Here is a 144,179-nt window from a genome sequence, read left to right as displayed (position 1 = left end):
TCTGATTTTCTCCGGGGTCTCGGCAGCCGGGGGTAGCCAAGACCCCAGAGAACATGAATCGGTCGGTTTTTATCAACCCCGCTTTTGCGATCGCCGTTATTAACCCTATAACGGCGACCGCAAAAAAAGCCGCAATTTTGCATTAAATTTCTCTTTCCTCTGATGTCATTGCACATCAGAGGAGAGAGAACTAGGGTCCCCGATCCCCCCTGGTACCTCTCCGTGGTCCAGGGTCCCCTCCCGGTGGTTCCGCGTCCCGCCGGCGTCCTCCGGTGGGCGCCGCCATCTTGGACCTGGAAGAAAATGGAGGGCACATGCGCAGTGCGCCCGGCTGGAATCTGCCGGCTCCGGCTGGCAGATTCCATTCATTCATTTTGATCACTATGATAAACTATCATCGTGATCAAAATAAAAAAAATAGTACATAACCCCCCCGTTTATCACCCCCTTGGTTAGGCCAACATAACGAAATAATTTTTTTTTTTTTTTTCAGTTTTCCATTAGGGTTAGGGTTAGGGCTAGGATTAGGGCTAGGGTTAGGGCTAAGGTTAGGGCTAGGGTTAGGGCTAGGGCTAGGGTTAAGGCTAGGGTTAGGGCTAGGGCTAGGGTTAGGGCTAGGGCTAGGGTTAGGGCTAGGGCTAGGGTTAGGGCTAGGGCTAGGGTTAGAATTAGGGTTAGGGCAAACTAGGATTAGGGTTAGAATTATGAATAGGGATTAGGGTTGGGATTAGGGTTACGGTTGGGATTAGGGTTAGTGGTGTTGGGGTTAGGGTTGGAGCAAGAATTGAGGGGTTTCCACTATTTACCAACTTTGGGGGTCTAAAAATTGGGATCTAAAAAATCACTTTAGTGGAAAAAAAATACTTTTCATTTTCACGGCTCTGCGTTTATAAACTTCTGTGAAGCGCTTGGGGGTTCAAAGTGCTCACCACACATCTACATAAGTTTCTTAAGGGGTCTAGTTTCCAAATTGGGGTCACTTGTTGGGGGTTTCCACTGTTTAGGCCCATCAGGGGCTCTGCAAACGCAACATGATGCCCACAGACCATTCCATCAAAGTCTGCATTCCAAAATGGCCCTTCTTCCCTTCCAAGCTCTCCCATGTGCCCAAACAGTGGTTCCCCCCCACAACAACTGTGGGGGTATGATTTCTCCTGTTACCCTTGTAAAAATAAAAATTTGGGGGCGAAAAGATTTTTGTGGAAAAAAAATGATTTTTTTATTTTCACGGTTCTACGTTATAAACTTCTGTGAAGCACTTCAAGGTTCAAAGTGCTCACCACACATCTAGATAAGTTCCTTAAGGGGTCTAGTTTTCAAAATGGGGTGACTTGTTGGAGATTTCCACTGTTTAGGCACATTAAGGGCTCTCCGAACGCAACATGGCATCCGATCTCAATTCCAGCCAATTCTGCGTTGAAAAAGTCAAACGGTGCAACATCCCTTGCGAGCTCTGCCGTGTGCTGAAAAAGTGGTTTATCCCCACATATGGGGTATCGGCGTATTCAGGAGAAATTGTACAACAAATTTTGATTTTCTCTTTTAACACTTGCGAAAATGAAAAAAATTGGTTCTGAAGTAAATTTCTTGCAAAAAAAAGTTAAATGTTAATTTTTTCCTTCCACATTGCTTTAGCTCCTGTGAAGCTCATAAAGGGTTAATAAACTTCTTGAATGTGGTTTTGAGTACCTTGAGGGGTCTAGTTTTTAGAATTGTGGCACTTTTAGGTATTTTCTGTCATGTACACCCCTCAAAATGACTTTAAATATGATGTGGTCCCTAAAAAAATGGTTTTGTAAATTTTGTTGTAAAAATGAGAAATCGCTGGTCAACTTTTAACCCTTATAACTTCCTAACAAAAAAAATTTTGGTTCCAAAATTGTGCTGATGTAAAGTAGACATGTGGGAAATGTTATTTATTAAGAAATTTGTGTGACCCATCTCTCTGATTTAAGGGCATAAAAATGTAAAGTTTTAAAATTGCAAAATTTTCAAAATTTTCACCATATTTCCATTTTTTTCATAAATAAACACAAGACTTATCGAAGAAATTTTACCACTAACATGAAGTACAATATGTCACGAAAAAACATTCTCAGAATCAGCAGGATCCATTAAAGCGTTCCAGAGTTATTACCTCATAAAGTGACAGTGGTCAGAATTGTAAAAATTGGCCTTGTCGTTAAGCTGCAAACTGGCTCTGTCGCTAAGGGGTTAAACCTACCCCCTGCTGGTCTTCTCTGCTGGTGATAGCCTTTAATGGATTCTGTCTGTAGTTCTAGTCCTACTTCTGAGTTCTAAGGAAGGATGGATAAGTTACTGCTGGGGTTTTTATCTTATGCTGCACTCTCGATGGTCTTTTAGGGAGCTAGGTCCGAGTTGTCTTCTTAGTTTTTAGTTTTTACCTTCAGGAAAAATCTAGGTTGCGATGAAGCCACTAGGACCTGCGTTACTGAACACTATAGTCTGTACAGGAACCAGGTAGGGTTTGTGCAGCTTTTTCATAGTTAGCAAACATAGGGCAAGGAAGATAACCCATATGTACATAACACAAAGGTAATGTCCTAAATAAATAAAACAGCCTACTCTTCAAGGCGTGAACAGTATATGAGGTGTTTACAATTTGAAGATAATGTCAGTTTGTTTGCTTTTTTTGGACTAAAGTAATTTGTAGATTAATTTTGTTCAAATTATTTGGTGCCCCATTTTGGATACTTTCGCTTCGGGTTTTGTTTTGTTCTGCATTAATGGCACAGCTACTTTGTAGAGATTCAGGTAGTTATTTTTTATTTCTTTGTGTCCTGGGCTGTACAATTTGGAGGTGTCAACATTCCTATGGTCAAATGGGGCGTTGTCAAATAAAGCAAATAAAGCATTTTGTCATGTGTTCTTGTATCAGCATGTATCAGTATGAAATGACTGTTTTTGGTTAATTTTATACCTCTTTTTTGTACCTTTGTAATAAGGTAACTGTATTCAAAAAATATAGATTAAATGCCCAGTAAGGCATGGATTTAATTATGAAGAAAGATCTCCATCAGGCTTAACAACATTAGTAGCCAACTTCAATCCAACAATACATTTGTTTGAGATCTCCCCAGGGGTGCCTGTAGCATTTACCATATACATTGACATTTGCTGTTTGCAGAAGGCTTCTGGTCAAACACTCAAAGCAATCGCAACATGATGAACACATTAATCACCAATGGTGCTGGGACTTCAAGTTGGGTACAATTGACTTTCACTTCTAGATTGTAATCAAAATCTATTCATCTGGGATTATTCGTTACCATGCACGGGTGGAATATGCTTTGTACTTAATGGTATTACAGTAACCAAAGTAATCTCTTAAAGGTTAAGCCACCTTTATAATGAGATGTCATGTTCTCATATATTTTGCTATATATTTAACAGTTGTATGGCTCGCTGTGATTGCAATGAGGCTCTTGGCAATATGCCAATCAGAATTGTGTCAAGAATGCAACGTATACATATGTAGAAAATAGATATATGCATAGGACTGCGTGTATTCATGTTTAGAAAAAAGTCATTTTTCTTTAAGAAACAGTGCCACCCTTGTCTGTGGTTGTGACGGGTATTACAAGCTATTTTTATAATAGATAAGCTTGAATTGCAAGATCAGGCATGAACATAACTGTTGCTGTTTGTGCAAAAAATAGGATTGCTCGATTTTTGAATCATGGATATTGCACGTACCTGCAACTCATCTTCTTATTTGTCCTATTTGCTGCTTTAATTAATTTGTGACCTTTCATTTTTCACGTCATGACTAGTGTTGAGCATTCCGATACCGCAAATATCGAGTATCGGCCGATATTCGCGGTATCGGAATTCCGATGCTGAGTTCTGATACTTTTTGCATATCGAATACAGGAATCGGAAGTTCCCATAATGCTATGTGCCAATTTGATTTGATTCAGCCAATGACAATCCTCAGAAGTGTGGGAACATCCTGTTAGGCATGTAGGCATGTTAACTAATGGCATGGCTGTGATTGGCTGCTGAAATGATGTCATGATGCACTATAAAAGCCGCCGCCATTTCGGGTTCACTCTGCTGTGAATTCAGTTAGGGACAGGCTGCTGTTCAAGACTCTGAGGGACAGTTAGAGATAGCGATTTTCAAAATAATATTGTGCTTTACCCAGACTACATTATCAATCAGTGTAACTTTCTTTTGCCTTGCAGCACTGTTCACAGCTGTCTGCAAGGTCTGTGTGAGTGCAGCTCACGCTGTGTAGGGTGTCCTGCAGCCACCTCTGGTTGTAGGCCGCTGCCTCATACATATTTTTCTTTTATTGCTGCAAATTTTTCATTAATTCTCCTATTAGTTTGCATCCATCCATATCCATATACATTGGTTTCAAACACTATAGGAGTAGACAGCGGAGCCTTTCTGCAGCCTTTCAGTGCTAGTGCCCAGTTATCTGCACTGTTCACGACTGTCTGAGAGGTCTCTGTGTGTGAGTGCAGCTCACGCTGTAGGGTGTCCTGCTGCCACGTCTGGTTGTAGGCCGCTCAGCGTGCGTCACTGCCTCACACATATTTTTCTTTTATTGAAGCTCATTTTTCATTAATTCTCCTATTAGTGTGCATCCATCCGTATCCATATACATTGCTTGGTTGCAAACACTATATAGGACTAGATAGAGGAGCTTTTTTTCTGGCTTGTGCCCTGCAGCCGCAGCAAGATTAGTATTACCCTATTTTTTGGAGCCTCATGTATTGCATTGTAGGTTACCTTCCTGCATTGTAATAGCTCCAAAAAGTTTGTGATACTATCGCTTTCACATCTTTGGTCACATCCATTTTGTTTTTTTGAAAACAAAATAAAGTTCACCAAACACTCCACTTGACAGTTGTGAAGGCCACATTAGCTCATATTAAAGTGTAGTCCACACACTTTATAAAATTAGTGTTTCTTATACCTGTTAGCAGCTGTTCAGGAATAAGCACACTAAGCCCCCCCTTTGTACTTTTCTGCCTATCTTTATCAGTCTACCAAGATGAAGAAGGCAGGGAGTAAGGCACGTGGTCGTGGGCGTGGAGTTGCAGCATGGAGAGGACGTGGGATTCAGCAGGGAGAGGATGTGGGGATTCTGTGCCTGCTGCGGGCACCAGTGAGTCAGCATCCCCCAGTTTTACCAGGCAACAGTCCTTTATGCGCAGCTTTGTAGGACCTCGCCATACCCCACTGCTGCGGGACGAATAAATTGAAGCCGTTGTCGGATGGATGGCAGCTAACGCATCGACTTCAATGACTTCCACATCCTCTCAGGGCCAGAGCACTGAAGAGCAACCATCTGTCTCTTCACCACCTGCCAAATTGCCCAGGCAGTCAGAGAGCCTTGGACAGGAGCCATCTCAGTCTCTACTTCTGTTCTCTGAATCTTTTGGCTTGGAAAGAGGGGGCCAGCCAAGCAGCATTCAAGAATGTGAAGAAGAGGGAGTATGCAGTGATGCGCAACTGCTTTGTCCCTCTGAATCTGAAGAGGCGGGTGGGCCAGTGCCTATGGTCAGCACACCTCAGTACGCATCAGATGATTAGACTCAGGTGCCACTTTCTGGTGCGCACGGTGCAGGCGAGACTACCCAGGAGAAGCAGGTGTTTGAAGAGGGAGGTGTAGATGATGAGGTCCTTGACCCATCATGGCGTGAAGAACAGGAAGGTGGTGAGAGCAGCTCTGAGGAAGAGATTCCCTGAATGGCCAAAACAGGAGGGAGAGGGAGGGGGCAGACTTGGTTGCCTGTAGCCTCCACTTCGGCACCCGTTAGGAGCATTCCTCTTCCAAAAGCCAAAACGGGCTCTCCCAAGACTTGCAGTGCGTGGTCATTTTTTGACACAGTTGCAGATGACATTTGCTTTGTCAAATGCAAGCTGTGTCACCAGAAAGTCAAAAGAGGGAAAAGTGTCAGCAACCTCAATACCACAAATATGTGGAAACATGTGCAGCTCAAGCATGTGGTGGAGTTAAAAAGACACACTGAAGACGTAGACCAACCTACAGCACCACCTACCACCTCTTCAGCTCATGTTGTAGCCTCTTCCTCCAGCTCACACACAGCTGGTTCGGCTTCCTCACAGGATCGCCATGGAAGAACCTCTGGCACTGTTGTCCAGAGACCCAGTGACATTCCACCCACAGTACCATGTTCCCGTTCATCCTCACACTCCCAGGCCACTCTACAGCCATCGGTAGCACAGGCATGGGAGAAAAGACAGCCATACTCGGCAAACAATCCCCGAGCACAGGCTCTGAATGCTGGCATTGCCAAACTACTGGCCTTTGAAATGTTCTCATTCAGGCTGGTGGAGACAGACACCTTCCGGAACTTCATGGCATTGGCAGTCCTACAATACAGCGTGCCCAGCCGCTTTTATTTTACCAGGCAAGCCGTCCCTGCCCTGCAAAAGCATGTGGAGGGAAAAATTAAACATGCACTACTAAACGCCGTCAGTATGCAAATAGAAGAAAAAATGAGTAGCCATAAACCACAATAAGAAAGTATGAAAAAAGTAAGAACAATCTTTATATTTTCACATTAAAAGAGAATATCAAACATTCATAAATACATTTGAGGTGAAAATAGGAAAAAGACAGTCCTGATGACAAAGAAGGTAATCACCCCTACCTATAATCTGAGTGACAGTGGGCCATGAAACCACATGCATAAGTGAAGTCATTACGCATGAATAATGCCTTAAATATTAGACTCAATAATAAGTTACCAGCCTAAAAAAAATGTTCCATGCGGTATCAAATACCATAGATGACAGCAACATGTACATCCATAAGAGTTAATCTGTTAGTGCCAAGATCATGCCCAGTACCTAACTGCCATAGTCACTCACCCATAGTATCATTGTGAAGGAGGGGAGACAGCCCACTCAACGCCGTCAGTAGCAAGGTCCACCTGACCACCGATGCGTGGACCAGTAACCATGGACAGGGACGATACCTTTCCCTCACTGCCCATTGGGTCAATGTTGTGGAGCCGGGTACAGATCTTGAGAGTGGCGCTGTATGTGTTCTGCCAACTCCAAGGATTGCAGGAATCCAGTCTGTACACATTGACTCCTCCTCATACTCCAGTTCCTCAGAATCAGCGCTGCAGGAGCCTGTTACGACCAATATGAGCACAGCCATGGCCAAACGTCAACAGGCCGTACTGAAATTAATTTCTTTGGGGAATCGAAGCCACACAGCGCAGGAGCTCTGGAATGCCATCAAGCAGGAGAGCGACGTGTGGTTTGTGCCAGCGAATCTCCAGCCAGGCTTGGTAGTGTGTGACAATGGCCGAAATCTGGTGGCAGCTCTGGGCCTAGACAACCTCACTCACATCTCATGTCTGGCACATGGGCTCAACTTGGTCGTGCAGAGCTTTCTGAGAGACTATCCGAATCTTGACGCACTGCTGCACAAGGTCCGCATAGAGTGCGCTCACTTGCAGTGTTCCAGCATGGCAAGATCACGCATTGCAGCTCTGCAGCGCCGATTACGCTTTCCGGAACATCGCATCATATGTGACCTACCCACCAGGTGGAATTCAACGTTACATATGTTGGTGCGGTTGTGTGAGCAGCAGGCAGCAGTAATGGAGTACCAGCTGCATCAGGCGCAAACAAGTCGCACTGTGCGCCGGTCACACTTCAGCACCACTGAGTGGGCCTCTATGAAGGACATCTGCCTCGTTTTGCGTGCCTTCGATGATTCCACGTGGATGGCGAGAGCAGATAATGCACTAGTCAGCATGACTGTCCCCCTTATCTGCCTGCTTCACAAAAACACTGCAAGCACTACGGGAGGAGGTTTTGGAAGAGGTGGAGGATGAGGAGTCACAAATGCCATCTGCATCTGGACAGTCTACTAGTAGTGGGAATGTGGACTGAACAGGAGACATTGCCGGACACACATCAGGGGATCAGCTGACGTTATTGAACCCCAGTAACACAGGAACAAGTGTTGATTGTGCAGACGGCATTTCTGAGCAGCAACTGGCGGTGTGGGAGGCCAGGGAAAATACTGGAGACAGAGTGGAGCCAGAGTCCTAATTGGAGTAGGTTTAAAATCAGTAGTAGTCTACAACAGATATTAAACTTGATGAAATTAGGCCTCAGCCTACACCCTGATTGACCCTGGGCTCCAACATCACCAGTTGTTGCTCAGAAGTGTTGTCTGCACAGAGAAAAACACATGCTCCAGTGTTAGTGGGGTTCAGTAACGCCAGCTGCTACCCTGCTGTGTGTACGGCAAAGTCTCCGGCTGCCTCTACATTCAAACTACCTCAGATTTTACACTTGCTCCAAGTAGGCCTCAGCCTACACCATGATTGATCCTGGGCTCCAACATCGCCAGTTGTTGCTCGGAAGTGCCGTCAGCACAGAAAACAACACTAGCTCCTGTGTTAGTGGGGTTCAGTAAAACCAGCTGCTCCCCTGCTGTGTGTACGGCAAAGTTTCTTGCTGCCTCCACATTCAAACTACATCGGATTTTACACTTGCTCCAAGTAGGCCTCAGCCTGCTCCATGATTGATCCTAGGCTTCAACACAGCCAGTTGTTGCTCGGAAGTGCCGTCCGCACAGAAAAAAACACATGCTCCAGTGTTAGTGGGGTTCAGTAATGCCAGATGCTCCCCTGATGTGTGTCCGGCAAAGTCTCCTGCTGCCTCCACATTCAAACTACATCACATAAAAAACTTGCTGCAATTAGGCCTCAGACTGCTCCATGATTGACCCTGGGCTTCAACATCGCCAGTTGTTGCTCGGAAGTGCCGTCTGCACAGAGAAAAACACATGCTCCAGTGTTAGTGGGGTTCAGTAATGCCAGCTGCTCCCCTGCTGTGTGTCCGGCAATGTCTCCTGCTGCCTCCACATTCAAACTACATCACATATAAAACTTGCTGCAATTAGGCCTCAACCTGCTCCATGATTGACCCTGGGCTCCAACATCGCCAGTTGTTGCTCGGAAATGCCGTCTGCATAGAGAAAAACACATGCTCCAATGTTAGTGGGGTTTGTTATGAATGAGTCACCGAAGGAGGAAAATACAAAAATACAAGCTAAGTCCAGAAAAACAGAGAGGTTGGTAGCTATCGGATTGCAGACCCCTGATCCTATTCACACAACTAACAGTAGCCGTGGGGGGTTCCTACGGTGCCCTAGACCCCTCGTTCACAGCCGGAGAACTAAATAAGCCTAAAGAAAGAAAGGGGAAATCTAAACTGCCCCCGAGCAGACCCCAAAGCAATAGACTGCCCCCAACATGTATTGTCGGTGAAAAGCAGGTGAAAACACAAACACAGACAGAAAGACAGGTTGAGCAAACGATGAGGCCCAACTAACTAAATAGGAAAGGACAGAAAAGATGCTGGCTGCAATCCGCTAAAATTCTGCCAAAAATAATGTCCAACACGTCTGATAGAAAAAAGGCCCTGAAGTCACTAGACTTTAAAATCACTATATCAGCACTCAGGTATATTCTGAAGACTGAGCAAAAGATCAACTTGACCAGAGACAAAAATGGAGCTCAGCCTGTACCAACAAGGGCAGGCAGAACACAAACACTAAGTAAACAGACACAATCTCATGGAAAAATAAGAGTGCAAAAACTTAGCTTTCAGAAGACAGGTACTGAACTGGTTTGCAAGAGCTCAGAGCAGAAAGGATCACCAGCAACCCTGCAGGGCATCAGCTGCCTTATATCCACTCAGTGATTCCGGGTGTCCAATCACGCTCCACCTGTTCAGATGACAGATTTTTCCCATCCCAATCAATTTCACTACCTCTCTTTACCAGCAGAGGGAGTTCACCAGACATCAACGGTGAAGGGGAAAATGAACTCACAACAGTACCTCCCCCTTGAGGAGGGGTCATCGAACCCTCATCCATGCCACCAGGGTGATCAGGATGGGCCCGATGAAAAGCTCGAACCAATCTTTTAGCATGAATATCGGATGCAGGGACCCAAGAATTATCCTCCTGGCCATAACCCTTCCATTTAACCAAATACTGGAGTCTCCATCTAGCCAGGCGAGAATCCAGTATCTTCTCAACCTCATATTCCACATTACCTTCCACCAATACAGGGTCAGGAGGTGCCACCACAGGAACTACTGGCTCAACCAACCTCTTTAACAGAGACTTATGAAACACGTTATGGATCTTAAATGTAACAGGAAGAGCCAATCGAAAAGAGACAGGATTAAGAATCTCCAAAATCTTGTAAGGTCCGATAAATCTAGTTTTAAACTTTGGAGAAGCCACCTTCATAGAGATATTCTTTGATGACAACCAAACCATATCACCCACCTTAAACTGGAGACCAATGGTCCTATGACGGTTGGAAAACCGCTGGGCCTTTTCCTGGGAGAGAGACAACCTATCCACCACTTGGTCCCAGATCTGGTGCATTCTCTCCACCACAGTGTCAACACCTGGGCAGGCAGAAGACTCCACCTGCCCTGAAGAGAATCGATGATGAAACCCAAAATTACAAAAAAAGGTGACATCAAAGTGGCAGAACTAGCTCTATTATTTAAAGCAAATTCGGCCAAGGGCAAAAATGAAACCCAATCATCCTGATCAGCAGAAATAAAACATCTCAAATACGACTCCAAAGTCTGGTTTGTTCTCTCCATCTGCCCATTGGTCTGAGGGTGAAATGCAGAGGAGAAGGACAACTGAATTCCCAGCTTGGAACAGAAAGTTCTCCAAAATCTGGAAATAAACTGAACTCCTCTGTCAGATACAATGTTCTCAGGAATCCCGTGCAAGCGAACCACCTGTTGCAAAAACAAGGGCACCAACTCTGAGGAAGATGGCAACTTAGGGAGTGGTACAAGATGGACCATCTTAGAGAATCTATCACAAATCACCCAAATAACAGTCATTCTCTGAGAGACAGGCATATCAGAGATAAAATCCATTGAAATATGGGTCCATGGCCTCCTGGGCACCGGCAAAGGCATCAACAACCCACTAGAGCGAGAACAAGGTTTAGACTGGGAGCAAGTCCCACAGGACTGCACAAAACTCCTGACATCACGAGACAAGGCGGGCCACCAAAAAGACCAACTCACCAAATCTCTAGTACCAAAAATACCTGGATGACCAGCCAATGCAGAGCAATGAACTTCAGACATCACTCTCTTCCTTCACTGGTCAGGAACATACAATTTTCCAATGGGGCAACGCTCAGGTTTGTCCTCCTGAAACTCTTGCAGAGCACATCTCAAATCGGGCGAGATGGCAGAAAGAACTACCCCCTCACCTAAGATGGTAGCAGGCTTGGTCACAACAGGAGAATCAGCAAAGAAACTCCTAGAGAGGGCGTCTGCCTTGACATTCTTAGTGCCCAGAAGAAAAGAGACCACAAAATCAAAACGTGTGAAAATCAAGGCCATCTAGCCTGTCTAGGATTCAAGCGTTTGGCCGACTCCAGGTAAATCAAATTCTTGTGGTCAGTAAGGACCACGACTTGATGTTTAGCTCCCTCCAACCAATGTCTCCACTCCTCAAATGCCCATTTCATGGCTAACAGTTCCCGATTCCCCACATCATAGTTACATTCAGATGGGGAGACCTTTCGGGAAAAGAAAGCACAGGGATTCATTTTAGATGTTACCGGATCTTTTTGGGACAAAACAGCTCCTGCACCAATCTCAGAAGCGTCCACCTCTACCTGAAACGGGAGTGAGACATCAGGTTGCCGCAAAACCGGAGCAGAAGTGAACCTTCGCTTCAGCTCCTAAAAGGAAGAAACAGCCTCCAGAGACCAATTCAGCACATCAGCACCTTTCTTAGTCAAATCAGTCAATGGTTTGGCAATACCATAGAAATTACCTATAAATTTACGATAAAAATTAGCAAAACCCAAAAACTTCTGGAGGGCCTTCAAAGAAATGGGCTGAACCCAATCATAAATGGCCTGTACCTTGGCCGGGTCCATTTCAATACTTGACGGAGACAAAATAAATCCCAAAAATGAAATCCCCTGTACCCCAAAAAGGCATTTCGATCCCTTAACATACAGGGAATTCTCCCTCAAAATCCGGAACACAGTCCGAACATGTTCCACATGAGAGTCCCAATCCTTGGAAAAGATCAAAATATCATCCAGATAGATGATCAAAAATTTATCCACAAAGTCTCGGAAAATATCATTCATGAAGCACTGGAAGACAGAAGGGGCATTAGTGAGCCCAAAAAGCATCACCAGGTACTCAAAATGTCCCTCCGGAGTATTAAACGCCGTCTTCCATTCATCCCCATGCTTAATGCGAATAAGATTATACGCCCCCCTGAGGTCAAGCTTGGTAAACCAGCAAGCACCCTTAACTCTAGAGAATAGATCAGAAATCAGGGGTAACGGATACTGATATTTAACAGTAATTTTGTTGAGGGAACGATAGTCAATACAAGGCCTTAATGAACCATCCTTCTTGGCCACAAAAAAAAACCCAGCACCTAAGGGTGAAGAGGATGGTCTAATATGACCCTTCTCCAATGACTCCTTAATATAGGATCGCATAGCCTCGTGCTCGGGTACAGATAAATTGAAAAGTCGACCCTTGGGAAACTTACACCCAGGGCTCAGGTCAATTGCACAGTCATAACTCCTATGAGGAGGCAAAGACGCAGACTCATTCTCACTAAATACATCATAAAAATCAGCCAAATAGTCAGGAACATCATGCGACTGGGGAGAGGTGGAGAAAACAGGAGTGTCACTAAGGGCACACCGACAACCCCAACTCACCACAGACACAGATTTCCAATCCAAAACTGGATTGTGGATTTGCAACCAGGGAAACCCCAGAACAATGGTATCATGCAAATGATGCAACACCAAAAATCTGCAATTTTCTTGATGATCTGGGGCGACCCGCATTACCACCTGGGTCCAAAACTGAGGTTTATTCTTTGCCAAAGGAGTAGCATCAATACCCCTCAAAGAGATAGGCGTCCGCAGAGGTGTCATAGGAAATCCTCATCGTTTAGCTAAATCCAAGTCCATCAGGTTCAGAGCTGCTCCCGAATCCACGAAAGTCTTAGCGGAAAATGTGGACAGGGAGCAGATCAGAGTAATTGCCAGAAGAAACTTAGGCTGAACACCACCCACAGCAAATGTGTGTGCAAAACATTTCTCTCGTTTAGGGCAGACAGAAATAATATGCAAGGCATCTCCACAGAAAAAACACAGCTTATTACGCCTTCTGAACTCCTGACGTTGCGGCCTAGACAAAACTCTATTACATTGCATAGGTTCAGACATTCGTTCAACAGGTGGCAACACCTCTTGTGCAGTTTTGCGTTCGCGCAAACGCCGATCAACCTGAATGGCTAATGACATAGAATCGTCAAGACCAGAGGGAACAGGAAATCCCACCATAGTATCTTTTACGATTTCTGAGAAACCCTTCCGAAAGAGAGCTGCCAAGGCACCATCATTCCAAGTAGTAAGGACCGCCCACTTTCGGAATTTTTGACAGTACAACTCTACAGAATCCTGACCCTGGCTCAATGCCAACAGGGCCTTTTCTGCCTGATCAATAGCATTAGGTTCATCATACAACAGCCCTAAGGCTTGAAAAAATGCATTCACATTAGCCAGAATAGGATCATCAGGTTTCAAAGAAAACGCCCAATCCTGAGGATCGCCGCGCAGCAAAGAGATGACAATTTTAACCTGCTGTGCAGAGCTCCCTGATGAGTTAGGCTTCAAGGCAAAAAATAATTTACAATTATTCTTAAAGTTCAAAAATTTAGACCGATCCCCAAAAAACACATCAGGAGTAGGGATTTTTGGTTCAGCAACATGTGAATGAGCAAGATAGGCGGAAATTCCCCGCACTTCAGCAGCGAGCTGCTCCACACGAGCAGACAATTGCTTCATCTCCATTGAGAAGAAAAAAAAAATTCCCCCTACGGCCTCAAAGACATAGAGGAAAAAATATACACAAAAAAAAAAAATTCTGACACTTTTTTTTTGTTTTTTACAATTCCTTCCTGCTATTGAGTACCCTAGAATCTGCGGTATGGCTGGTGATTCTGTTATGAATGAGTCACCAAAGGAGGAAAAAACAAAAATACAAGCTAAGTCCAGAAAACCGGAGAGGTTGGTAGCTATCGGATTGCAGACCCCTGATCCTATTCACACAACTAACAGTAGCCGTGGGGGGTTCCTACGGTGCCATAGACCCCTCGTTCACAGCCGGAGAACTAAATAAGCCTAAAGAAAGAAAAGGGAAATCTAAACTGCCCCAGAGCAGACCCTAAAGCAATAGACATCCCCCAACATGTATTGTCGGTGAAAAGCAGATGAAAACACAAACACAGACAGAAAGGCAGGTTGAGCAAACAATGGGGCCCAACTAACTAAATAGGAAAGGACAGAAAAGATGCTGGCTGCAATCCGCCAAAATTCTGCCAAAAATAATGTCCAACACGTCTGATAGAAAAAAGGCCCTGAAGTCACTAGACTTCAAAATCACTATATCAGCACTCAGGTATATTCTGAAGACTGAGCAAAAGATCAACTTGACCAGAGACAAAAATGGAGCTCAGCCTGTACCAACAAGGGCAGGCAGAACACAATCACTAAGTAAACAGACACAATCTCATGGAAAAATAAGAGAGCAAAAACTTAGCTTTCAGAAGACAGGTACTGAACTGGTTTGCAAGAGCTCAGAGCAGAAAGGATCACCAGCAACCCTGCAGGGCATCAGCTGCCTTATATCCACTCAGTGCTTCCGGGTGTCCAATCACGCTCCGCCTGTTCAGATGACAGATTTTTCCCATCCCAATCAATTTCACTACCTCTCTTCACCAGCAGAGGGAGTTCACCAGACATCAACGGTGAAGGGGAAATTGAACTCACAACAGAGGTTCAGTAATGCCAGCTGCTCCCCTGCTGTGTGTCCGGCAATGTCTCCTGCTGCCTCCACATTTAAACTACATCACATATAAAACTTGATGCAATTAGGTTCAGCCTGCTCCATGATTGACCCTGGGCTCCAACATTGCCAGTTGTTGCTTGGAAGTGCCGTCTGCACAGAGAAAAACACACGCTCCAGTGTTAGTGGGGTTCAGTAATACCAGCTGCTCCCCTGCTGTGTGTCCGGCAATGTCTCCTGCTGCCTCAACATTCAAACTACATCTGATTTTACACTTACTCCAAGTAGGCCTCAGCCTGCTCCATGATTGATCCTGGGCTTCAACACAGCCAGTTGTTACTCAGAAGTGCCATCCGCACAGAAAAAAACACTAGCTCCTGTGTTAGTGGGTTCAGTAACGCCAGCTGCTCCCCTGCTGTGTGTAAGGCAAAGTCTCCTGCTGCCTCCACATTCAAACTACATCCGATTTTACACTTGCTCCAAGTAGGCCTCAGCCTGCTCCTTGATTGATCCTGGGCTTCAACACAGCCAGTTGTTGCTCAGAAGTGCCATCCGCACAGAAAAAAACACTAGCTCCTGTGTAAGTGGGGTTCAGTAACACCAGCTGCTCCCCTGCTGTGTGTACGGCAAAGTCTACTGCTGCCTCCACATTCACACTACTACTGATTTTTAACCGTGCTCCAATTAGGCCTCAGCCTGCTCCATGATTGATTCTGGGCTTCAACACAGCCAGTTGTTGCTCAGAAGTGTCGTCCGCACAGAAAAAAACACTAGCTCCTGTGTTAGTGGGGTTCTGTAACGCCAGCTGCTCCCCTGCTGCGTGTACGGCAAAGTCTACTGCTGCCTCCACAGTCACTCTACTACTGATTTTTAACTGTGCTCCAATTAGGCCTCTGGCTCCACTGTCTCTAGTATTTACCGTGTCCTCCAACACCGGCAGTTGCTGCTCTGAAGTGCCGTCTGCACAATCAACACTTGTTCCTGTGTTACTGGGGCTCAGTAACGTCAGTTGATCCCCTGATGTGTGTCCAGCAATGTCTCCTGCTCTGTCCACATTCCCACTACTAGTAGTGGGAATGTAGACAGAGCAGGAGACATTGCCGGGCACACATCATGGGATCAACTGACGTTACTGAGCCCCAGTAACACAGGAACAAGTGTTGATTGTGCAGACGGCACTTCTGAGCAGCAACTGCCGATGATGGAGGACAGGGTAAATACTACAGACGATGGAGCCAGAGGCCTAATTGGAGCATGGTTAAAATCAGTAGTAGTCTACAACAGATATAAAACTTGATGAAATTAGGCCTCAGCCTACACCCAGATTGACCCTGGCCTCCAACATCGCCAGTTGCTGCTCAGAAGTGTCTTTGGCACTAGTACTCCCTCCTGCCCAGCCTGGTTCCAGCACGCCTGCTGTTTCCGGGTAGTGTCAACGTCACTTTGCCACCAATATGTTGTCCTTTCGTGTTGCGGTCGGGTTAGCCGAGTCTATGGTGCCTGCAGTTTAGGTGCTTCCTATGTGGGCTGCGGGTTCTGGTAATAAAGGCTGGTTCCATAGTGCCAATAGGGCAAGCACCCCCTGTAAGGACTATGGGTTTCGGCAACTGTGGCCGGCTCGCGGCCTTGCAACTGTGTTTTTCATGGGGTACCTTCTGCTCACTATCCGTGTTCCAGAACCGTCAGCTGGTTCTCGGCAGTGCCTTTGGCTGAGGTGCCTCCTTCTCGGTATCCGAGTTCCAGCAATGTCTGCTGGTCCTTGTTAGTGCTTTCTAGCACAGGTACCTCCTGCTAAGTAACCGTGTTCCAGCACCGTCAGCTGGTCCTCGGTAGTGCCATTGGCTCTTGTTCCTTCTGCTGCCCTTCCTGGTTCCAGCACCATTAGCTGGTCCTCGCTAGTTCCATTTGCTCTTGCAGCTTCTGCTACCCATCCGGGTACCAGCACAGTCAGCTGGTTCCAGGCAGAGCCTTTGGCCTAGGTGCCTCGTTCTCAGTATCCGAGTTCCAGCAATGTCTGCTGGTCCTTGGTAGTGCTTTCTAGCACAGGTGCTTAGTAACCGGGTTCCAGCACCGTCAGCTGGTCCTCGGTAGTGCCATTGGCTCTTGCAGCTTCGGCTACCCATCCGGGTTCCAGCACCGTCAGCTGGTTCTCGGCAGTTCCTCAGCCTTCTTGTACCTTCTGCTACATTTCCAAGTTCAAGCTTTTGGAAATGGTTTTTGTTTATTATCACTCTGGGTCTCCCTGACGACAACCCTGAAGACGACAACCCTGAAGACCAACCCGAAGAAGTCGACGACCACGAAAACGATGACCCTGAAGACGACGACCCGGAACACCACCCCGAAGAAGACCAAAAAGATGACCCTGAAGAAGATGAACAAGAGGACAAAGAACATGAAGACAACCACCAAGATACAGAACAACAAGAGACAGAAGACCAAGAAGCAGAAGACCAAGAAGCTGTAGAACAAAAAGCAGAACAACATTAAGCATAAGACTAAAAATCAGAGCAAAAGATATTATCTAAAGTATAAGCAGAAGAAGACTAAGCAGTGTATGGGGGTGAGTCGGTTCCTCCTCATGGTGCCCCTGGAAAATGCCTGCTGCTGCAGGCCAAACTGAACACGGACAAATCCTGTTGTAAATCTTTTGTGACAGCCAGAACGGAAGGTGTAATCTTCAAACTTTTATAGATAACAACTACAGGAATGCCTGTCACAAATAAGAATATGATGAAGAAGAAGAATAGGACGAAGATGAAGAAGTAGAATATGAAGAAGAATAATAGTTGAATAAGAAGAATATGAATAATGTTAAAAAAAGAATAATAGGAAGAAGGTGAAGAAGAAGAAGAAGATGAATAAGGTGAAGAAGAAGTTGATGAAAAAGATGCTGCTGCTGCTGAGGATCATGAAGGAGAAAGTGTGGGAGAAGTAAAAAAGAAGGTGAAGATGGAAGTAGTTAAACATACATATCTGACAAAATATAAAAAAGGTTAACATTGTCAATATCTTTGTAACTCTGAACGTCTTTAAAAAAAAAAAAAATATTACGGCTATTCCATTTGTTTGGGCTAAACCTCTATGCCTTTAATGTCTCCTCCACCTCCCCCAATGCATTCTACATTATTCTTAGTTGTTTTTCTTCATGTAGAATTAACCTACAAGGAAAGAAAGGGGTTTTTTTAATTCCGATATTTCTGTCCCATTGACTTGAATGGGACTTCCGGTATCGGAATCGGCGATACCCGATACTTTTTGGGTATCGGCCGATCCAATCCGATCCGATATTTCTCAATATCGGATGGTATCACTCAACACTAGTCATGACTCAATTCCTACACAATCTTTCCTCGCTCAATGTGTATAATGTGACCATAAAGTCACTGCCTCCCACAATATTCAGCCTTATGCCCCTTCTGCTGTTGTCTTCCAAACTGTTACCTGAGTATCAGCGAGCATTATCCTATCATATTATGACTCTGCCCTAAATCCTTGTTCTTACTACCATAAACGTGCACAAAACAAATGACAAGTCACTGTCTACCACATAGTCAACACATTCCTCTCCTTCTGCTGCAATCACAAGTTCCATCAGCACATTTTCCTTTTGTAACTTTCTTGACTCTGTTATAAATATTCCTACTTTACCAGAAATGCATACATGGATAGGTCACTGCCTTCTGCAAGATCAGCATACTCCTATCCTGATGCTTCATACTGAATGTAAAGCAGATGAAACATAAAAGTTCCATTCTCCAACCTTTGGAGAGCATGCATATTACAGTAATTGAATATGTGAGAAAGAATCGAACCAATTCTAATCAGTTCTGCCAGTGATTTTCCTGGAAAAACAAAGATTGGGTCTATTGAAATGCAATCTTTTATCTGAATGAATCTTATAAATTACTGCAGTACGTGCTTTGGAAACTGGGTTTAAAGTGTTATCCTTATATTGTTTAACCCCTTTACGAAATTGTCAGTATTAATACGTCCCCGCGCCCTGGTACTTATTAACGCGGAACGGATTATTACGACCATGCGAATATGCGCGCACACGTTTTGAGTCTGATTTTGACAGCTGACACCTGGCACTAAGTGACAGGAGTGGTCCCGCACCGCTCCCAGCACCTTAATTGTACAACTCTACAACTCTGCTTGATGTCTTATCTGCTGCCTGTCACCCTTCAATATATTTTAATGGTACAACTTTACAACTCTGCCTGCGGTCTCATCTGCTGCTTATCACCCTGCAACATTTATTAATGATACAACTCTACAACTCTGCTTGCTGTCCCATCTGCTGCCTATCACCCTGCAACATTTATTAATGATACAACTCTACAACTCTGCTTGCTGTCCCATCTGCTGCCTATCACCCTTCAATATATTTTAATGGTACAACTTTACAATTCTGCTTGCTGTCTCATCTGCTGCCTATCACCCTGCAATATATTTTAATGGTACAACTCTACAACTCTGCTTGCTGTCTCATCTACTGCCTATCACCCTGCAACATTTTTTTAATGTGACTGCTAAATCTTAGGAATAATTCATTTGTTGCATTGTACTTAATACTCACTGCTGTATATGCATGCTGGGGTCAGTCTGGATGTTATCTGGTGAAAGGTATTATAGCATATAGATATAGCCAGGCCCAGTGTCTTTGATCATCTATCCACCCCTGGTGTGCTAGTCAGCTGCTAATTTATTTATTACCAGCTCCCACTATCCCTTTCACTTGATCTTCTACTCAGTCCTATAATTTTAGTAGCATTCTAAGGGGTGCACGCATGTGGGGTCTGGCATGCATCCCCCCTGCCGCAAAGTATCACTGCAGCTAAGTATCGAGAAGCTGCAGTTATTTCAACGGCAGTTAGTCACGGCTGGAGTCAGGTAACACACAATATGTAACTGTCTTCTTTGGGTATGTCTGCCAAGTAAGCACTTCTTATTAAAGCACTTCTTATTACTTGGACCTAGCTTTTCTATTAAACCCATCTTACTCCTTTACCATGTTTACATATGCCCTTACAGTGTTTGCTCCACTAATCCTCACTCTCCTTCGCTATCCCTAAACCCCAGTACCCTCTAACCAAATAATCATCTCCCCTTCCCTCTTACCTACTCACCTGACCTCCTCTGCTGACCTGCTTCTCAACCTCAGATCTCTCCTAACAAAACATAGATCAAGCCGGCCACTCTCTCCCTCTCTCTGCTTATCCTCACTTCTGGCATCATATCTCCCAATCCTGGACCCCCACAGCTAATATCTCCCATTAATTACCATGCCTACCACTCCTTATCTAATATGAACTACCGGAATCTCTCCAACGTAATGCCCTTGCCCTTGACTCCCATCCCCCTGCTCCCTCTCTCTGGGGCACTCTGGAATGCCTGCTCCATCTGCAATCAGCTTCATTTGATTCATGACCTCTTTCTCTCTCGCAATCTTGCCTTCCTCGGCCTCACAGAAACATGGCTGATGCCCTCTGACACCACCTCCCCTGCTGCGCTGTGTTATGGCGGCCTCTACTTCACCCACACTCCTCGCCCCAGCAACAGACATGGTGGAGGAGTGGGTCTTCTTTCTTTTATCTCCATCTTTAACACAATACCACCTCTACCCTCCCTTATCCTCCCCTCTTTTGAAGTCCACTCTCTCCGCATCTACTCTGCCTCCCACCTCCAAGTGGCCATCATATACCAACATCCAGGACTGGCCACTGCCTTTATTGACCAATTCTCTACCTGGTTTGTTCACTTTCTTTCCACTGACATCCCCACGATCCTCATGGGTGACTTAAACATCCCTACTGATACCCTTTAGTCAACAGCTTCCAAACTCATCTCCCTTCATCTTTTGGACTTGCCCAGTGGTCCTCCTCAGCCACCCACAGAGACGGACATACATTAGACCTGGTCTTCACCCATCTATCCTCTCTATCTAACTTTACCACCTCCCCTCTCCCTCTATCTGACCATCATCTTCTCACTTTCTCATCCTTGTCCTCCTCACCTGTCACCTGTCAGGCAACAAAGCATGGTCACAGGGTTTCTTCAATATAGCATGATCTCAGGGCTAAATCAGGTTCTAGACATAATAAGAAGGACAATGTGATACATAGCAAGGCGCGTGCGAGGGCACGCCAAGGTCCAAGGCATGATACGTGCTAGGTGGCACACCAGGTTTCTGGCAAGGGCTAGATGGCATCAGACTCCGGACATCTGGCAATGATCGTCAGGTTCCGGACATTAGGCTGCGGACATCAGCTCCGGACATCAGGCCGCAGTCATCAGGCTCCGGACCTCTGGCAGCGATCGGCAGGCTCCGGGCATCCAGCAGGAAAGCCAGGGTTTAGGCAAGGAGGCACGCCAGAGTTCAAGATATGGTGTGTGTTAGGAGACACATCAAGGTCCAAGGCAGGGTTCAAGGCAGGATGCATGCTAGGAGACACCCCAGGGTCCAATGCAGGGTTCAAGGCAGGATGCGTGCTAGGGGGCACACCAGGGTCCAAGGCAGGGTGCATGCTAGGGGGCACAACAGGGTTCAAGGCAGGGTGCATGCTAGGGGACATGCCAGGGTTCAGGCTAGGGCAAGGGCCTACGAGTGCTAGGAGGTGCACCAGGGTTCAGGCTAAGGCCTGTGCATGCTAGGAGGCACACCAGGGTTTAAGCTAGGACCTGAGCATGCTAGAAGGCACGCCAGGGTTCATGGCAGGACCTGCATGTGCTTTAGTGAAGCACGGGGAGGTATGCCAAGGAGCAGGCTAGGGCCTGCGCATGCCAGGAGGCATGCTAGGGTTCAGACTAGGGCCTGTGTGTTAGGAGGCATGCCAGGGTTCATTGCAGGACCTGCGCATGCTTTAGAGAAGCACAGGGAAGTATGCCAAGGAGCAGGCTAAGACCTGCATGTGCCAAGAGGGCACGCAATGCACAGTGCATGGACAGTGTGAGTGCAAGGAAGCACAGAGAGCATGGCTGGGGCACTGGCTAGCTGGTCGGGCTGAGGCTCAGATGGGCAGGCAAGACTGAGGCGAGCTCGGGTGAGAAACAACAGGCGGACTCAGATAAGTCACTGGCCGACGAGCATGGCTGAGGCAGAAGCAGGTGGGCACGACTAAGGCGGGCATGGCTGAGGCAAAAAGGGCACGCGGAGAATAAGTCAAGGCAAAGTACAGAACAAGGAGCGGAATGTAGGCTGAAGCACAGAGCCAGGTAAAAAAAGAGACACGGAGCGTATGCTAGAGCCCAGAGCCGGGTCAAGACAGGGTACTAGATTCAAGGCATAGAGCAGAGTTCAGACAGGTAGCGGAACGAATGTTGAGGCACAGAGCTGGGTACAAGGGAAAAGCGGAGCGTATGCCAGAACACAGAGCCGGGTATATGGCAAAGCACAGAGTACAAGACAAGACTTAGGCTAAAGGAGCACGGAAAGTCAGAAGGAAAAGATAAAGCTCAAGACAGCGTACATGGCCAAGGCACGTACAGACAGCACAGCGAGGCATAGTACAGAAACAGGCTCGTGCAAGAGAGCACGATAGGGCAGAGCATAGGAAAGAAGCAGAGCTTGTGCTAAAGAAGCACAATAGAGCAGAGGATAGGAAAGCCAGGCAAAGCAAGATACAGGACACAAGGCAAGGTACAGGACACAAGACGAGGTACAGGACAAAAGACAAACACAGGACACCAGACGAAGTACAAGCACAGAGCGTGTGCGAAGAAGCACAACAGGGCAGAGTGCAGGGGCACAGAATACAGGGAGCAACCGAGCAAGGACCATGCGCCTACCATGCACCTAGCAGGAAAGCAACACGATACTTAGGCCCGACCATAGGAAGGGGCGGCCTGATATAGGGCAGGAGCACCTGGACTTCCGGGTCAGGACCATGGGGATGACTTCTGGCTCTGGTTCTTCAGCATCATAAAGAGGACCGCTGAGTCGGGTCCTCCAGGAGCATAGAGAGGATTGCTGGATCAGGTCCTCTGGGACCATAGAGAGGATCGCTGTGTCGGGTCCTCCAAAACCATAAAGAGGATCACTGTGTCCGGTCCTCCAGAACCATAGAGAGGATCATTGTGTCGGGTCCTCCAGGACCATAGAGAGGAACCGTTTGCAAGCGACAGGGAGATGAGCGCGCACACGCGCGCCGGGCCCAGGCGGCAGCCGAAGGATCCAGCATAGGAGACGTGCGCGTGCACCAGCAATGGCGAGCAGCCACAAGCTAAGCTGTGCATGCGCACTAGTAATGGCATGCAGCCGTAAGGTGATGGGTACGTGCACATCAGCAATGGCGTACAGCTGCAAAGCGACATGCAGGTGCGCATGCGAGAGGAACCCCGGAGTGCCCCGCAGGGACCGGCACTGGGGACAATGCGGCTTGACAGACATGGCAGTGGAGATCATGCAGCACAAGCAGAATGACAGGCATGACACAACCCAGCAGATGGAAACCCAACCAGGACACATTTCCACAAATTAGTGTTAACATCTGCAGAAACAGCAACAGCAGGCACAGAAGCACCACTAAAGATATCACATACTGCAATTGCGTTAGATCAGTGCAATGCACTAAAAACTACAACATCACCTAGTCTGTACAGTCTGCGATTGGGGTACAAAAATCCTTGCAGATCCATGACTTTTTCATGTTGAAGAAAGTTAGGTGGTCTAGACTGCAGGGGACAGCCGGCTGCACTTATCCATCAGGACACAACCAGCAGTGCTGAAGACACGTTCTGAGAGACCGCTGGCTGCCGAGCATGATAAAACCTCCAAGGCGTGATAGGTGAGCTCAGGCCACTTGTCCATTGTTGAAGACCAAAATGTGAAAGGGTCAAAACCCTCCCTGGTGGTATTGATATTCATTTCTAGATATTCCTGCATCATCCTCTCCATCCCTGTCACACTGGGTGAGGGAGAAACAATGTACACAACAACACAACAACGGGGAGAGAAGGGGAAGCCCAAACACTAGGGAAGGGGGAAGTGGAGACCCCTAGGCAGATCAAGCAACACTGTCTGCCCTAAACGTCCCTAAATAGGTTCTGAGCCTATCGTCAAGCAGGAACCTAATCCCTGCCTGACCCTAGCGATATGACCTGGATAGGGAGGGATTAGGGAGGGTGCTAGTCAGCCCCAACTTCAACTAAAGACCGAGAGGGTGGATGAACGAGCGCCAGCACCCGTACCTCTGCGGGGGTCCCGCTGGGGTCCCCGCTCTTGGTCCGCTGCCCGGTCTCGGTCCCTGGCTCTCCTCCTGCTGCTGCTTCCTGGTGCACAGCCATCAGGTCTCGCGCACATGCTCCCGGTCTCTTAAAGAGACAGCGTGCATTTTTCAAAAATGCTCCTAACCAATGATAGAACAGTGAGTACTATTTCTGGCTCCTCTGCCATAGAGCAGGCACCAGGGCAACAAGTGTTACCTGTTGCTACCTTCCAGTTCCTTGTACTGGCGTGCCTGAGTTCTGTCTGTATACTTCCAGTACCCGACCAGTATTCTGCTAACGCTGTTTGTCTTCTCCGACTGTCTGCCGCTCATCACTCCATCACTCAGGACGACATCTGTACTGCATGTGCCAGTTCCGTCTTGCTCATTCGCTTGCCGTCGGTCAAGCCCACCGCTACCTGCTCTCTCGGCCAGTCCACCTGTTCTACTGGACTAGCTGCCACGTGTCTGGGGTCTAACTGGAGTTAGCACCTGCACCCCTCGGATATTCCAATCTGACCCTGCTCGAGAAGTCTTACTACAGGTGTCTGGGTCTCGCATAGTCATGGCTCCTTTGGAGTCCCCTGGACCGTGGTCCTGTGGTTCCACTAAAATAGCAATAAACGAATGTACACTGCAACATCTGTGCCTTCGTTTCGATACGTTACAGAGCCCAATGTAAGTCTATGGGGAGCTCGGCGGTCTGCAGATAGACTAGAAATTGCGGAAATCGATGGCAACAATGCTCAAATGACATGAGAACAGCATGGGGAAGACCCCTGGAGGCATTTCTGACTAGGTCACTGCTGTGAACAATGTTGTCAGAGTCTTACGCCACTTTTACAGAATCACAATAAAACATACATAAAAGAAACCAAAATGGATTGTCCTGGGAAATATGTTAAGGAACATGCTTTCCAGGGCAATAACTTGTAAAACCCCTGGCAAAAATTATGGAATCATCGGCCTTGGAAGATGTTCATTCAGTTACTTAATTTTGTATAAAAAAAGCAGATCACAGACATGGCACAAAACTAAAATCATTTCAAATGGCAACTTTCTGGCTTTAAAAAACACTAAAAGAAATCAACAACAAAAAATGTGGTAGTCGGTAATGGTTACATTTTTAAACCAAGCATAGGGGAAAAATTATGGAATCACTCAATTCTGAGAGAAAAAATTATGGAATCACCCTGTAACTTTTCATTCCCAAAACTAACATCTGCATCAAATTAGATCTGCTTGTTAGTCTGCATCTAAAAAGGAGTGATCGCACCTTGAAGAGCTCTTGCACCAAGTGGACTGACATGAATCATGGCTCCAACACGAGAGATGTCAATTAAAGCAAAGCAGAGAATTATCGAACTCTTAAAAGAGGTTAAATCATCACGCAATGTTACAAAAGATGCTGGTTGTTCACAGTCAGCTGTGTCTAAAATCTGGACCAAATACAAACAACATGGGAAGGTTGTTAAAGGCATACTGGTAGACCAAGGAAGACAACAAAGCATCAAGACCGGAAACTTAAAGCAATATGCCTCTAAAACAGGAAATGTACAACAAAACAAATGAGGAACGAATGGGAGGAAACTGGAGTCAAGGTCTGTGACTGAACTGTAAGAAACCGCCTGAAGAAAATGGGATTTACATACAGAAAAGCTAAACGACAGCCATCATTAACACCTAAACATAAAAAACAAGGCTACAATTGGCTAAGGAAAAGCAATCGTGGACTGTGGATGACTGAATGAAAGTCATGTTCAGTGATGAATCACAAGTCTGCATTGGGCAAGGTGATGATGCTGGAACTTTTGTTTGGTGCCGTTCCAATGAAATTTATAAAGATAACTGCCTGAAGAGAACATGCAAATTTCTACAGTCATTGATGATATGGGGCTGCATGTCAGGTAAAGGCACTGGGGAGATGGCTGTCATTACATCTTCAATAAATGCACAAGTTTATTTTGATACTTTTCTTATCCCATCAATTGAAGGGATGTTTGGGGATGATGAAATCATTTTTCAAGATGATAATGCATCCTGCGATAGAGCAAAAACTGTGAAAAAATTCCTTGAAAAAAGACACATAAGGTCAATGTCATGGCCTGCAAATAGTCCGGATCTCTATCCAATTGAAAATCTTTGGTGGAAGTTGAAGAAAATGGTCCATGACAAGGCTCCAACCTGCATAGCTGATCTGGCAACAGCAATCAGGGAAAGTTGGAGCCAGATTGATGAAGAGTACTGTTTGACCCTCATTAAGTCCATGCCTCAGAGACTGAAAGCTGTTATAAAAGCCAGAGGTGGTGCAACAATATACTAGTGATGTGTTGGAGTGCTTTTTTGTTTGTTTGTTTTTCATGATTCCATAATTTTTTCCTCAGAATTGAGTGATTCCATAATTTTTCCACTATGCTTGGTTTAAAAAAGTAACAATTACTGACTACCATGTTTTTTTTCTTGATTTTTTTTAGTGTTTCTTAAAGCCAGAAAATTGCCATTTGAAATGACTTTAGTTTTGTGCTATGTCTGTGATCTGCTTTATTTATACAAAATTAAACAACTGAATGAACATCCTTCACGGCCGGTGATTCCATAATTTTTGCCAGGGGGTGTATATAAGGCAAAATAAAAAACCAAAACCAAAAATTCTCCTCCACCACTTGGGGTATGTCCACACGTAGCGTTTTTGATGCATTTTTCAACTTCAGCATTGCTTTCAACCAAGACAAATGCATTCACCGGCAAATGTCATTTTACAACCTTATCTGGCCATGTGGCGTGGGACACATCATGAGACACATTCTGTTTCATTTATGAAGGAGGGACTCTGAAAGTCACAAAGCCTATATTTATAGGGCTTTCAGGCGGCCTTTACTATTCTTAAATAGCTAGCAGTCAACCCTCACTATTCTTAGAGGGCCATCAGCTGACTATGCTTTGTTGTTGCCATTATTAACCCCTTCCTGACATCCGACGTACTATCCCGTCCATGGGACCCGGGCCCCTATGCCCATGGACGGGATAGTACGTCTAGCGCGATCAGCGGTGCCCACGTGGTGAGCGCCGCTAATCGCAGCCGGGTGTCAGCTGATTATCACAGCTGACACCCAGCACAATGTGTCAGAGGCAGTCACGGACTGCCCCCGACACGTTAACCCCTTGCACACCGCGATCAAACATGATCGCGCTGTACCGGGGGTTAAAGGGAAGCATCGGTAGGGAGGGGGCTCCCTCCGTGCTTCCCTGAGCCCCCCACGGCAGCGCAATGTGCAGCGCTGCTGCGGGGGGCTATTTTCCTGCAGGCCCCCGAATCCAAGATGGCGACAGGGGCTTTCAGGGGCCTGCAGGAAGCTGGCTACCTCAGTGCCTGCAAAGTGCAGGCATGAGGAAGCCTTCTGCACTGCCTGTGACAGATCGCTGATCTGTCACAGTGATCTGTGATGTGACATATCAGCGATCTGTCACAGGACAGTGATGTCCCACCTGGGACTATGTAATAAAGTTAAAAAAAAATTTAAAAAAGTGTTAAAATAATTTAAAAAAAATTGCCAAATAAATTAGAAAAAAAAAAAATATTCCCCCAATAAATCCATTTTTTGAAAATAAAAAAAAAAACAATAAAAGTACACATATTAGGTATTGCAGCGTCCGTAACGACCCGCCCTATAAAACTGTCCCATTAGTTAACCCCTTTAGCGAACCCCTTAAAAAATAAAAAACGAAGCAAAAAATAATGATTTATTATCATACCGCCAAACAAAAAGGGTAATAACGCGCGATAAAAAAGACGCATATAAATATCCATCGTACCGCTGAAAACGTCATCTTGTCCCGCAAAAAACGAGCCATGATACAGCATCATCAGCGAAAAAATAAAAAAGTTATAGCTCGCAGAATAAAGCGATGCAAAAATAATTATTTTTTATATAAAATAGTTTTCATTGCATAAAACCGACAAAACATAAAAAAACAACCTAAATGAGGTATCGCTGTAACCGTACTGACCCGAAGAATAAAACCGCTTTATCAATTTTACCGCAGGCGGAACGGTGTAAACGCACCCCCCCCAAAAGAAATTCATGAAACGCTGGTTTTTGTTCATTCTGCGTCCCAAAAATCGGAATAAAAAGCGATCAAAAAATGTCACGTGCCCGAAAATGGTACCAATAAAAACGTCAACTTATCCCACAAAAAATAAGACCTCACATGCCTTGGTGGGTCAAAATACGGAAAAATTATAGCTCTCAATATGTGGTGATGCAAAAACTATTTTTACAATAAAAAGAGCGTCTTTTAGCGTGCGACAGCTACCAAACAAAAAAACCGCCATAAATAGTAAATCAAACCCCGCGTTATCACCCCCTTAGTTAGGGAAAAATAATAAAATAAAAAAAATGTATGTATTTCCTTTTTCCCATTAGGATTAGGGTTAGGGTTAGGGCTAAGGCTAGGGTTAGGGTTAGGGCTAGGGTTAGGGCTAGGGCTAGGGTTAGAGCTAGGGTTAGGGTTAGGGTTAGGGCTGAGATTAGGGCTAGGGGTGTTTTGGGGTTCGGGTTGTAGTTAGAATTGGGGGTTTCCACTGTTTGGGCACATCAGGGGCTCTCCAAATCCAACATGGCGTCTGATCTCAATTCCAGCCAATTCTGAGTTGAAAAAGTCAAATGGTGATCCTTACCTTCCAAGCTCTGCCATGCGCCCAAACAGTGTTTTACCCCCACATGTAGGGTATCAGCCTACTCAGGACAAATTGCAAAACAATTTTTGGGTCCAATTTCTCCTGTTACCCTTAGGAAAATAAAAAATTGGGGGCAAAAATATCATTTTTGTGGAAAAAAATGATTTTTTTATTTTTACGTCCGAGCGTTATAAACTTCTGTGAAGCACTTTGGGGTTCAAAGTGCTCAACACACATCTAGATAAGTTCCGTGGGGGGTCTAGTGTCCAAAATGGGGTCACTTGTGGGGAGTTTCAATAGTTTAGGTACATCAGGGGCTCTCCAAACGCACATGACACCCGCAGACCATTCCATCAAAGTCTGCATTCCAAAACGTCATTACTTCCCTTCCGAGCCCCGATGTGTGCCCATGCAATAGTTTTCTCCCACATATGGGGTATCAGCGTACTCAGGACAAATTGGACAACAACTTTTGGGGTCCAATTTCTCCTGTTACCTTTGGGAAAATGAAAAAATTGGGGACTAATTGATCATGTTTGTGGAAAAAATACGATTTTTTTATTTTCATGCCCGGGCATTATAAACTTCTGTGAAGCCCTTGGGGGTTCAAAGTGCTCACCACACATCTAGATAAGTTCCTTAGGGGGTCTAGTTTCCAAAATGGGGTCACTTGTGGGGGTTTCTACTGTTTAGGTACATTAGGGGCTCTCCAAAGGCAACATGACACCCGCAGACCATTCCATCAAAGTCTGCATTCCAAAACGTCACTACTTCCCTTCCGAGCCCCGACATGTGCCCATACAGTAGCTTTCTCACACATATGGGGTATCAGCATACTCAGGACAAATTGGACAACAATTTTTGGGTTCCAATTTTGCCTGGTACCCTTGGGAAAATAAAAAAAATGGTGACTAAATGATCATGTTTGTGGAAAAAATATGAATTTTTTATTTTCACGCCCGGGCGTTATAAACTTCTGTGAAGCACTGGAGGGTTCAAAGTGCTCACCACACATCTAGATAAGTTCCGTGGGGGGGTCTAGTTTACAAAATGGTGTCATTTGTGGGGGGTTTCCACTGTTTAGGTACATCAGGGGTTTTCCAATCGCGACATGGTGTCCGATCTCAATTCCAGCCAAAAACGTCAAATGGCGCTGCTTCCCTTCCGAGCTCTGCTATGCGCCCAAATAGTGGTTTACCCCCACATGTGGGGTATCAGCGTACTCAGGACAAATTGCACAATAACTTTTAGGGTCCTGTTACCCTTAGGAAAATAAAAATTTGGGTGAAAAGATCATTTTTGTGGAAAAAATATGATTTTTTAATTGTACCGCTGTACGTTATAAACTTCTGTAAAGCCCTTGTGGGTTCAAAGTTCTCACCACATATCTAGATAAGTTCCTTGGGGGGTCTAGTTTCCAAAATGGGGTCACTTCTAGGGGGTTTCCACTGTTTAGGTACATCAGGGACTCTCCAAACGTGACATGGCATCCGATCTGAATTCCAGCCAATTTTGCATTGAAAAAGTCAAACGGCGCTCCTTCCATTCTGAGCTCTGCCATGCGCCGAAACAGTCGTTCCCCCCCACATATCAGGTATCAGCGTACTCAGGACAAATTGCACAATAACTTTTGCAGTCAAATTTCTCCTGTTACCCTTGGTAAAATAAAAAAAATTGAACCTGAAGTATTTTTTTTGTGAAAAAAAGTTAGATGTTCATTTTTTTTTAAATATTCAAAAAAATTCCTGTGACGCACCTAAAATGTTAATAAACTTCTTGAATGTGGTTTTGAGCACCTTAAGGGGTGCAGTTTTTACAATGGTGTCACTTTTGGGTATTTTCTATCATATAGACCCCTCAAAGTGGCTTCAAATGTGATGTGGTCCGTTAAAATAAAATGGTGTTGTAAAAATGAGAAATCGCTGGTCAACTTTTAACCCTTATAACTTCCTAACAAAAAAAAATTTTGGTTCCAAAATTGTGCTGATGTAAAGTAAACATGTGGGAAATGTTAGTTATCAAGTTTTTTGTGTGCCGTATCTCTGTGATTTAAGGGCATCGAAATTCAAAGTTGGAAAATTGTGAAATTTTCGCCAAATTTCCATTTTTCTCACAATTAAACGCAAGTTATTTGAATTAAATTTTACCACTATCATGAATTACAATATGTCACGAGAAAACAATGTCAGAATCACTGGGATCCATGGAAGCGTTCCAGAGTTATGACCTCATAAAGGTACAGTGGTCAGAATTGTAAAAATTGGCCCGGTCATGAACGTGCAAACCACCCTTTGGGTGAAGGGGTTAAACAGTGGGTCTCCTATACTGTTGTTGCATATGCAGTGAGTGGTAGGATTGCCCAAAATTTGGACGCACACCAATACTCCTTTGAAGAGACTACAGGAGGGCCTCCTGAAATCAATGTTCCCATTATTAGGAATTTGGTACTCCCACACTGTTTCTCTATGCATTGAATGCAAGGCCTGCCCTGCACCAAATTTAGATGCACCTCAATAACCCTTTGAACAGGCGTAAATGAGTGCCACCTTAAAACAATGTTGCCATTATTAGGAAGTTGGTACTCCCACACTGTTTGCCCATGAAGTGAATGCAAGGCCTTCCCCAAATGTGGGTGCACTCCAATAACCCTTTGAACAGACATACAGGATGGCCACCTGAAAGCAATGTTCCCATTATTATTAAGTTGGTACTCCCATACTGTTTGCCCATGAAGTGAATGCAAGGCCTTCCTTAAATTTGTACACACCCGAATAACCCTTTGAACAAACATAGATAAGTGCCACCTGAAAGCAATGCTCCCATTATTAGGAATTTGGTATTCCCATACTGTTTCTCTATGCATTGAATGCAAGGCCTGCCCTGCAACAAATTTAGATGCACCCCAATAACCCTTTGAACACACGTAAATGAGTGCCACCTAAAAAAAATGTTCGCATTATTTGGAAGTTGATACTCCCATACTGCTTGCCCATGAAGTGAATGCAAGGCCTTCCCCAAATGTGGACGCACCCCAATAACCCATTGAACAGACGTGCAGGATGGCAACCTGAAAGCAATGTTTCCATTATTAGGAAGTTGATACTCCCATACTGTTTGCCTATGCAGTGAATTGCAGTGTTGAATCTTAAGAACCTGGATTTTAGAATTGCAGTGTTGAGGTTGAAGAACCGGCAGTGGAGAATTGCAGTGTTGATGCTGAAGAACCTGCATTGGAGAATTGCAGTGTTGAGCCTGAAGAACCTGCAGTGAATTGCAATGTTGTGGCTGAAGACCCGGCATTGGAGAATTGCATTGTTGAGGCTGAAGACTGGGCAGTGGATGATTGCAGTCTTGAGCCTGAAGAACCTGCAGTGGGGAATTGCAGTGTTGAGGCTAAATACCCGGCAGTGAATTTCAGTGTTGAGGCTGAAGAATCTGAACTGGAGAATTGCAATATTGAAGCTTAAGAACCTTAAGTGAATTGCAGTGAGTCTGAAGACCCCGCAGTGGATAATTGCAGTGTTGAGCCTGAAGAACATGCAGTGGAGGATTGCAGTGTTGAGGCTGAAGAATCTGCAGTCAATTGCAGTGTTGAGGCTGAAGAATCTGCACTGGAGAATTGCAATACTGAAGCTGAAGAACCTGCAGTGGAGAATTGCATTGTTGAAGTTAAACAATGTGCAGTGGAGAACTGGATTTTTGAGGCTGAAGATTCTACAGTGGAGAATTGCAATGTTGAGGCTTTCCAGAACCCCCTAAACGTAACACAAAGAGGACGTATAGTTTTCCCTATATAAAGAAAACTTGCAAGGACAAAATAAAACATAAAAACTAAAAACTATACGTCCTTTTTATGTTAGGTTTAGGGAGCACTTCAATTCTATTTTGACAGGCAAAGGGGTCCCTAGACTTATTGACCATATGAGAGAAGCACACGGTGGCAATCCCAATGCATTATCATTTGCTGGCATAGAAAGGGTTACTCTACCCTCACGGGGAGGTGATCTGAATAGGAATTTACAGAAACGAGAGGCCATGTGGATTATGCAAACCCATGCTTTAGAGTGTACGGGACTCAATGAGAGGATTGATATGTCTGTTTTTTTGTGAAATGAAAAAAATGTTTTTGTAAAAAATTTTTGGGGTGAAAAATCATAATTTTTTCGCCTCTTTCTGGCTTGTGTTTTTTTTCTCTTTTTCCTTTTGTATTTATGGTACTATTATATGCATTATATATTTTTGTTTAAACTTATGTGAGCTATGTATATATATTTTTTTGTTGTTTTGTTAATTGCTCAGCAGGTGAGCGGCACCGGTGGGAGGGGTCCTGACTTCTGGTTGTGGGTATTTCCTCCTTGGCCGGCTGCAGCTCACCATGTAACCTGTGGAAGCGCCTTTGCATCGCGAAACGATCGTCGTTGCTATCTCCTTTTTGAACCCGTTCTCCCGCTGATATGCTTTTATAATAAAGCCTTGACTACACTACCCGGTGAGTGCCGTTCTTTTCTACTATTTTTTGCTATGTGGATTAGCTTATTTTCCATGAATGTGCACCTAAGGGTAAAACAGTTGTATTGCCGGCTGCGTCTCTTTTATACACATATGGTGGTTCGGATGTGTGGACTGTTGTGATGGTGCTCGCCTTCTAGTTCTGGACTTTGTAATACTTATAACAAACATTTACCCCTGGTGGTATACATGAACATACTGTATAAACATTATTTTTTGTACATGCATCATAAACACCCTTTTAAAAAATATCTGGGTGTTGCTTCACGGACCATGGTTACCCTGGTGATCTAGTGGTGGTGGATGATGAGGATGACAAGAAGGAGGACAAGAGCAAATAGCCAAAATCAGGAACCATATACTCAAGTGTGGGTGTGAAGAGGTGAATGGGAATAGACCTCCAAAAAAAAGACACTGGATTTGAATTTATGTTACTCTGCTATTGTAAGGGGGTACCATGTGTTGTGCTGTATATAACTATTTGTGTAATATGTTGCATATATTTGTATTACTGCTGTGTATTGACTAAAATGTGATTTGTACATCTACTGTTAAGTAGGGAAAGCATAGTACCTAAATTTACAGTAGCCACAAGATGGGGCGCATCATAGTTGTAGTTCAAGTACTGTACATAGTATAGTGGAATTTATACTTATATTGTCCAATAAAAATAATATTCTAGCACTTCATAAACATATGAAATCAAAAAATATTCCGGACAAACATAGTCACTACTGCCGGAAAAATGAAGAGATCAAGAAAAAATATCTTAAAATAGTCATTTTATTAATAGTATATAAAAATACATAGAAAAAATGGCCAAAAGAAGGCGCAAATTGCCCTACACCAATCAATTGTGAACAGGCATGATAATAAAGCACAAAAGGTCACACATAAGGGTAGAAATACACACTCCAGAAAATAGAGATACAAAATAATCCTCAATCCTCAAATTTTTCTGCTGTATACAAGGGGTTAAATGCCTAAATGTGTCAAAAATTAGCAGCACAATATATAAGGGTTAAATATGCCGGCAACATGACATTAACGTCTAAGTCCTCATATAAATCCACCCTAAATAAACCACTCTAAACTAGACCTAAAGTGGTCTGCTATAAATGCCTTAATGTGTCAGAGTATCCTAAATGGCATAATGCATATAACGGTTAAATATGACGCTGACGTCTAAGTCCTGAACCAACCGCTCTAAAGTTGACCCAATTAATAGTATCGCCAAATAAATATGCCTTAAATAATACCTGGTCTCAGTAGACTCAATTAACGTGGGCACTGCAGCCTCCTCCACCCCAACGCGCATTTCACAACAAGCTTCTTCCGGGGGCGTGTTTATGTGACGGGCGAGCTGTATTAAATAGCACCACTATCCAATCACCAAGCGCCATGTGAATACAACGTGACTCACGTACCATCTCTGTCTGATGTTAGCGGCCTGTATATTTTTTTGTTAGTATGTTTTTGTAACTAACTGCATGAGATTGGAGGTTTTATATAGGATTTGGGTCTCGACGAAATGGATCTCTGTGATTTAATTAGTGCCTTTTTGTATTTTTTCTATGGATTTTTTTATACATTGGTGTATATAATATTTGCTATAATGCATATTTGCACTTTAACTTGTTGGTCTTGGGAGTGTTATTATTATGATATAATATATAATTCATTCATATTTTTGCACTTGAATCTATATGTGGACATCTGGGTGTTCACTTTTTCACCTAATAAATATATTTATAATATAAATAATATTTATATTTATAATAAATATATTTATTCTTTTCACTAATATAATTTATATAAATTATTCACTTCTTAGAATGTTTCTTTATATGTGGTGATTTGGGTATTTATTCACTTAATAAACGTATTTAATTCACATATATTTATTTTTGCTTATTATTGTAATTGATCTCTCTCTTGATTGTGCGCCTGCGAGATCTGTTCACTGCTGTTCAGTTCCGGGAGTGCTCTTTCATTTGGACCTCGGGCTATTTTAGCCGGTGTTCTGGTGAGCGCGTCACTGGAAGTGAGTTTCATACGGCGGTGTCTGACCACGCATGCGCCGCTAACATCAGACAGAGATGTTACGTGAGTCACATTGTATTCACATGGCGCTTGGTGATTGGATAGTGGTGCTATTTAATAAAGCTCGCCCGTCACATAAACACGCCCCCGGAAGAAGCTTGCTGTGAAACACGCGTTGGGGTGGAGGAGGCTGCGGTGCCCATGTTAATTGAGTATACTGAGACCAGGTATTATTTAAGGCATATTTATTTGGCGATACTATTAATTGGGTCACCTTTAGAGCGGTTGGTTCAGGACTTAGACGTCAGCGTCATATTTAACCGTTATATGCATTATGCCATTTAGGATACTCTGACACATTAAGGCATTTATAGCAGACCACTTTAGGTCTAGTTTAGAGTGGTTTATTTAGGGTGGATTTATATGAGGACTTAGACGTTAATGTCATGTTGCCGGCATATTTAACGCTTATATATTGTGCTGCTTAGGATATTTTTGACACATTTAGGCATTTAACCACTTGTATACAGCAGAAAAATTTATTTGAGGATTATTTTGTATCTCTATTTTCTGGAGTGTGTATTTCTACCCTTATGTGTGACCTTTTGTGCTTTATTATCATGCCTGTTCACAATTGATTGGTGTAGGGCAATTTGCGCCTTCTTTTGGGCATTTTTTCTATGTATTTTTATATACTATTAATAAAATGCCATTTTAAGATATTTTTTCTTGATCTCTTCATTTTTCCGGCAGTAGTGACTATGTTTGTCCGGAATATTTTTTGATTTCATATGTTTATGAAGTGCTAGAATATTATTTTTATTGGACAATATAAGTATAAATATCGTTGTTTCTGTTTCATGACAGATTTTGTCCGTCCATTATGGATTTAAAAGCCAAGGAAATATCTTGGCGTACTAAGGCATCAGATATTTTTAAATCAAATGCCCAGAGTGTTTCATTTAATGCCACGAAAGACCATAAAGAATTAATGCATCGATATAGAAGGATTTTGTACCGTAAAACCAAATTATGGTGGAATAGAAGTTCATTGGAGAATTATTTGTCTACTAAAATTATCCCTAGAGGATTGAGAATACCCTATACCCTATACCCTACGTATGAATTGGAAGGGGAAGACTTCATTAAAAGATGGATGACAGCTGCGGCTACATGTTCCCTGCAGTTTATCCAAATTTTGGTGGATAAGAATACAGCTTCCCTTCGGGAAATTGATGATGAGTTGGAAACCATTCATAAGAATTTACAAAAAGATATTTCAAAGGAAAATTTTGAGAAATGGCTTAAGGAACTTGAAGAGTATTCTGCTAAATAGGATGAGGAAGTGAGCCTTAATAAATTAAAAAAATTCCAACGAGATTCCACTGATTTTGATACTGATAAGATTTATAAATGGCAATATAGAAAACGTCTACCGCAGACACATAGAACAAGGGAGTTTTCTGAGACATCTGCTTCAGGTGCGGAGAGTAATACCTCATTTAGTGATGGTGAACATAGAAGGGATTTCTCACTTAGAAGTACCAATCAGAGGAAGAAGTATCCTGAGATGTTTAATAAACCTCAACGTGGACATAGAGGAAAGGATCATTTTAAGGTAGTTAACCTATCCCAACATATTTTATCTTCAATTCAATTGAATGTTTTAGAAAAAGGTTTAACCTTCTCAGCCTCTTCAAATGTTGATTCATTTACAGCAGTAAAAGATACACACTTATTCTCCAGAAAATTGATATTGAAAAAACTTCATTTTAACCCCTTCACCCCCAAGGGTGGTTTGCACGTTCATGACCGGGCCAATTTTTACAATTCTGACCACTGTACCTTTATGAGGTCATAACTCTGGAACGCTTCCATGGATCCCGGTGATTCTGACACTGTTTTCTCGTGACATATTGTACTTCATGTTAGTGGTAAAATTTCATTCAAATAACTAGCGTTTATTTGTGATAAAAATGGAAATTTGGCGAAAATTTTGAAAATTTCGCAATTTTCCAACTTTGAATTTTTTTGCCCTTAAATCACAGAGATACGGCACACAAAAAACTTGATAACTAACATTTCCCACATGTTTACTTTACATCAGCACAATTTTGGAACCAAAATTTTTTTTTGTTAGGAAGTTATAAGGGTTAAAAGTTGACCAGCGATTTCTCATTTTTACAACACCATTTTATTTTTAGGACCACATCACATTTGAAGCCACTTTGAGGGGTCTATATGATAGAAAATACCCAAAAGTGACACCATTCTAAAAACTGCACCCCTTAAGGTGCTCAAAACCACATTCAAGAAGTTTATTAACCCTTTAGGTGCGTCACAGGAATTTTTTTGAATATTTAAAAAAAAATGAACATCTAACTTTTTTTCATAAAAAAAATACTTCAGGTTCAATTTTTTTTATTTTACCAAGGGTAACAGGAGAAATTGAACTGCAAAAGTTATTGTGCAATTTGTCCTGAGTACGCAGATACCCGATATGTGGGGGGAACGACTGTTTCGGCGCATGGCAGAGCTCAGAATGGAAGGAGCGCCGTTTGACTTTTTCAATGCAAAATTGGCTGGAATTCAGATTGGACGCCATGTCACGTTTGGAAAGTCCCTGATGTACCTAAATAGTGGAAACCCCCTACAAGTGACCCAATTTTGGAAACTAGACCCCAAAGGAACTTATCTAGATATGTGGTGAGAACTTTGAACCCACAAGGGCTTTACAGAAGTTTATAACGTACAGCGGTACAATTAAAAAATCATATTTTTTCCACAAAAATGATCTTTTCACCGCAATTTTTATTTTCCCAAGGGTAACAGGACCCTAAAAGTTATTGTGCAATTTGTCCTGAGTATGCTGATACCCCACATGTGGGGGTAAACCACTATTTGGGCGCATGGCAGAGCTCGGAAGGGAAGCAGCGCCATTTGACGTTTTTGGCTGGAATTGAGATCGGACACCATGTCGCGTTTGGAAAACCCCTGATGTACCAAAACAGTGGAAACCCCCCACAAATGACACCATTTTGGAAACTAGACCCCCTAAGGAACTTATCTAGATGTGTGGTGAGAACTTTGAACCCCCGTGGGCTTCACAGAAGTTTATAACATAAAGCCATACAATTAAAAAATCATATTTTTTCCACAAAAATGATCTTTTCACCCTCAATTCTTATGTTTCCAAGTGTAACAGGAACCTAAAAGTTATTGTGCAATTTGTCCTGAGTACGCTGATACCCCACATGTGGGGGTAAACCACTATTTGGGCGCATGGTAGAGCTCGGAAGGGAAGCAGTGCCATTTGACGTTTTTGGCTGGAATTGAGATCGGACACCATGTCGCGTTTGGAAAACTCCTGATGTACCAAAACAGTGGAAACCCCCCACAAATGACACCATTTTGGAAACTAGACCCCCTAAGGAACTTATCTAGATGTGTGGTGAGAACTTTGAACCCCCATGGGCTTCACAGAAGTTTATAACATAAAGCCATACAATTAAAAAATCATATTTTTTCCACAGAAATGATCTTTTCACCCTCAATTCTTATTTTTCCAAGGGTAACAGGACCCTAAAAGTTATTGTGCAATTTGTCCTGAGTACGCTGATACCCCACATGTGGGGGTAAACCACTATTTGGGCGCATGGCAGAGCTCGGAAGGGAAGCAGCGCCATTTGACGTTTTTGGCTGGAATTGAGATCGGACACCATGTCGCGTTTGGAAAACTCCTGATGTACCAAAACAGTGGAACCCCCCCACAAATGACACCATTTTGGAAACTAGACCCCCTAAGGAACTTATCTAGATGTGTGGTGAGCACTTTGACCCCCCCAGTGCTTCACAGAAGTTTACAACTCCCGGGCGTGAAAATAAAAAATTCGTATTTTTTCCACAAACATGATCTTTTAGTCACCATTTTTTTATTTTCCCAAGGGTACCAGGAGAAATTGGACCCCAAAAGTTGTTGTCCAATTTGTCCTGAGTATGCTGATACCCCATATGTGGGAGAAAACTACTGTATGGGCACACGTCGGGGCTTGGAAGGGAAGTAGTGACGTTTTGGAATGCAGACTTTGATGGAATGGTCTGCGGGTGTCATGTTGCCTTTGGAGAGCCCCTAATGTACCTAAACAGTGGAAACCCCCCACAAATGACACCATTTTGTAAACTAGACCCCCCAAGGAACTTATCTAGATGTGTGGTGAGCACTTTGAACCCCCAAGGGCTTCACAGAAGTTTATAATGCCAGGGCATGAAAATAAAAAAATCGTATTTTTTCCACAAACATGATCAATTAGTCCCCAATTTTTTTATTTTCCCAAGGGTAACAGGAGAAATTGAACCCCAAAAGTTGTTGTCCAATTTGTCCTGAGTACGCTGACACCCCATATGTGGGATAAAACTACTGTATGGACACACGTCAGGGCTCGGAAGGGAAGTAGTGACGTTTTGGAATGCAGACTTTGATGGAATGGTCTGCGGGTGTCATGTTGCCTTTGGAGAGCCCCTAATGTACCTAAACAGTGGAAACCCCCACAAGTGACCCCATTTTGGAAACAAGACCCCCTAAGGAACTTATCTAGATGTGTGATGAGCGCTTTGAACCCCCAAGGGCTTCACAGAAGTTTATAATGCCAGGGCATGAAAATAAAAAAATCGTATTTTTTTCCACAAACATGATCAATTAGTCCCCAATTTTTTCATATTCCCAAGGGTAACAGGAGAAATTGGACCCCCAAAAGTTGTTGTCCAATTTGTCCTGAGTACGCTGACACCCCATATGTGGGAGAAAACTACTGTATGGACACACGTCGGGGCTTGGAAGGGAAGCAGTGACGTTTTGGAATGCAGACTTTGATGGAATGGTCTGCGGGTGTCATGTGCGTTTGGAGAGCCCCTGATGTACCTAAACTATTGAAACTCCCCACAAGTGACCCCATTTTGGACACTAGACCCCCCACGGAACTTATCTAGATGTGTGGTGAGCACTTTGAACCCCAAAGTGCTTCACAGAAGTTTATAACACTCGGACGTGAAAATAAAAAAATCATTTTTTTCAACAAAAATGATATTTTTGCCCCCAATTTTTTATTTTCCTAAGGGTAACAGGAGAAATTGGACCCCAAAAATTGTTTTGCAATTTGTCCTGAGTAGGCTGATTCCCTACATGTGGGGGTAAAACACTGTTTGGGCGCATAGCAGAGCTTGGAAGGGAAGGAGCGCCATTTGACTTTTTCAACTCAGAATTGGCTGGAATTGAGATCAGACGCCATGTTGCATTTGGAGAGCCCCTGATGTGCCCAAACAGTGGAAACCCCCCATTCTAACTCCAACCCGAACCCCAACACGCCCCTAACCCTAACCCTAGCCCTAACCCTAGCCCTAACCCTAGCCCTAACCCTAACCCTAGCCCTAACTCTAACCCTACCCTAACCCTAACCCTAGCCCTAACCCTACCCCAACACACCCCTAGCCCTAACCCTAACCCTAACCCTAATGGAAAAATGGAAATAAATACATTTTTTTCATTTTATTATTTTTCCCTAACTAAGGGGGTGATAATGGGGGGTTTGATTTACTATTTATGGCGGTTTTTATGTTTGGCGGCTGTCGCACGCTAAAAGACGCTTTTTATTGTAAAAATAGTTTTTGCATCACCACATATTGAGAGCTATAATTTTTGCGTATTTTGACCCACCGAGTCATGTGAGGTCTTATTTTTTGTGGGACGAGTTGACGTTTTTATTGGTACCATTTTCGGGCACATGGAATTTTTGGATCGCTTTTTATTCCGATTTTTGTGACGCAGAATGAACAAAAACCAGCGTTTCATGAATTTCTTTTGGTGGGGGTGCGTTTACACCGTTCCGCGTGCGGTAAAATTGATAAAGCGTTTTTATTCTTCGGGTCAGTACGGTTACAGCGATACCTCATTTAGGTCTTTTTTTATGTTTTTGTCGGTTTTATGCAATGAAAACTATTTTATATAAAAAATAATTATTTTTGCATCGCTTTATTCAGCGAGCTATAACTTTTTTATTTTTTCGCTGATGATGCTGTGTGGCAGCTCGTTTTTTGCGGGACAAGATAACGTTTTCAGCGGTACCATGGATATTTATATGCGTCTTTTTGATCGCGCGTTATTACACTTTTTGTTTGGCGGTATGATAATAAATCATTATTTTTTGCTTCGTTTTTTATTTTTATTTTTTAAGGGGTTAGCTAAAGGGGTTAACTAATGGGACAGTTTTATAGGGCGGGTCGTTACGGACGCGGCGATACCTAATATGTGTACTTTTATTGTTTTTTTTTTATTATTATTTCCAAAAAATGGATTTATTGGGGGAATTTTTTTTTTTTTTTCTAATATATTTGGCGATTTTTTTTAAATTATTTTTACACTTTTTTTATTTTTTTTTTTACTTTATTAAATAGTCCCAGGTGGGACATCACTGTCCTGTGACAGATCGCTGATCTGTCACATCACAGATCACTGTGACAGATCAGCGATCTGACACAGGCACTGCAGAAGGCTTCCTCATGCCTGCGCTTTGCAGGCACTGAGGAAGCCAGCTTCCTGCAGGCCCCCGAAGGCCCCCGTCGCCATCTTGGATTCGGGGGCCTGGAAGAAAGGAGCCCCCTGCAGCAGCGCTGCACATTGCGCTGCCGTGGGGGGCTCAGGGAAGCACGGAGGGAGCCCCCTCCCTGCTGATGCTTCCCTTTAACCCCCGGTACACCGCGATCGTGTTTGATCGCGGTGTGCAAGGGGTTAACGTGTCGGGGGCGGTCCGTGACCGCCCCTGACACATTGTGCCGGGTGTCAGCTGTGATAATCAGCTGACACCCGGCCGCGATCAGCGGCGCTCACCACGTGGGCGCCGCTGATCGCGGTAGACGTACTATCCCATCCACGGTCATACGGGCCCGGGTACCGTGGACGGGATAGTACGTCGGATGTCAGGAAGGGGTTAATAATCCAAATAATGATACTTTGACCTCTAAAGAGGAAATTGAGGCCTTGGAGATTCTTGAATCTCTGGAAGAAGAAAATACTACTAAATTAGTAAGTATGATACCTAGCCATTTATTTGATAAATCTAAAAAATTTCCAGCGCTAGGGATTTGTCCCACTATTGATATATTCACACAATTAGTAGCTAGTGATATTGAGGCACTGTGTAAATCAAAACACAACAAATCTAACCTGACTTTGAAAGAAAAAATGGCTATAGAGGAACTTAAAACATGGGATGATGTCATTTTCAAAGCGGCAGATAAGGGGGTAATTTAGTTATTTGGCCAGTCGATTTATATGAAAAACAGACTAATTTACTCCTTAACGATAAAAAATGTTATCGGAAATTAACCCATAACCCAATGTCTTCTTTTCAGGCTGAATTAGTTGGTATTCTTGAAGATGCATTTTCTCAGGGAATTATTTCAAAGAAACTATTGGACAATACACGGAATTTTCATCCGAGATTGGCTACTTTTTATTTGATCCCTAAATTGCACAAAGATCCATTGGACCCACCTGGGCGCCCCATTGTGGCAGGTAATTCCAGCCTATGTGAAATTATTTCTGGTATCGTTGATTTTTTCCTTAAACCATTGGCCACTGAATTACCATCAATTGTAAGAGACACCACATCTGCATTACAGAGAATCGATCAGATTCAGTTAGATCGTGGTATGGTGTTGGTAACTGCAGATGTGGAGTCTCTATACACATCTATTAGACATCAGGATGGATTGGCGGCGGTCAAATTGTTTTTGAGCTCCAGTAACATTGATCACTCCATTGCTGATTTAATCTTGGTGTTTTTGGAATTCCTCCTTCATCATAATGTTTTTGCATTTAATGGAGGTATTTTTTTACAATTACAAGGTACAGCAATGGGGGCTTCCTGTGCCCCGGCTTACGCCAATTTGTTTTTAGGTGCATGGGAACAGAGCATTTTTCATGGTGACCTCATTCCAGGTATGCACAATGTCCATAACTGGATGAGGTACATTGACGATATCTTGTTCATATGGGATGGATCCGGTGATGATCTGTGTGCTCTTATTGACAGACTTAACCAAAATGATATCAATGTGAAACTTACCTTCAAATATGGACGAAGTTTGGAATTCCTAGATATTTTCATTTCTGCCTCTCCGGATGGTCATCTGAATACAGACGTGTTCCGTAAGCCCACAGCTACTAATGCTTTTTTGTTGGTGCAGTCATCACATCCAAGATCTATGATCAAAGGAATACCTGTTGGTCAGTTCCTTCGTATTAAAAGAATCTGTTCTGATACTCAGACATTTGAGAAGCAAGCAGTTGACCTTTCCAGGAGATTCATCGAGAGGGGTTATAGTAAAAAATCTATCAGACGTGGATATCTGAGTGCTTCCAAGTCCAATAGAAACCAATTACTCTATGGCCCTTTGAAGAAACAGGAGGAATCCTCTAAATCCAATACCATACGATTTATATCTGCATTTAATAATCAATGGCAAAATTTGACAGATATTGTACGGAAGCATTGGCATGTACTCTTGGTTGATCCGACTTTGAAGAAGTTACTTCCAGCTGCTCCTACATTTGTGGCCAAACGGTCTAAAAATTTGAAGGACATCTTAGTGCATAGTCACTACATATCTAGTGACAATAAGAAGAAAATGATAAAAAATTCAGGTAAACCAGGTTTTTTTCCATGCGGTTTGTGCAAAGGATGTCTAAATTTGATTAAAAGCAGCTCATTTTCTAGTCAGGATGGGACTAGGACTTTTGAAATTAGGAAACATATCAATTGTTCCTCGCATGGTGTCATTTATTACGCTGAATGTCCATGTGATAAGATATATAATGGTCTTACCACACGTGAACTAAAAATCCGAGTACGTGAACATGTGAGGGATATTGAGAAAGCCATCAATGTAGAGGATGATTCCAGTCTTAAAACCCTACCTAGACACTTCAAACGTTACCATTAGAGTTGAGCGACTTTTGGTTTTTTAGGGTCGCGTTTCGTTTCGTGAAACCCGACTTTTCCAAAAGTCGGGTCGAGCAAGATCGTCCGATTATAGGGAAAAGTCGGGGTCGTCCCGAAACACGAAACCCAATGTAAGTCAATGTGGAATAAAAGTCGGCAGTGAGAGGAGGACAGGAAACACACCTACAGTGCCCATTTGAATGCCAAAAGCATCAATTCTTCTTACTTAAGCTTGTCAACCTTAATTAACTTCATAATACAAGTTACGCACTGAAAAATGGGGGTTATTTGGCTAAAGTTGTGGGGGGGGGAGGGCTGGCTGCAGGTTTTCATGTGCCCTGGGCGAAAGAGCGCCCCTTTAACACATACCACAACTCATCATGCTCCGATACGGCAGATAAATAGCGGTATAGTACAATGAAAAATACCTCACTTTTTACATCTCATGACGAGGCCCATCTATTTCTCCATACAGAATCATTGGTCCCATATAATGTTTGAAACAGTATATGATGAGCTCCACATAATGCTACAGTATATGTTGGTCCCCATGGATGAAGCTCCACTGTCTTATGGGCCCAAATAATGCTCCAAACATAATGGGCCCCATTTCTAATGCTCTAGTGTATAATGGGCCCTGTAAATGCTGCTCCAGTGTCTGATGTCCACCTTTGGAATGTTCCAGTGTATGGTGGGCCCCATCTATCATTCTCCAGAGTATAGTGCTCCCCAAAAATTGCTGTCACAACATTGAAAACAATCAAATAAGTCTCCTCGCTAGGGAATCCCTGTACTTGTCTGGACAGGTGCTGTAGCTTGCTTAACAGCTCGCCAGCCGTTCTCACGCCCAGTATGGATTGCACGTGATTGCACAAAGGTTAGAAAGGGTACCGTATCCCTGGATAACATGTATGGATAGCGTACACATTCAAAATATATGTCTCAGGAGGCAGGCTCAGACGGTGTCAGGCCCAGTATGGATTGCACGTGATTGCACAAAGGTTAGAAAGGGTACCGTATCCCCGGATAACATGTATGGATAGCGTACACATTCAAAATATATGTCTCAGGAGGCAGGCTCAGACGGTGTCAGGCACAGTATGGATTGCACGTGATTGCACAAAGGTTAGAAAGGGTACCGTATCCCCGGATAACATGTATGGATAGCGTACACATTCAAAATATATGTCTCAGGAGGCAGGCTCAGACGGTGTTAGGCCCAGTATGGATTGCACGTGATTGCACAAAGGTTAGAAAGGGTACCGTATCCCCGGATAACATGTATGGATAGCGTACACATTCAAAATATATGTCTCAGGAGGCAGGCTCAGACGGTGTTAGGCCCAGTATGGATTGCACGTGATTGCACAAAGGTTAGAAAGGGTACCGTATCCCTGGATAACATGTATGGATAGCGTACACATTCAAAATATATGTCTCAGGAGGCAGGCTCAGACGGTGTTAGGCCCAGTATGGATTGCACGTGATTGCACAAAGGTTAGAAAGGGTACCGTATCCCTGGATAACATGTATGGATAGCGTACACATTCAAAATATATGTCTCAGGAGGCAGGCTCAGACGGTGTCAGGCCCAGTATGGATTGCACGTGATTGCACAAAGGTTAGAAAGGGTACCGTATCCCTGGATAACATGTATGGATAGCGTACACATTCAAAATATATGTCTCAGGAGGCAGGCTCAGACGGTGTCAGGCACAGTATGGATTGCACGTGATTGCACAAAGGTTAGAAAGGGTACCGTATCCCTGGATAACATGTATAGATAGCGTACACATTCAAAATATATGTCTCAGGAGGCAGGCTCAGACGGTGTCAGGCACAGTATGGATTGCACGTGATTGCACAAAGGTTAGAAAGGGTACCGTATCCCCGGATAACATGTATGGATAGCGTACACATTCAAAATATATGTCTCAGGAGGCAGGCTCAGACGGTGTCAGGCACAGTATGGATTTGACGGCCCAGATTACACAGCGGAGGAGCAGGGAGAGGTAAAGATTGCAAATGCTGGGGCCCTGCCCAAGCAAGGGGGGCCCACTCGTGGGCGTCGGTACTGGCACTGGGCCCCTCATAGTACAGCGGTGTGTCTGACGGCGGGTGTGCACCACCACCGTCAGAGACACTTGATTGCACTATGAGGGACCCTGTGCCAGTGCCCGCGCCCAAGAGTCGGCCTACCCACCTGTCCAGGGCAACGGCACTCGCACGGTGTCGTGCGGTAGGTGGTGACCCCGGCCATGGGGGGGGAGGCAGCACAGTTAGGGAGTTTTAGAAAGTGGCATATGTTGATGTTGGACATTCAGCTGATGCAAAAGGCGAAATAGGTGAAGTACCAGGAAGAGGTGGACCAAAGCAAGCCATTTTTCTGTCACCCTATGTGTCATCAGGGGAAGGTGGGACAAAATCCTTGGAAACCCATGCGTGGTTCATTTTAATGAAGGTTAGATCATCCACATTTTGGGTTGACAGACGGTCCTTTTTTCTGTCAGGATTGATCCAGCTGCACTGAAGACTCTTTCCGATAGCACACTTGCAGCTGGGCAAGCGAGCTCCTGTAAGGCATATTGGGCCAATTCAGGCCAGGTGTCCAGTTTAGCGGCCCAATAGTCAAAGGGGAATGACCTGTGTGGGAGAACATCGATATGGGAGGAAAAGTAGTTTGTAACCATAGTTGACAACTGCTGTCTCCTGTCACTTTCCATCGATGCAGTATTACCAGTTGTGTGAGCGGTATTTGAAAAATCAGTCCACAACATTGTCATGAAACCCCTGTCTCCAACGCCACTTCTGCTGTGTGCAACACGAACACCTCTGCCAAGCTGCCCCCAGCCCGTACGGCTCGTGTGAGAACCATCACCGCTGCTGTGTGCTGGGAATGCCTCAAGCAACCGATTTACCAGAGTTGCTTGTTTATTAGCCAATATTAGGTCAAGGTTCTCCTGTGGCATGATGTTTTGTAATTTGCCTTTATAGCGTGGATCCAGGATGCTGGCCAACCAGTAGTCGTCATCGTTCATCATTTTGGCAATGCGGGGGTCCCTTTTTAGGATCCGCAAGGCATAATCTGACATGTGGGCCAATGTTCCCGGTGTCAATGATGCACTGCGAGTGCTGGGTGGAGGAGCACTTTCTGGCAAATCCACATCCCTCCAGTCACGCACAAACCCTGTACCAGACCTTGCCACGCCAACATTTTCACTTGCCCCACGAGATGCATCCTCCTCCCCTAAGTAATCATCCCCATCATCCTCCTCCTCCTCCTCCTCTTCTTCCTCCACCTGCTGACGCTTTCCACTAGCTGCTCGATAGGGGGACACATCGTGTGCAACAGTGGCAGCTGCAGATGGAGTGCTCGTACGACTGCGCTCTGTGGACGAGCTTTCGCTTCTGGAGGAGGAGGAGGAGGAGGAGGGTCGAACGCCTACAGCCAACTGTTTCCTATACCGTGGGCTAGGCAGCACTGTCCCACCACCGCTGTCCCCTGTGGACCCTGCATCCACCACATTAACCCAGTGCGCAGTGATGGACACGTAACGGCCCTGGCCATGCCGACTGGACCATGCATCAGTTGTGAGGTGCACCTTTCCGCTCACTGACTGCTTGAGTGCATGGACAATGCGGTCTTTCACATGATGGTGGAGGGCTGGGATGGCTTTGTGAGAGAAGAAGTGGTGACTGGGTAGGTCATAGCGTGGTACTGCATAGGCCATGAGTTCGCGGAAAGCTGTGCTTTCCACCAACCGAAAGGGCATCATCTCAAACGAGATTAGTTTGGCAATGTGGGCGTTCAAACCCAGTGTACGCGGATGAGAGACTGAGTACTTTCTTGACCTACTCATAGTGTCTGGGAGGGTGAGCTGGACTTGAGAGCTGCATATGGTGGAAGTAGCGGTGGACAGGGCGGACTGAGAGAGGGTTGATGATGGTGATGGAGTTGGTGTTCTTTCTGATGGCCTAGAATCAGTCTTTCGTTGATATAACAGTGGGATTCCCTGACTGCTGTGGTCTTGCAACGACACCTCAACATTTGCTGCTGTGCTAACCGGTGGGCTTACAGTGGGGGAAACAATGTAGCGTTGCTGACTACCTTCGTTGTGATCAGTTGCACATGTGGCACTTGAGGTTTGGTGTTGTGTCCACGCTTGCAAGTGCATGCTGGTTAAATGTCAAAGCATGCAACTGGTATTCAAATTTTTCAGATTTTTCCCTCGGCTAAAGGTCTTTGCGCACTTCTTACAGATAACCTTGGCCTGATCATGAGGATTTTGTTCAAAAAAGTGCCACACTGCACTCTTCCTACTTTGGCAGACATTTTGCGGCCTAGCACGCTGTGATCTTTTGACCCTCTGGACAAGCTGTCCAGCAACTCTTTTGATGTTTGGAACCTGTCTTTGGAGTGCTCCGGGCCTGCCAGATAACAGCTGTTGCGATGTCGATGTCTGCTGTGGATGCTCCTCATCTGAGCTATTGGAAGCAGCACCCTCTTCCCCCAATGGATGCCAATCTGGGTCAACAACTGGGTCATCCATCACCTCCTCTTCTATGTCATGTGCACCTTTCTCTGTGTCACCGTGTATGGTGGTATAGTGTGCGGGAAGGGGCACCTGAGTCTCATCAGGGTCAAAATCTGGCTCTGTACACTGCGAGGACAATGTAGTGCTCTGAGTGAATGTACCAGCAGAATCATCCATCAGCGGCTGTGCATCAGTGCACTCCATGTCAGATTCATCTTGGCCTGGGTAATTCACCATTTCACTTGATAATCCAGGCATGGTATGTGAAAACAGCTCCATGGAGTAATCAGTAGTATGGCCTGCGTCATCCTTCAATCTTGGTTGGGGTGAAGGACACAAGGAAAGGTGTGGTTCATGAACATGAGCCTCCAATGACGACTCAGTGCTTTTACTTTTTACAACTGAAGAAGAGGAGGCGATAGAGCTGGAGGCTGAGTCAGCAATGTAAGACAAAACTTTTTCCTGATGCTCTGCCTTTAAAAGCGGTTTGCCAACTCCTAGAAAACTAAGCGTTCGAGGCCTTATGTAGCCAGACGATGACGCAGGGTCAGCACCTCCTGCATTCGGTCCTATTTTGCTCTTGCCACTACCATCAGATCCACCACCAACACCATCATTACCAGCTGCCAACCCCCGCCCAATTCCACGGCCTCTTCCACCAGCCTTCCTCATTTTTGGTAGAAATGTAGACAAAATCCAACAAACTATATAGTAATGTAAAACAAGGTACAAGGTATCTATAGGACAGGGGAGATTTAGAATTTCTGCACACACTTGTGGACAGTGGACACTTTTGGATTGTGTGAGGCCCACTGATATCTGAGCGCTATGTGACAGGCTCGATGGCACAGCTGCCTGTGACCAAAGTGACGAGAGGATAATGGAGATTTTGAATCTCTGCGCACACTTTTGGACACTGGACACTTGTGGATTGTGTGAGGCCCACTGATATCTGAGCGCTATGTGACAGGCTCGATGGCACAGCTGCCTGTGACCAAAGTGACGAGAGGATAATGGAGATTTTGAATCTCTGCGCACACTTTTGGACACTGGACACTTGTGGATTGTGTGAGGCCCACTGATATCTGAGCGCTATGTGACAGGCTCGATGGCACAGCTGTGACAAAAGTGACTAGAGGATAAGGGAGATTGGATTGCTTTTAAAAAAGCAGTTTGCGGAGCAGTGGGTAAGCAGCAATGCCAGCGTGTCAGGAAGCCTTAAAAGGCAGCCCAACAACCAACACCACTGATACACCACAATATAGCCTCCCCTTGCACTGCACACACAGTGACTTGTGTGTTGTGCAGGCCAAATCGCTAGCAGCAGAAGCAGTTTTTTTGTCTTCTTCCCTGCCTAACGCTCTCCCTACAGAATCAGCAGCAACCTCTCCCTATACTAAGATCGGCAGAAGTAAGATGGCGGTCGGCGTGCACGCCCTTTTATACCCCCTGTGACGCCCACCAAAGCAAGCCAATCACTTGCATGCCCTTCTGAAAGATGGTGGTGACCCGTGCCTATGTCATCACATTGCCCACAGTGTCCGTGGATCCTGATTGGCTGAAAAAGAGCACAAAACAAACTTTTGAAACGCGACTTTGGCGCGTAAGTCGCCGACCTCGTGGCCGACCTCATCCTAGGGTCGGGTTTCGTTTTATGAAACCCGACTTTGCCAAAAGTCGGCGACTTTTGAATTTTTTCGACCCGTTTCGCTCAACTCTAGTTACCATCAGTGTAATGCTAGGGGATTGGTAATTAGGGGGATAGATTTAGTTCCACTTGATATCAGGGGTGGGGATCTGAGCAGGATTCTTGCTCAAAAGGAAAGTCAATGGATTTATCGTTTGGGCACTAAGAGCCCTTTAGGTCTCAATGAAAGCTTTGGCTTCGTTTCTTTCCTATAATTGTGAGCTAGTTATTCAATTGTCTATTTAGTGGCATATTTTTAGGGGTGGGTTGGTGTTTTTATCTTTTACTTATTTTTGTGTTTTTTATTTAGATTGTGCCTTTGGTGATGTACGGCTTTCTATTTCTGCGGGATCCATTCTGAATCTATGTGGACTATCTTTCTGGAATTCGTGCAAGATATGTCTTGGAACTGATGGACTTTAGTTCCTGACCAAGAAAAATGCATGGATATATTTGCTATATGCCTCCCTTAGAATCTCCCTTTTTTTGTTTATTTATTATTATCATTATTACTATTCATTATTATTAATTTTTGTCTGCCTTTATTATTTTTTTGTCTTTATAATATTTATTGCAGAGAGTTTTTTGTTTTATTTTTTTGCCTGCATTTATTCAGACTGGCCTACCACCCCAACACATTAACCTAATCTATCCCTGTGTGGCAGAGCCAAAGGTTTTACCATAACCAGGTTCCCCGCATCATGTTCCCACATGCTTTATGCCTCCATTAGCCCTCTGTGTCTGTACTGTTACACACTTAACATTATGACTGGTCCATACAATCAGGGCAACTGTTACCACCCACCTTTCGTGTCTCCCTCTTTCCTCATAGACTGTAAGCTTGCGAGCAGGGCCCTCTTTCCTCTTGGTATTTGTTATAATCTACTGTATGTGATTATTGTTATGCTGTAATGTCTATTGTCTGTACAAATCCCCTCTGAAATGTAAAGTGCTGCGGAATATGTCGGCGCTATAAAAATAAAATTTATTATTATTATTATTTTTGTTAGTATGTTTTTGTAACTAACTGCATGAGATTGGAGGTTTTATATAGGATTTGGGTCTCGACGAAATGGATCTCTGTGATTTAAGTAGTGCCTTTTTGTATTTTTTCTATGGATTTTTTTATACATTGGTGTATATAATATTTGCTATAATGCATATTTGCATTATTGAGTCTACTGAGACCAGGTATTATTTAAGGCATATTTATTTGGCGATACTATTAATTGGGTCACCTTTAGAGCGGTTGGTTCAGGACTTAGACGTCAGCGTCATATTTAACCGTTATATGCATTATGCCATTTAGGATACTCTGACACATTAAGGCATTTATAGCAGACCACTTTAGGTCTAGTTTAGAGTGGTTTATTTAGGGTGGATTTGGACATGTTGCCGGCATATTTAACAGTTATATATTGTGCTGCTTAGGATATTTTTGACACATTTAGACATTTAACCACTTGTATACAGCAGAAAAATTTGAGGATTATTTTGTATCTCTATTTTCTGAAGTGTGTATTTCTACCCTTATGTGTGACCTCTTGTGCTTTATTATCATGCCTGTTCACAATTGATTGGTGTAGGGCAATTTGCGCCTTCTTTTGGCCATTTTTTCTATGTATTTTTATATACTATTAATAAAATGACTATTTTAAGATATTTTTTCTGGATCTCTTCATTTTTCCGGCAGTAGTGACTATGTTAGTCCGGAATATTTTTTGATTTCATAGTATAGTGGAAGTAGGAAACCAGCTACTTAATTAACTAGGAGGGGCTTGCTGTAGGTTAAGCTGCAGGATTTCCTGAATAATAGAGAGACAGGCCACGGTGCCCAACCCTGCATGGGCTTCAGTAGTCAGGATTATAACACAGACTTAAGTGTCCAGAATCGTAGCAGTGACCATGCAACGTTATGATAAGTGACTAGACCAGCCATCTGCAGTAACAGGCCAGGAAATCAGCAAGACAACTACAATGGGCTACAGCAGTGTGGTGCAGAAGCAGAACGAAAGGCCAGGAGGGTACAGGGACACAGGAGACTCCATGATGTGTCAACTTATCGCATGGGCTGATGCCCTCAGATCCAGGGTGAAACAGCTGAGGGAATCCCCAACCGCAGTGAGTGTAATCATGGAGGATGTTACCTGTTATGAAAGGGTCACCAAGGAGGAAAACAAGACCAAGCTAAGTCACAGAAAACCAGAGAGGTTGGTAACTACGCAGATTGCAGACCCTTGATCCTAACCACACAACTAACAGCAGCCGTGGAGCGTACCTACGATTATTCTAGATGCCTCGTCACAGCCGGAGGACTAAATAAGTCTAAAGCAAGAAAAGGGGAAATCTAAACTGCACCAGAGCAGACGCCAAAGGAATAGACAGCCCCACACATGTAATGATGGTGAGTAGTGTTGAGCATTCCGATACCGCAAGTATCGGGTATCGGCCGATATTCGCTGTATCGGAATTCCGATACTTAGTTCCGATACTTTTTTCATATCGAATACCGGAATCAGAAGTTCCCATAATGCTAGGAGCCCGCTCGATTTGATTCAGCCAATGGGGATCCTCAGAAGTGTGGGCACATCCTGTTAGGCATGTAGGCATGTTAACTACTGGCATGGCTGTGATTGGCTGCTGAAATGATGTCATGATGCACTATAAAAACCGCTGCAGCCGCCATTTCTGGTCACTCTGCTGTGAATTCAGTTAGGGACAGGCTGCTGTTGAAGACTGTGAGGGAAAGTTAGAAATAGCGATCATCAAACATATCTATTGCTCTACCCAGGCTACATAATCCACCACTAAATCACTTATAGAATTGCCCCCATAATCAAGAAATAAATACCATAACTATTGATATAAATCACAATGTCCCACTGAAAAATTAAATCAGAATGAAGGACCAATTGGTATAAAAAGCTATATTTTTATTCACAAAGAATTAGAAAACGTACAAATAGAGAGATGCACATATCAATAAAGGGACATTGTAAGCCCATTTTTTTTCCCATATATCAAACACCGAATAAATACACCATTATCAAAAATAGTAATAGGTGATAAGTAAACAATAGCTGCAAAATCCCTTATTCTATAAAAACATCCACAAAAAATGTGAAAACTGTGCAATTTGTAATAATAAATATATATAAATTAGTACAATAAGGATTCTCATCAGTGTGGGGGCTCTCAGGTCTGTATTACCCCTATAAATTGCCAAAAACCGCAAGGAATCTGAACTGTGGCGATGCCCATGGATGAATATGAAACTGGGCCACCATACTAAACATCCCTATGGCAATATCAATCTTTGTTAGCGGCATTCAAGTCCGCTTTCACAATATGAATCAATACAACTGCATAACTGCATTAATCATGTAACAATGAAACAAATAATATCATAGAGCAAAGCAGCTATTACCGATGGTTGATAAGGAGTCTCCTCGGGCGTCCCTCTGCCCCGACGCGCGTTTCGCTTTTGCTTCAACGGGAGGCATGACTTAGGAGGGGAAATCCCCGTTTATATAATCCTCTACCCAGCTGCAATCAATTACCTTGCTAAAATGACCAAGGCGCATGCCCATTATTGGAATGTCAATGGCGCATGCCCAGAAATAAGTGCTCCAAAACATAAGAGGTAAATCATAAATATCACTTGAGGTGGATCGCCAAATCTTAGAAACCAATTTTGAATTTCCTAAAAACTAAGCGCTACAAAGTTGATATTTATAAAAATAGATAATCTTAATATATAGATCACTAGTATATCAACATATTATAGCGCTATTTTAATGCGAGTATGGGGATCTGTGCTATACTATTGGAACCCTATGTCTACACATATAGGACGGAAATGCAGATATAGACTATTATTTACTCAAGATTTCATGATCAAAATAATGATTGGAGCACTAACCACCAAAGCATGAAAAATAAAAAAAATAAAAAAAAATGAAAAAATAAAATATAAAAAACAAAAAACAAAAATAAATAACAAAGAAGTCACCCTGAGTACATGAAGTGAAAGGCGGCGCATGAGGGAGTTGAACTTGGTTCACTACTATCAATAAGAGAAGTTTGTGTGCTCCTATGTCGTGCGCCACCAGTCATCACCAGATGACCCTGGAAAGCGAAACGTACATAATGTGAGCGTCACACTCTTCTCTGGTGAATCAAGACCCACTCATGCGCACTCACAAGATGTATGTAATAAGGGGTGCTTCTAATGCACTCTCAATATCCCCAAATGAAGATATGACAAATACAAAATAATGGTGTAATCAATAATGAAAATGTCACATATGAAAATGACACTTAATCATGCTGTATTGACAACTGTGAAAAAGACCATGATATGAGGATTATGACACGAGGAAAGAACATGAGGACCAAACATAAGAAATAGAGGCATCTTCAGATCTTGAATCTTCAATAAATGCACCATGTATCTTCTTTTCCATTTAAACACTGGAATAATCAGACACAAACCGATGTACTGTAACTAAAAAAACAACATGTTAATATCACTCTATAAAAACTGACCCACCCTAAAAAGTCCACAACCCATGGAAAAAAGTCAAGGAAATATTAATGAAATAAAAAAGCTACAAAAAGGCACCGAAACCGAAGCTTTCATTGAGTCCTTGAGGAGTTAAGGTGCCCAATCGAAATATCCACTGGCACTCTTTTTTGGCTAGTCTTTTACCAACATCTCCTCCTCTGAGACCCAAATTAATGTGATCAATACCCTTGACTTGAAGTAGCCTAGAGTTACTGTGATGGAATTTTTTAAAATGCCTAGGTAATGTTTTCAACAAAGCAGCATCTTCAATCTTTTTGGCTTTATCAATATCAAGGCAGTGCTCCAGAACTCGAATCTTGAGCTCCCTACTAGTCATCCCAATGTAAATTTTCTGACATGGACAAGTAGCATAGTAAATCACTCCTTTCGTTGAGCATGTAATGTAGGTTCTAATATCGAAACATCTAGATTGATCAAAATTCTGGAACTTGCTACTTTTTTTCATATTGGCACATGCCTTGCACATACCACAGGGAAAAAATCCCATACGCTCCATATTCTTCTCCCTCTCTTTCCGTTGAGGATCATATTGACTGTGTGTCAAAATGTCTCGCAAATTTGGAGCCCTCTTTGCCACAAATGAGGGACCTGATGGTAAGATTTCCCTCAACACAGGATCGGTCAAAAGAATTTGCCAATGTCTCTGTACTATATTTTTAACCTCAAACCATTTGTTATTAAAGTTTGAAATAAATCTTACCTGCTGTTCCCTGTTCACAATCTTAGGAGGAATCACATTCTTATGTAAAAGTTGTTCTCTGGGGACACATTTTGCCCTCATATATCCTCTCTGAATGGACCTCCGATTATATCCTCTATTTTGAAATCGTTTCCTAAGAATAGAGGACTGTTCTTCAAAAAGACTTTCATCCGAACAAATTCTCTTAATGCGCAAAAATTGTCCAATGGGTATCCCATCTATGGTGGATTTTAGATGTGCCGATGAAGCATGGAGCAAGGAATTTGTTGCCGTGGGTTTACGATATACTGTGGTTGATAGCCGACCATCAGATAGAACTGTAATGGACAAATCCAAAAATTCAATTTTACGTCCATAATGATACGTCAATCTAATATTTTGGTTATTGTTGTTAAGGGTATTCATTAAACACCTCAATTCCTCACCTGATCCTTCATAAATAAACAGGATATCATCTATGTAACGGATCCAGTTATGGATCCGTTCCATACCCACTACTTCACTGTCCTGAAAGATATATCTTTCCCAGGCTCCCATAAATAGGTTCGCATATGAGGGGGCGCAAGCAGTACATCGGTTTGTGTCTGATTATTCCAGTGTTTAAATGGAAAAGAAGATACATGGTGCATTTATTGAAGATTCAAGATCTGAAGATGCCTCTATTTCTTATGTTTGGTCCTCATGTTCTTTCCTCGTGTCATAATCCTCATATCATGGTCTTTTTCACAGTTGTCAATACAGCATGATTAAGTGTCATTTTCATATGTGACATTTTCATTATTGATTACACCATTATTTTGTATTTGTCATATCTTCATTTGGGGATATTGAGAGTGCATTAGAAGCACCCCTTATTACATACATCTTGTGAGTGCGCATGAGTGGGTCTTGATTCACCAGAGAAGAGTGTGACGCTCACATTATGTACGTTTCGCTTTCCAGGGTCATCTGGTGATGACTGGTGGCGCACGACATAGGAGCACACAAACTTCTCTTATTGATAGTAGTGAACCAAGTTCAACTCCCTCATGCGCCGCCTTTCACTTCATGTACTCAGGGTGACTTCTTTGTTATTTATTTTTGTTTTTTATATTTTATTTTTTCATTTTTTTTATTTTTTTTATTTTTCATGCTTTGGTGGTTAGTGCTCCAATCATTATTTTGATCATGAAATCTTGAGTAAATAATAGTCTATATCTGCATTTCCGTCCTATATGTGTAGACATAGGGTTCCAATAGTATAGCACAGATCCCCATACTCGCATTAAAATAGCGCTATAATATGTTGATATACTAGTGATCTATATATTAAGATTATCTATTTTTATAAATATCAACTTTGTAGCGCTTAGTTTTTAGGAAATTCAAAATTGGTTTCTAAGATTTGGCGATCCACCTCAAGTGATATTTATGATTTACCTCTTATGTTTTGGAGCACTTATTTCTGGGCATGCGCCATTGACATTCCAATAATGGGCATGCGCCTTGGTCATTTTAGCAAGGTAATTGATTGCAGCTGGGTAGAGGATTATATAAACGGGGATTTCCCCTCCTAAGTCATGCCTCCCGTTGAAGCAAAAGCGAAACGCGCGTCGGGGCAGAGGGACGCCCGAGGAGACTCCTTATCAACCATCGGTAATAGCTGCTTTGCTCTATGATATTATTTGTTTCATTGTTACATGATTAATGCAGTTATGCAGTTGTATTGATTCATATTGTGAAAGCGGACTTGAATGCCGCTAACAAAGATTGATATTGCCATAGGGATGTTTAGTATGGTGGCCCAGTTTCATATTCATCCATGGGCATCGCCACAGTTCAGATTCCTTGCGGTTTTTGGCAATTTATAGGGGTAATACAGACCTGAGAGCCCCCACTCTGATGAGAATCCTTATTGTACTAATTTATATATATTTATTATTACAAATTGCACAGTTTTCACATTTTTTGTGGATGTTTTTATAGAATAAGGGATTTTGCAGCTATTGTTTACTTATCACCTATTACTATTTTTGATAATGGTGTATTTATTCGGTGTTTGATATATGGGAAAAAAAATGGGCTTACAATGTCCCTTTATTGATATGTGCATCTCTCTATTTGTACGTTTTCTAATTCTTTGTGAATAAAAATATAGCTTTTTATACCAATTGGTCCTTCATTCTGATTTAATTTTTCAGTGGGACATTGTGATTTATAATCCACCACTGTAGCATTTTTGTAGCCCAGCAGCGCTGTTTTAATAGCTGTCTGCAAGGGCTGTGTGAGTGCAGACCCACGCTGTGTAGTGTGTCCTGCAGGCACGTCTGCTTGTAGGCCGCCCAGCGTGTGTCTCTGCCTCATACACATTTTTCTTTTATTGCTGCTTTTTTTTTTTCTCCTCTATAGTGTGCTTCCATACGTATCCATATACGTTGGTTGCAAACACTAAAGGAGTGGACAGCAGAGCCTTTCAGCAGCCTTTCAGTACTATAGCCCATTTCTCTGCACTGTTTTTGGCTGTCTGATAGGTCTCTCTGTGTGTGAGTGCAGCTCACGTTGCAGTGTGTTCTACAGCCACCGCTAGCTGTAGTCCGCTCAGCGTGCGTCACTGCCTCATACATAGTCCTTTTTTTGCAGCTAATTTAGCCAGATTTTTTGCTCCTATATTAGTGTGCTTCCATCCGCATCCATTGTCATTGGTTGGTTGCAAACACTATATAGGATTAGATAGAGGAGCCTTTTTGCTGGCTTGTGCCCTTCAGGGCCAGCCAGACTAGTATCACCCTATTTTTTGGAGCCTCATCAATTGCATTGTAGGTTAGCTTCCTGCATTGTAATCGCTCCAAAAAGTTTGTGATACTATAGCTTTCAAACTTTGGTCACATCCTTTTCTCCCCCCCCCCAAAAAAAAAAGGAAATAAAGTTCACCAAACACTCCACTTTACAGTTGTGTAGGCCACATTAGATCATATTAAAGTGTAGTACACACACTCTTAGCCAAATTAGTGTTTCTTATACTGGTTAGCAGGTGTTCAGGAATAAGAACACTAAGCCACCCCTTTTTTACTTTTCTGCCTATCTTTATCAGTCTACCAAGATGAAGAAGGCAGGGAGTAAGGCACGTGGTCGTGGCCGTGGAGTTTCAGCAGGGAGAGGACGGGGGGATTCAGCAGGGAGAGGACGTGGGGATTCAGTGTCTGCTGCGGCCACCAGTGACCCGGCATCCCCCACTTTTACCAGGCAACAGTCCTTCATGCACAGCTTTGTAGGACCTCGCCGTACCCCACTGCTGCGTGACGAACAAATTGAAGCCGTTGTCGGATGGATGGCAGCTAACGCATCCACTTCAATGACTTCCGCATCCTCCCAAGGCCAGAGCACTGAAGAGCAACCATCTGTCTCTTCACCACCTGCCAAATTGCCCAGGCAGTCTGAGAGCCCTGGCAGGAGCCATCTCAATCTTTACTTCTGTTCTCAGAATCTGTTGGCTTGGAAAGAGGTGGCCAGCCAAGCAGCATTCTAGAGCGTGAAGAAGAGGGAGTATGCAGTGATGCGCAACTGCTTTGTCCCTCTGAATCTGAAGAGGCGGGTGGGCCAGTGCCTATTGTCAGCACACCTCAGTGCTCATCTGATGATGATGAGACTCAGTTGCCAATTTCTGGTGCGTACGGTGCTGGCGAGACAACCCAGGACCAGCCGGTGCTTGAAGAGGGGAGTGGAGATGATGAGGTCCTTGACCCATCATGGCGTCAGCCACAGGAAGGTGGTGGGAGCAGCTCTGAGGAAGAGATTCCCCGAACGGCCAAAAGAGGAGGGAGAGGGCGGGGGCAGACTTGGTTGCCTGTAGCCTCCACTTTGGCACCCGTGAGGAGCAATCCTCTTCCAAAACACAAAACGGGCACTCCCAGGACTTGCAATGTGTGGTCTTTTTTTGACACAGTTGCAGATGACATTTGCTTTGTCAAATGCAAGCTGTGTCATCAGAAAGTGAAACGAGGGAAAAATGTGAGCAACCTCAATACCACAAATATGTGGAAACATGTGCGTACCAAGCACGAGGTGGAGTTACACAGACACACTGAAGATGTAGGCCAACCTTCAGCAGCACCTACCACCTCTTCAGCTCGTGTTGGGGCCTCTTCCTCCAGCTCACACACTGCTGGTTCGGCTTCCTCACTGGAACGCCATGGAAGAACCACTGCCACTGTTGTCCAGAGACCTAGTGAAATTCCACCCACTGAACCACGTTCGCAGTCATCAGCACACTCCCAGGCCACTCACCAGCAATCGGTAGCACAGGCATGGGAGAAAAAGCGGCCATACTCGGCAAACCATCCCCGAGCACTGGCTCTGAATGCCGGCATTGCCAAACTACAGGCCCTTGAGATGCTGTCATTCAGGCTGGTGGAGACTGACACCTTCCGGAACTTTATGTCATTGGCAGTTCCACAATACAATGTGCCCAGCCGCTTTTATTTCAGCAGGCAAGCCGTCCCTGCCCTGCAAAAGCATATGGAGGGTAAAAATTAAAAATGCGCTACTAAACGCCGTCAGTAGCAAGGTCCACCTGACCACCGATGCGTGGACCAGTAGCCATGGACAGGGACAATACCTTTCCCTCACTGCCCATTGGGTCAATGTTGTGGAGCCGGGTACAGATCTGGAGAGTGGCTCTGTACGTATTCTGCCAACTCCAAGGATTGCAGGAATGGAGTCTGTACATATTGAGTCCTCCTCCTACTCTAGTTCCTCGGAATCAGCACTGCGTGAGCCTGTTAGGCCAGATATGAGCACAGGTGTGGCCAAACGTCAACAGGCCGTCCTTAAATTAATTTCTTTGGGGAATCGGAGCCACACAGCACAGGAGCTCTGGAATGCCATCAAGCAGGAGAGCGATGTGTGGTTTGTGCCAGCGAATCTCCAGCCAGGTTTGGTAGTGAGTGACAATGGCCGAAATCTAGTGGCAGCTCTGGGCCTAGGCAACCTCACTCACATACCATGTCTGGCACACGTGCTCAATTTGGTCGTGCAGAGCTTTCTGAGGGACTATCCAGATCTTGATGCACTGCTGCACAAGGTTTGCCTACAGTGTGCTCACTTGCGGCATTCCAGCATGGCAAGATTGCGCATTGCATTTCTGCAACGCCGATTCCGCCTGCCAAAACATTGCATCATATGTGACCTCCCCACCAGGTGGAATTCAATGTTACATATGTTGGAGCGGTTGTGTGAGCAGCAGGCAGCAGTAATGGAGTACCAGCTGCATCAGGCGCAAACAAGTCGCACTGTGCGCCGGACACACTTCACCACCACTGAGTGGGCCACTATGAGTGACATCTGCCAAGTTTTGCGTGCCTTCGATGACTCCACGCGGATGGCCAGTGCAGATGATGCACTAATCAGCATGACTGTCCCCCTCATCTGTCTGCTTCAAAAAACCTTACAAGCACTAAGTGAGGAGGTTTTTGAAGAGGTCGAGGATGAGGAGTCAGAAATGCCATCTGCTTCTGGCAAGTCTGCGCAACGTGCTTCCACACAAAGGCCCAGGCAGGGGACACTTAGTGAGGAGGATGACGAGGAGTCAATGGAGGAGGAGGAATACATCTCTCCAGAGGAGGGAGGTACACAAGGCTCTAGTAGTCAGTGTGTACAGCGAGGGTGGGGTGATGCTGAGCAGGCAGAGATGCTGCCTCAAGCTGGGGACAGCGTTTCCGGTCCAGTTGGCAGTCTGCAGCACATGGTTGATTTCATGCTGCAGTGCTTGTTAAATGACCGCCGCATCGCCAACATTCTCCACACGGCTGATTATTGGGTGTACACCCTCCTAGATCCTCGCTACCGGGACAACTTACAAAGCCTCATACCACAGTTGAACCGGGAGCGAAAAATGCGGGAGTACCAAAAAACACTTGTGCAGGCCATCATGTTCTCTATTCCCCCCGCAAGTGTTGCTGGTAGTGCTTTTCAAAGCAGCCATGTGGGTAGAGGCAGTGGAGGAAGCTCTGCACAAAGAGGTAGCAGAGGCAGTGCCGCAGGACAAGGCAAGGCCAGTATGGCCCAAATGTGGAAAAGTTTTGTGGGACCGCCACAAACGGCTACACCATCACAGACGGCTCCAGTCAGCAGGAGGCAACGTTTCCGTCAGATGGTGACCGACTACTTGTCTTGCCCTGTTAGTGTACTCCCAGACGACTCTTCCCCGTTCAAGTATTGGGTCTCTAAGCTGGATACATGGCCAGAGCTTAGCCAGTATGCATTGGAGGTGCTGGCTTGCCCTGCTGCCAGTGTATTATCGGAACGTGTCTTTAGTGCTGCAGGTGGTGTTGTAACAGACCCTCGCGCGCGACTATCGGCTGATAATGTTGACCGGCTTACTTTTCTGAAAATGAACAAGGCCTGGATCTCACCTGAATTTGCCAGTCCTCTTCCAGAATAAATAATTGGCTGGCAACAGGATCCAGGTCTCCTGTTGTGTTCATGTTTCTATGACCTGAACTTTATTTCCTGGGCTACAGCAATGCCCGTTGTTGCTCAGAAGTGCTGTCCGCACAGACAAAACACTCGCTCATGTGTAAGTGGGGTTCGGTAACGTCAGCTGATCCCCTGCTGTGTGTACGGCAAACTCTACTGCTGCCTACAACTTCTGACTACCTCTGATTTAATATGTTCTCTGATTTGCCCTCTGTCTCCACTCTGTTTTGAGTATTTCCTTCGGCCTACAACACCGCCTGTTTCTGCTCTCAAGTGCCGTCTGCACAATCCACACTTGTTCCTGTGTTACCTGGGTCCTGTAATATCTGCTCATCTCCAGAGGTGAGCACGGCAATGTCTCCTGCTTTGTCTACATTCCCACTGCTTGTAGTGGAAATGTGGACAGAGCAGGAGACATTGCCGTGCTCACCTCTAGGGAGAAGCTGCTGTTACAGAACCCCAGTAACACAGGAACAAGTGTGGGTTGGGCAGACGGCATTTCAGAGCAGCAACTGGCGTGGTTGGAAGCCAGAGGAAATACTCGAAACAGAGTGAAGACAGAGGCCTAATTGGAGTACGTTGACAGTTAGTAGTAGTCTAGAAACAATTGCAAACTGCCACCAAGTAGGCCTCGGCCTACTACCTGATTTTCCCTGGGCTCCGACACCGCCAGTTGTTGCTCAGAAGTGCTGTCCGCACAGACAAAACACTCGCTCATGTGTAAGTGGGGTTCGATAACGTCAGCTGATCCCCTGCTGTGTGTATGGCAAAGTGTCCTGCTCCCTCCACAGTCAAACAACCTCAGATTTACACCTGGCTTCAAGTAGGCCTCGGCCTACTCCCTGATTTTCCCTGGGATCCGACACCGCCAGTTGGTGCTCAGAAGTGCTCTCCGCACAGAAAAAACACTTGCTCATGTGTAAGTGGGGTTCGGTAACGTCAGCTGATCCCCTGCTGTGTGTACGGCAAACTCTCCTGCTGCCTACAACTTCTGACTACCTCTGATTTAATATGTTCTCTGATATGCCCTCTGTCTCCACTCTGTTTTGAGTATTTTCTCCGGCCTACAACACCGCCTGTTTCTGCTCTCAAGTGCCGTCTCCACAATCCACACTTGTTCCTGTGTTACCTGGGTCCTGTAATATCTGCTCTTCTCCAGAGGTGAGCACGGCAATGTCTCCTGCTTTGTGTGCATTCCCACTACTTGTAGTGGAAATGTGGACAGAGCAGGAGACATTGCCGTGCTCACCTCTAGGGAGAAGCTGCTGTTACAGAACCCCAGTAACACAGGAACAAGTGTGGGTTGTGCAGACGGCATTTCAGAGCAGCAACTGGCGTGGTTGGAAGCCAGAGGAAATACTCGAAACAGAGTGAAGACAGAGGCCTAATTGGAGTACGTTGACAGTTAGTAGTAGTCTAGAAACAATTGCAAACTGCCACCAAGTAGGCCTCGGCCTACTACCTGATTTTCCCTGGGCTCTGACACCGCCAGTTGGTGCTCAGAAGTGCTGTCTGCACAGACAAAACACTCGCTCATGTGTAAGTGGGGTTTGGTAACGTCAGCTGATCCCCAGCTGTGTGGAGGGCAAAGTGCTGCTGCCTACAAATTGTAACTACTTCAGATTTAAACATTCTCTGATTTGGCCTCTGTCTCCACTCTGTCTCTAGTATTTCCCCTGACCTCCAGCACCGCCAGTTCCTGCTCACAGTTGCCGTCCGCGCATTCCACACGTGTTCCTGTGTTACTGGGGTTCTGTAATGTCAGCAGATCCCCCAATGTGTGTCCGCCACTGTCTCCTGCGCTGTCCACCTTCCCACTGCAAGCGGTGGGAAAGTGGACAGAGCAGGAGACAGTGGCAGACACACATCAGGGGCTCTGCTGACATTACAGAACCTCAGTAACCCAGGAACACGTGTGGATTGGATAGACGGCTGCTGTACGCTTAAACTGGCAGTGTAGGTGGTCACGTGAAATCCTGGAAACAGAGTGGAGACAGATGCCTAATTGGAGCATGTTGACAGTCTGTTGTAGCCTACAAACAATCTAAAACTGCCACCAAGTAGGCCTCGGCCTGCACCCTGTTTGTCCCTGGGTTCCAACAATGCTAGTTGGTGCTCCGAAGTGCTGTCCACACAGAAATACACACTTGTTCATGTTAAAGTGGGGGTCCGTAACGTCAGCTGATCCCCTGCTGTGTGGAGGGCAAAGTGTCCTGCTCCCTCCAAATTCAAAATACCTCAGCTTTACACCTGGCTCCTAGTAGGCCTCGGCCTGCACCCTGATTGTCCCTGGGCTCCAACAACGCTAGTTGGTGCTCGGAAGTGCTGTCCACACAGAAAAACACACTCGTTCATGTGAAAGTGGGGTTCGGTAACGTCAGCTGATCCCCTGCTGTGTGGAGGGCAAACTGCTGCTGCCTCCAAATTCAAAATACCTCAGCTTTACACCTGGCTCCTAGTGGGCCTCGGCCTGCACCCTGATTGTCCCTGGGCTCCAACAACGCTAGTTGGTGCTCGGAAGTGCTGTCCACACAGGAAAACACACTCGTTCATGTGAAAGTGGGGTTCGGTAACGTCAGCTAATCCCCTGCTGTGTGGAGGGCAAACTGCTGCTGCCTCCAAATTCAAAATACCTCAGCTTTACACCTGGCTCCTAGTAGGCCTCGGGCCTGCACCCTGATTGTCCCTGGGCTCCAACAACGCTAGTTGGTGCTCGGAAGTGCTGTCCACACAGAAAAACACACTCGTTCATGTGAAAGTGGGGTTCGGTAACGTCAGCTGATCCCCTGCTGTGTGGAGGGCAAACTGCTGCTGCCTCCAAATTCAAAATACCTCAGCCGTACACCTGGCTCCTAGTAGGCCTCGGCCTGCACCCTGATTGTCCCTGGGCTCCAACAACGCTAGTTGGTGCTCGGAAGTGCTGTCCACACAGAAAAACACACTTGTTCATGTGAAAGTGGGGGTCAGTAACGTCAGCTGATCCCCTGCTGTGTGGAGGGCAAACTGCTGCTTCCTCCAAGTTCAAACAACGTCTTATCTTAAAATGCCTCCAAGTAGGCCTCAGCCTACAAAATGACTATCCCTGGGCTCCAACATCGTCAGTTGTTGCTCGGAAGTGCTTTCCACACAGAAAAACACACTTGCTCATGTGAAAGTGGGGGTCAGTAACGTCAGCTGATCCCCTGCTGTGTGGAGGGCAAACTGCTGCTTCCTCCAAATTCAAACAACGTCTTATCTTAAACTGCCTCCAAGTAGGCCTCGGCCTACAAAATGACTATCCCTGGGCTCCAACATCGTCAGTTGTTGCTCGGAAGTGCTGTCCACACAGAAAAACACACTTGTTCATGTGAAAGTGGGGGTCAGTAACGTCAGCTGATCCCCTGCTGTGTGGAGGGCAAACTGCTGCTGCCTCCAAACTGTAACTATTTCAGATTTAAACATTTTCTGATTTGGCCTCTGTCTCCACTCTGTCTCTAGTATTTCCCCTGACCTCCAGCACCGCCAGTTCCTGCTCACAATTGCCGTCCGCGCATTCCACACGTGTTCCTGTGATACTGGGGTTCTGTAATGTCAGCAGATCCCCCAATGTGTGTCCGCCACTGTCTCCTGCGCTGTCCACCTTCCCACTGCAAGCGGTGGGAATGTGGACAGAGCAGGAGACAGTGGCAGACACACATCAGGGGATCTGCTGATATTACAGAACCCCAGTAACACAGGAACACGTGTGGATTGGGCAGACGGCTGCTGTACGCCTAAACTGGCGGTGTTGGTGGTCACGTGAAATCCTGGAAACAGAGTGGAGACAGATGCCTAATAGGAGCACGTTGACAGTCTGTTGTAGCCTACAAACAATCTAAAACTGCCACCAAGTAGGCCTCGGCCTGCACCCTGATTGTCCCTGGGCTCCAACAATGCCAGTTGGTGCTCGGCAGTGTCTTTGGCACGGGGACTCCCTGTTGCCCAGCCTGGTTCCAGCACGCCAGCTGTTTCCGGGTAGTGTCAAGGTCACTATGCCACCAATCCGTTGTCCTGTCGTCTTGCGTCTGGGTTAGCCGACTCTATGGTGCCTGCAGTTTAGGTGACTCCTATGTGGGCTGCGGGAACTGGCACTGAAGGCTGGATCCGTAGTGCCAATGGGACATGGACCCCCTGTAGGACTGTGGGTTTCGGTAACAGCGCCCGGCTTGCGGCCTGGCTACTTTGCTTTGAATGGGTACCTTCTGCAACCCACCCGGGTTCCAGCACTGTCTGCTGGTTCTCGCCAGAGCCTTTGGCCTAGGTGCCTCCATCTCGGTATCCGAAGTCCAGCACCGTCAGCTGGTCCTTGGTAGTGCTTTTTAGCACAGGTACCTTCTGCCTAGTAACCGTGGTCCAGCACCGTCAGCTGTTCCTCGGTAGTGCCATTGGCTCTTGTTCCTTCTGCTACCCATCCGGGTGCCAGCACTGTCTGCTGGTTCTCGCCACAGCCTTTGGCCTAGGTGCCTCCATCTCGGTATCCGAGGTCAAGCACCGTCAGCTGGTCCTTGGTAGTGCTTTTTAGCACAGGTACCTTCTGCTTAGTAACCGTGGTCCAGCACCGTCAGTTGGTCCTCGGTAGTGCCATTGGCTCTTGTTCCTTCTGCTACCCATCCGGGTGCCAGCACTGTCTGCTGGTTCTCGCCACAGCCTTTGGCCTAGGTGCCTCCATCTCGGTATCCGAGGTCCAGCACCGTCAGCTGGTCCTTGGTAGTGCTTTTTAGCACAGGTACCTTCTGCTTAGTAACCGTGGTCCAGCACCGTCAGTTGGTCCTCGGTAGTGCCATTGGCTCTTGTTCCTTCTGCTACCCATCCGGGTGACAGCACTGTCTGCTGGTTCTCGCCACAGCCTTTGGCCTAGGTGCCTCCATCTCGGTATCCGAGGTCCAGCACCGTCAGCTGGTCCTTGGTAGTACTTTTTAGCACAGGTACCTTCTGCTTAGTAACCGTGGTCCAGCACCGTCAGTTGGTCCTCGGTAGTGCCATTGCCTCTTGTTCCTTCTGCTACCCATCCGGGTGCCAGCACTGTCTGCTGGTTCTCGCCACAGCCTTTGGCCTAGGTGCCTCCATCTCGGTATCCGAGGTCCAGCACCGTCAGCTGGTCCTTGGTAGTGCTTTTTAGCACAGGTACCTTCTGCTTAGTAACCGTGGTCCAGCACTGTCAGTTGGTTCTCGGTAGTGCCATTGGCTCTTGTTCCTTCTGCTACCCATCCGGGTGCCAGCACTGTCTGCTGGTTCTCGCCAGTTTCTCAGCCTTCTTGTACCTTCTGCTACATTTCCAAGATCAAGCTTTTTGAAATTGTCTTTGGTAATCCTTATTGATCTCCATGACGACGACCCTGATGATGACGACCCTGAAGACCACACCAAAGAAGACCAGAAATATGACCCTAAATAATAAGACCAAGAGGACAAAGAACATGAAGACAACCACCAAGATACAGAACAAAAGACAGAAGAACAAGAAGCAGAAGAAGCAAAAGCAGAAGAACAGAAAGCAGAAGAACATTAAGCATAAGACTAAAAATCAGCATAGAAGAAATCAAAATTATAAGCAGAAGAAGACTAAGCAGTAAATGGGGGTGAGTCCGTTCCTCCTCGTGGTGCCCCTGGAAAATGCCTGCTGCTGCAGGCCAAACTGAACGCGGACAAATCCTGTTGTAAATCTTTTGTGACAGGCAGAACGTAAGGTGTAATCTTATAACTTTTATAGATAAGTACTACAGGAATGCCTGTCACCATAAGAAAATGAAGACAAAGAAGAATAGCAAGAAGATGAAGAAATAGCATATTAAAATTAATAATAGCTGAATAAGAAGAATATGAAGAATGGAAAAAAAAATTAATGGGAAGAAGATGAAGAAGAAGAAGATGAATAAGGTGAAGAAAAAGTTGATGAAAAAAATGCTACTGCTGCGGATCATGAAGGAGAAAGTGTGGGAGAAGTACAAAAGAAGGTGAAGAGCATGGAAGTTGTGAAACATACATATCTGACAAAATATAAAAAAGGTTAACATAGTCAATATCTTTTTAACTCCGAACGTCTTGAAAAAAAAAATTGGAATTAGTGTTATGCCATGTGATTTGAATAAACCACTATGCATTATGTAGAATTAGCCAACAAGGAAATAAAGGGCTTTTTTAAATTCCGATACCGGAAGTCCCATTGACTTGAATGGGACTTCCGGTATCGGAATCGGCATACCCGATATTTTTTTCGTATCGGGCGATACCATCCGATACGATATTTTTGGGTACCGAACAATATCGCTCAACACTAATGGTGAGACAAGGTGAAAGCACAAACACAGGTAGGAAAATAGGCTGAGCAAACGATAGGGCCCACACTGACTAGAAAGGAGAGGAAAGGAAAGATACTGTCTGCAATTCCGCCAAAAAACCCTGCAAAAATGTCCAACACTTCTGATAGCAAAAAATACCCTGAAGTCACTAGACTTCTCCCACTATATCAGCACTCTGGCATATTCTGAGAACAGAGCAAAAAGAGGCCAATCTAATAAGGGACAAAAAGCAAGCTAGCACATACAATGACATAAGAGTGGAAATTCAGCACAGCCCCAGCAGGGGCTGGCTGACCGCACAAAAAAACTGAATAAACCAAGCCAAAACAAATGAGAACATAAGCAGAGAACAAACTAAGACCTCAGGAGGCAGGAAAAAATCACCAGCATGGGAATAGGGAGTCGGCTGTCTTAAATCCATTCTGAGACTCCAGATGTCCAATCCTCTTCCTCATTATCAGGTGGCAGGTCTCTGTTAATTAGATCAGCTTCACTACCTCCTGCCACTACCAGAGGGAGCCCGGAAAGAGAACTCAAAACTTCTCTGTCAGCACAACCAGCTCCCTCACCAGAAACCAGAGGCAGACCAGAAAATGAGTTCACAACAGTACCCCCCTTGAGGAGGGGTCACCGAACCCTCATCCACGCCACCAGGCCGATCAGGATGGGCCCGGTGAAAAGCACAAACCAATCTATTGGCATGAATGTCAGAGGCACAGACCCAAGAATTATCCTACTGGCCATAACCCTTCCATTTGACCAAATACTGGAGTCTCCATTTAGCCAAACGAGAATCCAATATTTTCTCTACCTCAAATTCCACATTGCCTTCAACAAATACAGGGTCAGGAGGAGCCGCCACAGGAACTACTGACTCAACAAATCTTTTCAACATGGATTTGTGAAATACGTTATGGATCTTAAACGTAACTGGAAGAGCCAATCGAAGAGAAACAGGATTAAGAATCTCCAAGATCTTATAAGGTTCAATAAATCTTGGCTTGAACTTTGGAGGCGCAACCTTCATAGAGACATTCTTTGACAACAACCAAACCATATCACCCACTTTAAACCGGGGACTAATGGTCCTATGCCGGTTGGAAAACCGCTGGGCCTTTTCCTGAGAGAGTGACAACTTATCCACCACTTGGTCCCAAATCTGCTGCATTCTCTCTACCACAGTGTCCACACCTGGGCAGGTTGAAGATTCCACTTGCCCTGAAGAAAATCGAGGATGAAACCCAAAGTTAAATAAGAAGGGCGACATCAAAGTGGCAGAACTAGCTCTATTGTTTAGCGTGAATTTGGCCAAGGGCAAAAATGAGACCCAGTCATCCTGATCAGCAGATATAAAACATCTCAAATAGGACTCCAAAGTCTGGTTTGTTCTCTTAGTCTGCCTATTGGTCTGAGGATGAAACGCAGAGAAGGATAACTGAATTCCCAGATTGGAGCAAAAGGCTTTCCAGAATCTGGAAACAAACTGGACTCCTCTGTCCGACACAATGTTCTCAGGAATCCCATGCAACCAAACCACCTGTTGTAAAATCAAGGGCACCAACTCTGAGGAAGATGGTAACTTTGGGAGTGGTACAAGATGGACCATCCTAGAAAATCTATCACAAATCACCCAGATAACAGTCATTCTCTGAGAGACAGGAAGATCAGAAATAAAATCCATTGAGATATGGGTCCATGGCCCCTTGGGCACCGGCAGGGGCATCATCAACCCACTAGAACGAGAACAGGGTTTAGACCGAGAACAATTCCCACAGTCTGCACAAAATTCCTGACAAAACGAGATAAGGCAGGCCACCAAAAAGACCGACTCACCAAATCTCTGGTACCAAAAATACCTGGATGACCAGCCAATGCGGAGCAATGAACTTCAGACATCACTCTTTTCCTCCACTGGTCAGGAACATACAATTTTCCCATAGGACAACGCTCAGGTTTATCCTCTTGAAATTCCTCCAGGGCACGTCTCAAATCGGGCAAAATGGCAGAAAGAACTACCCCCTCACCTAGGATGGTAGTAGGCTCAGACACAATAAGAGAATCAGCAAAGAAACACCTAGAAAGGGCGTCTGCCTTAACATTCTTAGTGCCAGGAAGAAAAGAGACCACAAAATTAAAACGTGTGAAAAACAAGGCCCACCTAGCCTGTCTAGGATTCAAGCGTTTGGCCGACTCCAGATAAATCTAGCTCCCTCCAACCAATGTCTCCACTCTTCAAATGCCCATTTCATGGCCAACAATTCCCGATTCCCCACGTCATAGTTGCTTTCAGATGGGGAGAACTTTCGAGAAAAGAAGGCACAGGGATTCATTTTAGAAGTCACAGGATCTTTTTGGGACAAAACAGCTCCCGCACCAATCTCAGAAGCATCTACCTCCACCTGAAATGGAAGTGAGACATCAGGTTGCCATAAAACCAGAGCAGAAGTGAATCTCCGTTTAAGCTCCTGAAATGCTGAGACAGCCTCTGGAGACCAATTAAGCACATCAGCACCCTTCTTGGTCAGATCAGTCAGTGGTTTGACAATACCAGAAAAATTGCCTATAAATTTGTGATAGAAATTAGCAAAACCCAAAAGCTTCTGGAGAGTCTTCAAAGAAGTGGGCTGGACCCAATCATAAATGGCCTGTACCTTGGCCGGGTCCATTTCAATAGTCGACAGAGACAAAATAAATCCCAAAAATGAAATCCTCTGTACACCAAAGAGGCAATTCTATCCCTTAACAAAGAGGGAATTCTCCCTCAAAATCCGGAACACAGTCCGGACATGTTCCACATGAGACTCCAAATCACTGGAAAAGATCAAAATATCATCCAGATAGATGATCAAAAACTTATCCACAAAGTCCCAGAAAATATCATTCATAAAGGATTGGAAGACAGAAGGGGCATTAGTGAGCCCAAAAGGCATCACCAGGTACTCAAAATGTCCCTCCGGAGTATTAAATGCCGTCTTCCATTCAGCCCCGTGCTTGATGCGAATAAGATTATACGCCCCCTGAGGTCAAGCTTAGTAAACCAGCAGGCACTTTTAACTCTGGAGAATAAATCAAACATCAGGGGTAACCGTCATCTTGTTAAGTGAACGATAGTCAATATAAGGTCTTAATGAACCATCTTTCTTGGCCACAAAAAAAACAGCACCTAAGGGTGAAGAGGATGGTCTAATATGACCCTTCTCCAGCGACTCCTTAATATAGGATCGCATAGCATCATGTTCGGATACTGATAAGTTGAAAAGCCGACCTTTGGGAAATTTACACCCAGGCATCAACTCAATTGCACAGTCATAACTCATATGCGGAGGCAAAGACGCAGACTTACTCTCACTAAATACATCAGAAAAATCAGCCAAATAATCAGGAATATCATGAGACTGAGGAGAGGTGGAGAAAACAGGAGTGTCCCAAAGAACACACTGACAACCCCAACTCACCAGAGACACAGATTTCCAATCCAAAATTGGATTATGAGTTTGCAACCAGGGAAAACCAGAACAATAGTATCATGCAAATTGTGCAGCACCAAAAGTTTACAATTTTCTTGGTGGTCTGAGGCAACTCGCATTATCACCTGGGTCCAAAACTGAAGTTTATTCTCCGCCAAAGGAGTAGCATCAATACCCCTCAAAGGAATAAGCGTCTGCAGAGGTATCATAGGAAAACCACAACGTTTATCAAAGTCCAAATCCATCGGATTCAAAGCTGCTCCTGAATCTACAAAAGCCTTAGCGGAAAATGTGGATAAGGAGCAGATCAGAGTAATTGTCAAAAGAAACTTAGGTTGTACACTGCCCTCAGCAAATGTGTGTGCAAATCGTTTCTCTCGTTTAGGGCAGACAGATATAGTATGAGAGGCATCTCCACAGAAAAAACACAGCTTATTACTAGAGTTGAGCGAAACGGGTCAGTCAAATTCATAAGTCACCGACTTTCAATGAAGTCGGGTTTCATGAAACGAAACCCAACCATAGCGTGAGGTCGGCCACGAGTTCAACGACCAGAGCGCCAAAGTCGCATTTCAAATGATGCTTCCAGCGCCCTTTTTCAGCCAATGATGGAGGACGCACACTGTGGGCAACGCGATGACATAGGCATCTGTCACCACCACCTTTGAGAAGGGCATGCAACTGATTGGCTTGCTTTGTGTGGCGTCACAGGGGCTATAAAAGGGCGTGCACGCCGACCGCCATCTTACTTCTGCCGATATTAGCATTAGGGAGAGGTTGCAGCTGCTGATTCTGAATAAGGGAGAGCGTTAGGCAGGGAAGAAGAACAAAAGTCCTGCTTCAGCTGTTAGCAATTTCCACTGTACAACACAACAGTCTGTGTGCTGTGACAGGGGAGGCTCTATTTTTTGTGCATCAGCTCTGTTGGTTAATAGTCTGCCTTATAAGGCTCCCTGATTGCTGCATTGCTGTTTGCACACTGCTGCGCAAACTGCTTTTTTAAAAGCAAAAATACTTTTCTTCCTCTTTTCTGCACAGTTTCCAAGCGTTCATTTTTCTACACTTTTGTGTGCAGCAGTCCTGCTTATTAGGCTGCCTGCTGCCATGCTTGGACTGAGAGCATCATTGTCAGCCTCCTAAAATCTCTAGGGAGCTTCCAATTCTCCCCAATACTATATACACCTTGTACTTTGTCATACGCCAGCCAATTTTAGCCGGTTAAATTGAGGTGTAATCTATATTGGGCCTGAGATAATAGTTCAGCCTCCTAAAATCTGTAGGGAGATTCAAATTCTCCACAATACTATATACACCTTGTACTTTGTCATACACCAGCCAATTTCAGACTGTTAAATTGAGGTGTAATCTATTGTGGGCCTGAGATAATAGTTCAGCCTCCTAAAATCTCTAGGGAGATTCAAATTCTCCCCAATACTATATACACCTTGTACTTTGTCATACACCAGCCAATTTCAGCCTGGTAAATTGAGGTGTAATCTATAGTGGGCCTGAGATAATAGTTCAGCCTCCTAAAATCTCTAGGGAGCTTCCAATTCTCCCCAATAGTATACAGTTAGGTCCATATATATTTGGACAGAGACAACATTTTTCTAATTTTGTTTCTAGACATTACCACAATGAATTTTAAAACAAAACCATTCAGATGCAGTTGAAGTTCAGACTTTCAGCTTTCATTTGAGGGTATCCACATTAAAATTGGATGAAGGGTTTAGGCGTTTCAGCTCCTTAACATCTGCCACCCTGTTTTTAAAGGGACCAAAATTATTTGGACAATTGACTCCAAGGCTATTTCATGGACAGGTGTGGGCAATCCCTTAGTTATGTAATTCTCAATTAAGCAGATAAAAGGCCTGGAGTTGATTTGAGGTGTGGGGCTTGCATTTGCAAGGTTTTGCTGTGAGGAAAACATGCGGTCAAAGGAGCTCTCCATGCAAGGGAAACAAGCCATCCTTAAGCTGCAAAAACAGAAAAAGCCCATCCAAGAAATTGCTACAACATTAGGAGTGGTAAATGCAAAAACCTCAGTGACATTATCACTATGTCAAGGACAGGGTTTAGGGCTATAAGTAGCCACCCTAAGCAGGAAAACACCTGAAACACCCACTCCAATAGATATACATGCAAGGAGAAAATATGAGTAACTAGGTGAGTATAATAAAAATACGTCTTTATTAGTTAGCATATGTATCACTTTATACAAAGACACAAAGAGTAAAACGACACCACAGGGTAGAAAACAGAATGACCCGGGAAGAACACCCAGCCACAAGATATCAAATAACAAAGCAGTGTATATAAGATATAGCCACATCTAGGTAAGTAACCAGTGTCTGCTAATTCCCCATCTCCCAATTGGGAGATTCCTATGCCACATTATAGAACCGTTATAGTAACCTAGTGTGCACAGATAAATCTCATATGGCCAGTTTGAAAAAGATATCTTACCAGATGTGCAAATAGAGGCTGAGTGGACCCGGGACCAGGTGAGGGGAACGCCCGACGCGTGTTTCGCGTGACTAGAAGCACGCTTTCTCAAGGGAAGTATGCTTGATAAAGCGTGCTTCTAGTCATGCGAAACGTGCGTCGGGCGTTCCCCTCACCTGGTCCCGGGTCCACTCAGCCTCTATTTGCACATCTGGTAAGATATCTTTTTCAAACTGGCCATATGAGATTTATCTGTGCACACTAGGTTACTATAACGGTTCTATAATGTGGCGTAGGAATCTCCCAATTGGGAGATGGGGAATTAGCAGACACTGGTTACTTACCTAGATGTGGCTATATCTTATATACACTGCTTTGTTATTTGATATCTTGTGGCTGGGTGTTCTTCCCGGGTCATTCTGTTTTCTACCCTGTGGTGTCGTTTTACTCTTTGTGTCTTTGTATAAAGTGATACATATGCTAACTAATAAAGACGTACTTTTATTATACTCACCTAGTTACTCATATTTTCTCCTTGCATGTATAACATTAGGAGTGGCAAAACCTACAGTTTGATACATCCTGAGAAAGAAAGCACTGGTGAACTCATCAATGCAAAAAGACCTGGGCGCCCACAGAAGACAACAGTGGTGGATGATCGCAGAATAATCTCCATAGTGAAGAGAAACCCCTTCACAACAGCCAACCAAGTGAACAACACTCTCCAGGAGGTAGGCGTATCAATATCCAAATCTACCATAAAGAGAAGACTGCATGAAAGTAAGTACAGAGGGTTCACTGCACGGTGCAAGCCACTTATAAGCATCAAGAATAAAAAGGCTAGACTGGACTTTGTTAAAAAAAATCTAAAAAAGCCAGCTCAGTTCTGGAAGAACATTCTTTGGACAGATAAAACCCATATCAACCTCTACCAGAATGATGGCAAAAGAAAAGTATGGCAAAGGCGTGGTACAGCTCATGATCCAAAGCATACCACATCATCTGTAAAACACGGCAGAGGCAGTGTGATGGCTTGGGCATGCACGGCTGCCAGTGGCACTGGGTCAATAGTGTTTATTGATGATGTGACACAGGATCGAAGCAGCCAAATGAATTCTGAGGTATTCAGAGCCATATGGTGTGCTCAGATCCAGCCAAATGCAGCCAAACTGATTGGTCGTCGTTTCATACTACAGATGGACAATAGCCCAAAACATAAAGCCAAAGCAACCCAGGAGTTTATTAAAGCAAATAAGTGGAATATTTTTGAATGGCCAAGTCAGTCACCTGATCTCAACCCAATTGAGCATGCATTTCACTTGTTAAAGACTAAACTTCAGACAGAAAGGCCCACAAACAAACAGCAACTGAAAACCACCACAGTGAAGGCCTGGCAGAGCATCAAAAAGGTGGAAACACAGCGTCTGATGATGTCCATGAGTTCAAGACTTCAGGCAGTCATTGCCAGCAAAGGGTTTTCAACCAAGTACTAGAAATGAACATTTTATTTACAATTATTTAATCTGTCCAATTACTTTTGGTCCCTTTAAAAACAGGGTGGCACATGTTAAGGAGCTGAAACTGCTAAAACCCTTCATCGAATTTTAATGTGGATACCATCAAATGAAAGCTGAAAGTCTGAACTTCAGCTGCATCTGAATTGTTTTGTTTAAAATTCATTGTGGTAATGTCTAGAACCAAAATTAGAAAAATGTTGTCTCTGTCCAAATATATATGGACCTAACTGTATACACACCTTGTACCTGGTCATACACCTGCCTATTTCAGCCAGTTAAATTGAGGTGTAATCTACAGTGGGCCTGAGATAATAGTTCAGCCTCTTAAAATCTATAGGGAGCTTCCAATTCTCCCCAATACTATATACACACCTTGTACCTGGTCATACACCTGCCTATTTCAGCCTGTTAAATTGAGGTGTAATCTACAGTGGGCCCGAGATAATAGTTCAGCCTCCTAAAATCTCTAGGAAGTTTCCAATTCTCCCCAATACTATATACACACATTGTGCCTGGTCATACACCAGCCTCTTTCAGCCTGTTAAATTGAGGTGTATTCTATAGTGGGCCTGAGATAATTGTTAAGCCTCCTAAAATCTCTAGGGAGTTTCCATTTCTCCCCAATACTATATACACCTTGTACCTTGTTTTACAGTACCATATAGCTGGTGGTATTTTGGGTAAATTTTTCCAAAAATGAGGAAGTATGGTTGGAGAGGTCGTGGAAGTGGGCGGGGGTTGCCTGCTGGTACTGATGGTGGTGGGGGTGCTGGTGCATCTGCTGGTAGTGGCAAAAGCACAATAGCACCTAAGGCAGGAGGTGTTGAGCCTGCGTCATCGTCTGGCTCCACAAGGCCTTGAAGGCTCCCTTTTCTGGGAGTAGGTAAAACGCTTTTACGTAAAGCTCCGGCTTCAGGAACAAGTTTTGGCTTATATTGCTAACACAGCCTCCAGCTCTATCGTCTCCTCTTCTGAAATTTCAAAAAATAAAAGCACTGAGTCGTCAGTGGAGGCTCCTTGTCAGGAATAACACCTTTCCTTGTGTCCTTCACCCCTACCAAAAGTGAAGGATGCGGCAGGCCACACTGCAGATTACTCCATGGAGCTCTTTTTACATACCATGCCTGGGATATCAAGTCAAATCGTGAATTCCCCAGTCCAAGATGAATCTGACATGGAGTGCACTGATGCACAGCCACTGCTAGATTTTTCTGCTAGTACATTCACTCAGAGCACTACATTGTCCTCGCAGTGTACTGAACCAGAATCTGACCCTGATGAAACTCAGGTGCCCCTTCCCGCATACTATACCACCTTATATGGTGACACAGAGGAAGGTGCACATGAAATTGAAGAGGAGGTGATGGATGACCCAGTTGTTGACCCAGATTGGCATCCATTGGGAGAAGAGGGTGCCGCTGCCAACAGCTCAGAGGAGGAGGAGGAGGATCCGCAGCAGGCATCGATATCGCAACAGCTGTTATCTGGCAGGCCCTTAGCTGTCCAAAAACGGTTTACAAAAACCCAAAAAGTTGCAGGACAGCTTGGCCAGATGGTCAAATTAGCACAGCGTGCAAGGCCTCAAAATGTCTTCCATAGTAGGAAGAGTGCAGTGTGGCACTTTTTTGAACAAAATCCTAATGATCAGGCAAAGGTTATCTGTAAGAAGTGCGCAAAGACCTTTAGCCGAGGGAAAAATCTGAGAAATTTCAATACCAGTTCCATACTTAGAAATTTAACCACCATGCACTTGCAAGCGTGGACAGACTACCAAACCTCACGTACCACATGTGCACCTGCTCCGAATGAAGGTAGTCAGCAATGCTACATCGCTTCCCCCACTGTAAGCCCACTGGTTAGCACACCACCAGCAGGAAATGTTGAGTTGACGTCGCAAGGCCAAAGCAGTCAGGAAATCACAATGTTATTGCTACGAAAGACTGGATCTAGGCCATCAGCAAGACCACCAACACCATTACCATCACCAACCCTCTCTCAGTTCGCCATGTCCACCGCTAGTTCCACCATATGCAGCTCTCAAGTCCAGCTCACCCTACCAGAGACTCTCAGTTGGACAAGAAAGTACTCATCCTCTCATCCACGTACACAGTGTTTGAATACCCACATTGCCAAACTAATCTCGTTAGAGATGATGCCCTACCGGTTGGTTGAAAGCGAAGCTTTCCGCGAGATCATGGCCTATGCAGTACCACATTATGACCTACCAGTTGGCACTTCTTTTCTTGAAAAGCCATCCCAGCCCTCCACTTGCATGTGAAAGACCGCATTGTCCATGCACTCAAGCAATCAGTGAATGGAAAGGTGCACCTCACAACAGATGCATGGTCCAGTAGGCATGGCCAGGGCCATTACGTGTCCATCACTGCGCACTGGGTTAATGTGGTGGATGCAGGGTCCACAGGGGACAGTGGCGGTGGGACAGTGCTGCCTAGCCCACGGTATAGGAAACAGTTGTCTGTAGGCGTTCGACCATCCTCCTCCTCCTCCAGAAGCGAAAGCTCGTCCAGAGAGCACAGTCGCACGAGCACTCCATCCGCAGCTGCCAGTTTTGCACACGAGATGTCCCACTATCAAACAGCTAGTGATAAGCGTCAGCAGGCTGTGAAGAAAATCATGTGTTTGGGCGACAACAGACACACCGCGGAGGTACTGGCCGACTACTTTCAGCGACAAACTGAGTCATGGCTGGGCAGTCTACATCTTGAGGCAGGCAAGGTAGTTAGTGATAACAGCCGGAATTTTGTGGCAGCAATAGCCCTTTCAAAACTCAGACACATACCTTGCCTGGCTCAGACCTTGAACCTGGTGGTGCAGTGCTTCCTCAATAATTATCCGGAGTTAACAGCCCTGCTCCAAAAGGTGCGAAGACTGTACTCGCACATCCGCCGGTTGCCCGTACACTCCAGTCGTATGCAGAAGCTGCAGCGATTGCTCCACCTTCCCAAGCACCGCTTAATTATCAACGTTGCAACAAGGTGGAACTCCACCCTGCACATGGTTCAGAGGCTGCGTGAACAGAGGCAGGCTGTAATTCATTTGTGGGAGGATACACGGGCAGGCAGTTTGAGGGCAGACATGGAGTTGTCTGGTGTGCAGTGATCGAAGCTGAAAAACCTCTGTAAAGTCCTTCACTGTTTTGAGGAATGCACATGGCTGGTAAGTGCAGACGACGCCATCATAAGCATGAGCATCCCACTTGGACGCACATTAAGGAGCAGGCATCTGCAGCCGAGGAGGAAGAGGAGGAGGGAAGCCTTGATGACAGTCAGCAATTGTCCGCTCAGGGAACTCTCCTGGACAAGGTGGAGGAAGAAGAGGAGGAGGAGGATGATGGGGATGATTATTTATGGGAGGAGGATGCTTCTCAGGCGGCAAGAGAAAATGTTGGCATGGCAAGGTCAGGTACAGGGTTTGTGCGTGACTGGAGGGATGTTGATTTGCCAGAAAGTGCTCCTCCACCCAGCTCTCGCAGTGCATCATTGACACCTGGAACATGGGCACACATGTGTGATTATGCCTTGCAGATCCTAAAAAGGGACCCCCGCATTACCAAAATGGTGAGCGATGACAACTACTGATTGGCCAGCATCCTGGATCCACGCTGTAAAGGCAAATTCCAAAACATCATGCCACAGGAGAACCTAGAGCTAATATTGGCTAACAAACAAGCAACTCTGGTAAACCGGTTGTTCTCCCACGAGCCGTCAGGGGCACCATGGAAGATGTGTTCGTGGTGCATACAGCCGAAGTGGCATTGGACACAGGGGTTTCATGACCATGTTGTGGACTGATTTTTCAAGCACCGCTCACACGACTAGTAATACTGCATCGATTGAAAGTGACAGGAGACAGCAGTTGTCAACTATGGTTACAAACTACTTCTTCCATATCGATGTTCTCCCTCAAAGGTCATTACCCTTTGACTATTGGGCATGTAAACTGGACACCTGGCCTGAATTGGCACAATATACCTTACAGGAGCTCGCTTGCCCTACTGCTAGTGTGTTATCTGAAAGAGTCTTCAGTGCTGCTGGATCAATCCTGACAGAAAAAAGGACCAGTCTGTCGACCCAAAATGTTGATGATCTAACCTTCATTAAAATGAACCATGCATGGGTTTCAAAGGATTTTGTCCAACCTTCCCCTGCTGACACATAGGTTGCCAGAAAAATGGCTCGCTTTTGTCCTCCTCTTCCTTGAACTTTTCCAATTCCTCCATTTTCATCTGCTGAATGTCCAACATCAACATATGCCATTTTTTCAACCTCCCTAACTAAGCTGCCTTCCCCCCAGGGCTGGGGTCACCACCTGGCGCATGCACCCGTGCGAGTGCCATTGCCCTGGACAGGTGGGTGGGCCCACTCTTGGGCGACGGCACTGGCACAGGGTCCCTCATAGTACAATCAAGTGTGTCTGACGGTGGGGATGCACACCCGCCGTCAGACACACCAGCATACTATGAGGGGCCCTGTGCCAGTATCACTGCCCACGAGTGGGCCCCCCCTGCTGGCTCAGGGCCCCAGCACTTGCAATACTTACATCTCCCTGCTCAACCGCTGTGTAGTCTGGGCTGTTAAATCCTTCACTGGGACTGCCAATACAAATTTGGTGAATTGATAGATGATGGTAAAGATGTAGCTATGCCCTGTCCTGCTGGGCTCTATCTTCAGATGATCAATGGCTTCCATTTGCTAAGGACGTTGACTCACAATGAGATGCAGTGGTGGTTTATCATCAGCTTTCACGGTTTTCCTACTCACAGACGTGTGACATTCCTGCCCATAATTTTTAATGTGTCCTCTCATGCCAATCCAATAGAATCGCCTACGGCCTGTGGCTTCTGTCTTTTGCACTCCAAAGTTACCTGACAGATCATGATAGGCAGTGAGGACAATGTCTACATCTTTCCCTGTGATCACAATTTGATGGAGATGAGTAACGGTTATGGGTTCCACAGTACTGCGATACAGCAAACCATTCTTCACAAGAACTGTTTTCGCTCTCTCCACGGGCAAAGTAATTGAGGGTCAGCATCGCCTCTGAGAATTCTCCCAGGAGTTTTTCCCGTGATTAGTAATTCCAAAATTTCTGCAATCACTCGACTTTCCGTCTGTACTTGTATCCATCTCGTTTCCTCTTGTGGAGAGTCTGGACTGTCTTACTGAGACTGAAATATATATGAAGATTGAAAAATACCCCAACAGTGTATACTGGTGTACGCTTCGAATACATTACCCTTTTTCTACTTTTTAGATTCTTGTCTAATCCATACTGAGGCTGTGAGTGTCTTTGTCGGACTCCGGAAATATATACGGAGATTCTTAATGTTTAAACTATGCTATATATACCTGATATCCCATGATACTGTACCCTTTCTCAAACTTCTACAATCTTGTTGAATCCATACTGGGCCTGAGACCGTCTGAGTCTGCCTACTGATTAGAGATGAGAGGTGTTCGAGTTGACCTGTTCGCCAAGTTCAAATTCGAGCTGTTTTTGGCGGTGTTCGAGCCGTTCGTCGAACTCAAACACTTTGCTTAAAATTCGGCTGTTCGAGGTTTCGTTCGAGAACGGTTCGTTCACGAAAAGCGTAACTTTATTTTCACATTAATAATAGTTTTCAATGTTAATAGACAGTTTCATGGCATAGTAGCAGTGTCTGGTAGCCAACGGTGTAGTGCACCTGTCAAGGAGCTACACCATGTGTGTTTCTAATAATTTTTTCCGCCTCTTGTCCAGAAAATCCTTTTGGGCCTTGTAGCATTGTCTGCTACTCAGCAGAGGAGCCCACCCGTGAATCTAGCTACGCTTCCTGTTTATGAAAGAACCAGTTTTTGACTCCATTTAGCCCAGTGAATACTATGGGCCTAGTACCTGTGTCTACTGCTCAGCAGAGGAGCCCACCCGTGAACCTAGCTATGCAGCCTGTTTATGTAAGCACTGTCTGCTACTCAGCAGAGTTGCCCACCCGTGAACTAAGCTATGCCACCTGTTTATGTAAGAACTGCGTGCTACTCAGCAGAGGAGCCCAGCTGTTAAGCAAGCTACAGCACCTGTGGTTTGGACACTTAATTTTTTCACATTCTTTCTTGAATGCCGGTTATGATTAATTCTGGAATTCCGGTTGACCTGCACTTACTGGGAAATCCTCGTTCGCGGGGAAGAGTTGGAATCCCAGATCCCCATCATTAACGAGGTTCAGCGGGTTATCCGCACCTGTAAGCGACACACGCTGGTCAATCCAGTGTAGCGCGCATGCAGCCCCGGACATGTAAGGGCATGACAGACCTGTTATTGCTCGATCTTGTGTGCCAGAGCCTCGCGTGTCCCTCTAGTAAGCTGGACACGGACCGCGGGGGCATGCCGGAGTCTTGTTCGTTAACGGAATTAAGCTGAGAAATCGCTAGCACAACTAAAAACGGCCATGCACCACCACCCACAGAATCGACAAAGCTTACAATCTGTCCATCTTTTCCGTGGCTGGCATGGTTGAGGTTGCCCGTGTGGAGTCCAATTAAGCCACAGGTTCCACTCCTGGTGGTGCCCTACTGGACATTCCTTCAGCTTTGCAACCATACTGCCCCCAGAAACCAAACACTTTGCCTTCATGGACGCTGATCGGAGGGTCGTGGGAATAACGCCGCTCGATCGGCAGTTGGCATAATTTATGGTGGGAAGTCCGACGGTATATGATCGTCTTCGATTTTAGAATTTTAGATTTTTTTTATTCTAGATTTTTAGTCCAGCCTTTCTTGACTTTATAAGGGCATGACATGCCTATATCTGTGTCTCCTCCTCCTCCTCCTTATACTCCTCCACCTCTTTTCTATATGTAGTTGCTCTTTTCCATATGTTATTTTTGTCTTCTGAGCATTTTGTCTGCTTTGGGACACCTTTTAAGGTGTTTTGTAATTGTTTTCTATGTGTTTGTATGTGTTTGTGTTTGCCTGCCATTGTTTTCAATGGGGTTCGACGGTGTTCGTCGAACGATCGGCGAACATTTGACGAACTTGCCTCCTGTTTGACGAACCGAACCGAACTCGAACACTAGCAGGGTGGCTCAACACTGCTCCTGATATATAGATGTACATTTTTAATGTTTAAACTATGCAATAGATACCTGGTATCTGGTGATGTGTACCCTTTCTGCCAGGAAGTCCTCCTCCACCCACCACTCTAAGTGTATCATTGACACCTGGAACATTGGCCCACATGTGTGACTATTTCTTGCAGATCTTCTTTTTATATTGTGGTGTGATCCACCCTGAGCATGTGAGAGTCTGTGGGTTACTCCTGCAATTTATATGTAGATTTAAAAATTACCCCAGCACTGTATACAGCTCTACGCTTGTGATACATTACCCATTTACTACTTTTTATATTCTGGTCTAATCCAAACTGACCAAGTGAGAGTCTGTTTCTGACTGTGGAAATAAATACTGAGATTGACAATGACCCCTACACTGTGCACAGCTGTACGCTTCAAATCCATTACCGTTTTACGGATTTTTATATTGTGTTGTAATCCATACTGAGACTGAGAGCATCTATGTCTGCCTCCTGAAATATATACGGAGATTTAGAGTGTTTAAACTATACTATATATACCTGGTATCTGATAATACTGTACCCTTTTTCTACTTTTTATATTCTTGTCTACTCCATACTGAGCCTGTGAGCGTCTCTGTGTGACTCATGAAATATATAGGGAGATTGACAATTATCCTTTGACTGTATAGAGCTGTATGCTTCTGATACAGTACCATATATGACGTTATTTTGGGTACATTTTCTCCAAAATTTGAAAGTATGGTGGAAGAGGCCGTGGACGTGAGCGTGGGGGGGCCAGCTGGTACTGATGGTGGTGGTGCATCTGCTGGTAGTGGCAAAAGCACAATAGCAGCTAAGGCAGGAGGTGTTGAGCCTGCGTCATGGTCTGGCTCCGGAACGCCTGGAAGGCTATCTTTTCTGGGAGTAGGTTAACCGCTTTTAAAGCCGGAGCATCAGGAACTGGTTTTGGCTTACATTGCCGAAACAGACTCCAGCTAATATGCCCTCCTCTTCTGAAGTTTCAAAAAATGCAAGCACTTAGTCGTCAAGTGCTGGCTCCTGGTCAGGAAGAACCCCTTTCCTTGTGTCCTTCACCCCCACCAAAAGTGAATGACACAGCAGGCCACACTTCACATTAGTCCATGTAGCTCTTTCCCACATACCATGCCTGGGTTATAAAGTCAAATCGTGAATTCCCCAGTCCAAGATAAATCTGACATGGAGTGTGGGTGGCCAGCCAGGACAGTGGAGTTAATCGGTACCGGGTTGGTGTCTCAAAGGGATGTGTCACGGTGGTGGTGACCCAGTCCGTGTCCCTGGGCGTCCATGCAAAGGGATGAATAACGTTTATAGGTGAATGATACGTGATGCCACCTGTGGTTTCTAATCAGATTGACCAGCGCTGCAGTGTCGCTTCTCTGGGACAGATGTTGTGGTGCAGCTAAGATGTAGAAGCCCTGCACAGGTAGGGCCGTAGTCGCAGGGCAGATGAAAGAGTTGGTAGATGGTGTGCAGTGCAGGATGTAGCAGAGCTGTGTGCCAGGCACAGGAGAAAGATGACACACACAGTCATGCAGTTCCTTAACCTATACTTGGTAAGTGCCGTCCCGGACCCAGAGTACAGATGGAGAAGAAGTTGGTCAGCCTGGAAGCAAATTAGGAATTCTCTCTCTGCAGATAGGTAGTGTGGCCTCCGTTCTAGTGCTTATCTGAGTTACTCGCAGTACTGAGTTCACTGAAGTTCCCCCTGTTGACTCTATTTTGAAACTTTCTTGTATGGCAGGCAGCCGTAGCCTTTTCCTTCTGGCTCACACAAGTCGCTGCTGGGGCCTCCGAGCCTTAGTTGAGAACAGAGCATTTACAGCTGCTACTTCCTCCGGTTTCTGCTGCAGGACCATCAGTGTCCCTACAAACTCGGAGACCGGAATCCGGACCATGCGCTCCAGCTAGGAGTGAGCCTTAACTCTGCTCATCCTCCAGCTCCCCTTCTCACATCCACACACTTCCCCTTCCCTTCACAGACTGCCCTAACTTACCTCCTCCCGACCACAGAGAGCAGCTCCTCAGCAGTCAGGTTCAGAGCTCTCCCTGCTGGCCTGGAGTGGGAACTGTGTTGTGTGTTGGTTTAACTGCTAGAGAGATCCTTCATTGCTCCCAAGCATGACATCACACTCCCTAGGAGGAAGGTAATGCCACTGTGGTGACTGTACTCCTGGGGGAGCCACAAGTGCACTGATGCCCAGCCACTGCTAGATGATTCTGCTGGTACATTGACCCAGACCACTACATTCCCCTCGCACTCTACACAGCCAGAATCTGACCCTGAGGAAACTCAGGTTCCCCTTCCCGCATACTATACCATCTTACACGGTGACAAAGAGGAAGGTGCAGATGAAAGTGCAGGTTCCCTGAGCAGGTGGGGGGTTATACTCATGGGCGACAGCACTGGCGCAGGGCCCCTCATAGTACGCAAAAGTGTCTCTGCCGGTGGGAGGGCCAACCCACCATCAGACACACCGCCGTACTATGAGGGGCCCTGTGCCAGAGCCGTCGCCAACGAGTGGGCCCCCCCCTGCTTGCTCAGGATCACAGCACTTGCAAAGTTGAAATACTTACCTCTCCCTGCTCCACCGCCATGACGTCTTCCACATTTCCTGACAGTGACAATCTGGTCAGAGAACGCAATGACATCATGTCTGTACGTGCCTAAACAGTCCAAGTGCAGAGAGATGGAAGATGGGGATGACGAGGAGTCCAGATAAAGTACAGGTATTCCCTAGCGAGGAGGCTTATTTAATTGTTTTAAAGGTTGGGAGCAATTTTTGGGGAGCACTATACTCTGGAGAATGATATATGGGGCCCACCATACACTGGAGCATTCCAAAGGTGGACATCAGACACTGGAGCAGCATTTACAGGGCCCATTATACACTGGAGCATTAGAACTGGGGCCCATTATATATGGAGCATTATTTGGGCCCATAAGACAGTGGAGCTTCATCCATGGGGACCAACATATACTGTAGCATTATGTGGAGCTCATCATATACTGTATCGAACATTATATGGGACCAATGATTCTGTATGGAGAAATATATGGGCCTCATTACTCTGTATAGTGCACTATGAGGTGGCCATAATACTGTATGGAGTAAAATACTGTCCGTTTTTGGAGCTATTGGAAAATTTAAAATGGATATCAGTCATGTGACGTAAGAAGTGAAGTATTTTTCATTGCACTATACTGCTATTTCTCTGCCGTATCAGAGGATCATGAATTGTGGCATGTGTTAAAGGAGCCCATTGACACTCTTTGGCCCTGGGCCCTCGAAAATCTGGAGCCAGCCCTACCCCCACACAACTTTAGCCACATAACCCCCTTTTTTCAATGCCTATCTATTATTATAAAGTAAATTAAGGTTGACAAGCTTAAGTAATAAGAATTGATGTTTTTGGCATTAAAATGGGCACTGTAGGTGTGTTTCCTGTACTCCATTAACTACCGACTTTTCTTCCCCATTGACTTACATTGGGTTTCGTGTTTCAGTCGGCCTTCGAATTTTCACGATAATCGGCCGATTTCGTTTGACCCGACTTTTCCGAAAGTCGGGTTTCATGAAACCCGACTAGACCTGAAAAAAGGCAAAGTCGCTCATCTCTACTTATTACGCCTTCTAAACTCCTGACGTTGCGCCCTAGACAAAACCCTGTCACATTGCATAGGTTCAGACATTTGTTCAAAAGGTGGCAACGCCTCTCATGTAGTTTAACGTTCACGTAAACGCCGATCAACTTGAATGGCTAATGACATAGAATCATCAAGACCAGAGGGAACAGGAAATCCCACCATAACATCTTATCTCTGATAAACCCTTCCGAAAAAGAGCTGCCAATGCACCATCATTCCATGTAGTAAGGACCGCCCACTTTCAGAATTTTTGACAGTATAACTCTGCAGAATCCTGACCCTGGTTCAATGTAAATAGGGTTTTCTCAGCTTGATCAACAGCATTTGGTTCATCATACAACAACCCCAAGGCTTGAAAAAATGCATCCACATTAGTCAGAATAGGATTTTCAGGTGTCAGAGAAAAAGCCCAATCTTGGGGATCGCCGCGCAGCAAGGAGATGACAATTTTAACCTGCTGCACAGACCTCCCCAATGAGTTAGGCTTCAAGGCAAGAAATAATTTACAATTATTCTTAAAATTCAAAAATTTAGACAGATCCCCAGAAAACACATTAGGAGCAGGGATCTTTCGTTCAACAGCATGTGACTGAGCGAGATAGGCGGAAATTCCCCAGCTCTTCAGCAGCGAGCTGCTCCACACGATCAGACAATCGCTTAATCTCTATTAGAGAAAATATCCTCCTACGGCCCCAGAGAAAAAGAGGAAAAAATACATATAAAAAAAAAAATTCTGACACTCTTTTTTTTTTAACAATTCTTTACTGCTTTTGAGTACCCTAGAATCTGCGGTATGGCTAGTGATTGTGTTATGAATGGGTCACTGAGGAGGAAAACAAAACCAAGCTAAGTCACAGAAAACCAGAGAGGTTGGTAACTACGCGGATTGCAGACCCCTGATCCTAACCACACAACTAACAACAGCCGTGGAGTGTATCTACGATGATTCTAGATGCCTCATCACAGCTGGAGGGCTAAATAAGCCTAAAGCAAGAAAAGGGGAAATCTAAACTGCCCCAGAACAGACCCCAAAGGAATACACAGCCCCACACATGTATTGATGGTGAGACAAGATAAAAGCACAAACACAGGTAGGAAAATAGGCTAAGCAAACGATGGGGCCCACACTAGCTAGAAAGGACAGGAAAGGAAAGATACTGTCTGCAATCACGCCAAAAAACCCTGCAAAAATGTCCAACACTTCTGATAGCAAAAAATACCCTGAAGTCACTAGACTTCTCCCACTATATCAGCACTCTGTCATATTCTGAGAACAGAGCAAAAAGAGGCCAATCTAATAAGGGACAAAAAGCAAACTAGCAACAATGACATAAGAGTGGAAATTCAGCACAGCCCCAGCCAGGGTTGGTTGACCGCACAAAAAAACTGAATAGACCAAAGCAAATCAAATGAGAACATAAGCAGAGAAGAACTTAGCTTGGGAAGGTAGGAACTGAGCTGGAAACTAAGACCTCAGGAGGCAGGAAAAAAATCACCATTATGGGAATAGGGAGTCGGCTGTCTTAAATCCATTCTGAGACTCCAGATGTCCAATCCTCCTCCTCATTATCAGGTGGCAGGTCTCTGTTAATTAGATCAGCTTCACTACCTCCTGCCACCACCAGAGGGAGCCCAGAAAGAGAACTCACAACTCCTCTGTCAGCACAATCAGCTCTCTCACCAGAAACCAGAGGCAGACCAGAAAATGAGTTCATAACAGTTACCGTTATAGGCGGTAGGTCCCCATAATGTACTGGAGGCCATAGGAAGTACCACAGGAGAAACTATGACAGTACAGAAGGGCAGGTCACTTGCCACGTGGCAACAGACTTCGGGAACAGATGTCCATTTTTATAAGTCAGCCTGTCAGCATTTTCAGTTGACTGGCGGATGTGCTTATCAGTTATAATTCCACCAGCGGCACTAAAAACACACTCTGACAAAATGCTAGCGGCAGGGCAGGCCAGGACCTCCAAGGCATAGAGAGCCAGTTCATGCCACGTGTCCAGCTTTGGGACCCAATAATTATAAGGCACAGAGGAATCACGGAGGATGTTGTTACGGTCAGCAAGGTCAGCAAGGTACTCCCTCAGCATCTTCCCAATCTTTGCTCTCCTTGTGAGAGTACCCCACGCCTCATGGCCTGTGCGGTGGGAGGGTCTGAGAAAACTATCCCAGAACTTTGAGAGTGTTCTTCTGCCTCTGCTGGATTGGAGTTGTGTCTCGGGAATAAGCAATAGAAAGTTCTCCTTGTAGCGTGGGTCTAGAAGTGTCAAAAACCAGTAATAACTGTCACCCAAAATTTTGATAACACGAGCTGTCAATGTCAAGGCAGCGCAACATAAACTCAGCCATGCCTGCCAGACTGCTAACAGGCAAGACTTCCATGTCCTCAAAAAGAGAACCATGCTCACCTCCTCCTTGTCCCTGTCGTCAGGCCATTCACGCTGAATAGACAGTATGACCAATGTGCAGGTACTACAGTGCATGAAAATAGCTCCTGTTCTTCCTCCTCCTCTTCCTCATTGTCACCCAATCCATGTTGGGATGAGATGAGGCTGGACTGTGTGTAATCAGCCTGTATGGTTCCTTGCGCCATCTCATCATGCTCCGCCTGCAATGCATCCTCTTTCGTCATGGGATGGTGACACTAATTATGGAATCATCGCCACTCACCATCTTGGTTGAGTCCTCAAAGTGTTGGAGGATGGTACATATGTCTGACATCCATGTCCACTCCTAAGGTCTTATGTGTGGAGTCTGAACTGAATACTGACAGCCTTGTTGATGCTGGTAGGCAACAACTGCCCACTTATGCTCACAAATCCTACCCAACATCTGCAGTGCAGAGTTCCAACGCGTGGGGGCATCACACACCAGTCGAGAAGCCGGAAGCTACAAACGCTGTTGAAGCATGGCAAAGGCAGTGGAAGCTGTAGCTGACTTTCTAAAATGGGCACACAGGCAGCGTACTTTGACAAGCAGAACCTGCAGCTACTGGTAGGTTTCGAGAAACCATTGAACAGCGAGGTTTAGCATATGGGCCAGGCATGGTGCGTGTGTGAGCTCGTCTTGCCTCAAAGCCGCCACCAGGTTCCAGCCATTGTCACACATGACCATGCCTGGCTGTAAGTTTAGCGCCGTCAGACACAGATCTGCCTGCTCTTTCAGCCCTGTCCACAACTCTTCAACATTGCAGTTTGTCACCTAAGCATAATAGATTCAGCACAGCCTGTTACCGCTTGGCTGAGGCAGTGCTGCAATGCTTCCAGCTTGTGACTGATGTGGTCATTTTGGAGATGGAGGCTGAAGAGGAGGAGGATGAGGTACAGGAGCTGTAGACTATGAAGGCATCCGTGATTGACCTAGGGCCCGCAATCCTCGGTGTCGGGAGGACGTGTTCCATCCCAAGGTCCGACTGGGTCCCGGCTTCCACTATGTTAAACCAGTGTGCCATTAGCTAGATGTACCGTCCTGGCCCACAAGCACTTGTCCATGTGTCCGTGGTTAGGTGGACTTTCCCAGTATTGTTGCATTGTTGAGGGCACGGCTAATGTTGTGAGACACGTGCTTGTGTGATGTGTGGATGGCAGACCGGGAGAAATAGTGGCGGCTGGGGACTGAGTCCTGAGGGACGGCCGCCACCATCAGGTTGTAGAAAGCTTCCATCTCCACGAGCCTAAAAGGCAACATTTGAAGCACAAGCAGTCAAGAAATGTGTGAACTTAGAAGTGTACCCTGTGGGGCGTTGACTGCGTATTTGCGCTTGCATTCTAAGGACTGGGGTATGGACAACTGAACGCTGCACTGGGACATGGACATGGATGTGCTTGATGATGATGCTACTTGAGTGTGTGCAATGACAGGTGCAGGGTAGGAGGCATCTTCGCATGCACGGAACAGCAGAAGAAGCAGTGGTGTCACCTGTGTCCTGGGGTTCGACCCACAAAGTCGGGTGTTTGCTGCCATGTGCCTGATCATGCTGGTGGTGGTCAGGCTGGTAGTTTTGCTACATCGGCTGATGCTGGCATAGCAGGTGGTGCAAATGGCCTTTTTGGGGTTATCGGCAGAGTCTTTAAAAAATAACCAGACTCGGGAAGACCTAACAGTTGCACTGGCAACTTCTGTCATGTTGGTGTTACGGGGAACAGTGCTCAGGGTAGAGCGTCAGATAAATGTGATCCCAAACATTATGTAAAATGTTCTCAATAAACACTTCAACTCAATCCACAAAAGCAAGTCCCCACTCAGGTCTGTCATCTGTTAACAGAAATATAGGGGGACCACGTTACTGGTAGTACAAAAGCTCTGAGAAAGCGAAATGGCTCCTCACTAGAGTTGAGCGAAACAGGTCGGCCAGATTCATAAGTCGCTGACTTTTTCCGACCGACACCAGACCATGGCGTGAGTTTCACCGACCGAAACCCGACCATAGCGTGAAGTCGGCCATGCGGTCGGAAAAACCAGCGCCAAAGTCAGATTTCCCAGAATGCTTGCAGGTGCCTTTTTTCAGTCAATGAGCAAGTACGTACACTGTAGGCAACGAGATGACATGTGACACGTCCACCACCATCGTTGAGAAGGGCATTGCAGTGATTGGCTTGCTTTAGGGGGCGTCAAAGTGTCCATAAAAGCCCTGAACGTCGACCTCCATTTTACTTCTGCAGATCTTAACAGTATGGAGAGGTTGCTGTTTATCAGTAGGGAGAGAGTTAGGGCTGTAAAGAAGATCTAAGAAGTTCTTATGTGCTTGTGCTGATAGCAATTGTGCTGTACAGTTAGTGTGCAGTGACAGGGGAGGATTTTCTTGTGTGCAGCAGCGCTGGTTAATAGGCTGCTTGATAGCTGTATTGCTGTGTGTACACTGCTGTGCAGACTGCTTTTTACACAGCACTAATACTTTTTTCTGCACAGTTACCGACCGTTCATTTTTTCCCACACTGTATAGAGCTGTACGCTCCTCACACACTACCGTGTATCGGCTGGTATCATGGACAAATACATGCTGACTATCTGTGTGTGACACCGGAAATAAATACAGAGATTTAAATTTTCCCCTACACCGTATACAGCTGTACGCTTCTGATATAGTACCGTATATCTGCTGCTTGTATTACAGTGAAATCCATACTGAGAGAGCGTCAGTTTTTGACTCCGGAAATAAATATGGACATTTAAATTTTTCCCTACACCGCATACAGCTGTACGCTTCTGATATAGTACCGTATATGTGCTGTTTGTATTACAGTGAAATCTATACTGAGAGAGCATCTGTGTGTGAGTACAGTAATAAATATGGAGATTTAAATTTTTCCCTACACCATATACAGCTGTACGCTTCTGATACAGTACCATATATCTGCTGTTTGTATTACAGTGAAATCCATACTGAGTGAGCGTCTGGTGTGACTACGGAAATATATACGGAGATTTAAATTATTCCCTACACCGTATACAGCTGTACGCTCCTCATACAGTACCATATATCTGCTGATATTTTTGGAACATTTACCCAAACATGAGGAAGTATAGTGGAAGAGGCCGCGGACGTGGGCGGGGGGGCCAGCTGGTACTGATGGTGGTGGTGGTGCATCTGCTGGTTATGCCAAAGGCACAATAGCACCTAAGGCAGGAGGTGTTGAGCCTGCATAATTGTCTAGCTCCAGAAGGCCTGGAAGGCTCCCTTTTCTAGGAGTAGGTAAACCGCTTTTAAAGCCGGAACATGAGGAACAGGTTTTGGCTTACATTTCCGAAACAGCCTCCAGCTCTATCGCCTCCTCTTCTGAAGTTTCAAAAACTCCAAGCACTGAGTCGTCAGTGCAGGCTTCTGGTCAGGAACAACACCTTTCCTTGTGTCCTTCACCCCTACCAAAAGTGAAGGATGTGGCAGGCCACACTTCAGATTACTCCATGGAGCTCTTTTCACATACCATGCCTGAGTTATCAAGTGAAATCCTGAATTCCCCAGTCCAAGATGAATATGACATGGAGTGCACTGATGCACATCCCTAGCTATATGATTCTGCTGGTACATTCACCCAGAGCACTGCATTGCCCTCGCAGTGTACTGAGCCAGATTATGACTCTGATGAAACTCAGGTGCCCCTTCCCGCATACAATACCACCTTACACGGTGACACAGAGGAAGATGCAGATGAAATTGAAGAGGAGGTGATGGATGACCCAGTTGTTGACCCGGATTGGCATCCATTGGGGGAAGAGGGTGCCGCTGGCAATAGCTCAGAAGAGGAGGGAGATCCTCAGCAGGCATCAACATCGCAGCTGCGGTTATCTGGCAGGCCCGTAGTAGAAAAAAAACGTGTTAAAAAAAACAACAAGATTTGCAGGACAGCTTGGCCAGATGGTTAAATTAGCACAGCATGCAAGGCCTGAAAATTTTTACCATAGTAGGAAGAGTGCAGTGTGGCACTTTTTGACCAAAATCCTATTGATGAAGCAAAGGTTATTTGTAAGAAGTGCAGAAGGACCTTTAGCCGAGGTAAAAATCTCTGAAATCTGAATACCAGTTGCATGCTTAGACATGTAAACACCATGCACTTGCAAGCGTGGACGGACTACAAAACCTCCGGTAGCACACGTGCACCTGCTCCGACTGAAGGTAGCCAGCAACACTACATCGCTTCCCCCACTGTAAGCCCACCGGTTAGCACACCACCAGCAAGAAATGTTGAGGTGTCGTCGCAAGGCCAAATCAGTCAGGGAATCACAATGTTTTTCCAACAAAAGACTGCATCTAGGCCATCACCACCACCATCACCAACAACCTCTCAGTCCGCCACCCATGTCCACCACTAGGTCCACCATATTCACGCTCGCAAGTTCAGCTCACCCTAGCAGAGACTCTGAGTAGGACAAGAAAGTACTCATCCTCTCATCCGCGTACACTGGCTTTGAACGCCTACATAGCCAAACTGATCTCATTAGAGATGATGCCCTTCCGTTTGGATGAAAGCGCAGCATTCCGAGAGCTCATGGCCTATGCTGTCTCACGCTATGACTTACCTAGTCGGCACTTCTTTTCTAGAAAAGCCATCCCTGCCCTCCACCTGCATGTGAAAGACTGCATTGTCCATGCACTCAAACAATCAGTGAGTGGAAAGGTGCACCTCACAACAGATGCATGGGCCAGTAGGCATGGCCGGGGCCATTACGTGTCCATCTCAGCGCACTGGGAAAATGTGGTGGATGCAGGGTCCACAGGGGACAGCGGCGGTGGAACAGTGCTGCCTAGCCCACGGTATAGGCAACAGTTGGCCTTCGACCCTCCGCCTCCTCCTCCTCCAGAAGTGAAAGCTCATCGACAGAGCGCAGTGGCACGAGCACTCCAACCGCAACTGTCAGTGTAGCACACGAGGTGTCCCACTGTCGAACAGCTAGTGGTAAGCATCAGCAGACTGTTTTAAAGATTATGTCTTTGGGCGACAACAGACACACTGCGGAGGTACTGGCCGACAACTTGCAGCGAGAGTCATGGCTGAGCAGTCTACATCTTGAGCCAGGCAAGGTAGTCAGTGATAATGGCCGTAATTTTGTGGCGGCCATAACCCTGGCAAAATTCAAATACATACCTTGCCTGGCTCACACCTTGAACCTGGTTTTGCAGTGCTTCATAAATAATTATCCGCCCTGCTCCATAAGGTGCGAAGACTGTGCTCGCACATCCGTCGCTCGCCCGTAGAATCCAGTTGTATGCAGAAGCTGCAGCGATCGCTCCACCTCCTCAAGCACTGCCTAAACATAGACGTTGCAACAAGGTGGAACTCCACCATGCACATGGTTGACAGGCTGTGCAAACAGAGGCAGGCTATAATGCATTTGTGGGAGGATACACGGGCAGGCAGTTTGAGGGCAGACATGGAGTTGTCGGGTGTGCAGTGGTCAAAGCTAAAAGACCTCTGTAAAGTCCTTCGGTGTTTTGAGGAATGCACACGGCTGGTAAGCGCAGATGATGCCATCATAAGCATGAGCATCCCACTTATGCGTCTGCTCATGCAAACTTTGACGCACATTAAGGATCAGGCATCTGCAGCGAAGGAGGAGGAGGAGAAGGGAAGCCTTGATGACATTCAGGCATTGTCTGCTCAGGGAACTATCCTGGATGAGGTGGAGGAAGAAGAGGAAGAGGAAAAGGAGGATGAGGAGGATGATTATTTTGGGGAGGAGGATGCTTCTCAGGTGGCAAGAGAAAATGTTGGCTTGCCAAGGTCAGGTACAGGGTTTGTGCGTGACTGGAGGGATGTGGATTTGGCAGAAAGTGCTCCTCCACCCAGCACTGGCAGTGCATCATTGACACCTGGAACATTGGCCCACATGTGTGATTATCTCTTGCGGATCCTAAAAAAGGACCCCTGCATTGCCAAAATTATGAAGGATGACGACTACTGGTTGGCCAGCATCCTCGATCCATGCTATAAAGGCAAATTACAGAACATCATGCCACAAGAGAACCTAGAGCTAATATTTGCAAACAAACAAGCACCTCTGGTAAACCGTTTGTTAGAGGCATTCCCAGCACACAGCAGCGGTGCAGGTTCTACCACGAGCCGTACTGGGCAACATGGAAGAGGTGTTCGTGGTGCACACAGCCAAAGTGGCGTTGGAGACAGGGGTTTCATGACCATGTTGTGGACTGATTTCTCGAGTACCACTCACACGACTGGTAATACTGAATCGATTGCAACAGACAGGAGACAGCAGTTGTCAACTACGGTTCAAAATTACCTCTCCTCCCCTATCGATGTTCTCCCTCACAGTTCATTCCCCTTTGACTACTGGGCCTGTAAACTGGACACCTGGCCTGAACTGGCACAATATGCCTTACAGGAGCTCGCTTGCCCTGCTGGAAGTGTGCTATCAGAAAGAGTCTTCAGTGCTGCTTAATCAATCCTGACAGAAAGAAGAACCCAGCTGTTGACCCAAAATGTAGGTGATCTCACCTTCATTAAAATGAACCATGCCTGGGTCTCAAATGATTTTGTACCACCTTCCCCTGATGACACATTGGTTGCCAGCAAAATGGCTCGCTTTGTCCTCCTCTTCCTCCGACTTCTCCAATTCCTCCATTTGCAGCTGCTGAACGTCCAGCCTACACCTCAACATATGCCAGTTTTTCCACCTCCCTAACTGGGCTGTACCCCCCCACCACAACTTTAGCCAAATAAGCCCCAGTTTTCAATGCGTTACTATTGTTATAAAGTAAATTAAGGTTGACAAGCTTAAGTAATAAGAATTGATGTCGTTGCCATTGAAATAGGCACTGTAGGTGTGTTTACTGTCCTCCACTCACTGCCGACTTTTATTCCCCATTGACTTGCATTGGGGTCGGGTTGGGTTTCGGTCGAAACTCCGAGTTTTTCCGATAGATGGCCGATTTCATTCAACTCGACTTTTGGTAAAGTCGGGTGGTCCGAAACCCGACTCGACCCTCCCAGAGGCAAAGTCGCTCATCTCTACTCCTCACCCTCCAAAAGTTATTCAACAAATTCTCTGCTTCCAAATCCAAATGCCCCTTCACTTCTGAGCCCCACAGTGTACCTAAACTACATAAAATGTCAACATTTGGCATTTCTGAAATGATGAGAGCCCGTCTAACTTATGGGTGTGTAAGGAGGAAGACCGGACTGTGGGTTCTCCATTGAGCTGGGTCCGGAACTGTCGGGGCTGCATCCCATGTTGCCCGGGGGAAGGAATAGGGGACCGAACACATCCCATGACCCATGAAGAAGGGGCATGTTTAAGCCGAAAACAGAGTTGAAAGCGCGCAAGGCAGCAGTTGGTCTCCTGCCAGCAGCACGAGCAGAAGGAGGCATACAGCGCACTCCGCAGGGTTACAGACAGCATGGAGACGAGCCACAGCAGAGACTAAGTGAGCACTCCAGACAGACAGTAAGTGTGTAGAGCGCCGTGCACCCAGCTAGGCAGAGGACTGTGCTCGTGTGGAGAAGTGTGTGCCAGGTACAGGGTCTCAAGGTGCGTCCACCTCTACCGATAGACGAGCAGCAGCAGCACACGTGTTGGACAGAGATTCCTGCAGCGCTCACTACTTTGGCTGCACAGATTTATGGATTAGGGGCTCAACGGGTAAAACTGGTGACCGCCCATTGCCGCCAGAAGCTGGACCGTGAATCACTGATCCACCTAAGGATGCCATGCCCTGCCATTGCCTTTACTACAACCCCCATCAGACTGTATTCGAATGAGGACCAGATAAGATATGTGACATTTACATATCAGACTGTCACATTAAACCTTTGTTTACTCCCCTTGTTAATATCCATTGGATAATGTTATTAGCTCCCTGCGAGGAGACCATTGCCACCCTTTTCTTTGTTAGGCAATTAAACAACCTTGTTATACAGCCTTGTTCTGCAATCCCTGCATTACTGCACTCCTGCACCTTACAGGTGCATGTCTCCAGAAGCATGGGCTGGGCATAGCGTACTGATGACTGCAACATACTGGTCACTACAACATACTGGTCACTACAAAAGTAGTTTGCAACATTCATTGCCCATGGAGTCAAAATTATCACACCACCGGTAGATGAATTCCCAAATGGGGTCACTTCAGGGGGGATTCTGCTCTTCTAGCAATTATGGGCTCTGTATTTGGAGTCTTCAAACTGTTCTAAGAAAATCTGCACTTCAGCAGGCAAATAGTATGTCTAAGTGCTACTGTATAGCCTCATATGGGGTATTTCCACATTCAGTAGAAATAGTGGGACAAAATATGCAATAATATGCAATTTTTACCCACCTCTTGTGTGAAAATGTAAAATCTGGGGCTAAAACTACATTTTTGTGGTAAAAATCTAGTTTGTAAAATGGGGTCACTTATGGGGGATTCTGCTGTGCTGTCACAAACCATAACAGTAAAATCTGGTGCTTTTTGCCTTCTGAGCTTTGCACTGTGTCTGAAAGTATTTCCCGATTACATGTAGGGCATTGGTGCACTCAAGAAAAATGAGGATCTCAGTTTTTTTATAAAGAAGTTTCCTAATAGCCCTTAGAAAAATGAAAATTAAAAACTTGGAACTAAAACAATATTTAGATAAAAATGTAATTTATTCTTTCTTCACTGTAATATCCACACGTTATGAAGAATTCAAGGTATTAAACTTTAGATATGTTTTATTCTTCGTCCTCCAGCACACAGCATAACAGTTGCATTCCCATGTTACACAGAAGTGAAACTGAAACTTCCCTTGTCTCCACCCCCCAAGTCCCATAAGTCTGGCTTGCTTAAAGAGACAGATCTAATTATTATACATTACATCATCCCCTTTTTTTTTTTTTTACTATAAATAACCCATATTACTGATAAATGCAACAACATGAAAACGTCTAAAGAAAATCATATGTCCATTTTGTCTTATTTGTTCAATTCCAAAAGCCAGAGAAACAAACAAAAAAAAAAAACAAACAAAACTGTAGTTACACTTCTTCAATAAGCCTCGATGGAGCTCTTCTCTCTCGTGTAGGATAACGTCTGGGCTCATTGAGAGGGTTCATTATTGAAGGACCAGCTACCTCTTGTTGGTCCTCTCCACCATCGGATACCAAATCTTCCACCAAAGAGAGTTCATTGTCATCATTCTGCGGTATGACTTTAAAATATGAAGAATTTCGCGTTATGGAGTGTCCATCTTGTTCAGCTGTGATCATGCTGCCTTTCCTTTTAGTAACATAATATTTTGCAGGACCATATACAGGTGAGGTCTTGTTGGTTGGTCTTTGACGTACCACCACGACATCCCCTCTTTCGATGGCACTTGACTATGTCCTTCGCCTTCTGTCTGCATAACGTTTCATGGCTTGTTTGTTGGAGAAATCTGTGGATCTCACTGAGGAGTCACTCGGTCGGGGATGGCTGGTCACAACAGGGAGACGTATACGCAGGGTTCTGCTGAACATTAAATGAGCTGGAGCAGCATTAGTAGTGGAGTGTGGCGTATTGCAGTAATTACGCATGAATTTGTATAATGACTGTTTCAGTGGGATGTGCTCCAGACTCGCTGCCTTGATACGTTTCCCCAGAGTGTGCATAAAACGTTCCACAATTCCATTGGCTTGCGGCCAGCAAGGTGTGATTTTCCTGTGATTGAATCCCAAGTATTCAGAAAACTGTGTAAACACATGTCCATTGAATGGAGGTCCATTGTCTGTTTTGACCACTTTTGGAATACCATATGCCGAGAAAATGTCGTCCAGCTCTGGTATGACATTATTAGCAGATGTTGAAGAGATAAATGAAATGACAGGGTATCGAGAATATTCATCAATTGTTACGAGAATGTATTGGCCATTTGGCAATGGTCCATATATATCGACTGCCACTTCCTCCCAGACAGCAGTGGGTAACGGAGACATTTGTAATGGCTCTAAGTTTGATGATGGAGTGATTAATTGACAAGTAGAACAGCGTCTAATCTTTTCTTCCACCAAGTGATCCATATTCGGGAACCACACTTTTTCTCTGAGTAACTTCTTTGTGCCAACAATTCCTAAATGACCTTCATGTGCTATCTGTATGACTAAGTTACGCAAAGTCTTAGGTACAACTAGTTTGCTACCTCGAAGAATGAGGTGTTCTTCAGTGACTGATAATTCCTCACGTACGTTTGAGAATAGTTTTAACTCTTTCAGATCAATCTCAGAATCAGGAAATTTTTCCTTTTGAATTTCATGCCACCTTCGATTTTGGATGATTTGTATTAGGGCACAGAGTGTCTTGTCTTTTGTTGTTTCATTTATAAATTGATCAAGAGAAAGTGCTTTTGGTACGGCATGATCTGTAACAAAACGTAGGTATTCTTCAATGGAGGAATGCACAGGTATATCATCATTAGTAGGATGTCTTGAAAGATAATCAGCCGGATTGCTGTATTTTCCAGGTTTGTGAACAATTTTATAGTTGTAGTCCTGTAGACGTAGGCCCCATCGTTCAATTCGTGCAGGCATTTTAGCTCTGGGATTTTCAAAAATTGTAAGAAGTGCTTGATGATCTGTGACAATGGTGAAGGGAGCTCCATAGAGAAATAAGTGAAAGTGTTCACATCCCCAGACAACTGCCAAGCTTTCTTTTTCAGGTTGAGAATATTTTCTTTCAGTGTTTGTTAAACTCTTACTTGCATAAGAAATGATGTGAGGATTTTGATTGTTATCCTTGTACTGCGCTAGAATAGCACCCAGTCCCACGGGACTGGCATCCACAATCAGTTCAGTTCGAAGGGCTGGATCAAAATAAGCCATAGTGGTTGTCGAGCAGAGTTCATTTTTAATTGTTTCAAAAGAGGCCTGACAGTCTTGAGACCACTGAAAAATACAACTTTGTTTTGTAAGTTCCCGTAGTGGATTGCTGATTGTTGAAAAATTCGGAATATATCTAGCACAGTAACTTGCCATTCCAAGGAAAGAACGCACTTCACTGGCATCCTGTGGAATTGAGGCTGTTCTGATAGCTTCCACTTTCTTGGGGTCTGGTTGTACTCCTTTTGCCGAGAAGATGTGACCATAGAATTCTAATGAACCCTTGTCAAACTCGCACTTCTCTTTGTTTAAAGTGAGTCCAGCAGAAAGCAGACATTCGAAGATAGCATATAGAGCACGATTATGCTCATCTTGAGTTTTACCAAAAACCAATATGTCATCACTGTAATTAAAGGCATTTGGGATGTGTTGAATGACACTCCTTATTGCATCCTGAAAAATTTCTGCTGCTGAGCAGACTCCAAAAGTCAATCTTTTGTATCTTCTGAGGCCCACATGGGTGGAAAATGTGGTCAAGTATCGGGACTCTGGACTCAGTTCTAATTGATGATATCCCTTATTGAGGTCGAGCTTTGAAAAGACGGTGGCTCCATTTAATAAATGAATAATGTCATCAATCGTAGGTGAGATATGTCTTTCCCTCTGGATAGCGGTGTTGGGCAGGCGCATGTCAACACACAGTCTCACTTGATCAGGAGTCTTTGGTTTTGGAACTACCACAAGCGGAGAGACCCACGGAGTGGGACCAGTAACAGTTTCAATAACGTCCTCATCCATGTGCAATTGGAGTTCCTTTTCTACCTTCTGTCTCAGGTGAAATGGAATACGCCTGTGAGGCTGGGCTACTGGACGAACAGTGTCATCCACATGAAGGTGTACTTGAGAGTCCTTTAGTTTTCCCAAACCACTAAATAAGGAGGGAAAGCTGTTCACCATAGTTTGTACATCCATATCCGCAGGGTCAGTTATGGTATGAATAATCTGGATGAGCCCTAGCTCCAAGGCAGTGTGATAGCTGAGAAGACAGCCTCCCGATCATTGTAATGTGTGGAAAGTGGTTTTCTGCCTGTTTTTTTTATATCTAATTTCAGCATCAAATTGTCCCATTATAGCTAGAGGTGTTTTAGATCCATAAGGAAAGATTTTAGTCTGCACTTGTTGTAAGACTGGCCTTGTTTTCAATTGTTCATATGTAGTGCCATCTATGATATCCACTGAAGCTCCTGTATCTATTGTAAAGGTAATGTCAGTGTTGCAGATTGAGAGTGTAACACAGGGAGACTGTACTGAACCAGTGACAGAGGTAGTGAACACATAGTTCTCAGTCGCAGACATTTCTTCTGTGTCCTGATTTATCACTTTTACATCTGCAGATTTTGTCATAGGCAGCGGAGGCTTGTAGTGCGCTGATTTGCAAACAGCTGCAAAATGATTCCCTTTTCCACATTTACTGCAGGTTTGTCCCATAGCTGGACATTTGTTCTGGTGGTGAGGGAAATCCTGTCCATATCTATAACATTTCTTCTGTTTCTGGGCTTGTTTGTCTGGTAAATTTTTCTGTTTGAGATTATGCACATGTAATTTATCCCCATTCTCCATTACGGTAGCCTGATGATCTGCTATTTCTATAGCACGGGCCATTTTGAGCAAATCATGTAGAGAGATATCCTGCTGCAGAGCCTTACGCCTTAGGTTATTAGACGAGCAGGTGACAATTATTTTAGTTAAGATTTCATCATCTACATCTGTAAAGGCACATCCATGTGCTAACTCTTTCAGCCGTGTGACATAAGTGTCTATGGACTCTTCTGGAAGCTGCTTGGCAATCCTGAATTTATATCTTTCATATATGATGTTCTGTTTGGGGTTGAAGTAGCCAGTGAGAGCTTTAGTGCAGTTGCTGTATGTGTCTGTTTCTGCTGCAGGTAACGTACTGTATATGTCATAGACTCCTGTGCCTGCACAATGCAGGAGCAAAGCTCTCTTTCTTTTCTCCTCCTTTATGTCCATGGCTTCTAGGAAATTCTCAAATCTGTTTAGCCATTTTCTCCAGTTATGGGAGAGATTAATGACATCAGTCATATCAAATTGTGGGAATGTGTGCAAGTAGTCAGCCATGATAGAGTCTCTCAGTGGTGCTGGCGTGTGAAGCGGTAAAATATATTCCGTACTCACAGCAGTAGGTGATTATATCCCATCCTCATCGCCAGTTGTAATATCCACACGTTATGAAGAATTCAAGGTATTAAACTTTAGATATGTTTTATTCTTCGTCCTCCAGCACACAGCATAACAGTTGCATTCCCATGTTACACAGAAGTGAAACTGAAACTTCCCTTCTCATCCCTCTTGTCTCCACCCCCCAAGTCCCATAAGTCTGGCTTGCTTAAAGAGACAGATCTAATTATTATACATTACATTCACCACTCAGTGTAATATTCTGTGAGGCACATGTGGTGTCAACATGATCCCTGCAACCCTAGATAAATTCATTGGGGATTGTAGTTTGTAAAATGAGTTCACATATAGGGGGTTCTGTTGTTCTAGCACAGGGGCTCTGCCAATGTGACATGGCACCCTCAAACCATTCCAGCAAAATATGAACTCCAATATAGCACCTCATCCCTTCTGAGCTTTGCACTGTGCCTCAAAATTAGTATTCCCCCACATATGGGGTATCGGCGCACTCAGGAGAAATTGCACAACAAATTGTATGGTGCAGTTTCTCCTGTTACCCTTATAAAAATGCAAAGTTTGTGTAAAAAATAAGATATTTTGAGGAAAATTTTATTTTATTTTCATGGCTCAACATTATAAACTTTTGTGAAGCATCTGGGGTTCAAGGTGCTCACCACATATCTAAATACATTCCTTGATGGGTCTAGTTTCCAAAATGGGATCACTTGTTCGATGTTTCCACTGTTTAGGCACATCAGGGGCTCTCCAAATGAGACATGATGTCCACTATTTTTAAATTTTACATTTAAAAAGTTAAAGGACACTCCTTCCCTTCTGAGCCCAAACAGTAGTTTTCTCCCTCATATGGGGGATCAGCATACTTAAGTGAAATTGCACAAATTGTATGGTGCAGTTTCTCCTGTTACCCTTATGAAAATGCAAAATTTGGGGCTAAAATAACATATTTGTGTGGAAAATGTGATTACATTATTTTAATGGCTCAATGTTACAAACTTCTGTGCAGCACCTGATGGTTCAATGTGCTCACCACACATCTAGCTCAGTTCCCTGAGGAGTCTAGTTTCCAAAATGGTGTCACTTGTGGGGGATTTTCACTGTTTGGGCACATCAGAGGCTCTCCAAACATGACATGGCATCTGCTAATTGTTCCAGTAAGTTTTTATTTCAAATAGTCTAATGGCGCTCCTTCCCTTCCGATCTGTGCTGTGCACCCAAACTGTGGTTTTCTCCCTCATATTGGGTATAAGAATGCTCAGGAGAAATTACGCAACAAATTTCGGGGTCCATTTTTTCCTTTTACCCTTGTCAAAATAAAACAATTTGGATTTGAAGTAAATTTAAAAAAAAACAAAACATTAAATGTTCATTTTTTTCAACATTCCAAAAATTGTGCTGATGTAAAGCAGACATGTGAGAAATGTTATTTTTTATTTTGCGACATATCTCTGTTGTTTAAGGGCATGAAAATTCAAAATTTGAAAATTGCGAATTTTTCAACATTTTTGCCAAGTTTCTGTTTTTTTTCAGAAATAAATGTAAGTCATATAAAAAAATGTTACCACTATCATGAATTACAATGTCACAAAAAACATTATCAGAATCAACTGGATCCATTAAAGAGTTCCAAAATTACAGGTGCTGCTCACAAAATTAGAATATCATCAAAAAGTTACTTGATTTCAGTTCTTCAATATAAAAAGAGAAACTCATATATTAGTCATTACAGAGTGATCTATTTCAGGTGTTTCTTTCTGTTAATGTTGATGATTATGGCTTACAGCCAATGAAAACCCAATTTCATTATATCAGTAAATCAGAATATTTTATAACACCAGCTTGAAAAATTATTTTAAAATCTGTTGGCCTACTGAAATGTATGTTCAGTAAATGCCCTCAATACTTGGTCAGGGCTCCTTTTGCATCAATTACTGCATAAATGCAGCGTGGCATGGAGGTGATCAGCCTGTGGCACTGCTGAGGTGTTATGGAAGCCCAGGTTGCTTTGATAGCAGCCTTCAGCTCATCTGCATTGGGTCTTATGTCTCTCATCTTCCTTTTGACAATAGTGCAAACTTTTGATACTTCTTTCCTGGTCCTGTGGACACTTTTTTTGATTTTCCTTTTGACAATACCCTTTAGATTCTCTATGGGGTTAAGGTCAGGCAAGTTTGCTGGCCAATCAAGCACAGTGATACTGTTGCTTTTTTTTCATAAACTAGTTTATTTATTAATTGAGAATAGCATATAGTTACAATATTTCTAAATAGAACCCAAGAGGTAGTTTTCATCATAGTGAGACAAACCATACTAATGCTATCAAAAGGTTTAAAAAATATCAAGATATGTTAATGTCAAATTACGTATCAGAATACCCCTTTTTTTAATAAAAGTACGACATATTAACAAATTGTTCATTAACTTCTTGCAATCAAGTCGGACTTTGTCAGACCTGACAAAGAAAAGAAAACAACTTTTGGTACAAAATTATAACAAAATAGAAAAGTCAAAAGGAGATCCTAAGGGGAGAGAAAGAGACGAGCAAGGTTTATGAATCCACCCATATTCAGGTATGTACAAGTACAATATATCGTGTCTTCATCACAATAGAAGTATTGAGGAGTACTCCAGGGAATCTCTGAATAAAATCCATGTTTGCCAAGTATGGAAAAAGTTGTCTGCGCTAATTTTATTATCAGCAGAGAGTCTTTCCATTCTACACAAAAAATTCATTTCAAGAGACCATTCTTGGATAGATGGAGTGATTCTAGAACACCAGTGTCTGGGAATGACTGTTCTAGTGGTGGATAAACAGTGTCTCAGCAATCCTCTTTTGATAGATTTAAAAGACCCTGGTATCATAGAAAGAAGTCCGATCTGGGGAGTTCTAGAAGATTCTCCTGTAATGTGTTTGTGAACATCAAAGACTTTGCTCCAGAGGCCACCAGATATGAAGCATAGTGCCTTCAGTATTTTCACAATTCCAACATTCATTGGAGACAGAGTTAAATATCTTATGAAGCAATGATACCATCTAGTCATTATTTTGTAATTTTTTTTCTTGAGCTTTGCAAGCCAATGGAAGTCTGTGTGCAAAAGAAAGTTTTGCTCCGTTGCTCCTCCGAGAAGGTCATCCTAATCTCTCTCCCACTCTTTCTTGAACCATAGGAACTCTGTATTATTCTGAGATGACAAAATATAATACTTTTGGGAGATTGTATGCTTGGGTGCAACTTCTCTGATCAGCAACGAATCAAACTTAGAAGGGTGAAATGCCAAGAGACAAAGGAAACCCTATGTTAAGGGCCACCGATCTTACCCAAGAAGAGGTGTGAAATCGGCTAAATAAGATTAAAATAGATGAATCTCCGGGTCCGGATGGCATGCACCCACGAGTACTAAGAGAACTAAGTAATGTAATAGACAAGCCATTATTTCTTATATTTAGGGACTCTATATTGACGAGTCTGTTTCACAGGACTGGTGCATAGCAAATGTGGTACCAATTTTCAAAAAGGGCTCTAAAAGTGAACCTGGAAATTATAAGCCAGTAAGTTTAACCTCTATTGTTGGTAAAATATTTGAAGAGTTTCTGAGGGATGTTATTCTAGATTAACTCAATGAGAATTACTGTTTAACTCCATATCAGCATGGGTTTATGTGGAATCGCTCCTCTCATATCAATCTAATCAGTTTTTATGAAGAGGTAAGCTATAGACTGGACCAAGGTGAGTCATTGTACATGGTATATCTTGATTTTTCCACAGTGTTTGATACCGTGCCACACAAGAGGTTGGTACACAAAATGAGAATGCTGGGTCTGGAAGAAAATGTGTGTAAAGGGGTAAGTAACTGGCTTAGTGATAGAAAGCAGAGGGGGTTACAAATGGTATATTATCTAACTGGGTCGCTGTGACCAGTGGGGTACCGCAGGGGTCGGTGTTGGGAACTATTCTCTTCAACATATTTATTAACGATCTGGTAGAAGGTTATGCTTAGAACATACAACACTGCCCTTCACCTCTCCAAACAAACCTATTTCAACACCCTCATCATCTCACTGTCCATTAACCCGAAACGTCTCTTTGACACTTTTCATTCTCTACTCAATCCAAGAGTACAGGCCCCAACCACGGAGCTCCGAGCTGACGATCTGGCCAATTACTTCAAAGAAAAAATTGACCAGATCCGACAGGAAATTATCTCCAAATCCCCTCATACCATGCACTGTCCTCCCTCCCCCACTGCATCTAACTCACTCTCTGATTTTGAACCAGTCACAGAAGAAGAAGTAAGCAGGCTCCTTGCATCTTCTCGCCCAACTACTTGCACCAGTGACCCATTTCCGTCACATCTCCAGTCCCTTTCCCCTGCTGTCACCCCTCACCTAACTAAAATATTTAACCTCTCTCTCTCTTCTGGTATTTTTCCCTCCTCATTTAAGCATGCCATCATACATCCACTACTTAAAAAACCATCCCTCGACCAAAACTGTGCCGCTAACTATAGACCTGTCTCTAATCTTCCCTTCATCTCTAAACTCCTGGAACGCCTGGTCCACTCCCGTCTTATCCGCTATCTCTCATAAAACTCTGTTCTCGACCCTCTCCAATCCGGTTTCCGCTCTTTACACTCCACTGAAACTGCCCTCACTAAAGTCTCTAATGATCTGCTAACAGCTAAATCAAATGGTCATTACTCCATGCTAATTCTCTTGGATCTCTCTGCAGCATTCGACACTGTGGATCATCAGCTCCTCCTCACTATGCTCCATTCCATTGGCCTCAAGGACACCGTTCTCTCCTGGTTCTCCTCCTATCTCTCCGACCGCTCCTTTACTGTTTCTTTTGCCGGTTCCTCCTCCTCTCACCTTCCCCTTACTGTTGGGGTTCCTCAAGGATCGGTTCTAGGCCCCCTTTTCTTCTCCTTGTACACTGCCCCTATTGGTCAAACAATCAGTAGATTTGGTTTCCATTACCATCTCTATGCTGATGACACCCAATTATACGCTTCTTCTCCTGACATCACGCCAGCCTTTCTAGAAAACACTGGCGATTGTCTAAACGCTGTGTCTAATATCATGTCCTCACTATATCTGAAACTGAACCTGTCAAAGACTGAACTCCTTGTGTTTCCTCCCGCTACTAATGTACCTACACCCGACATTGCCATTTCCGTCTGTGGTTCCACTATTACTCCCCAGCAACATGCCCGCTGTCTTGGGGTCATACTTGATTCCGAGCTTTCCTTTGCCCCCCACATTCGATCACTGGCTCGCTCTTGTCATCTGCACCTCAAAAACATTTCTAGAATTCGACCTTTTCTTACTTTTGACTCTGCAAAAACTCTTACTGTTTCTCTTATTCATTCTCGTCTCGACTATTGTAACTCTCTTCTAATCGGTCTCCCTCTTACCAAACTCTCCCCTCTCCAATCTGTCTTGAATGCTGCAGCCAGGATCATATTCCTCACCAATCGTTACACCGATGCCTCTACCTTGTGCCAGTCATTACACTGGCTACCCATCCACTCCAGAATTCAGTATAAACTTATTACCCTCACCCACAAAGCCCTCCATGGCTCAGCACCACCCTACATCTCCTCCCTTGTTTCAGTATACCACCCTACCCGCGCCCTCCGTTCTGCTGATGACCTGAGGTTAGTATCCTCAATAGTCAGAACCTCCCACTCCCGTCTCCAAGACTTTACACGTGCCACGCCAATTCTTTGGAATGCACTTCCCAGGTCAATACGATTAGTCCCCAATCCCCACAATTTTAAGCGTGTCCTGAAAACGCATTTATTCAGACTGGCCTATCGCCTCAACACATTAACCTAACCTATCCCTGTGTGGCAGAGCCAAAAGTTTTACCATAACCAGGTTCCCAGCATCATGTTCCCACATGCTTTATGCATCCATTAGCCCTCTGTGTCTGTACTGTTACACACTTAACATTATGTCTGGTCCATACAATCAGGGCAACTGTTACCACCCACCTTTCGTGTCTACCTCTTTCCTCATAGACTGTAAGCTTGCGAGCAGGGCCCTCACTCCTCTTGGTATTTGTTATAATCTACTGTATGTGATTATTGTTATGCTGTAATGTCTATTGTCTGTACAAATCCCCTCTGAAATGTAAAGTGCTGCGGAATATGTCGGCGCTATAAAAATAAAATTTATTATTATTATTATTATTATAAGGTTTACACAGTAAAATATCAATATTTGAAGATTATACAAAACTGTGTAAAGCAGTCAATACAAAAGAAGATAGTATTCTGCTAGAGATGGATCTGGACAAAATGGAAACTTGGGCCAAAAGGTGGCAGATGTAGTTTAACAATGATAAATGTATGATTATACACATGGGAAGAAGGACTCAATATCACCATTACACACTGAATGGGAAACCACTGGGTAAATCTGACATGGAGAAGGACTTGGGGATCCTAGTTAATGATAAACTTACCCAGAGTAGCCAGTGCAAGGCGGCGGCTGCCAAGGCAAACAGGATCATGGGGTGCATTAAAAGAGGTCTGGATACATATGATGAGAGCATTATACTACCTCTGTATAAATCCATGATTAGATCGCTCATAGAGTACTGTGTACAGTTTTGGAGACTGGTGCTCAGGAAGGATATAATGGAACTAGAACGAGTACAAAGAAGGGCAGCAAAATTAATAAAGGGGATGGGGAACTACAATATCCAGAGAGATTAGCAAAATTAGAATTATTTAGTCTAGAAAAAAGACGACTGAGGGGCGATCTAATAACCATGTATAAGTATTTAAGGGGACAATACAAAAATCTCTCCGAGGATTTGTTTATACCAAGGAATATGACAGTCACAAGGGGCCATTCTCTGAGTCTGGAGGAGAGATTGTTTTTCCACCTACATAGAAGAGGATTCTTTACTTTTAGGGGAGTGAGAATGTGGAATTCCCTGCCTGAGGAGGTGGTGATGGCGTACTCAGTCCTGGGGTTCAAGAGAGGCCTGGATGCCTTCCTGGAGCATAACAATATTGTATCTTACAGTTATTAGGTTCTTTAGAAGGACATAGATCTGGGGATTTATTCTGATGGAATATAGGCTGAACTGGATGGACAAATGTCTTTTTTAGGCTTTGCTAACTATATTACTATGTTACTATGGGTCAGACTTGAGCAATGAGAATGGCTGAAGGGAAATAATGAAAGAACAGAATTGGAGGTATGAAAACCAAGGTATAGTTTGATCAGGGTAGAGAGCTTTAAGCTCGTTTAGCGATAGTATATTTCTGAAATTTGCAAGGACCTGATGGAGTTTAATTTTATAGTTGAAGACCAGGAATTTACTCACTCCAACTCCAGGGGAGAATTTTGGATTGTCAATGATCGGTGTCATAGGTCCTGGAATCATAGAAATCTTAAGTTTCTTTACCAATTGTTCCCAAACTCTGAGAAGATCAGCTGTTAATGGGGGGAGTGGTCCCTTTGAAGAACGAAACTGCTTAGAAATCCAGGGTAAAGAAGTCTAGGCATGATAGGAATGACTCTAGTGTGACTCAAAGCTTCTGATTCACACTATGTAACCAGTCCACCATCCGCCCCAGCACAACAGCATGATAGAGTTGAAAATTCGGGAGGCCGTCCCTCCCTTGAGATTTAGATCTAGCCAAAAATTTAATGTTCAGTCTTGATCTTTTTGATCTCCAAATGCAATTGTTACAGACTGTATTTAGTTGCTTAAAAATAAGAACAGGGAAGTGCAATTGGAACCGCTTGAAATACATAAAGCAGTTTCGGAAAAATGTCCATCTTTAATACATTAATTCTACCGAACCAAGATAATCGTGTTTTGTCATAAATCTTGAGCAAAGACTTATGATTCAGATGGAAGAGCTGGGACAAGTCTGAGGGCAATTGGTCCCCAAGATACTTCATAGAACCATTACACCAATGGAAAGGAAAGGACCCCTTTAACAATTGTGTCTCCTCCTGTGGAATATTGATGTTCAAAATCTGTGACGTAGAAAGATTTACCTTAAAATTCCTCAGTCGACTATATGTCTCAAATTCTTTCAGAATAGAGGGCAGTGATGTTTTAAGATTAGTGATGTACAATAGGAGGTCATCTGCATATAGCACCAATTTATGAGATTCTTGCCCGACTGGGATTCCTTGAATGTTGAAGTTTTTCCTGAGGGCCATTGCCAGATGTTCAATCACAATAGCGTACAATAATGGGGAGAGTGGACACCTCTGTCATGTTCCATTCGATACTCCAAAAGATTCTGAATAGGTGCCATTGGCACGGACCTTGGCAGAGGGGTCTTGATATAAAGCCATTATTTTGTTGAGAATGTTGGGACCTAAATTGATTTGTTTAAGAGCACTTTGTAGAAATGGGCAGCTAAGGCCTGTTTCACACTTGCTTTTTTTTGCAGCGCGTTTTTCCCGCAAAAAAACGCATTGAAAAATGCATACAAAAGCATACAACTGCTGCGTTTTTTTCAAGCATTTTTATGAGCATGCATGAAAAAAACGCAGAGTTTTTATGCGTTTGTATGCGTTTTTAGTGCGTTTTTACTGCGTTTGCGTTTTTTTCCAACATTAGGTGGCCCCTCACACTAACCCAAACCATGACTTTACTAACCCTAACCCTAACCCTAACCCTGACCCTAACCCTAACCCTAACCCTTAACCAAACCATACTTAACCCTAACCCTGACCCTAACCCTTAACCAAACCATACTTAACCCTAACCCAAACCCTAACTAACCTTAACCCTAACCCTAACCCTGACCCTAACCCTAACCCTAACCCTGACCCTAACCCTGACCCTAACCCTTAACCAAACCATACTTAACCCTAACCCTGACCCTAACCCTAACCCTAACCCTAACCCTGACCCTAACCCTAACCCTAACCCTAACCCTGACCCTAACCCTTAACCAAACCATACTTAACCCTAACCCTGACCCTAACCCTGACCCTAACCCTAACCCTAACCCTAACCCTGACCCTAACCCTTAACCAAACCATACTTAACCCTAACCCTGACCCTAACCCTGACCCTAACCCTAACCCTAACCCTGACCCTAACCCTTAACCAAACCATACTTAACCCTAACCCTGACCCTAACCCTAACCCTAACCCTAACCCTGACCCTAACCCTTAACCAAACCATACTTAACCCTAACCCTGACCATAACCCTAACCCTGACCCTAACCCTAACCCTAAACCCCCTTAACTAACCCTAACTTTACCCAAACCCCTAAATTCCATTGTCTAAACTAATGGTAAAAAAAAACCGCATGTGCAAAAAAACGCATACATAAGCATGCCAATGCGCACATATGCTCACCATAGACTTATAATGGGTGTCTTGCTGTAAAAAAACGCATTGCGCGCGCATGCGTTTTTTTGAGGCAAATCGGACGCACAAAAAATGCAACAAGTTGCATTTTGTGCGCCCAAGCGCATACCGCAAAAAAACGCATGCGCGGTAAAGCGCGTACAAACGCATGTGTAAGCGCACATAAGCGCATCCCATGCAAAGTATAGGAAAAAAACGCATGCGCTATTTAGCGCTAAATTACCGCGAAAAAAACCGCAAATGTGAAACCAGCCTAACCAGGTCAAATGCTTTTTCAGCATCAACCAATAGAATGCATGCTGGGATCTTTTTCATTTTCGTATAGGACATAAGCAGCAGCATTTTAATCGTGTTGTCTTTTGCCTCTTTCTGGGGTACAAATCCTACTTGATTGTTATGCACGATATGAGGCATCAGGGGGGCTAATCTGGTCGATTTTAGAGAAAAGTTTAACATCAGAGAGTAACCATCTGGACCTGAGCATTTATTAGATGGGGAGCTTTTGAGGACCTGAAACACCTCCTCTTCTTCAAATGATTGCTCTAGGGATACGTTTGTGTCATCTGGTATTGGGGGCAGAGCAGTGTCTTTCATGTATTGACTATTTTTCAAATGAAGTTGGGTTGGTGACATATCTACATATTGGCCCTCAATATTGTATAGGGAGCTACAATACCCTTTGATTGCCTCAGCAAATTGTTTGAATTCATTGATTATGGATCCTGTAGCATCCTGTATAGATTGGATAAATGTCATTGGGGCTTTAGGATGGATGCTTCTAGCTAGAGTGCCACCACATTTGTCTGCAAATTCATAAAAGAACTGCTGTAACATTTCCCTATGCTTTGAGTAATTTTGGTCTAGAAGTCCCTTCAAGTCATCTTTTTGCTTGTTCAAATTAATAAAGATATCAGCAGATGAATTTTTTATGGGATTGTTCAAGGGAATGTATTTGCTTCAAAAGATTTTCTATCTGTCATGGCTCTGAATGGGAATTCCTTTCCCGATCATGGGCTCTATGGAGTTAACTTTGCTGGCCTCCCTGTGGTCTGGAGAGGGCTATATTAACCCACCCTTCTGTTAGGTTTTTGTCAGTGATAGTTCTGTCCTCGGCTGAACAATTGACCTTGCTATACTTGTGTATACCGTTCGTTCCCGTGTGCTTGTCATGTGTATGATCCGGCTTGTCCCTCGTTTTGTGCCTGCGCTCTGATTCTGTACCTATGCTATTCTCTGATTCTCATCTTTGGCTTGCCCTCTGACTACCCTCCTTGTCTGTGGTTACTGCGTTCCTGTCTGGTTTCTGACTTTGGCTTGTGTTTGACCATTCTTCAGTCTGTGCCCTTGGATGCTGCATTGCCCTCTGGCTTTTAACTCGTCTTGTCTGACCTCTTTCTCTTGCTCTCCTGGCTCCAGCCACTCCCCTGTGGTCATGTGTCTCAGGTCCTCTTTAGTGCAGCGTGCTCTCAGAAGCAGCCGCACGCCTCTATTTGTTACTGCTGTCTCCCCACTCACTTCCCCTGATGTTCATTCCCTGGACACAAGCAGTATGTCCATCACACTATCGCATGGGTTTTTGCTTTCTTTAGTCTAGTGCCTTCTTTGATAAGGACACCCTTAGGCTGGTTTCACATTTGCGTTTTTTTGCGCTGGAAAAAAACGCATACGTGCGCATGCGTTTTTTCCCCTATATTTAACATGGGTGCGCATACCTGCGCGCTGGCATGCGCACGTATGCGATTTTCATGTGCTGCGTTTTTTTGGGGTGTGCGTTTGTATTTTACAGACGCAGCATGTTGCATTTTTTGGTCCTGCAAAAAAGCGCATGCGCACGTATGCGCACGTTTTGCGCTAAAAATGGCCATTATAGCCTATGGATGCGCATACGTGCGCACTGGCATGCGCATGTATGCGTTTTTTTAGCGCTGCGTTTTTTTGGTGGTGTCCACTTGTTGTACTAGTTATAATCTTCTAAAGTCAAAAAAAAAAAAGTCTATATAAAGGAGGTGCCTGCCAAAACTCTGCCACTACTACACTGACAGATTGGAGAGCAGACAGTCAACAAGGAACCCATCTTCTATCAGCGAAGAATGTGAGTATATTACATTATATGCCTGTCCTTTTAAATTATGTATGTACTAATGATTTTTATTATTTTTACATGCAGTATGTCTTCAGAATCCGAGTATTCCCCATCGCGGCAGGAATTGGCGCAAGCAGACCGTGAGGTGATTATTTTCGTGCATCTGGTAAGTATATCTGCTGCTTCTCCAAATCTCTTACGTTTTTTTCAACTTTTTTAAGACATCATCATCATCATCTTCTGCGGATGGGACTAGTGAGGGCGAAGAGCAGGAGCAGCGAAGCCAAGTCCCGGTGGTGATACGGAATGTATGTATCAAATGATTTGTAATGTTCTTTATTTTTTATCTTCTATTTTTACTCTTTTTTATGTTTCTTTTCTTTGTAACTTGTTATTCAATTTAAATTTGATTATTCTAATGAATGTGTTTTGTCTAGGTTCCACAACGGGATGAAGACGTCTACCTGGATAATGAGCAGCTCATCAGCCTGGTCCAGGAGCGTTCGCCGTTGTGGGACAGCCGTGACCGGCTGTACAAGGACATTGTGGTGACCCGGCGGCTATGGAATGAGGTGGCCGCAGCGTTGATGGATGGCTGGGACAGCGCCACAGCATCCTCCAAAAAGGCGTTTAGTGAGTATTTCCCTGCTCTGTATTGTGCCGCAGTGACTGTTGTCCTTGATGGCACTGTTGGGTTTCGTGCTAGGCATATTCTAGCAGGAAACCCAACAGTGTCATCGGGGTCTACAGTGACTGATTTGAGTATTGTATTGCTACATTGTGCCGCAGTGACTGTTGTCCTTGACGGCACTGTTGGGTTTCGTGCTAGGTGTATTCTAGCAGGAAACCCAACAGTGTCATCGGGGTCTACAGTGACTGCTTTGAGTATTGTATTGCTACATTGTGCCGCAGTGACTGTTGTCCTTGACGGCACTGTTGGGTTTCGTGCTAGGTGTATTCTAGCAGGAAACCCAACAGTGTCATCGGGGTCTACAGTGACTGCTTTGAGTATTGTATTGCTACATTGTGCCGCAGTGACTGTTGTCCTTGACGGCACTGTTGGGTTTCGTGCTAGGTGTATTCTAGCAGGAAACCCAACAGTGTCATCGGGGTCTACAGTGACTGCTTTGAGTATTGTATTGCTACATTGTGCCGCAGTGACTGTTGTCCTTGACGGCACTGTTGGGTTTCGTGCTAGGTATATTCTAGCAGGAAACCCAACAGTGTCATCGGGCTCTACAGTGACTGCTTTGAGTATTGTATTGCTATATTGTGCCGCAGTGACTGTTGTCCTTGACGGCACTGTTTTTTTTTTACCAACAGTGGACAAAGTCCGAACACGTTGGCGTTCGATCAAGGACCACTTCAACAGTGATGTTCGTGCTGAGGGCCAGGTTCGCAGTGGATCTGCGTCAAGGACCAGAACTAGATACCGTCACTATCACGCGTTGCAGTTCCTAAGACCGGTCCTTGCCACGAGATCGTAAGTATTATAAATTTTGGGTTTTTATTTTTATTAATCTGTGTTTTTCTAATCCACAGCTGATGCTTCTTGTAAAGGCATGGTAGTAATGATTTTCCTTTCTTCCACAGCACCTGGAGCAGCACCCTGCAACCTGGCCCTGGAGCGGTCCTTCCTCGGACGTCCTCTGACCCGTCCCAGCCATCCGACAGCCAGGAAGCACCTTGCAGGTCAGCCACACACACAGCTGGTGACCAGGAAGCTGGGCCATCAGGTGTTCCCCTGTCCCAGGTCTCTGCCACTGGTTATGCGGGCACTACCCGCCAGCGGCAGAGGGCCTTGGACAGGAATGTCTTGCCCGAGTTTATGCATTTGAGCGAGGCCTTTAATTCCAGCCTCAAGTCACTGTCCGACAGAGTTGAAAGCGGTTTTGCACTCATGGAACGTGGTTTTAACCACTTTGAACGCCGCTTCAATTCTGTAGAACAGCGCCTTGACCGTCTGGAGGCCGACCTCAACAGACCAGCACACCATTTTTTTAGTAAGACTGAAAAGGGCATGGCGGAACACCTTAGTCCTGAGCAACAGCTGAATGTGCTGCAGGCCTGCAACAATGCTTTCTTGCAGGCTATGCAGCATAATCAGTACGGTCAGCAGTCAGTGGTGTCATTTCCACCTGTGCCACCATTGACTCGCTTCACCTCACTACCGACTTGTGCTGCATACCACTGCACGGACACCTCTATTCAAAGCCAGGACACCCACCATTACACCACCACAAGTCTGAGTGCAGCTGGTCACTTCACCGACACCACCATGGCAAGCGCTGCTCCTGTCTGGAGCACCACCGCCACTCCCATGCATGCGTGGAGCTCAGCCACCACTAGGCAAACATGGAACAGCCCTGCCGCTACAACAACATGTAGTAGCCCTGCCACCACCACTCCGCAAACCTGGACCATCACTGCCGCCACCAGTCCTCCTGCAAGGACGAGCACTGCCAACGAAGAGCAGCAGCAGCAGCCACCTCAGCAGCAGCCACCTCAGCAGCAGCCACCTCAGCAGCAGCAGCAGCCACCTCAGCAGCAGCAGCAGCCACCTCAGCAGCAGCAGCAACCACCTCAGCAGCAGCAGCAGCCACCTCAGCAGCAGCAGCAGCCACCTCAGCAGCAGCCGCCACCTCAGCAGCAGCAGCAGCCACCTCAGCAGCAGCAGCAGCCACACCAGCAGACGGGGGACCTACACTCAATATTTGCCCCTAGGCGAAATCTATCAAGGCGGGCATTGGGCCAAAGTCGGTCCAGGCACACAAGCCTACGGCGACATGCCATTACAACTAATGTACCTGAACAGATTTCCTCTCCTCCAAGTGTTCCTTGTTTAATTCCCTTAACTGGACTACCTTCCCCCACAAGTTTTGTTGCCCCTTCCCCTCAAACACTGTCTTCAACTGCAAGTGTTGCATATTCCCTGCACACCCCCAAATTGAAACCATCTGCCCCCAAACGCCGGAAAAAATAATTTTTTGGTTTATTTTTGTGATTAAAAATAAATTTACATTTGTGGTTCACCATTACAAAGTTTCATTAATGTTGTTTGCGCCGCTCACACACACTGATGGGTAAATACATGTTAAAAACCAACCCAAGGCCTAGTATAGTCATATGTGAAATAACACGGACTAGTATAGTCATACCAAGGCCTAGTGTAATAACTCGAGTTTTACCAACTTGGATCTGGTTTCATGAAAAACAAACTGTTGAAACTTGTCAAGTTTCACCAGTTTGTTTTTCGTGAAACAAGATCCTAGTTGGTAAAAATCGAGTAGGCCTTGGTATGACTATACTAGGCCGTGGTATTTCACATATGACTATACTACTAGCCCCAAGGCCTACTATACTCATATTTGAAATACCACGGCCTAGTGTAGTCATTCCAAGGCCTAGTGTAATAACTCTAGTTTTACCAACTAGAATCTGGTTTCATGAAAAACAAACTGTTGAAACTTGTCAAGTTTCACCAGTTTGTTTTTCGTGAAACAAGATCCTAGTTGGTAAAAATCGAGTAGGCCTTTGTATGACTATACTAGGCCGTGGTATTTCACATATGACTATACTACTAGCCCCAAGGCCTACTATACTCATATTTGAAATACCACGGCCTAGTGTAGTCATTCCAAGGCCTAGTGTAATAACTCTAGTTTTACCAACTAGAATCTGGTTTCATGAAAAACAAACTGTTGAAACTTGTCAAGTTTCACCAGTTTGTTTTTCGTGAAACAAGATCCTAGTTGGTAAAAATCGAGTAGGCCTTGGTATGACTATACTAGGCCGTGGTATTTCACATATGACTATACTACTAGCCCCAAGGCCTACTATACTCATATTTGAAATACCACGGCCTAGTGTAGTCATTCCAAGGCCTAGTGTAATAACTCTAGTTTTACCAACTAGAATCTGGTTTCATGAAAAACAAACTGTTGAAACTTGTCAAGTTTCACCAGTTTGTTTTTCGTGAAACAAGATCCTAGTTGGTAAAAATCGAGTAGGCCTTGGTATGACTATACTAGGCCGTGGTATTTCACATATGACTATACTACTAGCCCCAAGGCCTACTATACTCATATTTGAAATACCACGGCCTAGTGTAGTCATTCCAAGGCCTAGTGTAATAACTCTAGTTTTACCAACTAGAATCTGGTTTCATGAAAAACAAACTGTTGAAACTTGTCAAGTTTCACCAGTTTGTTTTTCGTGAAACAAGATCCTAGTTGGTAAAAATCGAGTAGGCCTTGGTATGACTATACTAGGCCGTGGTATTTCACATATGACTATACTAGTAGGCCCAAGGCCTACTATACTCATATTTGAAATACCACGGCCTAGTATAGTCATTCCAAGGCCTAGTGTAATAACTTGTAAGTTGGAATTGAGCAGATTACATTCATCCACTCAATGCTGACTTGTATTCCCCATGGACTTTCATTGGGGTTGGGTTTCAACTAGTTGGACAATTTTCTCTTGAAAAAAATTGGTTTCCTGATTCATGGCCTGCAGCTTTGCTCGTTCCAATATATTTCACGCAGACTAGCAATGCTGCATTTTAACTCATATGTGTATTTACCTGCCCAGGTGTGTGAACATCAAAAAATTCAGTTATACATGGGAAGTTTTTTATTTAATTGGAGTTTAAAAAATATAGTGCACTCAGTAATGGTATCAAATAAGGTTTTTTATTACCATAAACAAACAAAAACATTACACCATTTCATCTTGCCAGTGCACCCGTCCTACATCAGAAATAAAGTAGGCCGCAAATTGGTCCCTCATTTGGCCAACTTCAACGGATGACCTGAGAGTGTGCTGAGTGAATTCAGGCAATGGGTTAGGAGCATCATCGTCCAGTTCAAAGGTCGGGTGCTCTTTAGCCATCACAAAGTTATGTAGAACCACACAGGCCTTCACCACCTCATCGACTGTTTCAAGTTTAAGATTAATGGCCGTGCCCAGAATTCGCCATCTGGAGACAAGAATCCCAAAAGCACACTCAACAGTTCTTCTGGCCCTGGTCAGCCTGTAATTAAATATTTTTTTGGTGTGGTCCAAGTCCCGGCTGGAGTAGGGTTTCAGTAAGTTTCCGCACATTTGAAAAGCCTCATCGCCAACCATTACAAAGGGCAGTGGCGGAGCTTTGGTGTGAGGAAGAGGCCGTGGCATAGGGAAATTAAATTGGTTGCCATACAACCTCCGGCCCATGTCTGAGTTTTTAAAAGCCTGTGAGTCATTACCACGGCCAAATGCTCCAATGTCCACTGCTACAAACATACATCCGGCATCCGCAATGGCCATGAGTACTATTGAAAAGTACTTTTTGTAATTATAGTACTCAGATCCCGTTCTTTGGGGTTTGATGTTCCGTATGTGTTTACCATCAACAGCTCCCAAACAGTTGGGAAAATTGCATACTGTCCAGAATTTGTCAGCAATTTCCAACCACTTTTCAGCGGTGGGCAGGGGCATAAATTCTGGACAAAGAACATTCCAGAGAGCCCGGCAGGTGTCAGCAACAATTCCAGACAAGGTAGAGATTCCAATACGGTACTGGAAGTGTAGTGAAGATAGGGTTTCTCCAGTCGCCAGGAATCTGTGAACAGACAAAGAAGTAAAATTAATATTTATGTATATTATTTTAAAAAACTATAAAATAAAATATTAGTACATTCACGAAAACTAATTACCCAAGGTTTTGAATACTAAATTTAAAAAAAAAACATCAGACCGCACCCCTTGGTTTTTAAAACATACCGTAATGTCACCAGTAGCCGTTCCTCAGGAGGAATCGCACGACGGAGCTGTGTGTCCTGTCTCCGGATGGATTGTTGGACACGAGCAAGCAAATCCAAGAAACTTTCGTGGGACATCCGGATATAATCTGTAAATTTCTCCGGGTTTGACTGGAGCTCGCTGTAGAGGGTGTGGTATGCCCCACGGCTCTCCCGGAGTTCAACAATCGGATGTATCCACATACGCCGCCGTCTTCGCTGCCTCTCTCTCTTCCTTTGTTCATGGCAAGCAACTGCATACGCCTGAGCCATCGCGATGTCCAAATCCAAGTTGAAGTGAAAACTCTTCCAGCGTAGATCCATGGTCACGAGAAGAATCAAGCAAATGTGAAGAATACTGTAGACAGGGTCTATATATTAACATACCACACCCACAATGAAGTCCCATTGGTCTTGTGTGTTGTTGAATGGTTGTTTTTTCTTTTTTGTGGGGTTTTTCCAAAATCTGTAAAAAAACGCAAACGCACAAAAAACGCATACAAACGCACAAAAACGCTGCGTTTTTTTCCTGCATGCGCATAAAAATGCTTGAAAAAAACGCAGCGTTTGTATGCATTTGTATGCGTTTTTTCAATGCGTTTTTTTGCGGGAAAAACGCGCTGCAAAAAAAAGCAAGTGTGAAACTAGCCTCAAACATGCATTTTAGAGCTTCCCATAGGATGGGGAGGGGGGTATCATCCGTTCCGTGATTATGCAAAAACCCACAAATGGCTTGTTCTACATCATTTTTGGTGTTAATGTCTTCAAGAAGGTTTGGGTTTAAATGCCAATGCCATGGGTGTGATAACAGAGGTGGGTGACTGGAAAGTAAAGAAGATGGGAGCATGGTCCGACCAGGTCATAGTGCCCACAGAAGTGGAGGGACTCCAGCTAAGCAAATGATGACTAACCAAAAAGTAGTCGATTCTACTATATGAATTGTGAACTTATGAGTAGTGGGAGTAATCTGTATCTTTAGGATGTAAGACAAGCCACACATCCACGGCCTGCAATTTGAATAGATTGTTTTTCCAGGAGGATAATTACATAGGGGGAATCGTAGACTTACCCACTGAGGAGTCCCACATGTTATCCATTGTCAGGTTGATGTCTGACCCCAAAATCAAAAGGACTTCCATAAAACCCTTCAGTCGCTGCAGGTATCTCAGCCCGGTCCTCACCTGCTCTTTGTTTGGAAGATAAAAGTTAGCTAGTGTGTAGATTTGATTAAAAAAAGAGATCTTCAATAACAAAAAAGTCCATAAACATCAGTTTCAAGTCCTAGTAGGGTGAAGAGGAGATTTTTGTGAATAGCAATGCTGACCCCTTTAGATTTAGCAATCGGATTCGAACTATGATACCAGATTGTGTAGTTCCGTTCTTCATTTCTGTGAAGTGACTACTTTTAAAATGGGTCTCCTGTAAGAAAAGAATTTGCACTCCCATTTTATGCATTCTGAATAGAATTTGAGAAAGTTTTTGCGGGACATTAAATCCTCAAACATTTAGAGAAGCTACCTTAATTGATGCCATGTATGTTATTACCAATTTCAACTTAGTCTAGGTGGATGGACAAGGAAGAAATGACAGAGATATAGAAGATATAGGTAAAGATACTAAACTAAAGAATAAAGATAGAAGAGGTTGAAAAAGGTCTATATAGAGAATAGGCCATATTGACGATACTAGGCCGAGTTTATAAAGAAGGGAAAAGGAAACCCTGCGGTAACGGAGTCCTTCCCAAGTAAACTTGTATAAAACAAGTCAACCTGATTGGGGAGTGTCTTTCAAGGCAACATTGACTCCTGTGGATCTTGGCCCAGGCAAAATAAAGATTGTAAGAAGCATATAAAAACGCTAACAAAAGCAAGAACCCTGTGTTCCAACTATCACAAGGATCATGCCCATTTAAAGACGCAAAACACTAGGCAACCTGTAAGGAAAGGATAATGCAGTAATTAACACTATCAGAACATATCCTAGTGTTCATTCTAGACCATTAGGTGTTTTAGAAAGTTGTGTTAGTCTACATACTACAGGTATCTACTTGTACGTTCATAAATCTTCTCACATTCACACGAAGTAGATCATATATTTGTGTCTAAATTATTAGTCTAAGAGCTCAGTAGAATCTCCTTCAAAGGCAAGATAGTTCGAATGACATCACCTTAGGATATCCACAATACGAATCACATTATATAAAACACTACCTGAAGAGCCCGGCGCTGCCCGGGCATAGTAGCTAACTGTTGTTAGTTATAACAAATTATAATTATCCTCCATCCCATAGTCCCATGCCCATATACCCATCATACACATCCTCCATCCCATAGTCCCGTGCCCATATACCCATAATACATATCCTCCATCCCATAGTCCCATGCCCATATACCCATCATACATATCCTCCATCCCATAGTCCCATGCCCATATACCCATCATACATATCCACCATCTCATAGGCCAGTGCCCATATACCCATCATACATATCCTTCATCCCATAGTCGAGTGCCCATATACTATCATACATATCCTCCATCCCATAGTAGAGTGCCCATATACCCATCACACATCCTCCTTCCCATTGTCCCATGCCCATATACCCATCATACATATCTGCCATCCCATAGCCCTGTGCACACATACCCGTCATACATATCCTCCATCCCATTGTCCAGAGCCCATATACCCATCATACATATCCTCCATCCCATAGTCCAGTGCCCATATACCCATCACACATCCTCCATCCCATATTCAACCATTATGACATCATAATGAGCGACGGGGCTTGCAACCTATGATGACATCAGTGTCGCCATGGCAACCATTATGACATCATAATGAAGGGCGGGGCTTGATACACACACACTTTTTCCCCATTATGTAGATAGGGGCAAAATTGTTTGGTGAATTGGAACGCGCAGGGTTAAAATTTCACCTCACAACATAGCTTAGGACTCTCTCAGGGTCCAGACGTGTGACTGTGCCAAATTTTGTGGCTGCAGCTGCGACGGTGCGGATGCCAATCCCGGACATACACACACACACATACATACATACACACACTTGAGCTTTATATATTAAATAGTGTCTTATGTTTCAAACAGGTCCAGTTACACCTAAGTCCACAATGTAGACACTAAAAAAAGGAACTTGGTGAGTGATATATAAAATTCAATAGATAAGCTTTCATCCAAGAGGATTGGTGTTTTCTAGGTCTTTAGGATTGTTGTACATGTCGACGATTCATGCAGGAGTCCGAATGAATCAGTGGGTTTGTGGGCCAATCAGAGATAGTATTTTCTGGCAGATCGCAATCCATGTGGGTTCCTCTGAAAGAAAGTTCCATGCTGGTTGCGCGCCTGTAATTGGAAGGGAAAACCCCACGAGTAGGGGACATGTCTTTCTCTGTGAACTTCCAACAGTGGGCGTAGAGCCCTACGTTTTGCTAAGGTTGACCTAGATAAGTCCGCCATAAAATATAAATGGGCCCCATCCAAATCCATAGGTCCTTTGGACCGAGTCAGTCTCATAATTCTTCTTTGGTTTTGAAATAATGAACTTGAACTTGGCAAATTACATCTCTGGGGATGTCGGAGTCATTGTTGCGGGGTCTTAAAGCTCATTGTTCTCTGTCAATAAGTATTTCTCTCGTTTGTGGCCTTTCCAGGAGCGTATTAAAGATTCCACAAAGGGTGGGAATAAGATCGGCTGTGCCAGTTGCTTCAGATAAATCCCGTATGCGAGTATTATAGTGGCTTTTTTGATTCTCGAGGTCCTCTGTCAGACCAAGTAATGAGTCAATCTGTGTAGAATGGCATTCTATTATTTGACTTTGCACCTTTTGTTCTGCGGCAGCTGTGGCAGAGGAAGATCCCAACTGGGTCACTTTATCAGCAACATGGAAAATTGATGCTTTCAGGCCTTGTATCTCAGACAGACTTGTATAGATTTTCCAAGTGGGTAATATAACCTTCCATATCTGTTTTGGTCAGAATATTCAACTTTGAGAACAGAGATCTGTTACTTTTTCCATCATCAATGCCAAATTCTGAGATGTGTCACCACTGGGCATTAGCAGAGCTTGGGAAGGTATAGAAGAGGTGTTGGAGTGGGTGTCTCTCCTTCCTGTGTCTTCTTGCATATTTTCTCTGGAGAGATCCTTTTGTGAGGAAGGGGATGCAGTGCGAGAGGGAGCATAAGGCGCCATTTTAGAATCTTGATCTGAGGCATAGCCTGGCTTTTCTGTTAATATCTTTGGATGTTGAATAATCTTCATTTCATTTGAGCTGGAAAGGCTGTTTTTCTTTTAACATTTTGGGTTTCTGGTTTATGATGCAATAAACAACTCAAAGACTTTAACCCCTTCACCCCCAAGGGTGGTTTGCACGTTCATGACCGGGCCAATTTTTACAATTCTGACCACTGTACCTTTATGAGGTCATAACTCTCGAACGCTTCCATGGATCCCGGTGATTCTGACATTGTTTTCTCGTGACATATTGTACTTCATGTTAGTGGTAAAATTTCATTCAAATAACTTGCGTTTATTTGTGAGAAAAACGGAAATTTGGCGAAAATTTTGAAAATTTCGCAATTTTCCAACTTTGAATTTTTATGCCCTTAAATCACAGAGATAAGGCACACAAAAAACTTGATAACTAACATTTCCCACATGTTTACTTTACATCAGCACAATTTTGGAACCAAAATTTTTTTTTGTTAGGAAGTTATAAGGGTTAAAAGTTGACCAGCGATTTCTCATTTTTACAACACCATTTTATTTTTAGGACCACATCACATTTGAAGCCACTTTGAGGGGTCTATATGATAGAAAATACACAAAAGTGACACCATTCTAAAAACTGCACCCCTTAAGGTGCTCAAAACCACATTCAAGAAGTTTATTAACCCTTTAGGTGCGTCACAGGAATTTTTTTGAATATTTAAAAAAAAATGAACATCTAACTTTTTTTCATAAAAAAAATACTTCAGGTTCAATTTTTTTTATTTTACCAAGGGTAACAGGAGAAATTGAACTGCAAAAGTTATTGTGCAATTTGTCCTGAGTACGCAGATACCTGATATGTGGGGGGGAACGACTGTTTCGGCGCATGGCAGAGCTCAGAATGGAAGGAGCGCCGTTTGACTTTTTCAATGCAAAATTGGCTGGAATTCAGATTGGACGCCATGTCACGTTTGGAGAGTCCCTGATGTACCTAAACAGTGGAAACCCCCTACAAGTGACCCCATTTTGGAAACTAGACCCCCCAAGGAACTTATCTAGATATGTGGTGAGAACTTTGAACCCACAAGGGCTTTACAGAAGTTTATAACGTACAGCGGTACAATTAAAAAATCATATTTTTTCCACAAAAATGATCTTTTCACCCCAATTTTTATTTTCCCAAGGGTAACAGGACCCTAAAAGTTATTGTGCAATTTGTCCTGAGTACGCTGATACCCCACATGTGGGGGTAAACCACTATTTGGGCGCATGGCAGAGCTCGGAAGGGAAGCAGCGCCATTTGACGTTTTTGGCTGGAATTGAGATCGGACACCATGTCGCGTTTGGAAAACCCCTGATGTACCAAAACAGTGGAAACCCCCCACAAATGACACCATTTTGGAAACTAGACCCCCTAAGGAACTTATCTAGATGTGTGGTGAGAACTTTGAACCCACATGGGCTTCACAGAAGTTTATAACATAAAGCCATACAATTAAAAAATCATATTTTTTCAACAAAAATGATCTTTTCACCCTCAATTCTTATTTTTCCAAGGGTAACAGGACCCTAAAAGTTATTGTGCAATTTGTCCTGAGTACGCTGATACCCCACATGTGGGGGTAAACCACTATTTGGGCGCATGGCAGAGCTCGGAAGGGAAGCAGCGCCATTTGACGTTTTTGGCTGGAATTGAGATCGGACACCATGTCGCGTTTGGGAAAACCCCTGATGTACCAAAACAGTGGAAACCCCCCACAAATGACACTATTTTGGAAACTAGACACCCTAAGGAACTTATCTAGATGTGTGGTGAGAACTTTGAACCCCCATGGGCTTCACAGAAGTTTATAACATAAAGCCATACAATTAAAAAATCATAATTTTTCCACAAAAATGATCTTTTCACCCTCAATTCTTATTTTTCCAAGGGTAACAGGACCCTAAAAGTTATTGTGCAATTTGTCCTGAGTACGCTGATACCCCACATGTGGGGGTAAACCACTATTTAGGGGCATGGCAGAGCTCGGAAGGGAAGCAGCGCCATTTGACGTTTTTGGCTGGAATTGAGATCGGACACCATGTCGCGTTTGGAAAACTCCTGATGTACCAAAACAGTGGAACCCCCCACAAATGACACCATTTTGGAAACTAGACCCCCTAAGGAACTTATCTAGATGTGTGGTGAGCACTTTGACCCCCCCAGTGCTTCACAGAAGTTTACAACGCCCGGGCGTGAAAATAAAAAATTCGTATTTTTTCCACAAACATGATCTTTTAGTCACCATTTTTTTATTTTCCCAAGGGTACCAGGAGAAATTGGACCCCAAAAGTTGTTGTCCAATTTGTCCTGAGTATGCTGATACCCCATATGTGGGAGAAAACTACTGTATGGGCACACGTCGGGGCTCGGAAGGGAAGTAGTGACGTTTTGGAATGCAGACTTTGATGGAATGGTCTGCGGGTGTGATATTGCCTTTGGAGAGCCCCTAATGTACCTAAACAGTGGAAACCCCCCACAAATGACACCATTTTGTAAACTAGACCCCCCAAGGAACTTATCTAGATGTGTGGTGAGCACTTTGACCCCCCCCCAGTGCTTCACAGAAGTTTACAACGCCCGGGCGTGAAAATAAAAAATTCGTATTTTTTCCACAAACATGATCTTTTAGTCACCATTTTTTTTATTTTCCCAAGGGTACCAGGAGAAATTGGACCCCAAAAGTTGTTTTCCAATTTGTCCTGAGTACGCTGCTACCCCATATGTGGGAGAAAACTACTGTATGGGCACACGTCAGGGCTCGGAAGGGAAGTAGTGACGTTTTGGAATGCAGACTTTGATGGAATGGTCTGCGGGTGTCATGTTGCCTTTGGAGAGCCCCTAATGTACCTAAACAGTGGAAACCCCCCACAAATGACACCATTTTGAAAACTAGACCCCCCAAGGAACTTATCTAGATGTGTGGTGAGCACTTTGACCCCCCCCAGTGCTTCACAGAAGTTTACAACGCCCGGGCGTGAAAATAAAAAATTCGTATTTTTTCCACAAACATGATCTTTTAGTCACCATTTTTTTTATTTTCCCAAGGGTACCAGGAGAAATTGGACCCCAAAAGTTGTTTTCCAATTTGTCCTGAGTACGCTGCTACCCCATATGTGGGAGAAAACTACTGTATGGGCACACGTCAGGGCTCGGAAGGGAAGTAGTGACGTTTTGGAATGCAGACTTTGATGGAATGGTCTGCGGGTGTCATGTTGCCTTTGGAGAGCCCCTAATGTACCTAAACAGTGGAAACCCCCCACAAATGACACCATTTTGAAAACTAGACCCCCCAAGGAACTTATCTAGATGTGTGGTGAGCACTTTGACCCCCCTAGTGCTTCACAGAAGTTTACAACGCCCGGGCGTGAAAATAAAAAATTCGTATTTTTTCCACAAACATGATCTTTTAGTCACCATTTTTTTTATTTTCCCAAGGGTACCAGGAGAAATTGGACCCCAAAAGTTGTTTTCCAATTTGTCCTGAGTACGCTGCTACCCCATATGTGGGAGAAAACTACTGTATGGGCACACGTCAGGGCTCGGAAGGGAAGTAGTGACGTTTTGGAATGCAGACTTTGATGGAATGGTCTGCGGGTGTCATGTTGCCTTTGGAGAGCCCCTAATGTACCTAAACAGTGGAAACCCCCCACAAATGACACCATTTTGAAAACTAGACCCCCCAAGGAACTTATCTAGATGTGTGGTGAGCACTTTGACCCCCCCAGTGCTTCACAGAAGTTTACAACGCCCGGGCGTGAAAATAAAAAATTCGTATTTTTTCCACAAACATGATCTTTTAGTCACCATTTTTTTTATTTTCCCAAGGGTACCAGGAGAAATTGGACCCCAAAAGTTGTTGTCCAATTTGTCCTGAGTACGCTGACACCCCATATGTGGGAGAAAACTACTGTATGGACACACGTCGGGGCTCGGAAGGGAAGCAGTGACGTTTTGGAACGCAGACTTTGATGGAATGGTCTGCGGGTGTCATGTGCGTTTGGAGAGCCCCTGATGTACCTAAACTATTGAAACTCCCCACAAGTGACCCCATTTTGGACACTAGACCCCCCACGGAACTTATCTAGATGTGTGGTGAGCACTTTGAACCCCCAAGTGCTTCACAGAAGTTTATAACACTCGGACGTGAAAATAAAAAAATCATTTTTTTTCCACAAAAATGATATTTTTGCCCCCAGTTTTTTATTTTCCTAAGGGTAACAGGAGAAATTGGACCCCAAAAATTGTTTTGCAATTTGTCCTGAGTAGGCTGATACCCTACATGAGGGGGTAAAACACTGTTTGGGCGCATAGCAGAGCTTGGAAGGGAAGGAGCACCATTTGACTTTTTCAACTCAGAATTGGCTGGAATTGAGATCAGACGCCATGTTGCATTTGGAGAGCCCCTGATGTGCCCAAACAGTGGAAACCCCCAATTCTAACTCCAACCCGAACCCCAACACGCCCCTAACCCTAGCCCTAACCCTAGCCCTAACCCTAGCCCTAGCCCTAGCCCTAACCCTAACCCTAACCCTAGCCCTAGCCCTAACCCTAACCCAAGCCCTAACCCTAACCCTAGCCCTAACCCTAACCTAACCCTACCCCAACACACCCCTAGCCCTAACCCTAATGGAAAAATGGAAATAAATACATTTTTTTTATTTTATTATTTTTCCCTAACTAAAGGGGTGATAACGGGGGGTTTGATTTACTATTTATGGCGGTTTTTATGTTTGGCGGCTGTCGCACGCTAAAAGACGCTTTTTATTGTAAAAATAGTTTTTGCATCACCACATATTGAGAGCTATAATTTTTCCGTATTTTGACCCACTGAGTCATGTGAGGTCTTATTTTTTGCGGGACGAGTTGACGTTTTTATTGGTACCATTTTCGGGCACGTGAAATTTTTTGATCGCTTTTTATTCCGATTTTTGGGACGCAGAATGAACAAAAACCAGCGTTTCATGAATTTCTTTTGGGGGGGTGCGTTTACACCGTTCCGCGTGCGGTAAAATTGATAAAGCGCTTTTATTCTTCGGGTCAGTACGGTTACAGCGATACCTCATTTAGGTCGTTTTTTTATGTTTTTGTCGGTTTTATGCAATGAAAACTATTTTATATAAAAAATAATTATTTTTGCATCGCTTTATTCTGCGAGTTATAACTTTTTTATTTTTTCGCTGATGATGCTGTGTGGCGGCTTGTTTTTTGCGGGACAAGATGACGTTTTCAGCGGTACCATGGATATTTATATGCGTCTTTTTGATCTCGCGTTATTGCACTTTTTGTTTGGCGGTATGATAATAAATCATTATTTTTTGCTTCGTTTTTTATTTTTATTTTTTAAGGGGTTCGCTAAAGGGGTTAACTAATGGGACAGTTTTATAGGGCAGGTCGTTACGGACGCGGCGATACCTAATATGTGTACATTTATTGTTTTTTTTTTTTATTATTTTCAAAAAATGAATTTATTGGGGAATATTTTTTTTTTTTTTTACTAATTTATTTGGCGATTTTTTTAAATTTATTTTTACACTTTTTTTTTAATTTTTTTTTACTTTATTACATAGTCCCAGGTGGGACATCACTGTCCTGTGACAGATCGCTGATCTGTCACATCACAGATCACTGTGACAGATCAGCAATCTGTCACAGGCAGTGCACAAGGCTTCCTCATGCCTGCGCTTTGCAGGCACTGAGGAAGCCAGCTTCCCCAGGCCCCCGAAGGCCCCCGTCGCCATCTTGGATTCGGGGGCCTGGAGGATAGGAGTCCCCCGCAGCAGCGCTGCACATTGCGCTGCCGTGGGGGGCTCAGGGAAGCACGGAGGGAGCCCCCTCCCTGCCGATGCTTCCCTTTAACTCCCTGGACACCGCGATCGCGTTTGATCGCTGTGTGCAAGGGGTTAATGTGTCGGGGGCGGTCCGTGACCGCCCCTGACACATTGTGCCGGGTGTCAGCTGTGATAATCAGCTGACACCCGGCCGCGATCAGCGGCGCTCACCACGTGGGCGCCGCTGATCGCGGTAGACGTACTATCCCGTCCCCGGTCATACGGGCCCGGGTACCGTGGACGGGATAGTACGTCTCATGTCAGGAAGGGGTTAACCCCACGTGAGCTGACCTTCCACACCTCATAAAGTGACAGTGGTCATAATTGTAAAAATTTGCCTGGACATTAATATGCAAACCACCTTCAGGGTAGAGGGGTTAATGGTAAAAATAGCAATGTTCTTGTAAATACAAGCAACAATGCAATTTACTTATTAAAAATCATCTTTTGCTATAAAAAAAATAGATTTTTTTATATTGTGAGTTACTCGTTGCTGATCGGACATGTCTGATTTTGGACAGTGGATTTCATTACCTTTTGGAGATAAGCCACCCGGCGGTTTTCTCATAGGGAGCACTTGGCTGAACAAGTACTCATGTGTACGGGCAATCAAGCTGAGATGGCTGATGGCCAAAGCATCGTTCGACCAACAGCCATCTCATGTGTAAGGCCACCTTAACACATTTCTGGACTCCCAACAGTTACAGAAATCTATTCTCTCTAATGAAAGATGTGAAGAAAAAAATTACTTGCATGAATCAATTAGAGCCACAATACTTCCAATAATCCCCAAGAAAATAATTTTCTGTCATTAACCTTGATACAAATTCTTATCACACAAGCACCTACAGAATGAATCATAATTAGTCACACAATGATTCTTTGTTCTTACACAATATACAAAAGAGCCGTGATGCTTATTTCATCAAATTAACATTTTCTTCGTATCTTTTTCAAATTTTATTGCTTGGCACATTTCAGTTTAATAATTAACCTGTACCCTTTCACTATTCTTACAACCGTATTCTATTCCAAGTGAGAGAAAAATTAAACATTTTAGTCGTTCATTCTATTTTCAATTATTTCACTTGTATAATTTTACATTCATATTTGAAAAAAGTAAGCATCCAAAATTCTGTGAAACAAATAAAAAACTGCATTCCAAATAGGAGAAAGATGTGTTGAATAGCTCCTCATGGGCAGGTCTATTGATGGATCTTCCCCTTCTGCCTGAAGATTAGCACCAAAATGTAGCAGAATTTTTGATGTCAGTGAATCTTGTTCATCAAAACTGTGAAACTGTAATGTTAAGGTAAAAAAATGTTATGTATGGGACTATAAGTAACATAGAGCTAATCAAAATGGAGCAAGGGTGGAAGATGAATTTTCCCAAGGGGCCACATATCAGACTGCGACTATTGTGGAGATTGAACCAATAGGCTGAAATTCATTCTGCTCAATACTAATATAATATTAAATAAGTAATAATTTTTTGACTTAATTTTGAGCAGAATGGAGTATGTTGATATCCCCCTATATACTACATGACGTACCACATAGCTCCCATACAATATGATCCCCCCACACAGCCCCCTTAATCAACAACCAAAGCAAATAAATCTGTCGGGCCCTTATACATGTAAAACATAACAAAAACCCTTAAAGATGCTCTCTTTATTTAGTTAGTTTAAAAACCCAAGACTTACATGCACATACATCTGCACAGAAAACAGTGATATAAAAAAGAGCAGAAAAGAGGGGAGATAGGGACTAGTTTTGCCCTTCACAATTCCCTTCCTGACAGTGGAAGTTGGTAGCCTAAGTTGAAACGGTATGGTGCCCCCACTCCTCGTGGTCTGCCCTTATGTAGGCCTTCCACTACTCTAACTGACCAGGCATCCTATATAGGTGATTAGATAAAATGTAATGAACATATATAAATATATACAATACAGATATTAGTGGGCTGAAGGGTGTGTGTATGTGTATCTCTATATATCTCAATAGTTTTCAAAAATCTTACCAAAAAAAAAAGTAACAAAGTCCAAGAAGAAACATATATGATGTCCTTGTCAAAAAAAGAATAATCCTTCACATCATGAATGACCAGTCAGTAATTAATAACACAAAACGTACATATACCTTTTGGTCAATATATATAATATATTACATGCTATCTGGCTTGAACATACAGTATAAGCCCCACTTAGCTCCCTATATACAGTATGAGACCCATGTATTTACCTAGATACAGTCTGAGCACTGACCACTCCCTATATACAATATTAGCCTCCTATATGCAGTGTGAGCCCACGCATGACCCCTGTATGTGGTGTGAGCCCGCGCATTGCCCCCTGTATGTGGTGTAAGCCCGTGCATGGCCCCCTGCATGCGATGTGAGATAAATATATATTGCGCTATCTTTATCGAGCTAGCGGGCACGATCACATTTCTCCAGACCTGGTCCTGGCTTGCCTCCTTGTCTCTTCCGACAAGTCTAGGTCCTGCAGTCAGCTTGCCTATTCCTGGATCCTGGCTTTTCAATTCGCAGTCAGCAAGAACCCAGTGGTAAAAGATGTAACCTGGGTTCGGGCATTGGTGGTTTCAGGTAATCAGCTGGATCTGGACCACAGGCTCCTGTCACCTCACAAAAATGTACCACAAAGCATGTCATACTCAATGGATCACACAATATATTCAATATTTTCACACTCACAAAAGACACAGCTATATATTTTGCAAGGTAATGCACAGCCCTAATCCCTGTCTACAGACTGGATTCTGTCACTCCCACGACTCTCTCTCCCTCCCTAGACTAAATGCAGATTGTATGTGATACAAACAGCAAAGCAAACGTTTAGCCCTTAGTAGGGCTGTTAGTATGATGGCTCAGCTTTAGCACCAGTATCAACACTACAGGATTCTGATGCCATATACTGTGCACACAAAGGCCTGGACAAGCACTTCTCCCTCCAATACGAAATGTCACAGAGGTGTGCAATGACGTCAGTGTGTTGAGCCAGGTGGTGCCTGTTCTTTTATAACCCCTGAAGTCACAAGGCCAGACAATCACAGTAATGCTACAACGAAGATGGCTACGGTATTACAGTGATGCAAAGGGAATCCTCACACAGTTATTGGCTGTGTAACAGGCTGCAAACATACGGGGCGATGATTACAGCTTTACATCAAGCACACCACCATGCTCGCTGAGTAACGAGCACAATCGAGCACGCAGATACTTGATTGATATCAGAATATCACCGAACACGTTTGCTCATCCCGAATAATAACTCATTACTTATTAGTGAACAAGTAGTTGGGTCGCCCTCCCAGAGCTGTGGGGTACTCGGTACCGGGCCGGTGTCAGGGAGATGTGTCACAGCATCAGTGACCCGGTCCGTTGCCCTGGGAGCCCAAGTAATGGGGGAATGTAGTTAATGGAGTGGAATAGTTTGTGACGCCGCCTGTGGTGTTCGGCAAGGGAGGTGTTAAGCCGACGCTGCAGACAGATCCGCTGGGACTGATGGTAGGGTGCAGCAAGGGTGTAAAAGCTCCCCACAGGTGAAACTATAGTCCCAGGGCAGTGTAGAGGTGGATGGTATGGGGATGTAGCAGTGCCATAAGGGTAGGAAGCAGACAAGACACAGCGGGGTGCAATTTCTGTACCTTTACTTGATAACTGCAGTCCAGGGTCCTGATTACAGACGGTAACGGAGCAGGCTAGCCTGGAAGCCACTCATGGATTCTCTCTCAGCAGATGGGATGTGCAGTCTCCTTCCTAGCGCTTGTTTGAATGAAGTACTCCAGTATTAAGTTACTCTGAAGTTCTTCCTGTCAGATGTTCCCAAGAACCACACTTGCATGGCAGACAGCTGTAGCCTCTCTCGGGGACTCCTCTCTTGAGTCCTGGCTCTCTATCCAAGCTGCTGTTGTGCCTCAAGTCTTAGATGGGAGTAGGGCATTTACAGCCTCCTACTCCTCTGGTATCTGCTGTAGGACCATTAGTATCCGTTCAGCCGTGGAGACCAGGCTCCAGTTCTTGCGCTCTCACAGCGAGGGAGCTCTCCTTTCCTAGCTCAACCTCCAGCTTCTCTCTACACATCTGCACACTTCACCCTCTGCAGACTAACTGACCACTCCTTCCTCTTGGCCCTCAGAGAGCACTCCTCCTCTTAATCCTGGTTCAGAGTTCCCCCCTGCTGGCCTGCAGTGGAAATGTGTTGCATGTATGGATTGACTGTGAGAGAGACCCATCATTGCCTCCAAGCCTGGCATTACCCTCCCCTGGAGGAAGGCAAAGCCACTGTGGCGACCATACTCCTTGGGGCGCCACATCATCATGGAGGTTTAGGCCTCATTCACAAGTTCAGCATTTGGTTAAAATTTTACATTAGTTGTCGATTTTTTTTTTCTTTTATGCTGTTATTCGATATATGTTATTCTATACCTATTTGTGGGTTCTCTAGTTTTTAAATTTTTTTTCCGTACCTGTGCAGGGTTGTTTATTCCCCACTCCCTTCCCTCCCTTCCTACCTTCCTTTCCCTACCCTGTTTATTTCTAAAAAAACAATAAAATTATTTGAAAACACAAAAAAAAAAAAAAATTTTACATTAGTATTTGTAATCTAAAACCAGGAGTTGGTGAAAAATACAGAAGTGATGACGTGTTCTATGAAGAAACGTTGAAGGAGCCACACCTCGCCACCCCGTCTGACGTTAACATTACGTCAACAGGATCATGTGGTAAGGTCTCCCCTAGTAATGAGCGAGCATTACGCGTCGAGCAAATTAGAATGCTCGGGTGCTCGACCCGAGCAACGAGCCCAATGTACTGTAAGTCTATGGGAAAACCGAGTATTTTTAGCGCGACTCCCCGAAGATCCTTTTAGAGTCTAAAAACATCTGAAAATGATGGAAACAGAGCTCAAATGACACAGGAACATCATGGGGATCGCCCCTGGAAGCATTTCTGACTCCTAGGTAACTGCTGTGAGCAATGTTGTCAGAGTGTTATGCCACTTTTACAGGCGCACACTAAAACATACAAAAATGAAACCAAAATTGATTTTCCTGGGAAACCTGTTAAGGAACATCCTTTCCAGGGTAATTATTTGTATGTAAGTCAAAAGAAATAACCCCCCACATAATGTAGCTCCACCACTTGGGCTATGTTCACACGTAGCGTTTTTGATGCGTTTTTCAATTTTCCAATTGCTTTCAACCAGTACAAATGCATTCACTGGGAAATGAATTTAACAACCTTAGCTGGTCATGTGGTGTGTGACACATCATCAGACACATCCTGTTTCATTTATGAAGGAGGGACTCTGAGAGTGACAAAGCCTATTTTTATAGCGCGATCAGGCGGCATTAATATTCTTAAAGGTCTATTATTAAACAGTGGGTCTCCTATACTGTTATTGCTTATGCAGTGATTGGCTGGGCTTCCAAAAATTAGGAGCACCCCAATACCCCTTTGATGAGACGTACAGGAGGGCCTCATGAAAAAATGTTCCCATTATAAGAAATTGGGTCTCCCATAGAGTTTGCCTATGCATTTAATGCAAGGCCTGCCCTGCCCCAAAGTTACACGCACCCCAATAACACTTATAACAATCGTCCTGGATGGCCACATGAAACCAAAGTTCCCATTATTCTATTATTTTTTTTACTCCCATACAGTTTGCCTATGCATTGAATGCAAAACCTGTCTTGCCCCTAAGTTACATGCACCCCAATAACACTTTGAACCAACGTACTGGATGGCCACATGAAACCAAAGTTCCCATTATTATAATTTTTGAACTCCCATAAAGTTTTCCCATGAAGTGAATGCAAGGCCTGCCCTGTCACAAAGTTACATATACTCCAATAACAATTGGAACAGACGTCCTGGATGGCCACATGAAACCAAAGTTCCCATTATTTTTCATTTGGTACTGCCATACTGTTAGCCTATGCATTGGCTGCAAGGCCTGTGTTGCCCCAAAGTTACACGCACCCCAATAACACTTGTACAAGACGTCCTGAATGGCCACATGCAACCAAAGTTATTTGGTGCTGCCATACTGTTAGCTTATGCATTACATGCAAGGCCTGCCCTGCCACAAAGTTAAACGCACCCCAATAACCCTTTGAACCGACGTACTGGATGGCTACAAAGCACCTGGGTTCCCATAATTTTGAATTTTGCACTGCCATAAAGTGTGCTCATGAAGTGAATGCAAGACCTGCTCCAAATTTGGACACACCACAATAACCCAAAACACAAACATCCTGGTTGGCTATATGAAACCAAAGTTCCCATTATTCTTTTACTTTTTTAACTCCCATATAGTTTGCCTATGCATTGAAGTAACATCAACTTAAAGGTACCATCAGCTAAGTTGGGACCAAAGTTCATTGGTCCGTTCGAGATTATCGAGATTGTCAACCCAGTGGCATATAGGTTGCGTCTCGCCGCCTCCTTAAAAATATCCAATGTGTTCCATAAATCTCTGTTGAAATCCGTAGGTTCTTTCAAAGAGGACTCCGAGCCTGTTGTTCCTCTAGTGCTGGTGGAGGGTCAATTGGAGTATGAGGTCTGACATATTGTGGACTCTCGGCGGGTGTACCGCTCTTTGTAGTATCTGGTCCACTGGAAGGGATATGGAACAGAGGAGCACTCATGGGTCCCTGCTCGCTCTTTACATGCAGATCGCCAGGTTCGGGCTTTCCATGCCAAGTACCCGGGGAAGCCTGGGGGTCCAGAGCCCCCCCGTTGAGAGGGGGGTACTGTCATGATCCCAGTGCATGTCTTTGAGCTGCACGTCAGGGGTTAATGTCTGGAGCTCATTGCAGGTTTTGATCTGCACACCTTGGGTTAATGATTGTGGCCTCTTTTTGGTTCTGGGAGAGCTTCTTAAACCCCTGGAAAGCTCCAATCCCTGTCAGTTATACTTTTGCCTTTGGCCTAGTGTGCTGACCCCTGTGTGCCTGTTCATTGCTATAGCTTATTTATATGGTTCTAACCCAGTTCTGTTCCCTGTTGTGAGTTTGCCTGTTGATTCCGTACTGCGCTACCCTCTCTGTGTATGACTCGTTGCCTGTTATCTGACTACTCTCTGCTCGCCCCTCTTGTACCTTGCAGCTATCTCTGTGTATGACTCATTGGCTACATCCTGACTATCCTCCCTGTCTATGCCCCTTGGTAACTTTGTCTCGCAGTTACCCTGCTAGGAGTTCTCTTGCAGCTCCTACCTCTCTGGAGTTTAGGCCACGCCCCCAGCAGTCACGTGCTTCAGGTCCTGCTGTTCTGAAGTATGCACCTATTCGGCTGCTGCCCGCTCCACAGGTATCTTTGAACACAGTTCGCTTTACTCAGGACACGCGCACTGGCTCAGTGAGCAAGGTCAGTGCGATGTTCCTGACAATGCGTAGATGGACAACAAATGAAATGCAATAATCCTTTGACTGGTAGTGTGATAACATCAGGACAGTGAAAGAAGGAAAGTGAATCTAGAAGAAACACAACCTCCTGATCCTTCAGTGTTGCTTAAAATCCTCCAGCTGAAATTTATCCTGATGCTATCTTAAAAGCACTCTTTAAGTCCTGGGGTCATCATCAGTCATCAAACCACCTGCATTTAAGATTAAGCTCTGATGACATCAACACAGCTTGGAGACTGTAATAAGAGAGACTCACAATTCACATATGGGCCAAGAGACTACCTTAAAAAAAAACTCTGCTCTAGTATTGTGATACAGCACGATTATGGTTCTACCGTTCTGTCAAGGGAGGCTAAATAAATATTTAAAAACTTGTTTACATTTCTTCAATAATCTGTTTCAACTTAAAAGATAATCTTTGTTGTTTTTTCGTTTTAATATCTGGATTCCTACAAATGAATCTCAAGACTGTCATATTCCTTTAAATGCGGGAGAGGGAATTACTAAGTGTCCAGTTATTGTTTCACACTGCATAAATGTAATCCAGAACTGTTCAATCATAGGCAATACTTATTGCCCTGCGGCTGAAGCATTTTGTGATATCTGTTATCTGAAGATAGATAAATGATGAAGGGAAATAGATCATGGTAATAGTGATCTAAATACTGAGATGTGTACAGAGGAATGCTGGTAAGACACAGATTGTTGTTTCTATCAACTTCATCTGCATTTAACATTTTTTATGTAATGATGGTAATTAAAAAAAAGTTACTCTAGTGTTGGCAGGGCTCAGTGCCATACCACGACTATCAATTTGCTCTTCCTATCTAACTATATAATTTTGTTTAAATTGATACTTATTTGGACTCCTCATTGGCAGGAGGGAGACACAAGAAACGACAGGTGAACTCTGCTGAGACCACAAACACCCCTTTGCAAACAATAATGTGGCTGTTGCATCACGGAACACCCTGGTGTTCTAGTGGTGGTGTCTGAAGAGACATGGATGATGTGTGGTATCCCACAAAGTGGCCATTTCAGGCAGCATAAAAAGGGTTAATCGTCTCCCATGCTTGATCAGGTGATCCAGCTCTGTTTAAATATGCACAAGGTTTCAGGCCTCCATAGAATTTTTTGGGATGTGTCTTAGCCAACTTATTCACACAATTTTTCGGCCCCAAAAATACAGGCAAGATATTTCAAAGTGGGCTATCTCTGTCAGATGCCTCATCTATCTGTGGGCTACAAATTGTGGCATTTGAGTCCTCCATTCAACTGTTTTTACTATGTCTTACCCTAGTTATTGACACCAGTTTGCCGAAAAAAATTTTTTACCGACAGGACAGATATTTTAAACTAGGGTTTACACGCACATGAATCACATATCAGTTGACTTACAATTCAGCCATTTGTAGTGAATGTGGAAAATATTATACTCCATTTAAAATGGCCAAGGCACGTGGCAAGGGAAGGGGACGTGGATGTGATGGTGATGGTGCATGCAGAGGCCGAGGCCATGGCAAGCTGAAATTGGGCAACAACAAACACCAACATCTTCTCACTTGACCTTCCTGTCCCAATTACTAGGGGACCGCAGTAGCACACCACTATTGAAGCCAGAGCAGTGAGAAAATGTTGTTGGTTGGATAGCAGATAATACTTCCAGTCACTTTGCCACCACCACCAGCACCCTGCCTTCCACACAGTCAAGTCTGAGTAGCCATGAGGCTGGATTGCATATTACTCACCCTGAGCCTCCTTCCTCCCACCATGCCGAGTGCCTGTAGACAACTGATCCCACACATGGACACTCTGAAGAGCTGTTTACTTTCCCATTTATAGATTCGGGCCTCTCGCCTTGCCCACTTGAAGCAGGGCAAGATGATATATTGCATGTAGCGATGTCCAAATATTTAAGCTGCCACCATCACACTAAGGCAATGGTGGGAACATGTCACAAGAGGTGGACAAAATTTCAAGAAAGTAAGGAGGAGGACCAGGGTGCGAAAGTGGAAAATGAGGTGGTGGATGATATTGTTATTATTCTTAGTCATTTTCATACCGCCATTTATTTCATGGTGCTTTGCATGTGAAAAAGGGACATCCATAGACAAGTACACTAAACATGAGCAATACAAGGCCCACGAAAGTACAGAAGGAGAGAGGACCCTTCCCACGAGTGCTCACAGTCTAGAGGGGATGGGTGAGGATAGACTAGTGGAGGGTAGAACTGGTCGTACAGCGGTTCAGTAGACTGAGGATTACTGCAGATTGAGTATGGGTGAAGCACAGGAGAAGTCTTGTATGTGGTTGTGGGAAGAAGAGATAAGAAGGGAGTAGAGAAGGAGATCTTGAGAGGATCAAAGATTGCATGTAGGTAAGTGCCGGGAGACCATGTCACAGATGTATGGAGGCGACAGGTTGTGGATGGCTTTGTATGTCATAGTTTTAGGGTTTAGAGAGGAGATGCTGGGGAATAACAGTGATATATGTGCATTAGTCATGTAGCAGAGTTTAGGATAGATTGGAGTGGTGCAAGAGCGCTAGAGGGGAGGCCAGAGAGTAGAATGTTTCAATAGTCAAGGTGGGAGATGATGAGGGCGTGCAAAAGCGTTTTAGCAGTTTCTTGGTCAAGGAATGTATGGATCATGAAATGTTTTTGAGTTGTAATCGACAGGAGGAGGCAAGGGCTTGGATATGTGGCTTGAAAGAGAGGGCAGAGTCGAGGATCACCCTGACGCACCGAGCATGCGGGACTGGTGAAAGTGAGCAGCCATTGACATTGATGGATAGGTCTGGTGGAGAGGTAGAGTGAGATGGGTGAAAGATGATGAATACTGCTTTGTCCATGTTCAGTTTTAGAAAGCAAGCAGAAAAGAAGGATGAAATAGCGGACAGACTGTGGTTGAGGTGATGAGGTGGTGTGGGAGACACTGAATGTCCCTGTAACACCAAAACAATGGAAGTTGGCAGTACAACTGTTAGGTGTTCCCAAGTCTGGTTGTTTTTTAAAGACTTTGCCGATAACCCCAAACAGTCCATTTGCACCACCTGCTATGCCCGCATCAGCAGGGCTAGCAAAAATACCAGCCTGACCACCACCAGCATGATCAGGCACATAGTAGCAAAGCACCCAACTTTTTTGGCCAAACCTCAGGGTCCAGGAACAGTGCCTGCGGGTGATACCACTGCTTCTTCCACTGTTGTGCGTGCAAGCCAATCCCCTGTACATGGTGCATGCAAATATGCCTCCTACCCTGCATCTGTCGCTGCACACACTCAACTAGCACCATTAACAAGCACATCCACGTCCTTGTCCCAGCTCAGTTCATTTGGCCCTACCCCAGTCCTTGGAATGCAAGTGAAAATACGTAGCCAATGCCTCACAGGTCACACTAATAAATTCACACATTTCTCGACTGCTTGCGCTCTAAATGTTGCCTTTTAGGCTCGTGGAGATGGAAGTTTTCCACAACATTATTGTGGCGACCATCTCAAAGTGCTTGGTCCGCAGCCACCACTACTTCTCCTGCTGTGCTGTCCCGCCATTACACAAGCACGTGTCCCACAACATTACCCAGGCCCTCAAGCATGCTGTTACTGGAAAAGTCCACCTAATCACGGACACGTGGACAAGTGCTTGTGGGTAGGGACGGTACATCTCGCTGACAGCACACTGGGTTAACATAGTGGAAACTGGGACCAGTCGGACCCTGTGAGACCATGACACAGATGTATGGAGGAAACAGGTTGTGGATGGCTTTGTATGTCATAGTTAGGGTTTTGAACTGTAGCCTTTGGGCAGTAGGAAGCCAGTGAAGGGCCTGGCAGAGAGGAGAGGCTGTGGAATAATGGTACTTTGGATGGAACACGTGCTCACGACGCCGAGGATTGTGGACCCTACATCAATCTGGGTTGTCCCCACAGTCTAAAGCTCCTGCACCTACTCATCCTCCTCTTCATCCTCCATCTCCGAAATGACAGCATCAGACACAAGCTGGAAGCACTGCAGCACTGCCTCAGCCAAGCGGCAACAGGCTGTGCTGAATGTAATATGCTTAGGTGACAAACCCCACAATGCTGAAGAGTTGTGGACAGCTCTGAAAGAGCAGGCAGATCTCTGGGTGACACCGCTGAACCTAGAGTCAGGCATGGTCATGTGTGACAATGGCCGGAACCTTGTGGCGGCTCTGAGTTGAGGCGAGCTCACTCACGTACCATGCCTGGCTAATGTGCTTAACCTCGCTGTTCAACGGTTTCTCAAAAGCTACCCGGAGCTGCCAGATCTGCTTGTGAAAGTACGCCGCCTCTGTGCCCATTTTAGAAAGACAGCTACAGCTACAGCTACCCATGCCATGCTTCAGCATCGTTTGCAGCTTCCGGCTCCCTGACTGGTGTGTGATGTCCCCATGCATTGGAACTCTACACTGCATAAGTTTGAAAGGATTTGTCAGCAGAAAAGGGCAGTTGTTGACTAGCAGCATCAACAAGGCCGGCGGTATTCAGTTGAGACTGCACACATAAGACCTCAGGAGTGGACATGGATGGTGAGCAGCAATGATGCCATAATTAGCATCACCATCCCGCTTCTCTGTGTTCTAATAATAATAATAATAATTGTTTTTTATATAATGCCCACATTTCCATAGTGCTTTACAGTTTAACAGTTTCATACAATACAGTCATATGTAACAACGTTAACAATAATACAATAAATAAAGCAAAATAAAACGACTCTGCTCTAGAAAGCTTACAATCTACAGTGAGGTGGGGGATATAAAAAGTACAGGTGTGTATTTACAATGATGTATTTACAATGATGGTCCAGCCATCTTGAGGAAGTGGGGGGTAAATAGAGATAGTGAATGGGATACACATCTATATATATAAAAATGAATGTATGTATGTGTGTGTCACCATCCAATCAAGAAGCATCTTTCATTCCACCAGAGCTGTTCAAAAGAATCTCAACTCTGATTGGTTGCTATGATCAACAGTTTTCCTTGCAAACAATCACTAAGCATCTCTCATTTCACCAGAGCTGGTTAAAAGTTGCTGAGCTGTGATTGGTTGCTATGACCAACAGTTTTCTCACTGCATGACAACACCTCAGCAGACAGTGACTGGGTGGGAGAAATCTAGCATCCCCGGAAACATAAGCTCACAGCCATTGTCTGCCCCCCCAAAAAGGAGCACAGAGCACATGACAGAAATGAATCCCCCCTTATGGCAAATCCACTCAGCATTTTGGTACTGACCCCAGGCCTTTCTTAAAGGGATCTCCAGTATGGAAGGCAGGGCAAATCCATCCAGTGCTTTGGTACTGATCCCATGCCTCTCTTAAAGGGATCCTTGGTATGGAAGTCAGGGCAATTGCCTTCAAATGCTCTGGTACTGACCCCAGGCTCTCTTAAAGGGATCTCCTGTACGGAAGTTAGGGCAAATCCCTCAGCGCTCTGATTCTGACCCCAGGGTTCTATTAAAGGGATCATTGGTATTCAAGTCAGGGCAATTCCATCCAGCGCTTTGGTTCTGATCCCAGGCTTTCTTAAAGGGATCCCCGGTATGGAAGTTAGGGCAAATCCACTCAGCGCACTGGTTCTGGCCCAAGGCCCCTCTTAAAGGGATCCCCGGTATGGAAGTGAGGGCAAATCCAATCTGTACTTTGATACTGACCCCAGTCCTCTCTTAAAGGGATCTCTGGTATGAAAGTCAGGGTAATTGCCTTCAAATGCTCTGGCACTGACCCCAGGATCTCTTAAAGGGATCTCCTGTACAGAAGTTAGGGAAAATCCCTCAGTGCTCTTATTCCGACCCCAGGGTTCTATTAAAGGGATCATTGGTATGCAAGTCAGGGCAAATCCACTCAGCGCTCTGGTTCTGATCCCAGGCTTTCTTAAAGGGACCCCCGGTATGGAAGTTAGGACTGTTCCACTCAGCGCTCTGGTTCTGACCCCAGGTTGATGGTATGATGTGGGATATTAGGGGTAGTAGTCCGGTGGCTCTGGCTGATGGGATGATATGGGATATTAGGGGTAGTAGTCTGGTGGCTCTGATGGGAATGATGTGGGATATTAATGGTAGTTGTCCGGTGGCTCTGGCAGACAGGATGATGTGGGATATTAGGGGTAGAAGTCCGGCGGATGTGACGGGATGATGTGGGGTATTAGTAGTCCGGTGGCTCTGGTTGATGGGACAATGTGGGATATTAGGGGTAGTAGTCCGGAAGCACTGGCTGACGGGATGATGTGGGATATTATAGTGAATGAGGCTATGTGGAGTGGGTGGGGCTATACACATATATAATCATTATAATTTGTTATAACTAACCGTAGTTAGTTACTATGCCCGGGCAGCACCGGGCTCTTCAGCTAGTACTTACACATAAAATAACTTTGATTAGGGAACGTGATAGGCTGCTCTGAACAAATGTGTTTTGAGGGAGCACCTAAAACTGTGCAAGTTGTGGCTCGTCCTTATTTCTTGGGGTAAAACATTTCATTAGATTGTCGCAATGCGGGAGAAATCTTTTAGTCGAGAGCGTGTGGTACGGATTAGTATAAAAACAAACAAAAGCCAGCTCACCAAATGTAGACCGCAGACCTCGGAGCTCCGTCTGGACTGACGTGTGATCAATAGGAAAAAGCAATTAGTTCCAGCTGCGTGTAAAAAAATTTCTTCTTTATTTCAACATTAAAATTATGTCATCTTCATAGTATGCCATACACACGGACACGGCAACGCGTTTCGATCTGTAAGATCTTTGTCAGAGCCAGATCTTTGGCTCTGACAAAGATCTTACAGATCGGTACGGATTAGTGCAGAGGTTAGTCAAAAAGTCGTTTGCAGAGTGCAGCGATTGGCTAGGCCGATAGACAAAAATGAGGGAGGAGATGTGAGGGGGTGCCGCACTGTGGAAAGCTTTGTGGGTGAGAACAAGTACTTTGAATTGAATTCTATAATAAATGGGCAGCCATTGTAAGGACTGGTGAAGCGCGGATGCGTCCGAGTACCAATTAGACAGATGGATGACCCTGGCTGCTGCATTAAGGATGGACTGGAGAGGGGAAAGTCAAGTGAGAGGGAGGCCAATTACAGAGCGTTAAACGCT

General features: G+C 44.5%; 1 protein-coding gene across 1 annotated transcript; it reads left to right on the top strand.

Moving 5' to 3' along the window:
* The first annotated feature begins 52,550 nt into the window (after positions 1 to 52,550).
* LOC141091973 (uncharacterized) lies at positions 52,551 to 122,661 on the top strand. The gene is made up of 6 exons (XM_073577794.1): positions 52,551 to 52,694; positions 113,973 to 114,059; positions 114,189 to 114,384; positions 115,075 to 115,234; positions 115,345 to 116,382; positions 122,646 to 122,661. The coding sequence occupies exons 1-6, from the start codon at positions 52,551 to 52,553 to the stop codon at positions 122,659 to 122,661; spliced, it is 1,641 nt and encodes a 546-aa protein (XP_073433895.1).
* The last annotated feature ends 21,518 nt before the right edge of the window (positions 122,662 to 144,179 follow it).

The sequence above is a fragment of the Dendrobates tinctorius genome, unplaced genomic scaffold (assembly GCF_039654945.1).
Source record: "Dendrobates tinctorius isolate UK_male_01 unplaced genomic scaffold, ASM3965494v1 ptg000057l, whole genome shotgun sequence".
Lineage (NCBI taxonomy): Eukaryota > Metazoa > Chordata > Amphibia > Anura > Dendrobatidae > Dendrobates > Dendrobates tinctorius.
The sequence above is the reverse complement of the archived record's forward strand: the minus strand, read 5'-3'. Positions and strand labels throughout refer to the sequence as shown.

Bases quoted from the DNA above. Each gene is read 5' to 3' on its own strand.
- LOC141091973 (XM_073577794.1), top strand. From the start codon at position 52,551: ATGGGCTACAGCAGTGTGGTGCAGAAGCAGAACGAAAGGCCAGGAGGG. The intron at 114,060-114,188 runs GTATGTATCAAA...TGTTTTGTCTAG, and splicing joins TCCCGGTGGTGATACGGAAT to GTTCCACAACGGGATGAAGA. The intron at 114,385-115,074 runs GTGAGTATTTCC...TTTTACCAACAG, and splicing joins ATCCTCCAAAAAGGCGTTTA to TGGACAAAGTCCGAACACGT.